The 144,179-nt window shown below is 39.1% G+C and overlaps 2 protein-coding genes across 2 annotated transcripts in view; both read right to left on the bottom strand.

Moving 5' to 3' along the window:
- Positions 1–52,103: 52,103 nt before the first annotated feature.
- Positions 52,104–112,928, bottom strand: ALOX5 (arachidonate 5-lipoxygenase). The gene is made up of 14 exons (XM_075216544.1): positions 112,735–112,928; positions 91,141–91,339; positions 86,357–86,438; positions 85,317–85,439; positions 81,945–82,051; positions 81,141–81,313; positions 80,872–81,018; positions 77,754–77,957; positions 77,389–77,475; positions 75,190–75,368; positions 62,462–62,583; positions 61,073–61,173; positions 58,570–58,740; positions 52,104–55,393 (listed from the first exon to the last, which is right to left on the bottom strand). The coding sequence occupies exons 1-14, from the start codon at positions 112,882–112,884 to the stop codon at positions 55,214–55,216; spliced, it is 2,025 nt and encodes a 674-aa protein (XP_075072645.1). The 5' UTR covers positions 112,885–112,928; the 3' UTR covers positions 52,104–55,213.
- A 22,984-nt stretch (positions 112,929–135,912) lies between these two features.
- The window catches only part of LOC142160261 (uncharacterized), an 18,867-nt gene continuing 10,600 nt past the window's right edge, over positions 135,913–144,179 (bottom strand). The window contains exons 4-5 of the mRNA XM_075215193.1: positions 138,967–139,070; positions 135,913–136,153 (exon numbers count right to left, since the gene is read on the bottom strand). Of these exons, the coding sequence (XP_075071294.1) occupies positions 135,981–136,153; positions 138,967–139,070 (277 nt within the window). The 3' untranslated portion in view covers positions 135,913–135,980. The remainder of the gene's footprint in view (positions 136,154–138,966; positions 139,071–144,179) is intronic.

The following is a 144,179-nucleotide window of genomic DNA, read 5'->3' as shown; positions in this document are numbered from 1 at the left end:
AATTTCATCTTTAGAGAACAGAACAGACACTGCAGAAGTCCAGACTGATGAGCTCTGCAGATCATCTGTGAAATAATCCATGGACACAGCAACTTCACTAACTTTTCTTATGGGACACATTGGGCTTGAAGTTGCACATAAAAATAGCATATCTATGGCTAAATACTGAGCCACACTGATCTTGAGATCCACGCAAATCAATATGTAGGCAAAATGTGTGTGAGTAAAGCATGATGGATACGCTATTAAGCATATCATCAAGCTGCATATTATCATTGCCGACTGGTTTTAAATGTAATTGTTATTTTAAAATGTAAACATAAATTAGTGTGCTACCAGTACCAGCGCTCATCGCCTAGGGAGGTAACGGCAATTTTATGGGGGCAGTTTAGTTCTGAAACTATTGCTTTGTGTGCTTGTTCAGAAGTAAAAAGCATATTATAATCCAAAAATGCAAACTGTGTTCAACTCAGCATGTGTCCCAGTATGTTTTAAAGATTATTCTAGTCATATAACTGCACTCAATTGAAATAGGTGGAATCAGCGTTTTTGGACACTATTACACCGATATCCACTAGTAGGTGTTTTTCGCAACTTACTGTTTACACTGCAGTCCCATCTCCTTAAAAAATGAGACTTAAATATTTTCGAAAAACTTTTATGAACCAAGTGAATCTAAATTTTCCCTCATTGGTCGACCCTGACCAAGTCTTTTCTCAGGATGTCTGGCTATGGAGGACACCAGATGGACGATAGACCTGATCCACATCATACATGTGTAAAATGCGCGTCTCTAGTACTTGAGCTCAAGATGAAAAGGCATTTGATCATATCTCTTGGCCCTTCATTTTTAGGTTCTGGCTTCCATGGGTTTAATGGGGAAATTAATAGGAATTTTGGCCCTACATCCATCCCGCTGTGCAACAGTGTCCACCTATGGGGAAACATCCGCTACGTTTGGAATCATCAATGACACGAGGCCAGGTTGCCCACTCTCACCACTGATATTTGCTTTCTTGAGGTGAAATGCATGTGGAAACGTAGATCTAAAAAGTCGCTGTAAAGCAGTTGGTTCTGTACTGGTAGAATCCATAATTTTGGCTTGTTATACTTAAAGTATCACATATGGAAGTCCAATAGCCAGCTAGTCCTAAGGTAAACAGGATTTATTCAAGATACAAATCTAATGTATATAACAAGTATCGTCAATAAACCGACAGAGAAAGGTCCGGTGGAAGTATCAAACAATTTCAAACCAAATCACAAAAGGGAGCAAGGTTCTGTGAAAGTATCTAGTTCAGATTCCAACACAATACACAAGCAAAGACTTCAAACAGGAAGTGTCTTTTATAGAGCCAAACAGGAATCTTCATGACACGGTCCTGGTCATCCTGGATGAGGGATATTCTATGGGCAAATTCATAACACACCGGTACTTAAAATACGTTCAAATGCAGATGTTAAAGTTAGGAACTCAGAGCACAAAATCGCTTTGCATGCAGATGACCTCTTATTACCAATGATGTGTCCTCAGACCTCACCCCAAAACTATTAAAAGAAAATAAGTTGTATAGCATGTTCTAGTGGAGGGGAGGCAAAATGAATCCTCAAAAATAGAAGTGCTGGATTTTTAGCTTTCAGCAATTACTAAGGCAGCTTTAGAAAAAAAATCTTGTAAATGGCACCTCTACAAACTTAAATACCATCACCAAGCAATGCCACCAACTCTTTCAGGTCAGGTAACCCCAACAATTATCAAAAATTACAACTGATCTTGTTGTGTGGGACCAACAATATATATTTGGCTTGACTGTATCAACATAGGATGTCATTGTTGATTTTACATGTACTACAGCACTCTGCTCAGGCCAAAGTCCCAAATTAAAATAAACACTTGGTGGATGGTGCAGTCATTTAATGTTTTCAGTGGAATGCTCATGGATCTTCTGGACAACTATCAAGGCAAAGAATATCCATGTAGCAGTGCGCTCCTCTGACCCATGCAACAACATTGCACCAGACTGCTGAAGACACATCCTGTGGTGGCCCTTTCCCTGGTGGTGCTGGATCTTGCTAATAAGCTGTTTGCCCTGGTTCCATATTCATTTCTTGTAATTTTTAATTTTTTTTTGGAATCCTGTGTTTTATAATCCCCTTAGGGTGCCCCCAGAGTGTTCACAGAGTCCAGACAGTTCCAAAGAATGCATGTGATCCCAAATCAATAAAATATCCTCAAACCATCTGTGGCTGGCCTTCTTATAAATAACTTATTGTATACATTTATTGAAATTAATAGCGCAGGGCGCCAATTTCTATAATTGCAAATGTACTGATTTTTGAAACTGTATATGATTTTTTTTTTTAGATTGTGTTGTATTTCGGTATAGGAAATGTATTTATTTCTGAGACAGTGCAAGGGGAGGAAATTGGATTTGGGTAACTTTTCTGGGGGAAGCCTCATGCTAATTCTTTTCATGTGAAGTGACCGACACATCTATTTAGCCTGAAAGCACAGCAGGTCGTCATTACCTGCTATACTGCTTTGTTAAAGGGAAAAGAAACGTCTGAACAAGGTGATTTAGTATATCACAGATTAGTGTAAATTTTGTTAAGTATAAATTGCATTTAAAATCCAAGTTTAAAGAACATCTCACATCATGATGTTAATCTTTGAATGAAAGAACTTTGTGGACCTGGTCGGAAAAGGGGGCTGTTTTACCCCTTGCCAGGCTGCGTCCAAAACTGTATAAAAATAGCGCTGTTTGAACATATAGTATTATTCCATCTGTACTTTTATGGATATCACTAGTACCTCAAACTAGTGTATGAAACTGTCCTTTTTAGGACTTCCTGAGCTAATAAACATCATTGCTTAAGGAATATGCCTTGATGCCTTCTTAACAGCTGTAATTCCTATGACCACAGATTAGACCAATCTACTCCGTTATCTGAGGTTGGGACCCTGCATCCAGTACCAACGCTCTGCCCACTACCCTGCCCGTGTCATATGCCAGGGGGAACCATCCATAGCAATCCTGATCTGAAGGCTAAAGAGCAGGGGTACACTAGCAGGGAGAGTTACCCAGAAGGACGTGGTTCTAGGTGCCGCTAAGGAGCTTAGTGGTGGCAGCAGCAAAAGCCCCTCCTACTGCAGTTAGAGGTCGCATTTGGGAGAAAGAAAGCGGACGGTGGCAAGACAAGCCCAGCCAGTCTCCAGCAATACGACAGAGTGTCATAGGAGGTCCATCTTGTCACACCCCCAATTTCTGTCTCCCACTCCCAGCCCTACGATTGCTTACTTCCACCCCACACAAAAGTATCCACCAAGTGGTTAAAAGACTAACATCCGATGAGGCCTGTGGCCAATCCGCCTCTAAATGCCTATTCTAAACTCAAGTTTATAATTTTGCCACATAAAATGTATTGAAAGTCTGAGAAACATCTAATTGGACAAACTACTTTAAAAAAAAAGAACTGCAATTTATAACTGTGTTCTTATTAAATTCCATGTATGCCCTGTGTGTACCTTAATGTAAAATTTGCACCTTTAGAGTAAATGAAAACTCTCACTTATAATTCAGTTTTGGCAGACATCAATTCTTTTTCAGTGGCCAAACTTTTAGAATCTTTTGCCATCCATTGTCTGACGTCCTGTGAGATACAGTGTAACAACAGCTGAAGACCAGCTTATGTTGAAGGCTGAATTCACAGATAAAAAATGATGTAATGACACGAAAGATGAAAGCAGTACCTTACATATTTATGAAGAGAACACAAAAGAAATCAGTTGGCAGCTTTTGAGATTTAATAAGAAATTGTATGAAAGTGTATGTCAGGAATATGTAATGTAAGAAGAGAATCAGTAACACATGGATGGGAACTCCCATTTAATTATGGAAACAAATGACTTTAAATAAAACCTGTGGCTATAGACTATTAATAATAATATTTAAGAAGGTCACATGTATTATTAAAGTTTCAGGTTTCTCAGCTCCTACCTTTTCACTGCAGTATATTTAAAGGTCTGCAAAGTTTATTTTCTGTACCTTGACATTTACTTTCGTATGACACTATGCTTGCATTAATGTTATGTAATTACCTGATGTGTTTTTCATTTACATGGAAATCTGTGGCATTCACTTTTCTGCTCAAGCATCGACATGAGTTACTTGTAATGAGGGTCTATACTTACATTACAATAATGATATGGTGTTTTCAGAGTTCACTAGAGAGATACCTAACTCATAAGTCTCTTATTGGCAGTTGTGCTTTACTGATTGTTCAAAGATAATAATAACTGGGCTTGAGACACAAATTAGTGCTGAACACAAATCAAATTGCTTCAGAACATCAGCAAGAGAAATGTCTTAAATGTGAAGTGTGACCATAATCAGGAAGGAGGATTCCATATTTTTACATACATTTGTAGATTACTTTAAGGCCCGACAGAAACATAGTGTGATATTGCTGCAACCATACAATTATGCCACGTTTATGTGCAAAACCCAGAGGTATACACCTGTATGGCATCTTTGCCCCTAGTACCAAGGTCTTGTCTAATCACTGGATGGTGTTATCTGTGTGCACAGGAGGAAATCATTAAAATGATGACCGGATCGCCGATACCAGATATCCCGACAGGAATACATCAAAGGTGTATTCCCTGACACACCGGTAATACTGACAGCTGAAAGCAGTGACCGGAAACCCTGCCGACGAATGAAGAAGCCGGCAGGTAACGATGACATCACTTTCAAGCTGCACATTATGTTTGCTGTGCTTAACCTTCTATTTTAAGAAGGCGCCACCTGTACAATGTATTAGGCTTTCAAAATAACATTGACAGCTAGCTGTCAGTATTACCAGTGTGCCGGGGAATACACCTTCGGTGTATTCCTGTTGGAGTATCTGGTATCAGCGATCCGGTCATCATTAAAAGGTACCCCACCTGTGTGCACTATGAAGGTATTTAAATCTGCCATTGGATTGATGGTTCTTTCCATAAGGATAGGAGGAAAAAACAAATTGATAAGCTAATGATTATGGAACCCACAATGACAGATTTCTGTGACCATAATTATTTTAGTTACAGTAGTGGAAGCATCAGGGGGAAAGGGGTACAGTCAATTTTGTGGGGACACATGCGGTTCAAGAGACAGCAGAAGAACAATTTTATATATTACAATTTTCCATTTTCTAATTATTTGCTAGGTATTTTGTGGCAGACACAATTTAGTCACAGCCATGGGATGATCGTGAGGATTGCGATATAGTCTCACCAGGTTTATCACACTAATTGCTCATTTCCAGTGAAGCAAAATCATTTTTGAAATTTTACTCTTTTATGTTTGTTTTAACAGTTATGTTATATTGGTTTTCTTGTCCCAGATAACTCTTTGCGTGAATAATTTAAATTATGAAAAAAACACACACCTGTCCTATCCAATCTAGAATCCCAGTATTTTCAGACTCCAGGAAAGGCATGACATTTGGACAACAGCTCAAACTTGTCTGTGGACAAAGGGAAAACCTTGTGAACGGAAGAACATATTTAGAATTCGGTTTATGTAGAATTAAACTCACCTTATGCACAATTCAGCCACGGACCACTGATTGTGGGTCTCTTTCCTTGAATTCTAGTCTTAGCTTTCATTCCCTGAAATATTTTGTCAGCTTACTGAACAGTGTGATTTGCTCTTCCTAGGGGTGGGATACATTATTGCAACTACAAAAATACGGTCAAGACTTAAAGCAACATGAAAATCCAAATTCTTCTAATGTAGACATGTAGGAAATAGAGACTAACTGAAATACTTACAGAGAAAATATCCGGCAATCTTGGTATAAAAGCCGACAGCAGAACAAGTCAGCACTGTGATGAACGTCACTTAAAATGGTCGAAAGTTTCATTGCTGCTATTAAGGGGACAACTCGAGGACCCGGTACCTGTATAATGTTTTTTTTACTAAGGCTTCACATCTCCCCCTTAATAGCAGCAATGTAACTGTCGACATGTTAAGTGATGCCCATCACAATGCCGACTTGTTCTGCAGTTGGCTTTTATTAACGATTGTACATATGACTGCAGATCCGACCTGTCGGATGATTCATTCATACACACTACACACGATTTACCTTCAGATCTGTGCTCCTCATCTGGTCCTATAGTTATTTAGAGAATAATAGCACAATAGTCATTCATTCCTTTCACACTGAAAGGGGTTTGGTCAAACACAGCTTCCAATTTGCTAGGCAGTTCCCAACCCCCCCCCCCCTTCCTCCCTTAACATTTTTTTTAATTACCACATGCACCAGAGGTACCTGCTTTTGGCATAAACAGCACCTGCTCACCATGGTGAGCTGGAGCGTACCTCTTATATTCCTGTGCTAACTCGCAAGTTGACGGGACAGTCACCTCTAATTGAAACTATCTCACCGAAATCGGGATAGTTCGGAGGTATGCTGATTTCCAGTGCAGAGGCCCATAATTTGCACCGGTTTACTCACAAAACTTAGTGCAGCAGTTCTCTTGCTCTACAGACTTTCACAGGACATCCTGCACTGACCGTTGGTTGACAGCACTGAATATGTGGAAGACACACCATATTATTAAGCCTAAACAGCTACAGACAGTTATATAGCCTGGTAGGCCCAAAAAGCTGCAGGAAGCCTAATTAGAGGTAGTCCAACCCAAATCACCAATTGCTCACTCCAAGGCACCCTTGTTGACAGATGTTACTAAAACTGTTTACAGTACACCCTTATAATGCTTTTACACATTAACAACTTCATCAGGGATGGATGGCCGTAAAACTGGATAGTGTCCAATCCTCAATCAGAACAAACTATTAGCTCCAAATGTTGCAGTTCATGCTGAAAGACTATACACACAAAGCTAGATGGCTAATATGAATCACTGTAATGCTACATTAATAATTTTAAAATATGCAAATGCATTTTTTCACCTTCCTACAGAAATTGAATCATTTAACTGTGCACTACCTGTAGAAAATACTGGATATGGGGGGCATACAAAGACTGGAAAGTGCAGGAATTCTATGATGAAAGAGAGAGAATTTGCAGAGCCCAGGACTCCTGGCAGCTCATTACAGCTAAACCAAGACAGACTGCAGCTGCTATATGCCCCCTGCTGGAGAGACAGAGGATTTGGACTTCTGGGAGAGAAAGATACCTATGTGATAGGATATTAGAGAAAGGAACTACAGTGACCCTCTGCCCAGTCTGTGACTAACGCTTTCACTGCCTGCTAGAACTAATGGCTGTCACTGTGCTTTAAAAGCAGAGACTGTCTTCTATTAGTGCCATTGTCAGCATATCTAAAAGCAGAGACCACCTCCTATTAAATGTTGCTATCAGTGTATTGAAAATCATAGACTGTGCAAGTTGCTTAGGCTCCTCTACCAGTATACCACAATGGAAAAATGGTAGTGGGTAGCTTGCCTAATGTGGGTGTGGTTGTATAGAACCATTGAAATATGTGAATTATTATGTCAAAGAGATATATTCAAATGTCTGCTAAGTATACAATGCAGATGATACACCTATCTAACCCTCACCTTTTTCCTCTTTTATCCCATGTGTCCAATTGCCTTTCTGTGGTACCTAAAGCTCAACATGTCCAAAATGGAGCTCATCACCCACCCAGTGTCACTACCTCTCCTCATTCCCACTTGACAGCATTGAACTCTCGTCTGTCTTACTCCATGCATCCAGTTCCTTATGTTATCTTATTGACTTCTTCCAAACATTTCCAGAATACATCCATTTGTTACTTAGGATGTTACCAAACCCCTTATCAATTTTCTCATTATTTCCCTTTTTGACTACTGTAACCTCATACTATCTGCACGACTGAGTATAGCGTACCTGCTATCGTTGGCACTACTCGAAGGAAGGTGCGGAGTCTAACGTGCCCCTGGTGTTCACCAGGGACCCCCGCAAGGAGGTATGGACTCAGCTGCAGGGAACACTCAGGTCGCGGTTCTTCCACGAGTCAGATAGCGAAGCACGAGAGAAATGTCAGACAGGCCGGTTCAGCAGCGGTGCGGACAAGGCAGGTACACGAGGAGAATCCAAAGGGGTAGTGAGTCAAGCCGGGTCGGTAGCATTCTGGCAGCGTGGTACAGAAGGGAGATCCAAAAGGGTAGTCAAGGCAATCTGGGTCACAAGGGTCACAGGCAAACGGCAAATAATCAGGAGGCAGGCAAAGGTCAGGAGACAAGTTATCACAGGAACACTGGAAACGCTGGAGGACAGGAAGACCTGAAACTCTGGCACTGGAGGGGAGCACTAGGAAGGCTTATATAGTCCTATTGACCAATGGGAACCCAGCGCTGTGCGCGGTCATGATTAGCGCCTAGCGCGCTTAGCATAGCGTCCCGTTGCTGTGGCCGGAAGTGACGCATCTGGTTGCTAGGCAACCAGACGTGATACAGCGGACACACGCGCCCGTCCCGGAGATCGCGGGCGGCGCCTGACACTATCTGGCCTTCCCCTCACCTGTCTTTCCTCTCTAGAATCCATCCAAAATGTTGCAGTAAGACTGATCTTCCTCTCTCACTGCTCCACATCCGCAGCACCACTCTGCAATTCCAACAATGGTTCCCTATTTTGTACAGAATTCAATTTAAGTTTCTCACCTTCAAAGCCCTCACCAACTCCTCCCCTTCATATATCTCTGACTTCATTAGGAGATACACTCCTTCTTGACCTCTTTTATTCTGTCTCTGACCTATTCCTCTCCTCTTCTCTGGTAACCACCTCTAATTCCTGCCTCCAAGACTTCTCCTGCTGCTCTCCACTTATTGAACTCAATACAGCTGCTTACCAGACTCTCCCCTTACCGTCAGTCTTTCAAGCGTTTTCTCAAAATCCACCTCTTCGCTATAGCTTATCCAACCCCCACCGAATAATACTCCTCCTCTATGTTCTACCAGCTCCAATCCCATGTCCACTCTGAGTTCCACTAGATCCTATGTTTCAGTATTGCTATCTCTTCTTGTGAGCATGGCCCTCTCTACCCTTTTCTCATGTCTACACCTCCTTCATTTACCTTGTTCTGTTTTTATGTGATTGTATTTTGTGTGACTTGTAATTCTGACTGTCTGATGCTGCAGAGTTTTGTTGTACCTTACAAATAAGCGATGTTGATGATGCTGATGATTCTAGTGACCATTAAAAAATACAGAGAAAATTCTAGTGATCTCTACAAAATACAGAGAGCAGTCTAGTGATCATTTTACAAAGTAGAGAACAGTCTAATGACCAATATACAATGCAGGCGATGTACAAGTGACTGATATGCAAGATACAGAGAATTCTAGTAAACTCTATACATTATAGAGAGCATTTTAGTGATCTTTATACAATACTAAGTGCGCCATTGTGACCTTTATATAAGTTAGAGAATTTTCTAGTGACCTCTAGAGAATAGAGAGATATTTGTTGAGTACAAGTTACAATACAGAGAGCATTTAAGGTCACCTACAAAAAGCAAACATATTACAAAGCTGGCCATAATACAAGGGTATCCTACCCTTCAGAAAAAAAAACAACAAAATCAGTATTACTTGTCAGGGCGCAAATCTGAGGGAGTGCCACGACCACCCCTCAAGACCAAAGCATTTGCCTCAGAAACATCTAAGGTGCACACAGCACCTCCATGATTCCGGGAAGACAGTTGCACGTATCAAGGCTCCTGGAGCCTGACTCCATGCAGCTGATGCGACCTAACTGCGTCATACTGCTTTCACTTCAGAAGAGCCAAAAGGAGCCAGCAAGGAGAGGATGTAGACACGCTATGGTAAGTAAACTACTGGGGCATGGGGTTGCGAGGGCCGCACTTCCTAGTGGGTTATTTGAAATCACCTAGACAGATTGTTCCAACCATAACTTAGTTTACTCCATAGATATTAATACAGAGATGTGGATACATAATCACCAGATAGATGCAATTCTTTGCAGGTATAGCATACACATGTGACGAAAGTGCAGTTCCTAGTCACCAATTCACAAGCACTTTTCAGTACTCCCAAACACAGGTTATATATCCCCTTCAATATTCCCATGGTGGTGGAGCTAGTGGTGGGCTCAGAGCGGTAGCCAGATTGGGATAGGTGGGAAAATGATAAGACTTATCTCTGAGTGTCCTCCCTTATGGTGGTTGGGGACCGTTGGCTCCCTGTGGAGAAGTTGCTCAGGAGTCTAGTCAAGGGAAATTGTATAACAATGACCTTGTTGGCTAAACATGAAAACTTTGATTGTACATATTATATCTGCATATCCCAATTGTTTAACCCAGACCTCTTGTTCTCTCTCATCCCTGATTGCATACTAGAATGCGGGACCTTTAAGAATAACTTGTATATAGCTCAATTAACATAAATACGCACGGCATACAATAACATATGTTAACTAACACATAGGAACAGCAAATAACAATAAACTGTGAGGCAGCGAGACAATGAGTTTAGAGTACACAGACAGGGGCAATGGATCACAAGTGTCTTTATTCTTCAATCACACGATTCTAAAAATCATATTGTATGTTTTTACAGGGGATCTGGGAAAATTAGTGTGAAAAGTACATCTATGTACATCAAATACCTGAGAGAAGTTTGAATGAATGAGACTGATTACATAGTTACAGAGTCAGTACTTTTTAATACTCATACACATATCATTTTATTATTCGTGTTTTTGTTTTATATAGTTTTTTTTAGTAATGTATCAGTGGTCTAACTTTTTATTATTATGTAAATTTAATAAAAGATAATTTTTTGATAATTTTGTTGAAGTGGAGCTATTTCATTGCTCATTTTCTTTGCCAGATATTATATGATTTTTATCTCAACATTTTTTATTACATCTAGTTCTTTCTAGTTAATTACATTATTTTAGTCATTATTAAAATATATAATACACAGCCAGATGCTATCCTTTCTTGTATTTTCTGTATCTATAAAAAATTGGCAAAGAACTCTGGGTCAAACTTTTTTTCTGTTTGAATTACAAGCCGTACTATAACACAGATTAGAACATAGTTTTTTTTTAAGGATTTATAATTAAATACTTTAAAAGAAAATATAGGGAATAAAAACACTGAAACCAATACTCCCACCGTAAACAATCTGTCATATATTAAGAGGGGCTGGAGGTTAGAGAGAAGGGGTAATTTTCTTTGTGATGCTTAAAATGCTATAAAATATATAATATAATAAAAGAAACAAATATAATAGCGCTTAATAGTCAATCTGATAAAAATCAATAGCATATTCAATAGGCATTGATGCCTTTAATAGCAATAATAGTCTCTTAAATGTACTGTAGGTGGAATTTGTATGCTATTAACTTAATATTGGGGCTGGTTGGGGAAGATAGGCTTTTTTTTTAAAAATGTCAATGCTATTAATTTAATTTTAGGGCTGATTAGGTGAAGTAGGTCTATTTATTAAACAAAAAAAGATTATTCATTTAATTTTGGAGCAGGTAGAGCTTCTCAATAGGTGATTAGTCACTATTAGAGATGCTCTGGCTCAGTTTTTCCGAAAGCCGAACCTACCCGAACATCGCACGGCTCGGTACTTTCACATGCCCTCGGAACTGAAAACGAGGCAAAACATCATTGTTGCATTGTCGGATCTCGTGAATTTTGGATTCTATAAGTACAGCTCTCCACGGAGATCTGGCGCCATTTCACAGACAGAAGGGGTAGCAGCGTTCTTGGCAGTCTCCAGTGCAGTTGGCCAGCGTCATAGCTAAAACAGAAAAAGGAGGAGTGGCAGTGTTCTTGACATTTTCCAGTTACACTGTACTGTGCCATAGCTCACACTGAAACAGGAGGAAAGGCAGTTTTCTTCTTATCATTATCCTCTCCAGATACATTGCTCTGTACCATTGCCTATACAGAAACAGGAGGGGTGGCAGTGTTCTTATAAATCTCCAGTGACATTGCTCTGTGCCATTGCTCATACAGAAACAGAAGGAGTGGCAGTGTTCTTCTTATCAGTCTCCAGTGACATAGGTGTGTGCCATTGCTCATACAGAAACAGGAGGGGTGGCAGTGTTCGTATACGTCTCCAGTCAGATTGCTCTTTGCCATTGCTCATACAGAAACAGGAGGGGTGGCAGTGTTCTTATAAATCTCCAGTGACATTGCTCTGTGCCATTGCTCATACAGAAACAGAAGCAGTGGCAGTGTTCTTTTTATCAGTCTCCAGTGACATAGGTGTGTGCCATTGCTCATACAGAAACAGGAGAGGTGGCAGTGTTCTTGTCACTCACCTGTCTCAAGTCACATAGTTCTTGTCACTCTCCAGTGTCAGTGTCGTTGGTCACACAGAAACAGAGGTAGCAGTGTTCTTGTCACTCTCCAGTCTCCAGTCACATTGTTCTTGTCACTTTCCAGTGTCAGTACTGTTGGTCACACAGAAACAGGGGTAGCAGTGTTCTTGTCACTCTCCAGTCACAGTGCTCTGTGCCATCGATATGGATTCATATCAGTCTACAGAAGACCAGGAGCACCATGCAGCTGCTGGCACCAGTCATGATGATACTAATCCCTCTATGTCATCTGCTAAAGCTTATGTTCAAGTGGATAGTGGTTTTAAGGAAGGGAATTAAAAAATGTAAAAAAAAAAACGTTTATCGTTTTTAAAAAAAACACCTCTCTAATAAAGATGAAAGTTTACTGTAGAAAAACAGAAAATTGCCAACATGCCATTCTACCCAAAATATTAGCAATTTTGCATACCAGCATCAGCTAGCTCCCTTCTCTCAGTAGATCTCAGCACCTGCAAAATACACTGTCATGATCCTCACCCTCACCCTCACCCTCATCAGTGTGTACATCATCCTCACACAATACTAATTAATCCCCACTGGAATCCACCATTATAGAAGTCTCTGTACTTTGATGTAATTGCTGGTAATAGCCTTCCTTGTTGAATTTGTAGTTCATTTTATAGCAGAGCTGTCACGGGTTTCTGGGCAATTCTTTTACACCAGACCAAATGACAAAATGTTTTGCTGACTCATGTGTATCACCACTGGGTGTCTTGGGAAATCTAAGTTTTTTCTTAGCAGCAGTTGCCAAAGAAACTGAGGGAAGAGACGTCATTATGTCATGTACCACTTGAGCTGTCAGCTTGCTTATCAGATGTTCATTGTATCTCTTGATCAGTTGAAAAGAGAGAGAGAGAGACATAGCTCTTAAACCTACGATCATACACACTTGCCAAAATGTAGTGATCCGATTTCAAGATGTTGATAACTATTGGATCCTGGCGAAGCGAATAAAGTACTTGATCTACAAGTCCTACATAGTTAGCGGGATTGCTTTGTTTCATCTCCTTCTTCAATTTCTCTAGCTGCTTTTCCAAAAGTCTAATTAGGGGAAGCACTTGACTCAAGCTAACAGTGTCTGTTCTCTCTTCACAGGTGACTACATAGAGTGGTTTCAGCACCTTGCACAACACGAAAGTATTCTCTACTGTGCTGGACTAAATTTTTGCAACTGCTGCAATCTCCAACATGCTGTTGCATAATGCAGACAATGACCTGAATTATTTCAGGACACAGCATCTCATGCATGTCACTGTCATTTTTAAAAAGCTCTGTACCACCAAATTGATTGTGTGAGCAAAACAGGGATTGTGATGGAATTCTCCCCGCTGTAATGTTCTCACAATAATGGCGGCTTATCAAAAACTACATATCCTCAGGAGAGTCCAAGCGGGATAAACAATGTTGCAATGACATTAGTTTTTCAAACAGTTTGCCAACGATAATCATTTCAACAGGTTGAGAACAGGTTGTCACTGCTCTGTGGCAATGATTCCTAGATGTGCTATGAACTACTGTGTGCTTGTGTTGTTGCTCTGTTGCTCAGCATTCAGCCAGCTCGCTGTAGTCTTTGTCCTAAAGTGTATGAAAATAATATATTGACATGTGAGGTGGTCAAAATTGAGTGGAAATGACTGAAAATGAGTGCTATTAAGGTTAATAATAATGTAGGAGCAAAAAAAGAGAAAAATTATGTGATTTTAGCATATTTTAGCAATTTTTCTTAAAATAGAGAAAACTAAAACCAAAACATGCGAGGGCGGTTTTACCAAAACCAAAACAAAACACGAACTTAATACAGATCCAACATCAAAACCAAAACATTGGGGTCAGTGAGCATCTCTATTCATTATCTCCTTTCCAAACAGGTCCCCAACACTGCAGGATCTGGCCAAGCAACAACTGGGCTTAAAACACCAACAGCAGTGCCAGGTAGTCAAAGCTGCAAGAACAGGTAGGAGAGAGTAGCTCCGTCCGGGCTGGAGAATGGTCTAGTGCTTCTAAAGGGCAGCATTTACTCACACTGGGAGGGGTGGAGTGTCAGTGTTCACTCTCTCCCAGGGCACTATAAGGTCTAGTTACGTCTCTGTTACTGGCAAGAGACTTGTAAATAAAACAGACAAAATAGAAATGTTATCTGAAAAAATATACAAATATAGAGTATAAATAGAATATAATTAAACAAATAAAGAAATAACTTAAATTGTCCAACTAATTGTCTTATTGTAAATATGCGAGTGCTGAGACACAGGTCATCCCTTACATTCTCAGCCAGTATTAAGATACATTTTGAAGTAAAGCAGGTATTTGTATATAAATGTCACGTGTAAGTTAAATTATCCACGTGCACAATAAAATAATAGTTGCTCACATTAACATGGCAGCCTCCTTTGACAGTCTGTAATGTTCTGGGCTAAATTAGTCACATACTCAGCCAAGGCTTACCTACATAATCAGAGTTATGTAATCAGAGATAAACGTTTCTATTCATCCTGTCTCAAAGTCAGAGCACTGTGCATTGAATTAAAGTCAGTAGAGGTGATCACATTGAAATTATTGTATTCATGTTTCATTGAGGTTCATCACAGGATTTCCTGGAAAAATATACTATTATAGTTACATTGCATGTATTGCTTTGTCATTATATAGATTTATTATATTAAAGTAACTATTTTCACTAGTGTGTTCTGGTGTGTTAGGACCTGGGTTAGCCATCCACGAGTCACCCTGGTTTCTTGGTGCAACTAGTAGGGGGACCTGTGTGCTGAAATCACATGATCCAGGCCAATCATTTGCCCCTCAAATCCCTTGTTAGTTGTAGTGCTACCTCAAGCTGCAACCTCTATCCAAGTCACCGTACCAGCTATATATTCTTGTATGAAATCACAACCAATTATGAACTTAACTACTCGTGACTCCCACCTTCACATGATTCCTCTACATGTCAGTGGTTTTAGTGTCCCTAAAAAACAAACAATGGTCCTAAAATCTTTCAAAACATGAAAAGCTTATATAGTCCTTATTCAGAAAACACATCTTAAAGCTCCACAATTTTTCCTGAAGGGCAAATGTTTCATGCCTTCCTCACAACCACAGACACAAAGACAAAAGATGCTGCGATTCTTATTCATAGCAATGTAAAATTCTCTCCCATCTCCACCACGACTGACCCAGAGGGGCAGATTAGTGATAATAGTAAGGACATACCACCCCTTACATTTACACTAACCTCAGTTTATACCCCAATCCTGACAGATGTTAAGAAGATGTTAATATCCAGATCCGGACCGCTGGCTTTGACGCTCACAGATCCCGCTGTTCCAGGGTAGAGGGGAGTTCCCCTGCACGTTCTTCTGACGTCAGAAGAACGTGCAGGGGAACTCCCCTCTACCCTGGAACAGCGGGATCTGGACATTAACATCTTCTTACGTGCCCGTTGTTTTCTGAGTGGGGGTAAGAGTTCACCTTCACCTGATGGTTGTGTTTTAACATTTTTATGTTTGTATGTTTTATCGGGAGTAGTGCGTGTTACTCCAATAAATGTTTAAATGATTTTACACATGAGAAGTTTTTCTCTTTTCCATATTGAAATGGAGTAAATATTGACTTCATCAAAGTTGGAGAATTTATCCACTGGATTGATTTATCCGTTTCTTGTGTAAGTGCACTATTTTAAGTAATATTCAGAATTGACCACGGGGTGTTGCATGTTATATGTATTATTCCACCGGTGAATAGAGGAACTTTAATTAGTTCAACGATTTAGATGTCTGTAATAAGCCATTCTGAGACATTTTTTCTGGATGTTTTTTTCCTTCTATGATTGAGACGGATTGATGTGGAAATCAAGAGGATTTGAATGAAGGTGAAAATCGTTATCAGGAGCGACTTTTATTTGAACTGTTTATCAGAACTGTGTTATTGGGACTTTCTATATAAGTGCTTGTTTATTTAAGTGCTTTTCTATATAAGATATCAATAGAGCCATCTTATTCCTTTTCGATTTTATACTTGGCAGAATGCCTAGACTGGGCATACTTGTCAGAAGGCCCAGACTGGACACACTTGCTAGAAATTTTGGGTTGAGCACACTTGGGAGAAGGACCAGACAGAGCACATGTTTTGGCAGGAGACCCAGACTGGGCACACATCTTGGCAGGAGGCGTAGACTGGGCACACAACTTGAAATGGAGAGCACTCAGAGGCACCTCTGACTGAACAGCACTTTGAGGCACTTCTGACTGAACAGCACTTTGAGGCATCTCTGGTTGAACAGCACTTTGAGGCACCTCTGGCCTAACAGCACTTTAAGGCACCTCTGGCCGAACAGCACTTTGAGGCACCGCTGGCCAAACAGCACTTTGAGGCATTGCTGACTCAACAGCATGGAGGGACAGGACACTCTCTAGAACTGGCTGCATGGACAGGACCATCTCTGGAGCAGGCTGGAGGAATATCTTGGAAGCAGTTTTAGAAGGCAACCCAACTTGAATTTGTTGAGAACCTTTGGGGTAACCCAGAGGGTATTTGGGTCTATGCAAAGGGCACTGCACTGACAAATGTTTTGAGCATTGTAAAGGCATATATGGTTGCGTTCCTCCTCGGACAAGCAGGGACATGGGTGGCCTGCCAGTATTGAATCCTCAGTGGCAGGGGCCACAGGCATTTGAACAGGTGCATTACAATTATTATCAAAGTAAAGACTCTGGAGGATGTACTGTGGTCTGAAAGTTCTCCCTGAAAAAATAATAATTAATTGCTCCAAAACTGGTATTCATGCAGGAATATCTTGGAAAGTAAACAGAGTGCTGTTTAAGCACCTCTAGTTACAATGTAGACACCTTTGTTATCTGAGAGCAGAGTTGTAAAATGTCCCCATGGAGCACCTAGAAGAGAGGAATCGCAGAAGAAATAGTAGACATGGACTTAGGGATACCAAACGTTGTGTTCATAATCCAACACACTAGGAACCCTAGTTCAAGATCAAGGAGCGTGCAACTTGCAGGCTCCAATTGCTTTGGACCAGTTTGTTAGTGTTCCCAGCATGAAAACCACAGAAAATAATTGTGCTTGAAAACAGAGTGTCTTTATTAGATACAAGAATCACAAAGGTAATAAATAGGTGCAGTCAATGGTGAAAATGCAGATACATGGTTCAGGGTAACCAGATTAGCTGGGAAGGTGAATCAGGAAAGACTGATGTCCAGGTATAACAGATGAGGCAGGAGTCACTGGATTACCAGGTACAAATGGTGAAGTTCATATTCAGGTTACCAGGTAACCAGGTTTAGTCAGGAGCAACGAGGCACTGGATGATCCACAGGAGAATCAGGAAAACGGGGGTCAGGCAAGCCAGGGGTTAGAAGGTGGAAGATCTACAATATACCAGGAAGTAAATATTTTTTCATTACCCAAGTACTGTTGGAAAGAGGAGTTAATGAGCAGAGATTCCATGCACCTAGTTTTCTTCCTGCTGCTGCAATGTTCTTCCTATTTAGTAAGGTTCTCAAAATTGTCATATTTGGCATATATTGGTGAGTGATTTAGTAGTTACTAGAGTGGCATGGTGGACATATGCATTGCAATGTACAGCTGATTGAAGGCAGTATACATTTATGGATTTATAAATTTGTAACAAAACATTTTGGAACAGATTTTAGAGACTATTTGCATAATGTTTGACTATGAATTTAATGGCAAATGTGCTTGTTTTGTAAGTTGTGATAAGTAATGCTGTGGAAAATTGCATTTTACCTACACATTGGAATTATTCTTTGTTTAGGTTTGGTGATGACCCTTTACTCCAAGGGTAGGCAACCTGTGGCTCTCCAGGTGTTGTGAAACTACAAGTCCCAGCATGCTTTGCCAGTAGATAACCAGCAGATAGGTGGCACGGCATGCTGGGATTTGAAGTTTCACAACACCTGGAGAGCCGCAGGTTGCCTACCCCTGCTTTACTCTGTCAAAGACATACAAAACTAATAACTGATAAATAACTATTAAGTAAGATAAAACTTAAGTTATCCAATTAACTACTATAAATATAATATTTTTGTATTTTTTTAATTGCTAAACAGCTAACTTATAGCAACTAATGTCTGAGCACACAGTTGCCTCTCTATGCGCTTTTTCTGCTCTTAGTAAAATTGGTGAGGGACAGAACTGCTGAGTGTTCACAAAATGCAATGGCTACCAAGTCTAACAATAAGAGGGAGCCCAAAAGATGTGCCTCTTTCTCACACTTTATAGCATTCTGTGCTATGATGAAATATATTGTCCTGGAAAGTTTTATGTTGCTCTATACTTATTTACTTTATACAAATGTATTCTGTTCTTTCAATGATACCAAATACAGAAAAAAATAATGTCCTAATTCATGACTATAATTAATATATCATTGTGGCAGGGAGAGAAACTGCCACATATGAAGAAAGGGTTAACCTCCTGGGAATAAGGAGGAAGTCCTGTCCATTCCTCAAAGCGGAGGAGTTTGGCCTATTTAAGCGCTCAAATTTAGTCTAGTCTGGACTAGTGTTTGGGGAAGGTGGAAGTCTCAGACCTCTCCACTGAAGGAGCCAATATACACTGAACTGTGCTGTGTTTACTCACAATATGCTCCTGTGTGACCCCGACTCCAGACTTTGGCTGGTGACTTGATGTTAACCCATTACAAGTTGGTCCTGCCTTGAAGACTTGGAAGCCTGCATGGAGTCTACAATGCGGCAATCCTTGGCACATCTTAAGGATCCACAAGAGCAAGGACTGTAAATGGAGTAGATGGCAAAACGAATAGAAAGCCTACTCATGCTCTTCTGGGAGGAAAGGACTGCTCACCAGGAAGAGGTCAGGAGGGTCAGAGATGGAGTAGAAGCTGCCTCCGCTCACCCTTCAATGGCTCTTATAATTCCTCAAATGTGGGCTGGCAAGGATGTTAATGCTTGCCTGACCACCTTTGAGCAAGTGGCTACATTCAGGCTTGGCCCAGAGACATTGCTATTTAAATTTTCCCCATCCCTTATCTGCGACCGGTTTGCCCTTAATCCAGAGGCCTACTGACAGTGGTTCTGGACAGAACACTATGATCCGACTGTTAGGCCAAGGGCCTTGGTACAGAAATTGGCTGACTTTGCAATTAAGTGGCTTCACCGGGAACTTCATATGTCCAGCCAGTTGGTGGAGACCACAGTCTTAGAGCTGTTTACCAATCTTCTTTGCTAAAGCATGGCAGTGGGTGTACATGCATTGGATGGAAAACTTTGCTTCGGCTGTTCAGTTAGTCGAAAATGCCTTGGTGGCGGACAGAGGTGTGGAACCCTCTTCATCTCTGACCGGTTCATAGTCCTCACCTACCCTACCAGGGGAAGCTGACAGAGGCATCAGAGTTCCATCCGCTCTACAGGAACGGCCCTGGGTAAGCCCTGCCCTAGTCACTAACCATTTACTTGCATGTCAGTGTTTCTTTCAGCCAAATGATTTGGATCAGCAAGGGAGAGTCTTTCCATGCGGTTTCAAGAACCCAGCATTTCCTTTCCGTTAAATGATTCTGTGCCTCTGATGCCAGTTTGTTCCTCATGGGAAAGCCAAGGGAGACTATTTGCCTGCAGATGGACTGTTCCTTTTCCAAGGTGCTCACCATTGCTTCCGCTAGATTAGGTTCGCAGGTATTGCAGGTACTTGTGTAGGTTGAGAGTGGTTAAGGGCATAGTGGACTCTGTTTCGTGCAACACCTTAATACAGCAGGGCTTACACGCCAACGAGAATTACACAATATAACCCTATCCATATTGGTTATATCCATGGGAACATTTGGGTTTACCTGACCGCTTTGGTCTCTTTAACTATTGAAGGGAAGACTGCTATGTTGAGGCTGGGAGCTTGTCCTTTATTATTGACTCCTTTTCTTCTGGGCCTGGAATTGGCCAGACTTTCTTCAGCCACATTTCAATTTGCTCCTCATTTATTTCTAAGCCAAGTAAAAAAAAAACCCTAAAACCTGGAGACAGATAAGAAAAAACTTCAAGAACTTAGTCTCACTAGAAGTTCTGGTGGGAGAGAGCATTGCACCATCTACTTTAATACTAATAGCAATGATGATGCTGATTTGCATAATATTAATGAGCAGGTGTTAACTATTCCCAGTTGCCCCTCTCTGACCTCAGAGTGGCCCAACAGAAAGACCCTGCGCTTAAAAAGGCATTTGACAACGTTGTGGCTGTTGATGAGAAAAAGTTGCACAGTGTAAAAGAGCTCAGGTAACCTTGTTTCATTTTGCAAAATGAAATCTACTGAAAAGACAATCATAAAGAAATGGAGGAGGTTATACAACAATACAACAATTGACTGTTTCCACAACAGGTGTTGGCTATGGCTCACTTAGTGCCTTGGGATGGACATCTGGGATGGGATAAAACTGTTGGCAGGATCATGGTAAGGTTTTTCTTTTTGCTAGGTATCTATTCAGAGGTTGCTTGATGCTCCTGATCCACTGGTTCCCCTTCCCATTGTTGTTGTTTATTTTAAAAAAAATAGCAGTGGACCTAGTAGGACCTGTTGAGCCATTATCTCAAGGTTTCAAGTTCATTCTGGTTGTTGTAGACTACACCACCCAGTATCTATTTACTAAAGAATTTATTAAATACACAACAGGCAATGGTTACCTCTCAGATCCGTTCTACATACGTTGCTGGACTAAGCAGGGATGCCCACTGTCACCTTTATTATTTGCTCTTGCTTTAGAGCAAAACATATACAGGTATAAAACTTGGTAATTTGGATATATAAATTAACTTTATTGCAGTTGTTTGGATTATTTGCAGTAAGTATAACAAATGTTGATATATGAGAAAACTCTCCAACTCCCTAGTCAATGACTGTCTTCTAATGTACAATGAATATTATCTCAATTTAAAGTTTTTAGACATCTATATGCCAGCTATATTAACAGACACATATAAGTTTAATTATACCCCTGTCAACAACAATATCACAACCACTCTTAAAAATTGGACTTGAATCTTTTGTTGCATGGAAGAAATGCAGTAATTAAAACAGTGGTGTTCCCGAAGTTCACATACCCAATTTATGCTCCGTTTGTATTTTTGTAGCAGATTCTAACAAATGTACGAGAATATTTTCTGAATTTTTGTGGCGAAACAGGATACAGGATCCATTTTCTGCTGCAGCTCTGCTACACTTACATAAACATCTTCTGCCTCCCATGATGGAACATCACATTCTTTTTAGGGATACATTTAACGGTTGGCTTGGTATAAATAGGAAAATGGACTGCACTCATTTGGTCACCAAGTCTACAAAAATTTCTGGTAATCATGCATTTGAACCTACGCTAATTAACAGACAAGTTTTTGACTATAGTTTCAAAGGTATCTCATGTATTAGGGATGCATTTGACCCTGGGGGCTCTTTATACTTCTTTCAGCAATTTTTCAGCAAATACTGCTTAGACTACCAACAATTTTATATGTACCTGCAGATATGACACTTTAACATGATGCTGACGCAAAATAAAACAAAATTGCCATCACCGGTTACCTTAAACAATATAAATATAAAGATGTATTACAAACAGATAATAATAAACTCTGGCAGCTTACGTTACAAAAGGACAAACGGATATATTTGCTATTGACAGTTTTGACTATGTTGTTGGGTTATCAGGACCAGATATTAAAACAACTGACCTAAGCAAAGTTACAAGGGGTTCATGTAAAAACACTCAATAGAGCATATATATCACCATTTCAAAGCATGTCTTAAATGTCGGAAAATATCTGCCAACTTTTATCACAATTTCTGGAAATGCAGGAAGGTATCCTCATTTTGGAATAAAATGGGGGTCTTTTTGAATATTGTTTTTAAGGTTTCATTATGTAAAGATCCAATCCCGATGCTCCTTTGCAATTTTGATAATTGAAAAGATAGCTTACCTTCCCATATATAAATTTAATATAAAACCAATCTTGACAGTGGTATTAACAGTTGCAAAAAAGACGATATTATGGAAATGGACATCCCCTTCACCTACCTTCCTAAGTTGTCTGAAAGGCGGCAATCCCAGATGTTGAAAAGGGGGTGCTTAAATTTTGCTCCATATGGGGTCCACATATAGAAAGTCAGCCCAGTGAATTATATGATCACATACTAAAAGTATTTGAATCTACTAATTGGTTTCTTTACAGACAAATCAGCAAAGACACACAAGTCTTCAACCTTTGTGAAAGGTTGGCCCCTCTGTTTTGTTGTCCTGTACCAGTTTCTGGTGTTCACTGCAACAATTGCTGATTATGTTCATGGTGCTATCAAACATTGTGTCCCTCAATGTTCGTATTTTATTATGTCTAGATGTCTTAACCAAGTGTGCTTATATGTATATATGCCCTACCTATCTTGTCTCCATGATCTCCCCTTCCACCGGTGATGAGTAATAGGTGACAGGTGAGAACTGAGTCTGTGGTTTTCTATGTATTGTTGAATGTGTTCCATATAGTTTGTTCCATATTTTGCTCAAATTATTTTGTATTGTTCTGATTTGCTTTCTTTTTTCCAGATAATTATATTTATATTTCTGTTTTTATAGCTATGTAAGGTTTCCGGAGAGGACACTAGTTTTAACTGCATACTATTATCTTTTGTAATACAGGATAGGTATTATATATACAGTATACTCTCATATTAAAAATTGTATTGCTTTGTTAGATTTTATTTTTGTGAAAAAGCAAATAAAAAGATTTATGAAAAAGAATGCACCAGACACAAGAGTGGCTGTATAATTGTATTGCTCTCACTTGTATCTTTGCACCAGGCGATAAGATTTTGCTCTTGGGTTAATGGAAAGGACCCTTTGAAGTGATTCAGAAGGTAGGGGATGTTAATTACAAGTAGAGATAAGCGGGTCCGGATTTGTCAAATCAGAACACCCCCGAACAGTGCCGATCCGAGCCTGATCCGAGCACTGTTCGGGTATTCCCGCCGATCGCAAAACTCAGAACGAGGCAAAACCTCATCATCCCGCCGTCGGATCTTGCGAAATCCGGATTCATATTATTCCCCCGCTTGCCGCCGCCATCTTCACTCGGGCATTGGAGAGGGAAGAGGGAGGGTGTGTTAGTGGTGTCCTCTGTCCTGCTCATTAGCGGTGCTGTCCTGTGCTCTGTCCTGCTCAGTCCAGTGGTGCTGTCCTGCTCAGTCCAGTGGTGGTGTCCTGTGCTCTGTCTTGCTCAGTCCAGTGGTGCTGTCCTGTGCTCTGTCCTGCTCAGTCCATTGGTGCTGTCCTGTGCTCTGTCCTGCTCAGTCCAGTGGTGGTGCTGCCATAATTCCAGTGGTGCTGTCCTGCGTCCAGTCTAGTGGTACATCCATTTAAATCCAGTGGTGCTGTCCTGTGCTGTGCTGCTGTATAAGTCCACTGATCCTGCCGTATAAGTCCAGTGGTACTGCTGTTTAAGTCCACTGATCCTGCCGTGTAAGTCCAGTGGTACTGCTATATAAGTTCACTGATCCTGCCCAAGGACAATTCCATCTTGCACCTCTTTTTTTGGCATTATGTGCTCTTTGGGGCCTAGCTTTTGAAACTGCCATCCTGTCTGCCACTGCAGTGCCACTCCTAGATGGGCCACGTGTTTGTGACGCCCACTTGTGTCGCTTAGCTTAGTCATCCAGCTACCTCGGTGCAACCTATTGGCCTAAAAACAATATTGTGAGGTGTGAGGTGTTCAGAATAGACTGGAAATGAGTGGAAATGAATGTTATTGAGGTTAATAATAGCGTAGGAGTGAAAAAATAAATAAATCTGGATTTTAGCAGTTTTTATGCTTTTTTTTAAAAAAAAAATAAGAACCCAAAACCCAAAACCTTGAGGGGGGTGTTTTTTGGCAAAAGCCATTAGAACCCAAAACCTGAAGGTAATCAGAACCCAAAACCCGAAAAGTGGCCGGTGCACATAATTACAAGATATCAAATCCTGACACTCAGAAAGGGAAACAGATTTACCATATAAAAGCCAGGAAAGAATATTCAACAGGAGATGCCCAAACAATACTTTTGTTTTGTGTGCCTTAATGGATCAGGCCCTAAATGCCTGGTATGAAAGAATTGTTTTTAGGCTTTGGAATCATAGCTTCTCATTTAGTTTTGATGATGAAAGCGTCTCTTGAAGGTTTTACAGCAAGTTAGAGGAACAATATTGAACACATCCTGTTCTCGGGAAATGTTTGTGGTCATTGTGAAATTACACAAATAAAGACTTGAAGAAAATCTTTTACACTAGGTAAACATTTAATAACCTGCGCGTTTCCTTGACATCTTGAAGCAACAATAGAAGTAATGAAAATTATTTATCAGAAAGCTTCCTTAGTTGGTATTTTGCTCTGCTTTATGAGATCCTTGCAAGATGTAACCTTTGATAACACTGAATAAATTACAGAGGAAGAGTTGCTATAGAACCACTCGCACTGTGGAACAATGGTATGTGCTTTCTAATTAGATCCTTCATTATTACTAAGCCACATGCAAGTTAAACATCCAGACTACTTGCCACATTTTCATTTCTATCTTTACTGTGAGAAAGTGGTTCAACCCTAATTTGCCATAGAGAGGCATACCCTATTCTGCATATCATAACCACATATACCTGGCAGACAAATTGTACTCATGAAAATAAATAAGTTTTAATTGCTCTATTAAATGTGTATCAACATTTGCCTCATTGTCTTCAGTACATATAGGATTTCTTATTAAGGCTTATTAGATGCTCATTAACATTTTTTTATTCAAAACATTGCTTTTAATTCTTAATGGATAACTGTCACAAAATTGACAACCAAAGAGCACGGCAGTAATGATTTTAAATAGGTCTGTAGAATGACCCAGAGCTGAAGGTGCTCTCCTTAGTCTTATATTTTTGTGGTTTTCTTATCCTTTTATTAGCCATTTGTATTACCATCTACAAGTACCAGAGCCTGATTAAAAATCTATGAAGCCCCTGTCAACATATTGGTTTGAAGCCCCTTTGTACCTCCATTTGTCAAACAAAACAAAAAAATGGATTAGAATGTTTTGGGCCCTTGGTGGAAGCCTAGGTTGCCTAATGGATGGTTCGGCTCTGTTCAGTGCATCTTCACACTTCATGGGGTTTATACTAGTTTTTACAGTCTATGTTAGTTAAAGGTACATTGTTTGTTTAGTACAAGGGAACTTAAAGCTACAATAAGAAAATATTTTCCTCAAATGTCCCCTCCAAATATCCTTGGCCCCAGGAGCTGCTACATACTGTAAAGTTCATTTTGTAGCTGCCAATAAACATTGTCCAATGCAATTATTGTGGTTCCAACGCACACAGATATTTAATAGCAAAAGATAGCAGGATTTACAGCAAGCCATGATGAATCATAAAAGGTAATAAACAGGAAAGTATAAAACCGAATACATTATATTACACAAGCTCGTCCTGGGCCCAGGTCCATGTTGAGCCTTGTAGTCTGCAGTCATGAATAGAGATCTAACAATGGCCCAGGACTTGCTTATATGCAGCTTGAATTAATATAATCAGTGATGATGTCACAAATTTAGAAAGATAACACTAAGAGAGATCTTCATAGGTCGAGGGTTAACGATGTTCTAGTAGACTGCTGGTCATAAGTCAGTTCATTTGATCTTTTCTCCAAGGGTGGTGGCAACTCACTCCAACTGTTGCCTACGTGTCTTCCTGCTGAATAACCAATTTAAACTGACCCATAGACAAAGTACTTCTGAGTATTAATCTCATATTGCTCATAACTTGCGACCGCTAGATGCGATCGCTACTCTGTCGATACCGGGTTGATGCTGGAGAAATAAGCTTTAATAAAAGACCAAACTCTTTACCTTTTAGAGGACCTGAACCATAAATACCTTTACTATAATATTATCTATGTATAAATAATCTCTAATACATTTTGCTAATAAATAAATGTGGATTAGAACCTTAATAAATGTTTACTATTTACAAGTGTAAGTGCGAATGTAAATGTGTGTGTTATTAATCCGTGCAATTGCGTCATTACATGTACTAATCGCAATTGCATGGTAAAACAATAATCCATTTAAAAAACTCTACAGGAATTGGGCCGATTGACCGATTTCAAGATGGCGCCCATGTTTGGTATATACCGTAAAAGATAGACCACGTCACCCATACCTTACTGGAGTATTCAGGTTTCCCAATTTCCTGTAGAGTTTTTGAAATAAAAGGGTGTACTGCGACTTTTGAATCACCCTATATATATATATATATATATATATATATATATATATGAATAAAAAAAATATTATATATATGGGCCCTGCAGCCCAGGGGGGCTCGTCAGAGGCAGCAAAAAAAAAAAAGCCTGAAAAAAAAAGACAATACTTACCTTGCGGTCAGCTGGCGATCCGGCTCCCTCCCTAGTCTCCTCCTCCGTGCTGCGCTCTGCAATGGATGTCGGGCGGGCGTGATGACGTCGTGCCCGTAATTTTTTTTTTTTTGCTGCCTCTGACGGGCCCCTCTGGGGTGCAGGGCCCCCGGGCACCTGCCCATTGTGCCCAATGGGAAAGACGGCCCTGCGGGTCAGTCAAGTTCTTCCACACCAAACTCCTCAAACCATGTATTTGTAGTCCTTGCTTTGTGCACTGGGGCAAATTCGTGTTGGAATAGAAAAGAACCTTCCCCAAACTGTTGCCACAAAGTTGGAAGCACCGTTGTCAAGAAACGGGATGCTACTGGACTGAGAACATTTTATTTATCACCTATTGCTCACTGTTTAATGTACTTTTTAATCCTTGGCCCAGTCTAAGTATATACACCAGAGCACCAGTGTATTATTATTTCATGTTATTGGGTATATTTACCCTTGCCATCACCTGCAATATTATATGTATTAGAAATATACAGAATATTGCTATACTGTGTGAAAATAACAGGACAGCAGAAGTCATTTTGCTTGTGTTAGCTAAAGTAATTACCATTTGTCTTAAATGTCCATTGTTATGAGGTGCAGTTAAATTTGGTTTGCAATCAGAACAATATCTGAGTTAACTAGCTGGCAGCCCAAATGAATTAGCTAAGTCAACTGGTAATCTAAGAGGTAATTAGCTTAGAACTTCTAGATGATATGCAATGTGCCTCCACAGTAATATACTAGCTGAAATAAAGTGTCAATATAAATGTTATTGTATCAAAATGTATCACAGATTCAGATTGTGTAATGTGGCAGATACAATGTGTCAAATGTCTCACTGTTTCACACAAGCCTGAAGTGTCATTCCTTGATGTTATATTATAACCCTTTGTTTAGTGTATTCAGCCAAAGAGCTAATTGAGTCAAGCCATCCCATTGTATAATCAAGGTAACAGAGACAGTATGTCTAACTGTGTATACAGTCAAGAATATAGGGAGAGCAGAATGCCAAGAGAGCTATTTTAGCTTGGAGGATCCTGGTGTACAAGACATCAGTGAAAAGGACTCTGGACCAGGCATCGTGGTGCTGTTGGAGGAAACCCTTCCAGGACAGGGTATGTGTGAGCCAGTTACTCAGGCTGGGCGACACCGTAACTGTCTAGCTATTCGGTAGTGGTGATATTGCAGGAGGATAAAACTCTGAAAAAACTGAGATTATTACTTTGGAATGCAGACTGCAAGAGGCTGCTGGAGGATACATGCTACCATTTACCCTGTATCTTGTGAACATCTTGTGGTGTTGTGCTGTCGTAAATATATATATTGAGGCACTTTTCTAGAGTGCCTCAATATATATATATATATATATATATATATATATATATATATACTCTCTTTTATCTATTTTTGAATCTGTCGCTGTCGTAATAAAGCCTTATTTTGGATATACTCTGGTCTACCCGAGTGAGTTGAATCCCACAGTGGGTAACTGCCATCCCAGCTAAGGGTGGTATCCTCACAATAGCATTGTCCAAAATTACTTGGTATGCTGAAGCATTAAGATTACCATTCACTGGAGATAAGAGGCCTAACCCAAACCCTGAAAAACAGCCCCATACCATTATCCCTCCTTCACCAATCTTCACGGTTGTCATAATGCTGTTAGGCAGGTAACGTTCTCCCAGCATCTGCCAAACACAGACTCGCCCATCTGACTGAAAAACAGAGAATATAAAGACAGGCCAAAGGAGAAGAAATGTGTATCGGGGCACTCCGAGGACCATACATTAAAATATATTCAAAATTTTATTGACATTAAAAACATATTAAATATCAGTGTGTTTACACATGGAGATCGAGACAACTAGCGAAATTTAAAACATGTAGTAGTAGTGAAAAACCAAAATAATAGTTAAAACTAGCAGATACAATCTACTATGATGCACCACCAGATCCCATAATTACTTGAATATACTGTAATCAATGTGGGATAGAACCATAGAAAGGAATCACTGCTATTAATATATTGGTAGCAATAGCAGGACCCTTATACTGTCCTCCAATGTGCCAAAGTGAGATTAGGATAATCTGTTTATAATAGCATTATCATCAGATTTGGACTCTACAAAGGCACAACACTATGGGCCTGATTCATTAAGGATCTTAAATTAAGAAGTTTCTTATTTAAGTCTCCTGGACAAAACAATGTTACAATGCAAGGGGTGCAAATTAGTTTTTTGTTTTGCACATAAGTTAAATAAAGACTGTTTTTTCATGTAGCACACAAATTCTTAATAGCTTATTTGTACACTGAAATGTAAAGTTGATATCTGTGTGCTACATGAAAAAACAGTCAGTATTTAACTTATGTGCAAAACAGAAAACTAATTTGCACCCCTTGCATTGTAACATGGTTTTGTCCAGGAGACTTAAATAAGGAACTTCTTAATTTAAGATCCTTAGTGAATCAGGTCCTATATGTCATTCCGTCAAGTATAACCATGCTACTGCAAACAGCAATGATCAGTATGAGGGACCCTATTACAGCCAAAAATGCCCAAAACTATGGTAAGTATACAGAGCATTCTCGGTGTGCCTTCCTTAACCTCCCCCTGTAATACTGACAATACTCGTGCTCAACAGCTTTTCCGTGGTTAGTAATTTATATAATTGATAAACACTGAAATTACTATGGGAAGAGCACCATCAAGAGTAGGACTAGGAGTCACTGCTGTTTGTATATAGGCAGAAGGACCCTTATTGCATCCTCTGATGTGTTAAAGTGAAAGTAGGGTATCCTGTTTATAGTATCATTATCATTGAATTTTCACTCTATATAGGCACACAATTATGCGTTATCTCATAGAGTACAACTATACCACTAAAGACTGATATAATAGGTTTGCGGAGTCCTATTGCCGTTTAAACCACCACTAGGTAAATATACAGGGCGTCCTCCATGTGGATTTCTAAATCTCCCCCTTCAGTGCTAATAGTATTCCTTCCAAACAGATTATCTCTGTCTACATACACTTTCCACCCCTAGATGCTGTCCCTGTAGGCAAGGCTAGAAGTTATACTTGTGATATTTATATTTAAATTTTTAATCCAATATCATGTAGATAGCCGGCGTCACGTGTAACACCCGCGGCAAATCACGGGTGATAAAAAAATCAGTGTTGGCATAATTAAGTGCCATGTGCCAATATATTATGTTGTAAGCTGCTACATTTTAGGGCAGATAGACATGAGCGATTGGTTTGTTGTTTATGTTTTGCCTGAGTGGCCTTATCTTATAGATTCTTATTTACATATAGGTTAAAAGAGCTAATTTTTGTTCTTGACCATGTAATGAATCAGAATCAGTATTTTGAAAAATTAGGTTATATACTTATATCCCTTTAACAGTTTAAAACTTCAAGTAAGCAATTGTAATTACTTGCAATTCAAGTAAGCAGAAATCTCACTAAAAAAGACAATGCTTTTTAATGAAAATATTATTCATAGAATTTTTGGCCTTTTAAATACATTTGAAAAAATAAATAAATGTGTTGTAGCCTTATGAAAACATACATTGCTTGAAATTGCAAAAGGCAGAGATTCAGCTTTGGGTTTATGTTTACAGAGGTACGCCCACTGAATAATATGCTATACAAGTATTCTAATTGCTAACACATAACTGTTATTATTATTAGAAACAGTATGCAGCTTATATTACTATAAATACATGTGATACACTTACAATCGTTTGTGTTATTCAGTGTACTATACTGTATTCATTTTAATCTAATTATAGTGAAATGAGTAATTCTTGCCTAGAAATTAGGCAACTGGGGCTTAGCAGTAAGTGCATCGTGAGCAGTTATAATTATATCCTCATGTAAAGAAAAAAAGCAGATATGTGAATTGATTTGCACTAAAGTACAGATGCTCGCCGAGTACTGAATCCACTTCAAAATATTTTGAAGTGGATTCAGTGGGTGCTTAGCGTTTAAAATAAATCTATTGCCTTGCTTTCTTGCATTAAATTCATGAAATGGAGCAGTGATATTTACTTTGAGACTTAATGTATTAATAGAAATACAAATTTAGCTAGTGCTGAAAACTGGATAATACAGTGCGAAAGCTGCCTTTGTGTGTTTGCGATGTTACTATATCTGCTTTTTCACATTGCTTTTATTTCTGTACAGAGTGTGTCTGCAAGTAAAAATAGCAGCTTTGCAGATTCTGACTAGGAAAGGATGGATCAGATTGAATAATAATGTGAAGGCTCATCTCATTTTCTAATGTAAGATGCTTTCTTATTCAGGCATATAGACTGTATTAGGTAGTGAATACTCAGGGCCAGTGCTATATCACTAGATAAACTTAGGGCGCCAGTGTTTAGGGCGCACCTAAAACACTGAATTTGTGACATAATATCACTCGTTTGGTGTTCTTAGTTACCCAGTGGTGATCCCATACCGAGTACTGGCTAACTGACATGGAGGGGCAGCAGCTGGCAGCTTCTTATAGGCTGCTGCTCCTCTATGTTGGTAAAGGGCAGGGAGTGTGGCGCTGGGCTATGATGTCACAGACCAACTCCACATTCCCAAGAAGACAAGATGCCATCCTTCCCCCACTCCACACAAGGTAATTGGGGGTGGGAGGTTGTTTCCGGGGGGTGAACACTCACAGACATAAGCTTGTGTTTTTGCACTGATTACCTTTTACTGTCATACCACCATAAAGCCTCATACCTCATGTTTATTACATTTGTTTTACTAATGTTTTTTATGCTTAATGATTATGACATTCGAAACCATTCTCCACTTCCCAGGAGTGGAATACTAAATCACCAGGCCCCATAGCAAAATTTGGGAAAAAGCCTAGTGATGCTGGTCCATCTTCTCCTTTTCTGCACGTTTCGGGGCCGATGCAAGCACAGTGAGACCTTGTTTAGGCTTTAATGCGTATGTCCCGTGCTGATAGGAGGTGATATAGGTAGTTCCACCGCCACCACTACTATGTTGCTAACACTTGCTAGCATTGTGGTATAGTTCTGTTTGTGTTTTACTTTTTGGATGGTATATTGATCTATTCAATGTGATTACTGTGGGTAAACACCATGGGGAAGCCTACAGTGACCTCCAAATTAAGTAAATATACTGGTAACATGTCAAATGTGTTTGTGCTTGACATAAGTTTTCACTTGAATTTTACTAGCCTCATTTCATACCATAGCACTTCGCTGGGTAGACATTATAGGTTGATGCATTTTCTGCTGCTGTTGCAGTTCAGATGCACAAAATTGGTGGCATTTGCTGGCCACATACTTTAATAAGCTAAAGATGAGTTGACTGAGTAAACTTGGAGGTGTGTTGTACTTTTTATAGGAGGTTCAGAGCTTTTTCATGAAACAAATAGGCTAAATTTGCTTTTTTTTCCTGCCATGAGGATGTTTAAACTTGGAATTTGAACCATTAAAAGCATACAACCTGTTATCCATTTCAGTTTGTGCATGTGGTCAGGAGAGGAGGCAGTGCAGCTGTTTCTCTTGGATGCTACTCTATTCACTCGGGTTCACTACAAGTGAACACAAGGGGTCAATGCATTGTCACTATACACCCTGTGTCATCCATTGACTCCATCTCCAGCTGCAGGTGCTGGTTAAACACTGGACATTAAACACAATTATGTTTGACATGCAATGTCACTGAGGTTTTTTTTTAAATGCCAGTAGGTAACTTGTCTGATATATGATTGGACAGCAGCAGTTGAATTGATTATGGTATTGCTTTATTTCCATCAGATGATCTACACTGCAAATATTCTAGTATTTCATTTTTATAATGTTAAATATGCACAGAGCTAGTTATTTTATTTTGTTGCGACTGGCTATGAATTTTAGAGGCAGGTAAAATTAATAATTTTGAAATGACAGCTGGAAATATTCTGAAGGAGGTATAAACTTCTCCAAGGGGGAGATTCAATTTCAGGCGATGTGTGGACATCGCGCTGCGCACATTGCCAGTGATTATGGTTGGAGCTTCCACTCATTTTTCCTCGCACCTCATTTTTCCTCACAGCCATGATATCAGCGTGAGGTGTCTCCGCGGATGTTCTGGAGGCACCTCCCGCCGAAATGAATCTCCCCCTAAGATTCCTAAGATGGGTAAAATTTCAGGAAGTATTTTCCAGTAAAGATTACTCCCTTGAAGTTTTAGTAACTTCTATTTTCATTACCCTTTCATATTGTCAAGAAGGTTGGGCAGGCCTGGTCTTCCGTTACTTCCATTACTTCCACTACTTCCACTCCAGGCTTTGGGCTTAATCCCAGTTAGCTCAGCTGTCTATCCAGCTATCATATCCCCTATGTTACCCTCAGAGACTGCATCACTTGGTTTCAACAACCCAGTCTACCAGACTCTAAGAGCACAATATAGGTTCAGGTTCCGCCATGAGATGAATGGCTCACAGCTGACTGTTTGCTGAACTGAAGAACATTTTTCAAGAAGGAGGGAACAACCTAAACAGACTCTAAGTAATCCTAATGACACACACAAGAGAGTTAGCACCAAGCTCACACTTGAGCAGCAAGGAAGATGCTATAGGGTTTAGATTTTATATTTGAATGTTCTTTAATTGAGGGGCTTTAACGGACTTTGTAAGTTGACAGGTGACCCAGACTCAAGGGTATATCATGCTGAGCCTATATTATCAGGCCTAAACAACCACCTCTCAGACTTTAGACTTTGGTAGGCAAGATCATATATAGAAAAAAATGCCAGGGGGTAAAATTTCACAATAGAGCTTAACATTGATTGAAGGGGGAAGGCCAGCAAAAACTAAAAACTATTACCTCACAAGGGGTAAGGCCAGGCCTACAACTGTTCCCCACACATGTATGCATGTTTTACTATACTACATAATTAAACATGTATTGATACTTCTACCTTTGTCCTTTAAAATATATTGTATGTTTTTGTACCCCCATAATCACTGTCCCATTGCACTCTTTAGAAAAACAATGGAAAAGTTTTCAACAATTTACACAAGTCAAGAAATAATATACAAGAATTTACATTTAATATCTAAAAAATAAAATGTTTAAATGTTGATGATTGCAAAGTAACAGCTGACACATACATTTGCATTTCATGGAATAATTGCCTATAAAGGGGTGGGGTGACAAAGGTCAATTTATTTTGCTGTATGGTTGAGTTAGAACTGGGAACATATAAAGTCCAATTGCTCCAGGATCATTATTGGGTATGTTGGTAAATGTGGTTGAAAGATGATCATTATTGGCCTTATCTGCATTCATTTTCTAAAACACTAAGCGGACGCTGTAGTATCAAAAGTGATCTGCCTGGATACTGCTGACACTTTTATTTGTGCTAGTTAGACATAAATTACCCCTTTAAAAGGTTGTTGATAGATTCTCTTATAACACCAGGTTGCCAACACCATGCAGAACATTGCTTTCAAAGAAAACCACATACTAGTCACTGACTGTTATTAGGTAGTATTTCAAGAAGGTCAAAATAGTAAATTTTAAATGGGGGACAAAAGGATAATGACAGCACTGAGGGCAGGAAGATAAGGCACACTCTATAAGCAGTTATAGGGATCTAATATAGGACTTTCTCAGGATAGTATTTTTTAGCTTTCTGTGCCCATTGGTTGGTTGGTTGCCTTCTCAGAAATCCGTTTCTGATGTATATAACATGGTAAGTCTGTTTTATTAGGCTCCTAAATTGAAGTGTGGGGTAGCTTTTATGACTTAGGCAAACATCATGTTAATTATTTATTTTGGCTTTCAAACTTCTTGGAATAGTAATCCAGTGATTTAGGTTAAAGAGAAATTGATATATTTAACTTCTACAGGATATCTTAAAATGTAGACTCTATGGGGCTAATGCAGAGTTGTTCACAATTGCACCCCAAATGGCAGGCACAAATAATGTTCACTAAACAAAGACACAATTGCAGGTCTAAGCAGAGCTGCAATTATTGCAGGATATGTTCAAGTCTGCACCATTAACGTATGTGCCCAGTTTATGTCAGGCATGTGTCATGTACACATTCCCTTTGTTTTGCTTGCAAAGTATATATTCACTATTAGGCATCAATAAAACTTCAAAAAACTCTCTAATACAGGAGAAACAACTCCCATTCTCACGTATGTGGATTTAAAATTGCTTAAACACACACACACAAAAGTATAATAGCATTGCTAACAGCCAATCTGCAAATTGCACCTGTCCTTGACCGCCCACAAATAATATGACTTGGACAGGTGTGTGTGTATATATATATATATATATATATATGCGTCTGTGTTACTGTCTGTCGGCCACGTATGTATATATGCCCTTACTGAATTGTGCCTTCCCTCCCCCATCCCACCTCTCCAGGCACATGCGAGTGTAAGTGGCAGAATCACATAACACTGCATAGGCGCATATGCCCGTAGTTACTTTTCTGGCCATACACAGAGCAATTTCATGCAAGATACGCTAGACAAACTGGCGTAGTTCTTTACTCTGCATCAGCCCCTATGTGTATAAGTGTTGCTACTTAATTATGGATGGCTTAATTTAATAATTATTAAAAGTTCCTGCTCTCTGGTAATTTTGAAATAATGAAATGCTAGTGATAAATGAACTCAGTGTTGCTCTCATTGATGTCAGGTACTCATTTTGTTTGCAAAATAAAATGTTACGGCAGTAGGTGGCACTGTTGCTTTTCCTTTCTCTGAGAAATGCCTCTGACAACGGAGTAGAATGCCAATTCATAATCCTCTTAATTAAAACAAATGTGCACAGTCATCTATATCCATATGTTTTACTATCCTCTTATGGAATAATAAGAGAAGATGAATATATCTTTGAAATCTTACAAACAGGGTCTGGCATACAAAGCTAAATGTAACTGTGGACAGGTTAGGAACACTCACAGCTCTAGATCCTAGAGACAATAGCTTTTAGTTGCTGGACAGGTCTAGCTTGTTGTCTGTTGCTACACTGCATACACACACTGCAGACTTGACAGTTCCTTTTATTTTATAATTGCTAGATGCTGCAAATAATGGCACGATTATATACGAGTGGGACACACTACGCAGAAGGAGATATGTTCCACTTTGTCCTGTAAATATCTTTGTCTGTCATTACTGTTGTACTCATTTCTAATCCAGTGACACAACTTTCTAGATAATATAGACTTATTCTTGTATAGGAAATAAAATGTCCTATATAGTGGCAGATCTAAACATTTACAGCACCAATGACCGAATTCCAGGAGACCTTCCTGGAATTCGGGAGTCTCCTGGACATTCCCGGAGAGCGATTTACCTTTTATGCCACCTAAACTGCAGTTTGTTGTCTACTCACCTCCCACTATTGCTGCAGTGCTACTTGGGCTAAAACCTCCGCCATATCTTATCTGCATGAATTGATTTTTTTCAAGCTGGCAATAATATACAAATAAATAGTTGAGTTTATCCCACTACGATTCTGTCACCCTTGGACCTAGGCCTAGGCCAATGTGACAGCTCCACAAATCCACGCTTAGAGACAAATTGCATAAAATATGTTCACCATTCATTTTTCATACATCAGGATCACGTGAAGTGGTAATATCTATGAAAATTAAGTACATTTTGCTTAACAATAATAAACAATAAACTCACTGATATTCACTTTCCTGGTGTCTAAGCAGACTATCACAGTGGTTTGGTAATCACTTTCTATAGACTGAGTCAATTGGTTTATGGTAAACAAAAACCTGCCATTATATTTGCAATGCAAAGCTCTTAGGATCTTTTATGCCTTTCCCAAAGATTTAGATGTCTAGTTGTGTTTTGTTAGCTTGGGTACCCTTTGACATGCAAATTATGCTAATGTTATGATCAATGAATATTTATTAACTTTTTTGATTATTTATATGTTTAATATGTGTTCCTGGTATGCATGTAGATAGCTTGACATTAGTTGATGTAAACATTTCAAAGTTCCATTTCAAGCCTTATTGGGAAAAGAACACTTTAATGCTGCTGGTCCTGCTCCCTGCCACTGGGGATGGTACCATAACTGAAAATGATGCTCATGAATTCATATTTTACTATGCAGTTACCTGGATATATTTACAAATAGTGTAGCCATCTAAAAAGCTGTTTCACTCTATTTAGTGATAATACAAGCCAATTGATCATTTTTGCTAACATAAATATACTTGAATACTAAAGGGAATGTTGAGAAGCAGGTACGTAACTAATCATTGAACCTGCTGCATATCAAACTGAATGCTAACCATAATTTGCACACATTCAGTGGAACCCTAAACTCTAAAATACCAACCTTTTCTATAGCACAGTATAAATATAGATGCAGTAATAACAGACGTTTACAGATAATATAAAGGATCTTTGCTCAAAAGGGAGAATATTCTTTGATTATTGAACAAGCTGTCTAAAGTCAGTGTCGGACTGGGGCATGAAGGGCCCATCGGGGGACTGCAACGCCTAGGGGCCCACCAGAGGGGGTGTGGCCAGCCATCAGAGAGGCAAGACCAGACACTAGAGGGGGAGTGGTCAGCACACGAAGGACAGCTAGCACCATAGTGTAGTATACAAAGAATGCAGCGTGTATATAAAGAGTACACAGTCTTGACCTGCCCTTTAAATTGCACAGAACAGTCACTAAAAATCGGGATTGTCCCACTAGAATCAGAACATTTCACAGACTGTCCTACCTGTTCTTGTCACTTTCACCACCTGTGGCTTCTGGTTTCTTTAGTTGCGGCTTGTCTGGATCCTGGAATGTTAGGAGCCCTATGTGGAAAAAAAAATGGGTACATTTAGAAAATTCCAACCAGCGCCATCGTTAAATCAATAGGACCCACAATTAATACTTAGGCCTTCCTCCAGCCCCAACATTAAAGAAATAGTATTCCCATTTAATAAATTAACCTATTGCCCTCCCTCCACTAACCTTATCAGCAATGGCTCCTGCATTCTTCGTGCAGCTCCTCTGGGCGGCAGGATTTCTTCAACGTGGGTGGTTCTTCTTCCTAGATGAGTCATGTGACATGAGTCCTCTACCAATGACTTTATGGCGCATGTGCAGTGAACCGCAGTCGCATCTAGGCTCTCTGCACTTTGAAAAAATTTCAATCACCTATCAATCTAAACAACGGAGCGGGCGGGGCGTGGCTAACCAGTGTCGGGGCCTAACGGTGGATACCCTGGCTCCCCAGCAGGCCAGTCCGATGTTGTCTAGACTCCAGATCAAACTAAGAAGTTAGAAAGTATAGGCAGTGTGTTAGGATTACACGGAAATTGACGTTATTTATAGTACAAAACATAGTGGAATACACAATAAAGATATAAAGATATATGAAATTCATCTTCTTTATTATACCTTAGCTGTGTCAGATTAGAGAGGTTCAATTGGAAATTAAATGCAGATTATATCACTAAACTGCACTGTGTACGACAAGCATTTGAGGTAAGATGACAAAGCTACAAAGGATTGTTTCAATTTCAGATAAGATTTGTCACAGTCGATGAACACATTTACCTTGTCTAGTTCTCCTAATACAGCACAACATCAGGAAGTGGCAGATGAAAGAAGTGTCAGGATAAGGAGGGCAAAACATTGTAGGAAATAATTGAATTTCAAAAATGTTAATGTCTTTGCTTTCTTGATTTCTTCCTTTGCGATAAGTAATAATACTAAATAGCGTGACCATTTGTGTTATAATGGCTATCAGTGGGGTAAAAGTACCCTGTGTTCTGGGCAGTGCTTAAGCAACATGCTCCCACTTTACATGTTTTGTGCCTGATTAAATACTGAAACAGCCATAGTTCTTCAATATTCTATGTTAAATTTTTAATTTAGGTTTTTATTTTCATAAGAAAATACAGTCCTGATCCCAAGTGTTTAATATAAGCAGCAAGAATCATATTTGTTTGCAATAAACACCAGTATAATCTCCCCATGTTCAGTGGGATATACAAGCCACTCACCCCAAGGTCACTCTGTTTTTTCAAGGACATACTTGCAAAACTTATTTTGAATGGGAAACGAGTTAAATAACGTCACTGTCAAACGCGATGCTTTTATACCTGTTCCTGCTGTTAAAGGGGTAATGGAAGGAGGCGGCGATGTACAATGTAGTTTATAAAGGCTTCTACATTGTACATTGCTGCCTCCTGCCATTACCCCCTTAACAGCAGGAATAATAGCGCAGTGTTTGACAGTGACGTCATTTACTGGTGCTGGGTTCTTTAATCATCGCAATTGTCACTTTTTACATTAGTTGTGATTATAAGTGTGTCGGGAATGACAGGTTTGCCCTCAAGATGACGGGGTAAGTCTTGCTGGACTTTTCAGCATCAATATGCTGACTACTACCGTCTCTATGTACAGTAGAACCGCATTGTGAAAACATTTGCTTCTAATGAGCTGACTTTGTTAGATGATTACATTGCAAGAATTTCCTGCTCCCATTTGAAAAAATATAAGAGCCTGACTTTAAAAGTGCCTGATGTCAGGGATCCTTAATATTGACAATCATGGAGCCTTGTCCTTATGTACATGGCAAAGAGTGAGAAATAGTGAATGTATCGGAAAATCGTCCATAACACAGAAGATACATAATTTTTATTGTAAAATGTACAATTAGTATAATTTATGAACCGCAAATAGGGTGGACCTGTAATGCTTCTTTATGTGCGCTTGTGTGTCTACTTGTCCTGTTACGGCTAACATAAGCTTGCAGAACAGATGACAGAGGACTTCACCTATAGCAGACGCCTTTCCCATAGAGCTTATTGTGCTCACAGGTACTTGAATGACCCCAGGACTTAACTCTTGCATAGTGCAAGTTTATATGAAATACTGCAGCTGGCAGGTAGGAGGCGGGAGCAGGAAGGAGCAGGTGGTCCATAGCAGACAAAATGGGTCAGGGCCGGCAGCGAACAGGGATATCCAAATAGCAAGCCAGAGGTCAGGGCAATTAGCATACAATCATGGGTTCAGAACAAGTCAAGGGTCAGTAACAGGAAATCAATCAGGAGTCAGCAGACAATTCACAAGCAGGTCAGCAATCCACAGGGAATGAACGCTATAACCGGCAGGGAAGCTAAGCCCTCCGTGCATTAAATTGTATAGAGAGCAAATCAGAGTGAGACCAGAGGGCGCCTAATCTTCGCCACAGATGGCGAATAATAGATTAATTATGCCCCTACGCATGTGCCCCAGTGATCTGCCTCTGTGCTGGGATGCAGTGAATCTGTCAGGAGTGTCCTGGTTGTTGCCCGGGCAACCGGGACACCCTGGAAGTGACGTCGACAGCTGGGATGCAAGCAGAGAAGGCCGCTGAGCTGTCGCCCTGGCACATTTCAAGATACATGCCCACTTCTCAGGCCTTCGAACCCCAGTGGAAAATCAATCTGTTTCCAGTATTGTTGATTTGTGGTTATGAAAAGATACCCAAAAATCATAAGAAGTGTCGCCTTCTCCTTTACACAGGCGCGGGCTGGCAGATGTCAGCTCGGAGGGGCGCAGAGGAGGCCGCATCACGTGTCATGTGATGCGGCCGTCTGTTCTGCCGCATCACATTTATTGCCGGTAAAAAACGGTGATATTGCTTCTGGGGGGTGGCCGTCCCTAACAGCTGTAATTCTGAGCGGCCCGGCGGGCCGATGCCCCCCTGCCCAGCCCGCCCCTGCCTTTACATGACAAACAAAATGTCACCATCATACACTAGTAGAATAAAAGATATAACATATTTATTTAAAAGATTTTTTTTTTTACAATACACATAATACAAACATAGATTACTCAAACTAATATTAATTAAGAGAACCTAATGAGATCAATATTGTTTGGTAAGGAATTCAACCTATAGTGCACATATAGGGAATTAATAAAGTCAGCTTTATATAGTCACTGTTGCAGTCAGATATCAAATACTTGGATAACAGAATTTATCACCACCGTATTCAAAGAAGCATTTGCCTTAAAAATGGGGATCCAACCCACAGTAGAGGAATTAAGGCACAGTTCATTTTCAGGAAGCACTTTAGGATTGAGACAGGAGAGTCTATGTCAGCCGTCAGTGACACTACCGACTGCAGCTGTTCACACAGTCACTATTTCCACACACAGATCAGGCTTCAGCTGTTACCTTGCTTCCCCAGGCTCCTTAACAGTAGTTCAGAGAGGTTAGACCAGGGTCGTATCTCTTTTGCAAATGCCAACAGTGAGAATATCAGTTGAAAATATCAATCAGGCTCTCAGTTGTAGATTTAAATGCTTTTACTAGTTTCAACACGTAGTGCCTCCGTGGTGAAACCACGAAGGCACTACGTGGAGAAATGACACCACAAAGGCAGTACGTGGAGAAATAAAATCACAAAGGCAGTACGTGGAGAAATTAAATCCCGAAGGCACTACATGGAGAGGTCTATGTTTGCATTATGTGTTTTGTAAAAAAAAATATTTTAAATAAATGTTATATATCTGTTATTCTACTAGTGTATTATGGTGGTATTTTTTTTCGTCTTGGAAAGGAAATGCTACACTTCTTATGATCTTCGGGTTTCTTCTTTTCATTATTCTTGGGGATTGACACACAACAATCTCTGCCAGAAGCAGCAATCACCCTCTCCAAGCAATTTATATTAATATTATAGGGCTGCAATGTTGGATAAATTTTAAATTGGCTAAATATATATTGAACTTCAAGTAGATGGAGTAGAGGTCAACCTAGATGGTGCTGGTCGGGCAGAGGTGCAGAGAAACATGAGTACCCCGTCTTCACCAAAATCCGCTGCAAGGTGAGATGGGCTTTGCAGCCAGGAACTCGCGGGTTGCAGTCCTCTGGACTGTTACTAGGTGGAATACAGCAGTATTGGAAAACAGGGTGAATCCGAAGCAGATCAGCTAGCTGGGGACTGGTACACAGTGGGCAACGAGTTACAAAATCAGGATCCAAAAGAAACGCCAGACAGGCCGAGATTGGAACACAGTCCGGCAGAGTCAGGATTCGGGAGGAGCAGTCAGATAGGCAGGAAACTGGCACACTGGGAATAAATCAATGCAGAACTCAAGGCAGAGAGAAGTCACCAGGAGAGCCTGTCCGCAGGAATATAACACAACGATGAGTCAGACTGGTAGAATACCTATTGTTCTGACACTGCTACATTGTCAGAGCAAACTTTATATTTGCTGGTGATTTGAATTTCCCGCCTCCAGCCGCAGTCACATGACTGCCTGAAACTGGAAGCACCTATACCTGCACTGAGAGGAACGGAATCAGCAGCACAGGAATGGGGAGCCAGGTAAGTTTGTGACATTTTATTTCTAAAGTATATGATGTTTTAAAAGTTTTTTTTAATTTAATTTTTGTGTGTATCCATTAAATCTTAGGATTTGGTCAACAAACAAATTCATTTGTGATGGTATGATTCACTTGATAAATGAGTTTTGCGCCTTTCTTTAGTTGCATTTTTTTTCTATTTAAGTTTGTGACATGTACACACCCAAAGTAACTGAGTGATCATTCTATTGGCTCAAGTGCCAGCCCTGAACAGTAGGGGCCAGTTGCACAATATGCAGTGGCTGCCTCCCATGACTATTTCATTAGGGCAGAAGACTGACTGAGGTTGAGCAAAACATAATTTTGTGGGCCTGGACCACCCTAATAATACTTTCAGACACAGCCGCCAATCTGGTAAATGCCAGAGTTGCCAGTTTTACTGGCTAAAAATGAATTACTTATTCATAACAAGATATCACTTTCAGAGGTGAAGGTGGTATCTGGATACACACCTGGATGAATTGGACTTATTTTTAATAAAAACAAACAAACATTTAAGTATTAAGAATAAGTATTAAGTGTATTTACTTATTTATCTTACAAATTTACTCCACAAGGGTTTGATAACTGCAATATATCAACTCTGTTCTAAAGTGTACTTATTCTTAACTCTTATAGTCAGTACAGTTTACTAGAAATGTATAATTTTTTCGAATTTCGAAGAAGCCTATAATAATCTGATACCTTTGTCGAGCAGCCTTTAAATGCTAAACAAATTGCGGAGACTTTGGGATAAATTTATTAAGCTGCGAGTTTCCGGCGGGTTTGAAAAGTGAAGATGTTGCCTATAGCAATCAATCAGATTCTAGCTATCATTTTGTAGAATGAACTCAATTAAATGATAACTAGAATCAACATCTCCACTTTTCAAACCCGCTGGAAACTCGCAGCTTGATAAATTTACCCCTTTGTGTTTTTCGGGAGTAAGTAATGAAATAAAATTAGTGTGCAAGCATGATTGAGAGGAGTCTTACCACTTGCTGACTAAGTGCAGGGTCCCTCTGTGCAGTAAGTGAGATGTAAAAAATAGAAAAAAATAAAATGACTTTATTTAAAGAAAGATAAAAGGTGGCAATGACAATAGGAGGGCAGCGGTGGTACTTGTACAGATGCTGTCCATGATAAATAGGCTTTACATGTTTTGAAAGGAGAAGCATCGCCATAGGCCCACATTGAAGGCTTCCACCAGCAATATCTTTACCAGCATGAGAGCTTTGATAAATCTATGGAAATGTCTCATGCATTCAAGAGTGTATATTATGTTATATAGTCATAGAATCAATAAAGTTAATTTAACATTGTTATATAATGGGTTAATAACATATAACATATAGCAGAAAATAGTAGATATGAATTCAATTATTTTATATTTTATCACAGGTTAAACATATAAACCTTTATGATGTAGTCCTACGCTTAGTCTTGCATGATGTAGAAAACATTGTTCATAGGCTACAGTATGAAATAGGAGATTAATGAGTTTCAAAACCCCAGCAAACTACAGTAAGTGCATTTGATCTATTCTAGTTTATTATTCTTATTGTTCTCTACTGCATTTCCCTTTGTATGTAATGGTCCATATCGTAATGAAACACAAACACTGGTCCCAAATATCAATTTGCTGCAGGCTAAAAGAAGACAAAAATAAACCCTGGTGTGTTGTTTAGATGTGTGAAATGTGGAAATAAGACATTATAAAATGCTACTTTTATTGTGCACAGAAGGTAAAATCTCAGCAATATCATTGTAATCTTTAAAGGGACATCGTAGATAACAAATATTTTTGCTATCTTAAAACACAACTATGCTTTGCATATGTTTTATACAGTAAATATCTGATTTCTTTACTGCTTCATATAGAGGAGCATTTGACACCACAGTCTTCCTTATTGTAATCAGAGGAGCTTCACTTCACTAATCTATTTTGTTGGTGATTTTGATCCTTCCACTTCCAAACTCTCAGTCTTTGGCTTCATTCTTACTTCTATTTCCCTCCTCCCATCATAACAATGCCCCTGCTGTATGCAGGGTCTGACTGACAGCCTTTAACCCAGGGGAGCAAGCACATAGCTCTGCCTTCACGAGCAGTACACTGTGAAGCGAGACATACCTCCCAACTGTCCTTGCAATCGGACCAAATCCTGACTAAGCAAAACATTCACCCAAATTCGGGACTGCCCCACCAGATTCAGGACAGTTGGCAGTCTTTCCTGTTTTCTTTTACCTGTTCTTGTCACTTTCATCCTCTGTGGCTGCTGATTTCTTTAGATCAGTTGCTGCTTATCTAGATCCTGGAATGATGGGGGCCCTATTTGGGGTAAACAATGAGCACATGAAATTTCGAAAACTCCAACCAGCCCCGACATTAAATCAATAGCACCCACGTTTTATAATTAGGCCTCCCTCTACCCCCAACATTAAAATAATAGTATTCACATTTGAAAACTAGACCTATACCCCTCTAACCAGCTCCAGCAATAAATTAAATAGCATTTACGTATAATTAATATAACCATCTACCAAAACCATTGAATACTTCATATTCACATTTAATAAATAGCCATTCTCCCCAAACTCAGCCCCATATTCAGTTTATAGCCCCAAACCACCCCAACATTACATTAAAGGTCCCGTCACCTCACCTTAAATTAATAGGCCCCACTATTAAATAGCCCCACCATTACCCCACATATAAATTAATAGCACCCGCCATTAAGTAATTAGCTCTGACCCACAGTCCTTTATTAAATAAATAGCCTACCTCCTACCCAAATTACAATAGAGCCCCCCAACCCCGCAATACATTTATAGCGTTTACGGTTAATAACTATATCTATTTCCCGCAACCATCACTAACATTAAATAATTCACATTCACATTTAATAAATAGATCTCATTTTCCCCAAACAGCCCACATCAATAAGTAGCCCCAAACTACACCAGAATTAAATTGAAGATCCAATCACCCCATGTTAAATTGATGGGTCCCACTATTAAAAAAACAAAAGATGAAATGGTGTGGTGCAGCTCTGCACTGGGCTGCACCAGGGCCGGATTTACCATTAGGCAACCTAGGCAATTGCCTAGGGCCCACGGGTCCCCAGAGGGCCCTCCCAGGGCCGGCAGTGAAACCACCCTTTAAAAATGGGCCGCTACTTATGGGCCAGTGCTATATGCTTTCCCCCTGGGCTAAAGTCTGCCAGCCAGCCCCTGAATAGGGGTATATGTTATGCTAAAAAACTATAGTGCTATGGTTTTTTTCAGGGAGGGGGCCCCAAACCAGTATCTTGCCTAGGGCCCCATGAGGTCTAAATCCAACTCTGGGCTGCACCACACCAAATAAACACAAATTGCACCTGCAAAGCAGGGCCAATTTCTAGCCCCTAATCAAAAACAACCACAAACCAAAAAGAAAAAAAGAGAGCTGAATGGTGAAATATAGGTGTGGCCTTAACTTTAAAAATCAAAGATAAACATGGCAGGATACATAAAACCAGATATAATAGTATATAAAAAATATTTTTAATGTCTCAATAAATATAATACATAGGCCTCATAAATTGGTAATTGAATTCAAGCATTTAAAAAACACTGGGACTAAAAGCTATATAAATGCTCCAAAGAGAATGGAGAGCATGTTGCAGCCTTATTCCTGCATAATGAAACCATGGTATACAGGGGCAAGGGCATAAATAGAACTTTCTGGGCCATGTAGCATCATTTTGAAGCAAATCACTAGCTTTTATGGAGTATAGGAATACTACAATTTCTACATAGGGACACTGTACCGTCACCACTTCTCTCTGTCCTTGCACATGGTGGAATATTGTATTTTACTGGAGTGGTTTTAAATATTGCTGATCATGCACTACTGCCAGACACAAATAACAATGCTTCATCACGCACACTAACAGCACTACCACATGCTACTATCAGCTATACTAATTCTACACACAGTAACACCACAACATGCTACTTCCACACAGTAACAACAATGGCACACTACAAATACTACCAGTACATGCTGCAAACCAAATCCAAGTCAATCACATGCTATCATTTCTAATGTCATGCACTCCACCATCCACATGCTACTGTCACTTACAGCACCACTTAGTAGTACAAATACACTAAATAACTAAATGATTATAGAACCAACCTGTTCCCTTCCTGTTTTATTCCTGGCTTAAACATACAGCATAGAAGTAACTTACTTGTAGAGCAGTGTAATGATAGAATTTGTGGTGCTGCAAGACAGCCCACTAGATGCACCCAACAAATGATTTTATGACTTAGATCATTCATCTAACAGCAGCCCCATAGAGAAGGCAGGAAATTCAGCCAGATTTCACTTATGTGTGGGCAGAGTCAAAGGCAGAACTATGGGCGGAGTCACGGGCAGTCCTTGTTATTCAACAGCAGCAGTTCTCCCCCATTCTGTGCAGATGCACACTCAGGGTAGTTAAAATAATTGGGATTTACAAAATGTTTGGGAGCCCACTGTAGGGGGGTTTCTGGGCAACAGGAAACCTTCCTAAGTGCGCTTTAGTACTCCCAATTCATATTAGGCAATATAGTAGTGTCCCAGTTCATATTATTGTACAATAGTGCCCCAAATCATATTATGCACAGTAGTGCTCCCAAATCATATTATGCTACATAGTATTACCCTCAATTCATATTATGCCATGCAGTAGTGCCCCCAGCTCATATTATGCACCACAATAGTTCCCCCCAATAGATATTCTGCCACTGTAGTACCCCCAAATCATATTATATAATACAATAGTTCCCCATGTTTAAATGCAAAAACATGCATTGCACACGAGAAAATATAATAACATTCCTGATTATGGTGCCTAATAACTTGTGTTCTGTTCTCCTACTGGGCTGTCAGCTCATTGATCCTAGAGACTTTCCCACAGCCTTCAAATCTTTAGATGCTGTTTGAAAAGCCATCATCTTTTGGTGACCTTATCCTCTATAACACTATTCACACTAATGCACCCTCACAACTATCCCAATCTCCACTCTGAGCCACACTCGCTCCACTTGTTTCAGCTGCGCCCTCTTCCCTTTAGAATGTAAGCTCTCTAATGAGCAGGGTCCTCCATACCCTTTGTTTTCATGTCTACATTCATTTTGTCTGCCTTGTCTGTTCTTGTTTGTCCTTGTCTTCCCTACTGTATGGTGCTGTGGAGCACTGTGGTGCCTTACAAATCTACGATAATACTACTACTAGTACTACTAATAACAATAATAATAATAATAATAATAATAATAATAATAATAATATGCCTCTTAGTGAAGCAGATAATACACAGAGTAACCTGCCTCTGAAAAATGTGACGTACTTAGGTACATGCTGCTGCTGTTCCTGCTGGTGAAGGCGAATCACCAACCCAGTGGGCTGTCGCAGTCATATAATCTTTAGTTTGCTCACCTTTTGTCCACATATCTGTGATTAAGTGTACAGTGGGTAGAATGGCATTTTGTAGCCCAATAATTACATTTTTACAAACTTCCTGGTATAGGTGAGGAATAGCTTTTCTAGTAAAATGGTGTCATGATGGAATTTGGTAATGGGGACACAGACCTCAATTAATTGTCTAAAACCAGTTACATTAGTAGTGGATATTGGACGCAGATCTAATACTAACATAGTCGTCATGGCGCCTGTGATCCGCTTTGCGACTGGGTGACAGCTTTCATACTTGCTAAGGATTGTTTAACAGTTAATTGTTGTAAACTACTAGTAGTCTTCTTCTTGGTCTGCTTCTGGGTTGAAGATCAACCCCCCAGCAGCAGGAGCAGCAGCAGTGGGCCTAAAGCTTAAGGATTCTTCTGAGAAGTCCTGGATAGGAGAGGAGTCATCTAGCATTAGCAACTTGGATGCAGGACTAACTCCGATCACTTGTGAGGATATTGATAATGAAGGTGTTGGGGGTATAGATTGCAGGTGCTGAGATATAGCTGAGAGAAGGAAGGTAGCTGATGCTGGACTTCTTGTTGTTATTTTTTTAGCATATGTTTCCGATTTTCCCAAGAGCTTTCCATGAACTCGCTTCAAATGGCATAACATGGATGAGGTTCCTAGATGGTTAAGGTCCCTACCTCTATTGACTGTGGCTTTATAAATGCTAACACACACAGACACACAGTTAAACAAGAGAAGAGACCTCCCTGGTGTGATGTACATTCATATAGGACTGGTGGACAATAATCCTTTTGCCTAGGCTGAGACAATGGACTAGTTTGCAGGATAACAAAACCATGCTGGCAGACATTTTAACTACTTACAAATAGAATATATGACAAATATGGGGAACCAGAGTGCTAGAAAAAGTATATGTTTTTATAGTCCACAGTTTGTGAGAAACGAGGTGTAGACTAGTTGAGGTGGTATTAATACCTGGGGCTTAATGTATCAAGCTGAGAGTTTCCCGGTGGGTTTGAAAAGTGGGGATGTTGCCTATAGCAACCAATCAGATTCTAGCTATCATTTTGTAGAATATACTAAATAAATGATAGCTAGAATCTGATTGGTTTTTCAAACCCGCCGGAAAACTCTCAGCTTGATACATTTACCCCCTTGTTTCACCAAATAAGGTAATAGATATTGAGAATTATTTCAGATGCAAAAAGCATGATATGAAATCATATGAAATTCTGTAAACTTGTGATGTGGTTTTCACAGCTTCCAATTCCGAAGAAACGGTATTGTGGTTAAATTTAGGAAGTGTAAACTGATAAACAGGTAACATTTCTTGAAGCTATATTTGCAAGCAGCTTAAGAGATTTCTGTGAATCACTTTGTTTATAAATGTTGTCCCTTACATTCTATTTTATAAATTGGTCACCCTAAGAAATATTCTATTATAACACTATTGTGTTCTCTGATCAGAGCTAGAACTAAAAGCTTTAGCACCTGGGGCAACAAAAAAAAACCCTGATTTCCCCTTGCCCTCAAGTGTAACCATATTAGCCAAAAATATCCTGTGCCTTGTGCTCCCCCTTTTCTTTTGCTCCCTGAATGGTTGACCCTCTCTCACAGCCCTTGTAGTGACCCTTTTTCTGCCTGTGAACTGACCACTAGATTAGTCTTCAAAACGATTCTGTGGCTAAGCAATTGATTTACCAAAAAATATATAATTCGGAATTAGGATTATTACATAATTGTTTATGATGCGACAGAGTACTATTCATATCAGATATTCACCCCTGCTGACATGTGTTATATATTTAGAAAATCAAGTGTCGGCATAATCTTTCTGCAGCCCAAGGTAATTACTGAAATGCCATCTCCCTCATCCCTTACACAAGCCCATTACTATAAACATTAGTTTGTATTGTGTACACACAAGTATGTGCCTACAATGAGGGGCAGAATAATGCAGCTGTCTCTGTTTTGGGAAACAGGAAAATTTGGGATAAATGACGAGAAATATTTATAAATATGCAAATTTTCTTTAGTGAGAACTGTACTTCATATGCAAGCTAAAAATGTGTTTGTGAAATAATTCATAGTAATAGCTTGATATAGCTCAGACAAGCTCCGTGTCCAGCCATGGGTTAATACCTGAAAATTGAATCTAAATTATTGTGTCCCTGTTCACCCCAGGAGGTGTTTGTAGGTAAGAGATCCGAGACCCACGGTTAGGCTAGGTACACACTACAGTGTTTTCAGCAAACTATTGGCTCAATCGGACGATAAACGACCACCCAGCCCGATATCACATTAGTGTGTACACTGAAATGCTGAAGGATTGTCATCCCAAAGCACATGAAATTGTTGATCAAGTAATGGAACGATGTAATTCCAATTCTGCAGTGTGTATGCACTCACTAACCGGATCTCCATAGAGTTTACAGAGTCATGATCTTTTCAGTTGATGGTTATGACTGGGGATGTTCAATGACCCCCGTGTTTAGGCTTTGGACCTGTATTAACTTTGTGTTTTGGTTTTGGTTTTGGTTCTGGCAAAACCGCCTTCACGTGTTTTGGATTTGGTTTTGGATCTGTTTCTTGTTTTTTTTAAAATTGCTAAAAAAATGCTAAAATCCCATAATTTGGCTCTTTTTGTGTTACTACATTATTATTAACATCAATAACATTAATTTCAAGTCATTTCCAGTTAATTTTTGTCAAGTAACAAGAACACTGCTACCCCCTGTTTCTGTGGGAGCAATGGCGCGGGATCTCCTGGGGAGGGAGGTACTTATGGAATCCAAAACCCGTGAGATCCGACGACGCAATGATGATGTTTTGCCTCAATTCAGAACCGAGGAAGCGGGAAAGTACCGAGCCGGCTCGGTACTCAGATTGGTGATGTTCAGGGGGGGGGGAGGGGGCGTTCGGTTTTCATAAAAACGAGCCTGAGCATCTCTAGTTATGACAGATGAAGAACATGGAAAGTGAATCTTGTAAAACATGTATGGTGTGTACATATTAATTTGTATGCTGATCGGGACATTTTATTTTTTAATCAGTCGTTGATAAAATTATCATAGATAACACATTGGAAGAAAATTTCCGTAGTGTGTACCTAGCATAAGAGATGAATGTCCTGTATCACTTAATGGCACAAGTTGCAAAAGTTGAAGCCTTTGAAAATTCTTATACAGGACAGTGATATGCAACACACATGTGGCATGTTTCAGACATCTCCACTGCTGAGCTAGGCAGCTGGGTCAAGTGTTAATGATAAACTAGAGAAATAAGGACACAGGAAAATTTCATATCATATATCATATTTTCTCAAATATCATATCTGCAGGAGCCATGTGTAGTATGCAGATGAAGGGAAACTTATGACCTGTTGTGTGGAGGTAAAATTATATTTGTGGGACCTCCTGGTGCAAAGCTAGGCCCGTGTAAAGAAAACCTGACTTGAAAGGGGTTTTGAATTGGAGTCATAAATACCTAATTTGCATTTACACAGACTGTCTAGTTCTGACATCACAGGAAAGGGGGCTGTGGGCTACTTGCATCAGGGTTAAAATGTGCTGTATCTATAACCAAATTCACTTGTACACTTCTGGAAGTCAGTTTTCATATTGATGACTGTGCGCTTTATTTTACTTCTCCCAGCATTTGTTAATTGTTTTTATCTTAAACATTGTGGATTTATTTTACATATTAAATTACACTTAATAATGTCAGGTGCCTGTGTTCTTACAAATTCACGTGTCAATATTTTAGAAGAAGAAAGAAAGAAAGTTATATTGTAGGTGTACTGACACTTACTGATGATCGTATATGATTATAAATGTAAGATATAACTTTTATTAAGTATTGGTTAAAATTAAGCGAAATATAGGTTAAAATGAATAAAAATGCTCGCTATCTGTATATATAATCTCTTTTAATATTAGGACTTATGCTGGTAGGAATTATAGTAGCGCTGTGGTAATTGTTTTAACAGATATACCTATTGCTCGTAACCACATCTAACTAACATATCCCCTAGTATTAAATTAGGCTGTAGTGTTGCCAATCAATACCGAAATTTGTGATTAATAGGTATGATCTATTAGCCTTTAAAGTAATGAATTACTAGGTAATACGGGGAGTGAATTGCTAACTACCTAAAGAATACCACGGAACTGACTCTGGGTATATCGGGGTATTATAGCAGCTGCCAGAATGAGAGATATCAAGTAGACAGACAGCGAGGACGCCGACGCGCGTTTCGCTAAGGTCTGCTTTTTCCAAGGCAAAAAATTCACGTGTCAGTCAGCTTGGTTTTAAAAACACTACATAGTTGAAACGGGAGAGATCATGTTAGTTTATGATAACTCTGAGGAAAGTATATGGTAAGAGTGAACGTGTCAGACATCCACTCACCATCATTGTCATCCACAAATTCCCACAAACACATGGTCACAACCCTTCTTTTCACGAGACACATATATGCTTCTAGTACAATCAAATACATATTTTTTAATTCAAGTGAAATTTATTTCACATTACATATCCAAACAATAAAAAGTAGATAAAATGTTTATTGCTTTAAGAAAATGGGTCACAGAAAAATTGCACATTTAGAAACCATTGTAAAAATAGCACACAGGAAGCATTTCAGTAAGTGAGTCAGTTATACCTGCAAAATGGCTGTTGTGCTTATGCTGAATAATAGGCTGTCTGGAGATGTAATAGGATAGGTGTAACAGTGACAGCAATTGGGTTGCAATAATACAGAAATGTGCCGTGTAATGTGGTACAGAAGCATATCTATCATTATAAACAAATTTAGGGGAAGATGTGTATTCAGTTTCATTGTTTGCTACTCTACTGCTTAACAATTTTGTAAAGAACTATGACAAATGTAGAGCAAATCACCCCACCCAGGTAAAAGAACTTGTTTTTCACACGTCTTCCTAGCTGGTCTACACGTTCAGTTATAAAGACAAGTGCATTATATGACACATTCCTCTCAATGCAATTAAAATGTATAATAGTGACGTATATATTAAAGACAGCCCCAATGTCCTCTTAATCCTATGAGCAATTTAAGAAAAAAATTAGGCTTAACTGGGCAGTATTTTCAAAGAAAATCACAGCTATTTTTATTAAAGAATGGGGTGACCTTAAAGTGTTAGTAGGCAGTGACAGTTTTACATGTGCATTTCTGCTATTCTTCAACGTGTCACACATAGGCACATAACAGTTTAGAAATCTGGAATGTGGGTAAGATCTTTTCTATGCTCAAGGTGGTCAATCCGGTGCACAAATAGAATGTACCGCAAATTACATTTTTTCTCCATATAGTTTCAGCGCTACCCGAGTCCTCAGGCTGTATACACAACCAGTTTTTTTTGTAGGAACATGTGTGTGCAATGGGGATAGTAATAATGACTAAAACACTTTAATTGGTAATAATACAATTTTGATTCAGGTAATTATCAATAAAATTAGTTAACACTTAGGAAACTGTCACACATTAAGGCTCATTTATGAAACACAAATTTGGTGCCCTTGGCATGCTGGTTTATGTCTGCAAGAGAGCCTGCCTGTCCACCAAATGCATTTTATCCCAGTTCCCCGACTCTGGAAACCCCTCTGTAAATCAATACTGTGACTAGTTTTTCTGATTAGTGGATGATCTGAAAAATGCACATGGGGAAGTAGTAAAATAAATCACACGTCCAACTGACTACCACTATAGGCCACCCTATTTATTCATTTAGGCTTTTTACTGCTTTTATTTCATGTCTTTCATGCCTTTATTAATCATGATTAGGCTGATATTGAGACTGTCTTTTTTCCATGTTTCATGTGTTAATTTTGTATGTTTGAAGCTTTCTCCCCCCCTGTTGATAAAAGTCGACTTACATACTGTATGTATTTTACTGCAGAAGAGCAACTGGAAAGTGCGATGTGCATCCTAAGTAAGTATTGGAACAAAACTCAGAGGTAGCAGAGACTTCAAGTCCTTTTTAGGGGAGAAAAAGGCTGTTTGCCCTCCGCTGACAGAGAATGCCCTCTAAATGCACCCTCTCCTCCCTTGTAGCTAATTTAAATATTCCCATACCGCAAAATTAGATCTCGTTCTACACTGCAATGCAAAACTTGACACAAACATGTACCTAATCCTCATTCCATAAGAATTCCCTCAATTTATACAACTCCTCCCATTGACTGGAAAAACCTCTATTCCCCCCACAGACACCATCATCCACATATCCATGTGTTTCCCTGTAAAATTGGATGTCATTTCACAAAGCAGAAGCGTGAAGTCAAGGAAGCACTTTTGAGCAGCTGTTTGTACTTTTGTAATTTGTAAATGAACCTTATTGTCATAAAATACCACATTGCAACTGTTGCAAGTAATATCCAATTAAAATAAGCAACAGGGTAACTATATTTTGTGCTACAAAGAAGACCGTATTATTGAAGTGCACTGGAGACGCACCTCAAAATGTCTTTGTTTTGCACAAATTCATTTAGGCGGTACGTCCTGTTCACTTCGAGGTGCATTCCAAAATAGGTTTAGGATTTGGTTTATAGAAACTCGGAAAAATCTCATTGAGCACACTATGCGAACGTCACATCAAAGTCCTCCCTGAGCAGTGATGGGCAATCTGATACACTTTGGGGGCGGGAGGGTGTGGCCCCCTAATCTTCAAAAGGCCTGCACATTACCCTTATTCTTAATCAGTTAAAATAATCTGTTTAAGTAAAGAAAGAGACATCTATCTGTAATTACATATTAGCAGGTGCTGCAAGCTATAGCAAACAAATCTGACAAAAAAAGCAATAAAGACCTGGGGGCCACATGCGGCCCTAGTGCCATCTGTTGCCCACCACTGGTCCTGAGTATAGAAAATGTAATAGTTACTTTTGTAAGAGTAAAAATGAAAAAAAGTGCTATCAAGCTACATGGCATAATATTAAAGACGATTTCATAAAAAACAATTGAGTTTTGTAGTGGTCCTCACTCCCCACTGCTAGCAGTACTACAGGGATCCTATGCCTGTGACACCTATGGTTTGGGATAGAGTTTCCCCCGTAGTCTCACAGCCTGCTGCTATGGTTAGAGGTTGATGGGGCAAGTCATGTCTGCAGCATTCTACACTTTACTGTGAGTCCTGGCACATCATAAGACCGCTTGAAACATTGGTGGTTCTACAAGTTGGTGGGAGAATGAATTTCTTACAAAAACAAAAATATCTGAATTTTGAAGTCAGTGCAGTGTTTGCCAGACATTTTGACAATTAAGTACTAATGGCAGGGGTCCCCACAAATCTTATTCCCACTTTGCAGTGTGTTTTTAATCTAGTCCTGTGTATTTTATATTATAGATATATTTTGGATTTTGTTTGACTTTACCGGCACTTGACACATGTTCTGTTTTTCCAAATGTGCTGTATAAAACTGACATTACTTACATTTTGTTCAACTATAAAGCAGGTAAAATATAGCTAATGCAAACAAAACTAAAATTTCTCTGCAGTGATTAAGATCTCTTTACAGGCTTTAAGTAAATGTGTCCGAGACAATCATGAATCCATTTTTAGATCTGTAAGTAAGACAAATATAATTGACTTTAAACAGCGACGCTGTTTGGGATCCTGTCTGGAGACAGATAGTAATACGGCAACTTCTTGTTCTTGTTTCGGTCTTGAATTAAACTACTGATGTCTTCAAGTTTCTTCCTGAATTTTGCCATTGCTTCTTTTACTGATTTTTCAACAAAATGCTCATCGGGGTACAGCCCTAGAAATAACTAGAGATAGAACATGCTATGAGAACAAAGCAGGTTCTGAACCATTATCTGCATCATATCGTCAGTAGAACGCACTATATTGGGGTCACACATACTATACAGGGGTTATCAATGGTGTTTGGAGAGATCATTCTTCCCTTTCAAAAGACTATTCCCACCAGTGCAACATGTTTATTTAGACCTATCATGTGGTGACTTTATTAGGTAATTTGTTTCTTGTAGACCATTTTCCTACAAAAAAAATGATGCCTATAAAGACTAACAATGATAAAATATGTCTGATGAAATCATTATTGGATTTGATCTTGAAGGGAAGAAAATCTGGTCTGCCGACAACTGCATTGTCAGATGTCTACTATGGTCATCTGCCAGCCATACTGTATTGAAACTCATGTGATTTACTGTTTAATCCCCTGAATGACTGGATCTGTGAAATTGGGCCTTAGAATGTATTTTGTACAGATCCAGTCATTTTGTAATTGAGGTATTTATTGGGGCATGGTGTCGAGCTGTTTGTGATCATGCTGGCCAACAGCTCTGTGCACTGAATATATAGCTCTTGAACTTCAAGCACTGGCTGCCTCAAACTAGTGGGTACACTTTCCACACAGCCCCCACCACTGTCTTCATCATGCCCACTATCCTGTGAAATACAGATCTACTGTATTGTGTACTTCAAGGAACAAACTCGAAAGCACAAGTTAATCCAAAATGTATAGGTGTCTTGGGACACTTGCAAATATATATGTAAAAGTTCCCATACAATGTCTGAGCTTACAAAATATTACATACAGTATACATGCATAGACTATCAGCAAAGGATGTTTTTCATTCATTATATAGAGTACCATAAATATTTATATATAACCAGCCTGTACATATTTTGACATTTCCAATTAATAAATCATAGATTTTCATAAAGTTCCAAAACAGAGCTTAGTAGAAGTTATTTATAAGTACAGCAGAGGCGCTGCATTTTAGATTCAAATGTCAGTGACCTCCTTTTCTAGGCTCTCTGCACATACTATATCATGTCAAAGGATTGCAGTAAATGAACAAATAACCTTTGTTTAGCTTTAATCAGAAAGCATTGTTTTTGGCATTGGCTAACTTAGTATTTAAATTTCAACCAAATTTTGTCCCTGTGGGATACAAATATTTGTTGGTACAGTCATAGCCAAAAATATTGGCATCCTTTCACTTTTTTCTAATAACTCACTATTTCATCTAAACATAAGGTAAAAATAACAACATTATTTGGTCTCCACAATGTTTCTCTGTCACCGTTGACGGAGAAATGAGAAAATTATAATAAATGGCACTGACAAAATTATTGATACCCTAGGCTCAAAACTTGGGATTGGGTTGGGTACGCTTGACCTATTACAAGTATTCCGACATGGAGAAGGCCTCCAAATAAAATCCGAAATGATGAAAAACCAATTTGAAAATAAACAGACTTACCTTCAACCCGATGCTGGACATCTCCGATGAAAGCACCATGCTGACAGCAAGTGATTTTGATTGAAGAAGTGTTCGGCACTGCAGGCTGACGTCATCGCGATGTCTGTCAATAGGAATTTAAAGCGGCAATGTCGGGTTAAGTGTTTAAACACTTAACCTTAGGGGTCCCCATATTGCTGCTTTAAATTTCTATTGTCAGACGTTGCGATGAAGTCAGCCTGCACTGCATTTATTTGGAGGCCTTCTCCATGTCGGAATAATGGTAATTGTAAAAACGACTACCACCGTTGGCAGCACAGGTTTTGATCAAAATATCTGCAATCAACCGATTTCAATAGCCATTCTGTTGGGTCCACTGTTCTTGTGCAAATTGTTCAAGTTTTCCTAGAATTGAAGGGTGTCTCCTAACTACTGTTTCAGATCTCTCCACAGGTGTTCTATGATGCTTTGATCTGATCTCATTTTTGACCACTTGAGAACAGTCCGCTGTCTTGTCTTGATCCATTGCTGGGTTATATTTAAAGTGTTTGCGGTCATTGTCCTACTGGAAGAGACTCATGACCTCAGACAGAGTCCCAGCTTTTGACACTGGGTTCAACATAGCACTCCAATATGGCCAAGTAATTTCCAGATTCATGTTGCCGTTCACATGTTCAAAGCATCCAGTGCCAGATGCCATACAGCCACCCAAAACATTACTGAACCTCCTTCATGTTTTACTGTAGGGCAGGTGTAATTTCCTTTGAAGCTTTATTATGATTTGTGTACATATAGGGATGATAAGCTTTACCAAAAAGCTCTAATTTGGTCTCATCTGTTCATATTACTCTCTCCTAGAAGGAATTTGGCATGTTTAGGTGTGTTTTTGGCAAACTTCATTTGGGCTTTCTTATGTCTCTCTCATCAGTTGGGTCCCTCCTGGGCCTCCGACCATATAGCCCCATTTCACTGAGCTGGCGACAGATGGTGTGAGTTGAAACAGTCGCACCTTGTGTTCGAAGATCAGTTTGAATCTGTTTGGTAGAAGATCAATTTGCTTTCTCCACCATTTGAACAATCCTGTGCCGCAATCTTTGATTAAGTTTTCTCTTGCGGCCATGTCAAGGGAAGTTGGCTACAGTGCCATGGGCCATGTCAAGGGAAGTTGGCTACAGTGCCATGGGCCTTAGACTTTCTCATTGCATTATGTTCGGTGGAAGCAGAAACAGCAAGATCTCTGATAATTGATTTGTAACCTTGAGATAATCTGCTGTCTGACCTCTTCAGACAATCCTCTGGCTCTTCTCAATGCTTATTGCTGTACACACAGTGACACAAAACAGGACAATGAGCCCTTTTCTCTATTCAATCTCATTTAATGGGCTCAGTTCCAAAGTAAAAGAGAATCACTTGCTTGAAAGAGACAATAGGTTTTTCTGGCTCATTTTAGGATTTCTTTGTAGAATAAACTATGACATAGTAAATGTTTCTGCTTTTTGTGTTTTACTTCAAAGATATACATATGTGTATACCCCAAAAAAAATTTAATGTCAGAAATTTTAGGGAAGAAAATGGTTCATTGTTAGAGAAAAACTTGGCTGCCAATATTAACAGGTCAGTTTAGTTGGCTTGGAATCTTCCTGTCTGGTGAAAGCAGACAAACCTCTCTTGATTTTGTACCTACTTCCCTTAAAACATGGTTATATGCACAAATTGTAAATGTATTTACTTACTTCATTATCTTGGAACTGACTCAATGCCCATACAGCTCCAAGATGCCAACATGATCGACCTCTGTCTGGCAAGCTTTCAATTATATACTGTATTGTAACTACCCCCTTTTCAGTGGGTGGGGGACAGCGCATGGTGGGAGGAGAATTGGGAATCCATGAGCACCAATCATACTGTGGGGTATAAATTTCAATATATTAGATATTAGATATATGAAATTATTATCCTATTATCCTATTTTATAGTTTGAACACATTAACATTAGGGGCCCGGTTCATTAAGGAACGTAAATGCCATAACGTACGCACTATGCATGTCCAGAAATTACCTATACGTCAGAGAATGGAAGTGCTTCCAACTAATTATTGAGCGCAGAGGACATTTATGATTTTATGATAGCCTACGGAATGGGGAGGGGAATAGGTGTATGCATGTAGTCAATGCACAGTAACAGTAAGGGCGTGTCATGCTGGAGCACATGCAGTAGTGTCTGATTCAAGCTCTGGGCATCTCTAAACTACAGGGCAGGTGTAAGTGCCATGTGATAGTGATCATGGATGTGTATGTATGCTAGAACATGTGGCTACAATCAGGATCAACTGTAAAAATGCATTTATGACTATGGTCCTGATTCATTAAGGAAAGTTAAGCAAAACAATTGAAAAAGTTTTTTCACTTAAGACCGAGATGGGGATTTTTGTTTGATAGAAGTAATGTCAGCCAAAAGGTATAATGTTATATACTCTAGTTGTAATATTATTATTAAATGTCCATGGAAGGAATTCTACCAACAAATGTCTCAGATGAAAATTATAATTTACAGTCTGGGCCTGATTCATTAAAGCACACAAAATAAACATATTGAGGGGAATTCAATTAGGCGCGTTACTGTAATAAGTAACGCGGCCCGCGCACTATTACCATTATTGTGGTAGTTTCAACACCGGCCAGGTTAAATTTACCATAATAACGGTTTAGCGCAGCGATACTGTGGGTGGAATTGAATCCCCCCCCCATTGTGTTGTTTTTTTTTTTAAAAAAACCCACACACATAAATCAGGCATATGCACATCCGTATTCATCAATGAGCATATGTAAAGATATGTCTGTTGATGAATACAGGTCTAAGGTCTGCTCTGCTCTGACATACACAATACACTGCAGGGTACGTCCAATGCATATGTGGAATATCAAGTCACAGAATACATTTATGAGAATGTTATTAATGTCTACTGTACATAAAATGCATTTTTTACAGTTGTTCCTGATTTCAAACACATGTTCTAACATGCATACGCGACTGATCACTAGTAATCGGTACCTACACCCGACCTGTAGCTGGTGCAAGTGATACGACAGAAAAACAAGTACCTTTGAGATGCCCAAAGATTGATTTGCATGTTGCTGAGTGCGCTCGAGCTTGATACGTCCTGACTATACATTAACTACATGCATATGCCCATTCCGCCCATGAAATCATAGGCTGAAGAGTCCTTTGTGCTCGAAGTTGAATTGTATGTTGCAGCGTTCACTGACATATGGTTTAGTTCTGGGTATACACAGAGAGATATGGCACATATCGGCATTTACGTTCCTTAATGATTCAGGCCCTCTATGTTTATGTTGCCCTAAAATAGTTTCCAGCTCACTTAAAATGTCTGTAAGGGTGTAATGAACGAAAACAAATAGAATGATTTGACCCTGTACAAGTGGTACTTTATTTGCCCCTATAGTACTTCGCTATTTTGTTTTCCAAGAAGTTACTTGTCTGTCTTCTCATGTCTAGTCACACTGGATCTGATGCCAGAGATATGAACAGGCTGGGTTTTCACTCTGATGACCTGTCAAACAAAATGTTTTTCCTGGCAGCAAGATGGGATATCTCTTGCTATGTTCAATTATAGACTGGGTCAGGCTATCTGGGATCCAAATAATGCTATTAAAGTATGTAATTAGTGATTTATATCTAGGAATACTTTGAAAAACCATTTAGACCATACATGTACTTGTGTTGGATAAGGCCAACTTTTGGATCAAAATCTCACAGCATCTTTTCTGTCTTCCCCATTCAAAATAATCCCTCTTTTGTGTCTGATATATACAGTTATGTGGACAAACACCTTCACTGGCTATGCGAAGTGTCTGCATGGCTCTAGAATTTAAAATTTCTTCTGTTATGTAACTTATACTGTAGTATTGTGTGCAGAAAACGGTGTATAGGAAACTGTGTTTTGTAGTAGTTTTCTGTGCTGTGAACATTTTTTTTTGTGACTTCCCATTTGATTATTTTAAATGATAAAAACGAAGTCACTGAAAAAGCCTGAATCACATTACTGGAATACCCTTTAGATAGGATGACATCATTGCAGAAAATCACTTATCTGCCATCTGTTTTATTTTTTGTTTTACTGTAAAAAACACCATTAGCTACGAGCAAAAAATGTTGGGTTTTGGTTGTTCTTTAAGTGGTTTCTTGACATTACATTGCATTAATCATGAACGTACCTGACCAAAATTGACAGCAGCATGCTGCCCGGATGCAGTGAACATGACAAGGGTGAGATACTCCACTAACTTGTCTTTGGTCTTGATAGTTTTAGGAAATCCTACAAACATGAAGAGCATGTGTGAGTTTAACAAGTTATCTTCTTAAAGGAGTTGTATTTTCAATATTTATTTTTCTTCTGTGTTGTGTAAAATTCGATATAATTGAACATTGCTTTTTTATTAGAATAAATATAATCATTTTGAATATGTTTTAAAAGGTTGCTATGATGTTTATTTTATTATGCTTTGTCTATCTGTCAGTGTCTGTGGTCCTAACGGAATGTTCTCTATACAGTCAATTATAGCAACGGTAACACCTATGGGCTGCCGGATGGTATAGTCAAACAAAATGTCCATGTTTCTGACTTTTTTACTTTGCTTACATGAGTTACGTAACAAAAGGAAGAAAGTTATCAAATGACCAGCCAATTAGACACTGATGTAAAAATTAATATGAAATGTTGCAGAGTAAACCTTAGATCAATGTGATAATAATACGTAAGAATAATAGTAATTTTTCTTTGCATAATGAGTACGACCCTTTTAGTCTCTCAGCAAAAAAGATGATACAGCCTAATGTGTGACAGCTGGAATACAGGGTTATAATCATGATACCCTACAAATTGTAAAAAAAAAGATGTTTAGGGAAACCTTTCAGGAAATTATTTTTATCGGTTTGTAATTGCTGTGAGTAAACGTCTTGCATTGTAGTCATGTGACATCTCTTGCTCTGACAAATTATGGACGGGTTCAGGCTGGCTGGAATCCAAATACCACTAAAAGTTAATTAGTGATAATAATGTATCTATAATTACTTTGCAACACCATTTAGACATGATGGTGGGGCTCCACCTGACAACTAAAGATTACTGAGAATGATTGAAATCTGTACTGCTAAAAATAATGTCAGCCAGTGACCACTATATTTATGAGTGTGCAGTCGTTGTCTGACCATGCTGATAGAAGTTTGATTATTTGGACTGATCATTAAATATCTGGATCTTAGTATGGATGTCCAGCCTTACAAATTGTTGATATTGGGGTTAGTAGCCATGTAGGGGTTTGGCTATTAGACTTGATCACTTAACATCTGGATATTAATATGGGTGCCCTGCTTTACAAACTGTTAGTATTGAGGGTTAGTAGCTACAAGGATAACAACTTCTGTTGAGACTGTGATGCACAATTTTGTCCACACAAATACATTGAAAAAAAGTCTAATTCATTTTGATTGTTCTTTAAAATCCCACATTGAACTGTTATGATTTCATACACACAGTGTTAAAAAGCCGTGTGTTCAGTTTTCCAAATGTTTGCATAATATTTTCATAAGGTAGCTTATATTACCAGAGGCTTCATTGTCCCGAAGGCCATAAACAAAAACGTCTTTTACAAAGGCTTGAAGTTCACTGTCTTCACACACAGTCTTGTCGCTGTCATAGTAAATGTCTACCACATCTTCCACAAAGCTGCATAAAAACAGTAAAAAATTGTGTATTGTATAGATTATACACAGACACACACACACACACACACACACACACACACACACACACACACACTATCTAGATATAATATATTGCTCCTATATGCCACAGTTTCCAAAAACAGTTTCATTATTACAATTAAACATCTTGGGCCTGATTCATTAAGGATCTTAACTTGAGAAACTTCTCATTTCAGTCTCCTGGACAAAACCATGTTACAATGCAAGGGGTGCAAATTAGTATTCTGTTTTGCACATAAGTTAAATACTGCCTGTTTTTTCATGTAGCACACAAATATGAACTTAAAATTTCAGTGTACAAATAAGCTATCAAGTATTTGTGTGCTTCATGAAAAAACAGGCAGTATTTAACTTATGTGCAAAACAGAATACTATTTTGCACCCCTTGCATTGTAACATGGTTTTGTCCAGTAGACTGAAATAAGAAGTTTCTCAAATTAAGATCCTTAATGAATCAGGCCCCTTATTCTCATTTATACTATGTGTGTTAATAGTATGGCAATAGGATGATTACTGGGCATGTTTGTAAATGAGGTCGGAAGATGTCCTCGGTTGGCCTTTGGAATGTTTGTGCAGAAGTGATCGGCCGCTGAACAGCCTATAAAATGTTCCTGTAAGGCAAAAGGTTTGTAATGTGGCAGAGTGGTTAACAATGCTGCTGTCGAGTTTGACCCAGGCACTGTCTGTGTCAAGTTTGTATTTCCTCCTTGTGTTTGTGTGGGTTTCCTCCTGGTACTCTGGTTTCCTCCCTCACTCAAAAACATGTGAATTTTTAAATATTCTCTGCAAAGCACTGTGTTATATGTAATAAATAGATGTGTGTGGCCAGCTTTAGTTGAGATTGGATTGGTCATAACTAAGAAAGCAGGAAACCAATTCATTGTTTATAGCTATTGCCAAATTTCCTACTAAGTGACAAGTTATAATGGTAAAAGAAGTAATAATAAATAAATGAGTACTTTGACAATTTTGTTTTCATGTGAAATAATCATTTTAAATATTATATATGTCACATTGTGTCCTGAAGGATAGACTGAAATACATACCAAACATTATACATATAATTGACAAGATGTTTCGACAAAAAAGAAAGTGACAGATATTGAGGAAAACTCATATTTGAAGAAGGCGAATAGGTATGTTATCATAATGAAAGAAGAATGTTATTTTTATTGTTTTATTTCTTCCAGAAGACATCTGATGAGGGTGAGAAATGTGGAAAACTATTAGCTTATTTGGTTCTAATCACACATTTACCACTGATCATTTGAGCTATATATTTTAGATTAAGAAATAAATATTTGTACATAATAATAAGAAGGAATTCAAAATATTTCAGACCAATTTTTGAAATGTTTGACTTTTTGTTGCATTGACGAAAAATTTTGATTGGTTACAGGCCAAAATTTGTGAGTGGGACGTGGTTAGGGAAACCAGAGAGCATGTCTAATTTGGAATTGGGTATGGTAATGTAAAATAAAAGATGTGGCTTTATTTGGGATATGCCTGTTTTTTCTCAAATATAGGATACTATAATATAGCACATCATACCGAACAATAACTGCAGTTTTCTACACGGCAAATGACTGGCATTCTCCTAGCTAAGGACTGACATTCTCTTCTCCAGAACATAGGCCATCATTACCAGACTTATATTTTCCAGATACCATTGCATATATTATAGAAATACACCTATTGCTCAACTCATCTTGCAGAAAAATACCCCTTGCAAGCCACATATTGCAATGAAATACCCCAATTGCAGACCCCCATATTGCTAAGAAATACCCTACATTTCAAGCCACATACAGCAGAGAAATAAACCCATTGCAAACATATAGCAGAGAGATACCTTCCCCTACCAGCCACCTGATGCATAGATAATCCCACCCAACTACCAGCCACCTGATGCATAGATAATCCCACCCAACTACCAGCCACCTGTTTCATAGATAATCCCACCCAACTATCAGCCACTTGATGCATAAATAATCCCACCCAACTACCAGCCACTCGATGCACAGATAATCCCACCCAACTACCAGCCACCTGATTCATAGATAATCCCACCCAACTATCAGCCACCTGATTCATAGATAATCCCACCCAACTATCAGCCACTTGATGCATAGATAATCCCACCCAACTACCAGCCACCTGATGCATAGATAATCCCACCCAACTACCAGCCACCTGATGCATAGATAATACCACCCAACTATCAGCCACTTGATGCATAGATAATCCCACCCAACTACCAGCCACCTGATGCATAGATAATCCCACCCAACTATCAGCCACCTGATGCATAGATAATACCACCCAACTACCAGCCACCTGATGCATAGATAATACCACCCAACTACCAGCCACTTGATGCATAGATAATCCCACCCAACTACCAGCCACCTGATGCATAGATAATCCCACCCAACTACCAGCCACCTGATGCATAGATAATCCCACCCAACTACCAGCCACCTGATGCATAGATAATCCCACCCAACTACCAGCCACCTGATGCATAGATAATCCCACCCAACTACCAGCCACCTGATGCATAGATAATCCCACCCAACTACCAGCCACCTGATGCATAGATAATCCCACCCAACTACCAGCCACCTGATGCATAGATAATCCCACCCAACTACCAGCCACCTGATGCATAGATAATCCCACCCAACTACCAGCCACCTGATGCATAGATAATCCCACCCAACTACCAGCCACCTGATGCATAGATAATCCCACCCAACTACCAGCCACCTGATGCATAGATTATCCCACCCAACTATCAGCCACGTGATGCAAAAATAATCCCACCCATCTACCAACCACCAGATGCATAGATAATCCCACCCAACTACCAGCCACCTAATGCATAGATAAGCCTACCCAACTACCAGCCACCCGATGTATAGATTATCTCCCCCAACTACTAGCCACTTGATGCATAGATAATCCCACCCAACTATCAGCCACTTGATGCATAGATAATCCCACCCATCTACCAACCACCTGATGCATAGATAATCCCACCCAACTAACAGCCACGAGTTGAAAAGTTTATCGCACCCGATGATCAGCCACCTGTTGCCCAGAAACCCCCATTTACCTTTCACATAAAGCATAAATTGCCCCTCGGCTACCAAACACCTGAGAACAAACACTCCCATATTTCCAGCACCTACTGAGCAAATATCCCCAACTGCAAGCATACCACCTCCCAGCTGCCACACTAGGGTGGGTATCGTGCGGCTTGTTGGTAGGGCTCTGTCTCTATGTAACATGTGCTTGGGGAAATATCTGAATTATGAGTGCAATAGGTGTATTTCTCTGCAATATGTGATTTCTAGAGGGGAATATCTCTGCAATATGTAGTTTGCGATGGAGATTATTTCTCTGCAATACATGCTTTCTATTTTTCTGACCTTAGCATGTATAGGTTTGGATGACTGGTGCAGTGACCGCGGAGGTGACTAAAGGGGCCCCACTACTTAGAGGAAGCATTGCAAGGGACAACTTGCTAGCGTAGTAAAACTTAACATAAAAGACATAGAAAATAACTGAAACTGTTATAAATAGTTTACATATGAGATTGCATGTAACCTTATATCGGATGGAGGAGACAGGATGCAACAGAAACAGGAAGAATTGCAATTGTTGCTAAACATGAGGAAGTTGAATAGAAGTTAATTTCCAGTTACTGCCACAGTTCTTAAAGGGACCATTTTTTTTCATAATAAGCATAAGTCAGCATTTGTTTATTCTTTACAATATGTTTCTATGAAAATGAAATGTACCCTCACCCCACAGAACAAGAGCTGTATTTTACAACCCCTGATCTTATTTCTTCATGACACCTCTAAGATTATTAAGGTATTTAAAATGTTTTCCACACAAAGTGGGAGTTGAAAGCTTCTGTGAAATAACAAACCAATAGTACTGCAAACATCTTTTTTTGTAGTCATACCTAGCAAAAGCTCCCTTTATTTAATTACTTTTTATTTTTCAGAAAATAATAAATGATATGAAACGATTTTTTACAATCTAAATATATTTGATCTTTTTGATTATTTATTATTTTTCCAAGAGTTTATTCTCAGATTTATATATAGAAGAGCAGGATGGGAGCCTTAGGAGAGCGGTCAGACATTGTTTCGCCCCCTGCTGCACATCCCATCTGCCAGCCTCCTTTTTTCACATTTAAGACACCCGTAGTGAACGCACCACCACACACACACAGTAGCGGTGGTTCCCCCACTGTCCTTCATCCACTTACATCCATAGGGGCATATTTAAATGCATAGAGTAGTGCCAGTAGCAATGACGAACCAAAAAGTGGTCAGACTATTGACTAACAATGCTGCTATGGAATACAGTATATCATTTGTATCATGTTACTAAACAGTCCCTATCATCTATCTATACTGAGCATCAGTTTGACATATGCTATAACTTTGGGATTTATCCTACCACTCTAGGATTTCTGTGGTGTCTACTCTACCACTACATGTCCTATGTGTGTGGCTTACCCAAAATAAGGCTTGAACTAACTGAGTTAAAGTATTTGATTGAAGATAAGTGTATGTTTTAATGGATAAGTGTATGTTTTAACATTTTTGCTATGTTATTATATAGATAATTATATAGATATTTACAATGGTTGAAAATTAAACCCTATCCCTCCTTAAAAACAATATAAAACAAGTACAAATAATAAAAAAGTTATTACCAGCAAAACTGGTGGAAAATATTGGGACAGCACCTATCTCTCCTCTCACTCAATAAACCTGGCTCAGAATACACAGAGTATTGATTACAGCAACAACACTATCCCTGTTTGGCAGCACAGTGAGAGTAAAGTAGACAGGCCATTGAGTGCAAGTTAAAGAACAGGTAACAACTGTATGTAGCTCCATCATTTGGGGATAATTAATCCAACAATAAACAAGTAAAAACTGAGACTTATTTTTTCCCTTTAATATTTTTTCACAATTCTCCATAAATACTTAAGCGCCGTCACTCTCTTCATTTTTTGCCTTTAGTTGATTTGTATTTGAATTTTGTGGGTGTGGCTCGGAGGTTGAGTGGCTGCATTTCTTCTTTTAGGAGCACATTCTAGTTTGGTTATTTATTGTTTTAATTATCCAATGTCTGCCTCCAACAAGTTTTCATAAGATAACCATGGGGGAAGGGAGGACATATTGCAATTTGGAGAAAACCAAATGGGTGGGTGTTTTGGAGAGAAAAAAATATTACAAATTATTACATTAATCTCTCAATTCCAATTCTATTCTCCAAATACTCAAGCCAAGCGTTTATAATATAACAGAAAAGATGACCAGTAAAGATCTACAAAACATCCATAAGGCCTATCAATGTGCAAGTGCCATCTATTGCTCACATTATAAAAATTAGGAAATGTACCCTGATATATGCCCAATTCACACTCTTCCAGCAATCACTGCTTACACAGTTTATTAGTTGTCAGTGCAGTCCTAGCAGGCACAAGAAAGCACAACCTTTATGTATATGGTGACACAGTGATTTTTATATTTTGCTTGTTTCTGAGCGCCGGACAACATTTTTCTTTTATTTGCACAAGAAAGCACAAACCCCTAGACATACTGCAGAATCCTAAGCTACACTATACAGCCCCCAAACACATTGCATAGGCCACATTGCAGCATTCGTGCACATATTTCCAGCCCCTCAGCTACCCAAGCACACATTAATCACACCTAGTAACACTACACAGAACCCAGCCTCATTTGCTTCCTGACTTCTCAAGACTTCTCATAGTAACTTGATGAAGTGTGAGCAGTATGTTTGTTGCAATGTTTCTTACCTACTAGGTAAACCTATCTGTCAGGATGCAGGTGATTTCATTACTAAAGGAGCCTGCAATTCAATAATGCAATTAAAGTTATGTAAGTGAGACACTGTAGAGAGGTTAATGAAAATCTAAGTTATTGTTTGTATGATGCGTCTAGCTCATATAATGCAGTATTTTGGGTGTCTTGGTAATCAACAAAGACAAGATACTACACTGTGGCACTAACCATCCCTCCATGGGCTGAACACATCCCCTTCAATATCTGTCCATGTCTCCCTGGTGGATGGCCACACCCCCGATGGCGCTGGTCACGCCCCATTCAGAGGCAAGATCCCCAGATGCATATGGGGAGAGCTCCTTTTGCTGAGACCCAATTTGCTTTAATTGGAGGGTCTACGTCAGCTTTACCAGGTTTCTATAGCTCACCTGGTCTTCCCGACACTGGGATCATCTGAACTGCTCCATCCCCAGCCTTCGGCACGTCGGTGGCCCGCATCGGACCTACAGACTACCTCCATTGCTGCTCTGGACTTCCATCTGCAGTCCATCTGAAACCTTTTCTCCACCCCGCCCCACCTGCTGGAGCTTTGAGCACACTGCCGAGAGGAGCCTTCTCCATGCTACCCCTAAATTCCTGTTGTACCCATGCGGCCTGGGAATCACCGCTGCCACACCTGATACCCAGAATTGAGACATCCTATTAACTCCCAGCAAGGACCATGGCTGACTGTCTTCCACCACCCACCATGCTCCGACTGCTCCTGTGTCGTATTTCCAGTTTGACTTTCCCGGACTCAGGTGACACACTTCCCCGCAGTCCCAAAGATCTCGCCCTCACCACTCGGTGTCGGTCTGCATATAGAGGTGGTGCCTCCGCATAACAGCCTGTCCTATACCACTGCTGTCAGCTAAGAAGCCCTCGATCTCTTCCTTTGGAGGAGTTCTCAAGCACTCTCTGTGCCATGCTCATCCACGCACACAACTGGGAACTGTGTTCTATTACTGCAGCCATACAATCTGTATGTTGCATAGGTTATGGGCCTGGACAACATCAAGCCACGCACCACAGTGATCCCATATCCATCTGGCAGTGTGCACAAGCTGCCATTTTGTCACTGTAGGCTGAGGTAGTGCCCATCCATGCATGGAGTTCTATATTTGTGAATTTACTGACCCTCTGAGCTCTGTATACACATGTAAGTGTCTCCCCTCACCTTTTTTTTTGTTCTAAGCCTGCAACCACCTTGAATCACTACTGTACAATGTCTCAAAGATGCAAAAAATGTATGGTCGCTGAACTGTCTTCTATCTTCATTAAGTCCAAGGGAAACAGACCTACCATCTGCCACATCCCGTGCACATCTACCTGACTCTAATTATGATGGCACTACTGGCCGTTCTGACCGTACCTCTATTTTGTTATAGTTGAGAGACATCATCAAGTCCACTATCCAATCTGAAGTTCAGAATGTTATCCAAGAGTAAATAAAAAATCTGGTGACTGAATTTTCGGCAAGATCTGTTCTGGGGAACAGGACCTCGGGACTAGAACAGAAACTTCATGAGGTCTGCCACTTCCAAGAATTTGTGGTATCAGAAATGACTGAGATTCACACAGAAATGGAGTCTCTTAAGGCCCACTTAGAAGATATTGAGAACAGGGCCCGTCACAATAATATCTGCATGCAGGACTTTTCTGAAATTGTGGATGGAGAGCTGTTGCCCAAATACTTAAGAAATATTCCGTTACTACTTCACTGATGCCTGTGCGACAGATGTTCACATGGACTATGCTCACAGAGCTTTGAGGCCTAAACCTTCCTCGAACCTCCTGCCTAGGAATGTTATTGTTCATTTCCATTATTACAAATACAAGGAACTTTTTGTCTCAGCAGTCCACAATTCCTCTCAAATAACTTTTGAAGCTTCAGATCTCCAGATTTTCCAGGATCTAGCCCCTTTCACGCTACAAAACCATAGAGATCTTTCCTCCACCACATATCCACTCTGTGATCATAAAATCCTCTATCGATAGGGATTTCCTTTCCACCTGTTTGTTATGCACCAAGGCCAAACCCATAAGGTCAACACTGTGGATCAAGGACTCACTCTGCTGCAGACTGTTAGCATCAATCCAGTTGTTGCCACGACTTCTTCCACTTGAGAAACTCCTGGAACTTCGTCCCCCAAGGTTACCTTGTCACGCACAAGATATATCATCTCATGTGTCTCTATGTACCCATGTTTAGAGTGTCATTGTGCCATTATTTGCTGTTCTGTTTGTGTTTTTTTCTCTGACAGATAGATTGTCACCAAATAGACTGTTGTCACTGTCAGTTGTCATTGCAAATGGCACACAACAAGACTGCCCAATATCTTCATTACTTATTGCTCTTCTGATGGAGCCACTGGCATCTCGTATTTGTGGTTATTCAGAAATCACTGGATGCACACTGGCCCCAGAGATTATAAGATTTCTCTGTGTGCAGATGATATCCTCCTGACACACCCAAACCCTAGCACCTCCCTGTTTTCCTTCCAGAATGAACTACGAATGTATGGGGATGTCTGCAACTTTAAAATCAACACTGACAAATCCAAAATCCTCCCTCTCGACCCCCCTCCTCAGCTCTCTAGCACCTTTAAGAAACAACATGATTTCAGGTTTCAACCGAATAAGCTCAAGTACCTGGGAGTTTATCTGACTAGTCACTATAATTTGCTATATAATGCTAATTTCCCCAAACCGCTGAATTCCCTTAAACACAACCTAATGGACAGGGACAAGATTTATATATCTTGGCTAGGCCGCATAACGGCAGTAAAATTGAATCTGTTACCAAGGATTCTATATTTGCTTCTGACCCTACAGGTTAAAGTTTATTCCCTGGCCCTACAGACCTTACAAAAATAAGCCCTAGGGCGTCTGGCCAGGTAAACACCCTAGGGTTAAAGCTTGTACCGTCACGCTTCGGAGGGGGGTCCGGGCCTTCTGAACATTTCTAACTATTTTGTTGCTACCCACCTAACTCAGGAATTTATATTCCACTACCCTACCTGACGGAGACTCTGGGTGGATATCGAAGCTAACCTCCTCCAATTAATCTCTCCATATACTCTAATATAGATCTCCATCAAACATCTCCCACCCCCCTCCATGCTTTCTCCCACTACACAATCCTCCCTTGAAATATGAGGCATCCATACACATAGTTTAATTAATAACATGAAGACCCCTGCTGTGGTACAACCCAACTTTTCCTCTTGGCACACATCATACTTCCTTGAAGATGCGGTCCTGTCATAACAAAGTTTTTATTGGACATAGCCCCCATGCATCTGTTCCCTGAATTTGTAGACCTTCAGCATCATTTCAATAATCCCCATGATCGTGTTTTACCAATTTCTCCAGCTGCTAAACCTATGGTTCTATTCCTGAATTTAAACTAACTCACGCCTTTGGAATCATTTTGAATGGGCAAGTCTCCTCCAGGTGGACTAATCTACACTTTCTACTGCCTTTTTATAGCTCACTGTCAACCAGATAGGGATCGCTATGATCTACAGTGGGAGGAGGACATAGGAGATGGTCTTGAACCCCACAGAGCTCTACTTGTGTGCAGGGCTGCCGAGAGGGGGGGGGGGGGCTGGGCGGGTACATTTTACCCGGGGGGGTGGGGGTCCATTGGTGGGGGGAGCAATAAGATATAAAAAAAGTAAAAAAAATTATACTCACGTGACCGCGGCGCCGCGTCCCTCCTCTCCTGTCTTCTCCATTCACACTGACTGTCGGGCGTGATGTCATCAAGTCACACCCGACAGTCAGTGAGGAGCGCTGCAGCATGAGGAAAGAAGCCAGAAGAAAGAAGAGAAGAGAAGACAGAAGAGAAAAGAACCTACCAAAAGGTAAGTAAAGAAACGGAGAGTCAAGGAGAAGAAAACAGAAAGGGACAGTGCTATAAAGAAGGGACACAGAGGCAAAGAGGAAAAAATGGACACAGAGGCACAGAAGAAAAAAGGGACACAGAGGCACAGAGGAAAAAAGGGACACAGAGGCACAGAGGAAAAAAAGGGACACAGAGGCACAGAGGAAAAAAAGGGGTACAGAGACACAGAGGGGAAAAAAAGGGGCAAAGAGGCACAGAGAAAAAAAAGGGGCAAAGAGGCACAGAGGAAAAAAGGGACACAGAGGTACAGAGGAAAAAAAGGGGCAAAGAAGCACAGAGGAAAAAAGGGGAGAGAAGCACTAATTAAAAAAAAAGGGGAGAGAAGCACTAATTAAAAAAAAGGGGAGAGAAGCACTAATTAAAAAAAAAAGGGGAGAGGCACAGGGTGAAAAAGAAGGGGGAAAGCAGCATGGAGGGCGCAGTGTAGTTGTGATGAAGGGGCACAGTAATGTGTGTATGATGGCACAGGGGGCTTGTTGCAATGTAGTGTGTGTGAGGTAGGTGGTGGCTAATTAATGGGCGCTATTTTGTTTGTAGGGTGATGGTGGGGCAATTTAATAGTGGGGACTATTAATTTAAGATGGGGTGGTTTGCGGGCTATTGAATATGGGGGTGAGTTTAGGGAGAATGAGGTCTATTTATTAAATGTGACTATGAGTTATTTAATGGCAGTGATGATTGCGGGAAATAGGTATTGCTGTTTGCAGGAAGGGAATAGGTTTATTTATTAAATGTGAATACTATTATTTTAATGTTGGGGCTGGAGGAAGGCTTAATTATTAATCGTGGGTGTCTAGTTGTGGACAACAACCATCCCATCTTCCTCTCACTTCCCCCTCCCCATCCTCACCTCCCATTTTCCCCTTCTTTGTTCTTCTCCATAATGTCTTTCTACTACAAACTTTTGTAAAAACTTTAGTAAAAATTTTATATATAAAAAAAGTTAAATATTACCAAAGGGTGACTACCCTGGGCATGCCATACATTAAAGTAGTTACAAACTTTTTTCCCCTATTCCCATGAAGGGTAACACATGAAGCGACTATAAAATACTGTATATCCTAGTGAGGCAAATGATGACAATTAACCCTGTATAGCTGGATGCTGGTAGGCCTAACACCAGCAAAGTGATATGTAGAAAAAGATAACAATAAAATTCAAACTGGCAACAACAGAATGGGAATGCAACACAATGCAGCAAGATTTGTAGTTGGCAAAGTCACTTATCCAAAGTCACTTTACCAAAGTTATTATAAAGTTAAATTAATGGTAAAAATATGCATAATTAAATTATCTAGTACGTGCATCTGAACAAGATTTGGGCAGATACGTATGGATTTCAAAAGGAAGTGCTGACAGGAAATGAAAATACAAAATTACTGTATGCATGCAATAATTTGTTCCTCCTAGCTGTGATATCTAATAATTAACTATAAATGAGTAAATATACCACTCAGACTGTTTAAGTTTTATAAGGATTGGGATTTTTTATGCTTTTTTTTAAAAAATATCTGCAGTGTACAATTATTTCAATTTCAAATTTAATTTAATATTTCAAATCAAATTTAATAAAACAAAAATAAAAACAGATTTTTAGAAACAAAAACAGCAATATAAATGTTATTTTAAGATCACTGTTAAACAAATTCATAAGTCTTTTGAGATTAAAGTGCAAAAATTAGAGTAGTATATGAATTAATCACTCCTAATTAGTGTATCACTAACAGTTATTCAATCGTAGAAATCACCAAATAAACACTCCCTGCTCCCGGTATTCTCAAGCAGTAGCTGCTTTATATGCAGCATAAAAACAGTACATCTCCAACATAAATAATCCATGGCTTGCTGACACACTATTTTAGTCCACAATCCCTGACTATCGTCCGGCCACTTGTCAGCATCGGAAGCCCCACCCACCAGATTCCACAATCCTTTTATACACACACCACAGCAATCACACCCATGTTGTGCACCTGTGTGTCTGCGTGCTCTGGGAAAGACTAAGTGGTAATTTAACCCTGTCTGCAGGCTGTACCTGCAAACTCTCTGGGATTTTACCTTTCCCTATGCAGGAAAGGTGTGGCAAATGACCCTCTTTGCCACACAATTAATTTTTTGTCTTACTGGCCCATAATATGTCATCTTTTATTGACATAACTTTTTTTTCCTTATACTGAAAATATTAGTTATACCAATGGTTTGTGTCTAAAAAAGTTTGTTAAACCATTATTTGCAATATCTGAATACTCTCCCCCATGTCCTCATGGTTAGATCTGAACCAACTACATAGTAGTGTGTCCATTTTTAAATGTAGAATTTGATGGCAAAAACAACCTACAGGTCCATCTAGTCTGCCCTTTTTGGGGCCATTGTTGTTTTTTTATTATTTCTTTTGTTGTGTTCTTAATATTTCCTTAATAATGTCATAGCCATATGTTTGGCCCATGCATTCTTGAATTAATTTATTGTACGAGATCCACCACAACCATGGGTGGACTATTCCATAGCTCTATCACTATTTCTGTAAAAAATTCCTCTATAGGTTATATTTCAGTCATCCTCCCTCCAAATACAAGGGGTTTCTGTTCTAAAATATATATTTATTTAAATTAATACTAATAAGGATAGATAGTGTGTTTTTTTACAGTAGCTGGGTTACTTTTGTGTTGAAAATATTCTAATGAAAATTTATTAAGCTTGCACATAAGTGAAACATACCTATAATCCTAAAAAGGCTATAATACAATGACAGGGTGACATACAAGTGTAGTTATCTTACTCAATTGTTGCTTGCCAAACTTTCATTCCATCATCTCTGTAGAAATAATGTGGAATTTCTTCCTTGTTGTCCATGCCCCTCATTTTTATTGCCTCTGGCAAGCAAAGAGAATCGTATGTAAATTCCTTCATGGCTTTTAACAGCAGCTCAACGTGTCCTCCTCCTCCTGTGGCATTGGCCTGCAACATAATTTGCAATTATATAAAATAATTTTTAGGATGTATGGGATCGGATTTGTGCAATATCTACAAATATAAGGTTTTTAAAATTAGATTTTTTACTCAATATTGAAGGTGGTGTTAGTACCCAGATTAGTGATATAATCTAACTATTAAATCCAGGCCAGAAAAGAGATGTAACCTTGGAATTAGTTTGTGGGTCATATGATGTGTGAAAAACATATTTATTCATGACTTTCGAATATGATTATGTTTATAAATCTAGCTTCAAGCCCAGGTCCTGTTTAAGGGTTCAGGCTGGCCTAGACTGATACGCTAGTAGCGCCCCCTCGACTTCCTTATTTTAAAATCCTTCATCCACCCCACCACCAAACTCTGCTCCACTTGGCTTTTTAAAAGGGTAATGGCAACCTTTGTTTCTCATTTCATTTTTTATTAAAATAAGAACTGTATAGCAGAACAGAAGCATGAATGAACATTACTGGGGTTGAAGATGTGGAGTTGGAGGGGACTGTTAAGTCTGCACCTGTGTTTCCTACTCACTTATCCTCCCCATCCACGGATGACTCATTGTTTTCAGCCTTTACCATGGGACTATGTCAAGATTAAAACCTTACTATATTTTCCTTTCATATTTACTTATTTACTTTGGAGAACAACTATTCTCTTATATTTTATTTTAAAATAAATTTATAGCTCTCCATGTCACAATTTTGCACAACCAAATATTTTGCACTCCCCGCCTCCCAAAAGTTTTGCGCCCTAGGCTGTAGCCTAGTCAGCCTATTGGATAATCAGGCCCTGTTCAAGCCAATGTATTATGTTCTGTGCATAATTTTGAGTCTGCAGATAGCATTGAATGCACCACTGGGTCATGGCATATATGTACAGAGGATAGAGATTTGTTGAGGAGTGCCCCTAGGCTTCTTAATAGGTGCAGGACATGGAAATCAGCTGAGGAGGACCCTTGGATCATCTCATATGTGTGCAAAATTATGTGTGTGACACACATGAAGTGACATGGGACCAATTATTATCTGCTTGGTAATGCAGAATTTTGCCCTCTGCACACATAAAGCACTGCTACTGAGTGATCCTAGACCTCAATCCACTATGCACCATTAACAGTCTTGGGGCCTGATTCATTAAGGATCTTAAATGAAGAGGATTCTTATTTCAGTCTCCTGGACAAAACCATGTTACATTGCAAGGGGTGCAAATGAGTGTTCTGTTTTGCACATAAGTTAAATACTGCCTTTTTTTCATGTAACACACAAATACTTGATAGCTTATTTGTACACTGAAATTTAAAGTTGATATGTGTGTGCTACATGAAAAAACAGGCAGTATTTAACTTATGTGCAAAACAGAACACTCATTTGCACCCCTTGCAATGTAACATGGTTTTGTCCAGGAGACTGAAATAAGAATCCTATTCATTTAAGATCCTTAATGAATCAGGCCCTTGGTGCAGAAAGTTCTTGGATCCCAACTCTTCTGCCAGTGAGGGTAAGTGGATTCTGTATAAAGCTGGCCATATTGTGTGTCCAAATCTGGAAGATCCTGACATTGAGTGCGTGGGCTGAATGTCCAGATCTTTTGTAGCTGTGTTAGTGCGGGTGGATGAAGACCACAAACATGGTCAGATGCAGACATAATCTGACATAATCTAACATTCATCCTTTTGACATCTAAAGGTTACCAAATGGTGATTTTTGGGATCATCTGTCTTTTTGTACCCATAAGCACAGTGATTTACGGTTGATTCGTCTAAAACAGACTAATGGACATCCAAGTCTTAATATCTATGGACTACCTGTCCTGTTGCCTTTTTCAAATCTGCCACAATACCTCCACCCTATATAGAAAAAAATCTGTGATAGAAGGAGAATGTGCTACTTATGACACACCAAATTCAGCAATCATCAACAAGGAATAGATAATTGCCTAGAACCACTATAATAACAATGTTCATGCAATTTACCCAAAGTTGCAGAATAAAATAGATAGGAGCCCACACCTTATCAAACAGTCCACATTCACAAATGAGCTGCTCTCGTGCCTTTGTGTTGATTGCTATGGTGAATCTCACATGTGGTATCAGAAGCTGAAACATAAAATTAATTTTTAAATAGAATCACACATGCTTGTATATATGAGGCCTTTCATACATTTATGTATAAAAAAAAAATGGAACACCAAGTAATGTGAAGTTTACTCAGGCTATCACAGAACATATTGTGTTAGTATTGGATAGTGTATAATCGGTACAATGGGATCCCTGCCCTAAGCCACGCACCATTCAGTCTGTTAACATAACTGAAAAACTGCTGTAGAAAAGCATGTGTCCCATATAATGTACATCAGAGGAATGGCGTTCTTTACCTTGAAAAGAGGATGAACAGCAGGGAGTTGCCGAAACATAGCAATAGCAAAAACTTCTGTAAGGAGATGTGTCCTCAGAAGATGGCTAATTGTTTGATGAATATGGAAATCAGATGATCGGACCCATATCTTCGCTAATAGCCAGTCATATTTAGCATCTGATGGCAAAAATATTGGATTTTCAGGTCCAGGTTTTTGGCTCAACTACAAGGTAAAAAAAACACAGTATTATTACATCCAGATGTGTCTAAATGTCATTACGTTATTACATTTTATCTCATGATAATTAACTAAAGAACAAAAAGGCATAGTGCCTCTGTGTGAGGAGCATTAAGGGGTGGTGCACTACCAAGTGCCATTGTTCGGCCCGCCATGCTGGAGAAGCCTAATGTGTGGTCATGGTTGTCTGTATAATGCGGCAAGCTGAGGCAGATGCCTTGGCAGGTGCCTTGAATTTAATGTTATAGCACAGTCACTAAGCCACTAACCACCTCAGCAGTCTAACGACTGGTGGAGATGATACTGACCAATTGTTTATGGCTTGTAGTACTAAGTTGTCACACGAAAATATGATGTGCCTGTTGGCTAGCTTGTGCCCCAAAATCTACACTGTTGGGAACAACTCCAGTATGGCTAAATTCCAAATCAGCTCCTTAGCAACACACTACTCCAGCCATGGAAGAGTGCACGATTAGTGTAAATACACCCTGAAATGGTTAGGTAGTGCTGCACTAGGTCATAAATACACATCATTGAACTGCTGTAGGAAACATTCCCATATCAATAGGTCCTCTTTTAAGCTCCCTGCAGATGCACATCATGTGATGTCTCTTCTTAATGCCGCCGTGGCTTTCTTCAGACAACACACATAACATAAATGTTTGTGTTCACATACAGTCTAATCAGACTTTCACCCCTACAATCTACTTTGAATGCAGCAGCTAGACAAATTTTTCTTGCAAAATGTAATATAATACTTCTACTAACATACAAAGTCATTAACATTGGGGCAGCACAGTGTCTTAGTGGTTAGCACTTCTGCCTCTCAGCACTGGGGTCAGGAGTTCAATTCTCGACCATGGCCTTATCTGTGTGGAGTTTGCATGATCTCCCCGTGTTTGCGTGGATTTCCTACAGATGCTCCGGTTTCCTCCCACACTCCAAAAATCATGCTTTTAGGTTAATTGGCTGCTATTAAATTGACCCTAGTCTGTGTATCTGTCTGTGTGTGTTAGAGAATTTAGACTGTAAGCTCCAATGGGGCAGGGACTGATGTGAGTGAGTTCTCTGTACAGCGATGCGGAATTAGCGGCGCTATATAAATGATGATGACGATGATGATTAACAAAACTGCACCAACATAAATCTCCTCCCTTGTCTCAAAATATCTCCCAAATTTACCATTCCGCTCTGCCAAAGATCTGCACTGTCATTACCTACTCCCATCCCGATTACATGTTTTATTTTCCGGGCTGCACTGTTTCTGAGAAAATCCTTCCTTCCTCCAAACCTTCAATAGTTCCCTGAAAGCTTACCAAATTCCTGAGCCATCTTCTTACCCTCCCTTGGCTAATCTACCCAATTACCACCTCTCTGTGAGTTCCCTCAAACTTAGATTTATTCTTCTTCTTCTATAGTCAATAACCCTCTGACCCCTGACTGGATCACATAGCTCCAATAAACACCTGTTTTCATTGCTATCTGGCTGTACCTATGTCAATATAATAAGCACATGCATCAAGCTTCTATTTCTCTCAATATTTTACATTTATAAAAAGGGGCCTTCTACTGCTTTGTCTGTCTGTGTGTAATACCCAGATTTGTCACTGTGTTTGTTCCCAATTGTATGCTGCCGCTATATAAATAAATATTAATAATATTAATATTAATAAAAATGAGGATGAATTGCAAGAAATTTCCATTGTTGCCTCAGGCAGCCTAATGACCAATCATGCCCCTAGCAGGACTACTGGAAGAGCTTATCCAGCATGGCTGAAAAATGGAGCTGTGGGATTGGCTTCAGGGGTCAGAGTACTGGCTGGAGGGTAAAATACATTCTATAAAAGCTGTGTTAAGGGTGGGCCTCAGCTGGGAGAAGTTTGTCAGAAATGCTATAGTCTTGGGGAAGGAGTGTAGAGCACCTCATTATTTTTTATTTAAATGATTATATAAATTTAGTGTATAAAATGGGTTTCATGTTACTTTGTATGCTGATTCTTTATTTTGATTATCTGGACTTTTTTGGGTTAGGTAGGTCACACATTAGATCATGTCTATAGAAACTTAAGACCAAGAGACATTCACACTCTCACTTCAGTTAGGAACACTGGATATATTCCTTTAAAATGTATTGAGTTACGTTCAGATTGTAAAAAAAACTTTTTTTCACAATTATATTTGTTTAATTGAAACTTTCTATGACATCATTTTGTGCACTATTAACTATTCCAAGTAGTTGATATAAGCAAGGTATCCAGGACAGCCTTTTAAAATCATACATATATATGGCAGATTCTGCAAATAGTTCACATACATGCTATGTGCCTTTATTTGCACCAAGCAAAATGCAGTATGATTGTAAGAAAGCCATATAGCATTAATCTTTTATGTGTGTCTGAGTTTAAATGGGTGACCGTGCAACCCTAGTTTGCAAGGTCAAACTGGATGTCTACACCTACACACATGGAACAATCAATGAAAACTCATGACTATTGTCTGCTTTGAAAAAACGGATAATGCCCAATTGCATAGTGCTCTGAGTCTCTAGATTACTAAACTGCACTTTGCAATATGCAAAGTGGTCATGTATGCAATGATTCCATGCTTTACCTAGCAGATAATAATTGGCCTCTAATTATCAATTTGGCTACAACTACTGGTATATATCACCACTGAGTTACCTCTAGGATAAGAAATACAGACCAATGACTTAATCTCTGATTATCTTATTATGGCCAAGACTGTATCCAAAAATACCATAACCAAATGTTAGATATTAATAGCTGAGTTATTTTGCATTGCAGAATTTAACAGTATATGCCAAGAAAATTGGATATTTTATAGTAAACTGAAAATATACAAATGACAAATTCTACAAGATTAAGTTTAAATACAATACCTGGATAGCAATGGGAACAATCTTGTTTTCAAGATTATTGTACAGCAAACAGATGGGGGCAGCGAGGTACTGGATGGTGCATGGATCAGTTTTGTTAGCGGACACACCATCAAGAAGTTTGAAATCAACAATGAAGATATTACCTAGCTGTAATGAATGGGAAAAAAATACATGCAGTTATATAGACCATATCCAAGCCATCCAGTAATTAACCAAGCCAGGCCATTATCACACCTCCATATATAAATGAAATATTATTTTTCATCTACCTCCAATTCCTTCTCAAGTGTAAGTTTCCGCTCAAGGCTGCATTCCACCATGTCATGTGTTACTGGGAAGTTTTCTGGAATTTTTGTGCATTTTCTGATCAAAACTGGGTTGCAGCCATTAAGAAACTGGTATCCAAACATGAAGTCTTCTTGCCAGTGCTGCATTACATATTCTACATAACAAGAAACACAGAATGCACATGTTTATATATGTGTTAGTATATACTTTTACATATGTGTTGATACATTTTTGTATCATTTGTGATGATTTTTATAATCTGTAATTTCATAAATACATTGTTTAAAGGTTAGTAGAAACTAAGTGGGGTTTCAGATTAATACAAATCCTAAATATAAGATTAACATAAAAACCATCTGCAATAGCAATTGATGCGGCTGGAAATAATTGGAAAGAAAGTGTAATAAAGACATTGTGTAATGGGTAAGACAGTTCATATTGTTGCTGTAATGTGGAATATTTGTATTCTTCGAAAAAAAAAAGAAAAGGAAATGACCCCCCCACCCAGTTTTTCTGACCAGAAACATTTCCCCATCATTCATTTAAATCTATTGATACAATGTTATTACTAAATTTAATAAAGTCCATAAAGACTTGTAATATATGTAGTTAACAGGAACATTAATTACATCACACTTCTTGCTGTCATTTTTCTGAGTGTACTTAGTTTTGTCACTAATGACAGAAGTTTGACTGATAAACTGGAAGTGACCACCTATGCGTCATTTTTGTTTGTGAAACTGCATAGGAAGCTTACGCAATCTTTTCCCTGGTCTGACACACACCTGATATTGTATTACTAATTCTGACAAAGATCCTTTCAAAGTCAGCAAAGTCACTCCACGAGGACTGGAACATATGCATAAAACTGTTGACAAAGAGATTTTCCATCCTAAAATATAGGAAAATAGGCATAAAATCATTTGAAATACATCTAAAAGGCATCAAAATACTTTAACAGACTGAACTGGGATTCAGTTTAAATAAGACCATTATGAAAACAAAGGACTTTTTTCTTTTTAAATAAATAATCATTGAATACATTTTATCCTATGTGGTGCTAGGAGCCTACAGACACACCAATTACCATTATGCACTCACACAAGTCTGCACATCAGAGTAAATGTGTTAATGGCAGTTTACCTAACAACCAATTATTTTCCATTTAGTTACAGGAGAATGTTAAAGAATTCGCAAACATTAAAATGAACACATTTACTGAACTGAATCCCAAAACAATCTGTATACTGGACATGATATTCTCAATCTTATCTGTCTTTAGATCATTCATACAAGAGCCAAGTTATTTCTTATATACATATTTAATTTCTCTTAAATGGTTTCTAACAAATTGTGTTCTGTAATGATCTGTTTTTTAAGGATATGCCTCTAAACACAATATCAAACAGAAAGCTTATCTATGACTTATAATGTATATAAATAGTTGAAATTCATATTATATAGAAACATCATGTGATGAATTAGCGGAAAATATGTGAGGAAGGAGGATTTGAGCAGAGATGGTGGTCCCTTCCTGGATACAGGTTAGAAGCACAAGATGTACCTTCTATTATATCCACATACAAAAATTAGAGTTTTTGTAGCAGGACCAGATATTTAATTGAGCTTAAGAGATGGATATCGAGCAGTTTGGCTGGTGTCTGCAAAGCTTCTTTCCCACCACAAAATTATCTGATCTTTATATTCTGAAAAGTTCCAATTATCAGGTATAGGCCTATAATTTCAATGATAAGACATTTGAGTCAAAAATGCGCCCATTATATCGGTGAGGAGTAAGTATACCAATGTAATAAAAACATTATAAAATACAAATATAAAACATGAAGTTCATATAGTCCAAGTGTTACCTCACATTTTAAAAACATCTAAGAGGTGTTTCCTGTAACAGGTGGATCCCCACCTTCAGGGGTACCACAGAAGAGGCATAAGTGAAGATGTGAGCATGGATAGTGCTTGTGAGCTGTCCATGAATAAGAGGGGGAGGAGGAGTCACCATTAGCTGAGATCCAAGAGAGAAGCTTTTGGATTAGAGAGGAGTTCACCTGGAGAGAGAGGCATGAATGGCAAACAGAGACACTTGAAATTAGCCGAGTGTGATTGGCTAAAAGCCACATGTGGACCCTAAGAACCCTGTGTAGAGCCACTTGTAAAGGTTCCCCCTGTAAGACAGCCCCCTTGAAAAGGTACACTTAATGTGTGTGTGTGTGTGTGTGTGTGTGTGTGCGGGCAGTTGGCTACTCTGGAGGAAACTAGTCCCCGCAGTGTAATGTAGATGAGTCCTGTGGTATGATATCTGTAACTGAGTGAGGCAGAGTCCCTGGCTATTGGGATGTATTGAAGAGGTCTGCCTGGGTAACCATTCATGAGATTGCTCAGTACTGCAGTGTGGTTCCCATACATGGCAGGGTACTTGGATATTGGAATAACATCTGAAAGGTGCAGTGTGAGATATAGGAGTGGGGCTGGAGTAAGAGGGTCCCTGTGAGGGATGGGGTGCACCATGGCAAGGAGACTCTGTGGATAGTGGGATGTCAATGAATCCTTGTTGGAGCTTGAGCATGAACCTCTGAAGTATGCCCATTGTGTACTCACACCTGTAAGAGAGAGCCATGTATTCTTAGAGTGTGTGGAACTGCTGCACCCAGTAACACCGGGACTGAAAAAAGTAAAGTGACGATGAAGTAAAGGAGTAATAGAGATTAATATCTGTCAAAGTTTATGTGCTGGAGGCATTTGGAGAAACTGTGCTTATAACCACTATGATCTGTGCTGGAGGAGATTGGTGTTTAAATCTATGTCCATTGCAACCATTATGATATGTGCAGGAGGAGAAGGCATATTCATGGGGACCTTTTGGTCATGTATGCCATACCCACATTATAGCTGGAGCACAAGAATAGGACAACAGCAAGAGGATACCACATCACAACATTGTTCCCCAGTAAGTGATTGCAAAACACCAGTCACAGAGGGGTTTAACGACAAAGTGGTAACTCTTCATCCTGTCTCCTCTCTCCCTTTCAGTGCAGCTTCTTGCTGGAAATGATGTCTTGCTATTGAAATCAATTTAGTAGTATCTTGTGATGTAGAGGAGATTAGACGCTAATCAGAGAAAATAAGTTTTGATTGCATTTGAGAAAATAAGCTTCCTATTGGTGAACAATAGGGATAATAACAGAAGTTGTTCAAACTGGCTGACAAACCTCCATCTGTGACTGGCAATATTACAAAACTATGGCATAGCTTTTAATATTGTATGCATATTTATTTGTAGCCCCTTCAGAGACATATATGGAATAAAGTAAATAATGGGGATAGATTGCCTCTACTACTATTGGATGTAATAAACATAAATATTTTTATATAGTATTTGGCTCCCCAAAAAGGGAGTAATGCAAATCTTTTATCACTTAAGCAAACATCATGTTTCATTTGTGTGACATGAAACCTAGTAAAAATATCCTACCCATCCTAGTTAGCGTATGTATGTTATGAATGTCATTATTTCACCGTTTAGATATCACATGAACTGTGATCTTGTAAGGTCTATAATCCTTGTTTTTTTACTAGAAAACTAAAGGCCACAATAGGTTTCATTGTATGCAAGCACTTTTCCCTATGTTATCAGCATGCAAAATAAGAGGAAGTTCATTTGTTTTTATTATTCAAACCTTGATCGTGTGAGCCTCTTGCTATAGTGCCCAACATTATGTTGTGTATCGAATAAACAACAAAAGTGTACTGGCCACCTAATCTAAAATATATGCTTATTATATCACACAAGTCCATTGATTGCAACTGTTATCTGAGTACTTTAAAGATAGACTAGTCCAAGAGATTGTGCAACATATTATTTTTAAATGCAGAAACATTCATTGATGCCAGGAAGTATAATGATTTACCCTGAATCTTACCATTTAGAGCTTCATTATGACTTGGAGCTAATTAACTCCTAACCCTTGCTGAAGCCCCATGTGCTCCTCCAGGCAGCGGTTTTTCCCAACTCACTATTGTTTGTCTACCAACCCTAGCAGAAAAACTGGGACTGTGTGATGAACACTACGGCATCTCATTGGTCCTCCACTTTAGCGAGTAATGCAGCATCAATTGCATATTTAGTAAATTTTTCTACTTACGCTTTTGTGTAGTTCAAAATAAAATCAACTCCTTTTTCACTGTCGAACTGTATGTCATGGGGCAAATCACTATGACAATGGGCATCGATACTCAGTGGGAAGCCAGGATACCACTCCTTCCATCTGTGGAAGATAAGGTCACTGTCAACTATAGCACATTTTAGTAATTGTGGTACAGAGGCAGTGCATCCACTAATAGTAATGTACTATACTAGATTATTGAATGTAGTCTCTGAAAAAATAAATATATTTAACTTACTTCCTACTCTCCTGAATTGCAAACTCTTTATGAGCACAACGCAAGACATGTGACCCTCCTATGTAGATTTAATTTCCAGTTTAGCTGGATGTAACCTAAATGAACATTCATACAATCTGTACAGCAATCCTTTATTGGATGTAATCACTTTTTATAATTAAATTGTGTTGCTCCTGTCATAATATTGAGTATATCTGTATGTCTGCTAGTAAACCAATTCAAGTGAATGAGCATATTGAAATGAATGTGGAAAACTTAATGAAGTTTTTAATTTCTAGCCTAACGAGCTAGTTAGAGAATAGTCTGAATGCCCACCCACCAATATTGAAAGGTCACTAATATTTAATTAATGTAATTGCAGTGTTATTCAACCCCTCGATTAAGATTAAGACTTTTGAATTTCTATTGATGTGATTCACAAAAACAATTAATGCTGGAGATCTCTGAGAACATAGAAACACAATAAATACAAGATGATTTGGAATTCACACTAAAGAACAGTGTACAAATGTTAGATTATTTGATAACTTTTCAGTTTGGCTAGTAATGGAAACTTTCATAGATGGAGATTTTCCTTTTAATTTCAATATGGTTATGTGAAAACAACATTGAAATCAATGGGCACCTTTTTTAGAGTGTTGGAAAAATCATTAAAAATTGCTACTTTGTAACTAAGATTCAAAGGTTGAAAATATGACCTTTTGTCGACTCTCCCCTTAAAAGATATTACATTTTACTTTTGTAATTATGACTGTAATGGAAGAACTATTATTTAGAATACCTGTACTGTTTTTGTCTTTCTTCCAACTCCTTTCTTCTGTGTTGCTTATGAATTTGTGTTACATCCTGTGTAACCAACTTTGCTGTTAAAAAAGTAAAATCGAAACAAACTGTTATAATGTCTTGTTTCACATCACAACTTTAGGTTACCAACTCAGGATAGGACTGTGGATCCAGTTGCATTGTCATTGTACTATCATCGTCATCAACCACATTTTTTTTATATACTTTTAGTGCCACACTCATATTATTATTAATAAAAGTTTAGCAGCATTACTGTGACAAAGTAGGATTGAGTTGAAATTAAACACGCACTACCACCTAAAGTGGTGAATATTTTTGCTTACCACTTTAAAATGGCTGCTTCGTTGAATTATACATTAGCCACCAATAACTCAGTCTGTTTTGTACACAAACCAGAAAATGGGCAGTAACTCATTAAATATAATGTTTCGCTATATAGATACATCAACATCTAATGTTTTTAGATATAAAACATCAACAGTAATAGAGGTAATACAATTATCATTTCCAATAGTAAAAAAATAGACTTTTTTTATTCTTCTGATAAATATCTTGCAGAAGATTCCAAGGGTCACTTACAGTCAATGTCCAAAAGTTTTGAGAATGACACAATGGTTATTTTTCACAAAGTCTGCTGCCTCAGTTTTTATGATGGCAATTTGCATTTACTCCAGAATGTCATGAAGAGTGATCAGATGAATTGAAATTAATTTCAAAGTCCCTCTTTGCCATGACAATGAATTTTATCCAAAAAACAACATTTCCACTGCATTTCAGCCCTAACACAAAAGGACCAGCTGACATCAGGTCTGTGATTCTCTTTTTAACACAGGTGAGAGTGTTGACGAGGACAAGGCTGGAGATCACTCTGTCAGGCTGATTGAGTTAGAATAACAGACTGGAAGCTTTAAAAGGAGGGGCGTGCATGAAATAATTGTTCTTCCTCTGTTAACCATGGTTATCTGCAAGGAAACATATGCAGTCATCATTGCTTTGCACAAAAAGGTCTTCACAGGCAAGGATATCGCTGCTAGTATGATTGCACCTAAATCAGCCATTTATTGGATCATCAGAGACTTCAAGGAGAGATGTTCAATAGTTGTGAAGAAGGTTTTAGGGCACCCAAGAACGTCCAGCAAGCGCCATGACAGTCTTTTAAAGTTGATTCAGCTGTGGGATTGGGGTATCACCAGTGCATAGCTTGCTCAGGAATGGCAGCAGGCAGGTGTGAGTGCATCTGCACGCACAGTGAGGCAAAGACTTTTGGAGGATGGCCCAGTGTCAAGAAGGCCAGCAAAGAAGCCACTTCTCTCCAGGAAAAACATCAGTGACAGACTGATATTATGGAAAAGGGTTTGGACTGCTGAGGACTGGGATAAAGTAATTTTCTCTGATGAATCCTCTTTCAGATTGTTTGGGGCACCTGGATAACGCGTGTCCGGAGATGGAAAGGTGAGTGCTACCGTCAGTCCTGTGTTAAGCCAACAGTAAAGCAGGTACACAAAAAATGGTGGGGCGCTGTAACCAGATAAAAATAAATGCAATTGTTTAATAAAAATATAAATTTAAAATACTAGATAACAGTTAAAAATAGAATATTGGAAAGAGCTCATAATACTGGTATAATAAACATGAACTGAAACATGGGACGTGACTACTTGACTCTGATGAAACAGTCTACCACAGCTGAGAAATGCTTCAGATGACTTCCTACTGGGCTTTTTTCAAACTCATCCCAGATTCAAAACCCTAGGATTTGTTTACACGCTATTGCTTATGGTGATTATCAAAGAAAGAACTTCCATTCCCTCCAAATCTCCTAAGGTATCAAAGTAGCAGACAGCACATGAAGGATAAGTAACTTTTCCATCTTCTCTAGAACGTTGCTGTGAATTGCTCCCATACTCTGGAAGGGTTCTATGCACACAGCTTATGTCTTTATCAGACTGATCTTGCTCCTTATCCTATGAGTCCTCTTTATCTTGGTTTGATCTTTGGAGATACTGTTTGAGGATTTTTTTTTTTACATATAATACTAAGCTACATTGGATGGACTTTATACCACCATATATATTTGTCTGTGATGTTCTAAGCTTTGTTATACCAGTATACCAGTATTATGAGCTCTTTCCAATCATCTATTTTTAAATATTATCTACGATTTTTAAATTTATATTTTTATTAAACATTATTTGTATTTATTTTTATTTGGTTCCAGCGCTTTACCATTTTTTGTGTACCTGTTAGCTCCTGTGGGTCCAGATTCCCTATTGATTAGAGCTGTGGTCCAGATTATTGCAGTGTCTTTTGGTCATTAGCGTCCTTTAGCTTGTTTTTCTCCAACAGTAAAGCATCCTGAGACCATTCATGTGTGGGGTTCTTTCTCAGCCAAGGGAATGGGCTCACTCAAAATTTTGCCTAAAAACACAGCCATGAATAAAGAATGGTACCAAAACATCCTCCAAGAGCAACTTCTCCCAACCAAACAAGAACAGTTTGATGACTAACAATGCCTTTTCCAGCATGATGATGCTCCTTGCCATAAGGCAAAAGTAATAAGTGGCTCGTGGATAAAAACATCAAAATTTTGGGTCTATGGCCAGGAAACACCCCAGACGTTAATCCCATTGAGAACTTGTGGTCAATCTTCAAGAGGCGGGTGGACAAACAAGAACCCACAAATTCTGACAAGCTCCAAGCATTGAATAGGCAAGAATGGGCGGCTATCAGTCAATATGTGGCCCAGAAGTTGTTTGACAGCATGTCAGGGTGAATTACAGAGGTCTTCAAAAAGAAGGGTCAACACTGAAAATATTGACTCTGCAAGTGTAAACTAACAACCAATATTACAAAATTGGTGCTATTAAAAAAACAATGTTGTTGTAATTACTTTATATAATCCATCAAATTAACAATCTTCATATTTAACATATTGTAAGATAGAATATGATGCTTGAAAAGAAGGCATGTCAATAGTACTCATCATTGTAGTTCACAAGTTGAATAAATAATATATTGTGGAAAAAAACTAATCCAACTAAGAAAAAGAAATAAACATCAAAAAGTGGGTTGTAAATAATCTATTTATATTAATTCACTATTAGTAATATTAGAAAGAAGACAATCTGAGCCCCTTTGTAGACTTTTGTAGAAAGCGATTGTGTCCCATAGTTGGGTGTGGGTGGTTAATTGGTAGCAGTGCTAGGGGTTTATATATAGAATTGTGTCTCCCAGCAGTATCTTGTGTTTCTTGCAACTAAACTGATATGACATTATGGAGATCTCTAAGGTGAAGATGTAATGTAAACATGTCATGTATGTTGGGATCAAAGCAATTTAAAAATTGAAAACAAGTTTCATAGGAATTAAGGTTCCCCTTTACAAGTAACTGACTTCCCCTTTGCAGGGTTTGCAGTTGTCTGCTGGCACGCTATTGCATAAGTAATTGAAATAACTTTCTAATATTTGTTTTTGTGAATTAGCTCACTAATTTTCACTGTTTTGTTTGACTTCAATCTCATTTTTGTCATCCTTCATTTGTATTGCTCTTAACCTTTCTGCTCTATTTAGTGGATATATGTTTTTACTCTCACACAGCTTAAAATATTTTTATACAGTACAGCAGTGTAACTTTTATACATACTTAAGGGTAATAATGTGCACAAAAGTCGTCAGTTCCCCTTCTTTTCACCCTTCCTTTTATGGGTCTAATCTAAGATAGAAAAAGAGCACAGAAAGGGTACAGGATAGTGCAGTATTTTTCAAACAGTATAATTTTCCAAGGTTAAAAAACGTACATTTAAAACTTTACAATATGTGCAAAACTTAATGTTTCGCTCAGAAACAGCTTGGTACAAATCTGTCACTGCTTCAGCTGCCAATACCCCTGATGAAGTCACAGGAAGTGAGGAAACCGGTTGGGCCGAGACGTGAATGACATAACAACACTGGACTATTTATACAGCTTTTTATTAGAGTGGCTTGGATGGGACTGGATTCTATATTGCCAGGAGGTATTACTGCTGAACCGATCAGATCAGTACCAAGCTGTTTCTGGGTGAAGTACAGTAAGTTATGCACATATTAGAAAGTTTTGTACATTTTTTTTAACCTTGGAGATTTATACGGATTAAAAAATACTGCACTACCCTGCGCCCCCTATGTGTTCTTTGTCTATATATATTTTTATGAGCAAAAAAAAGGAAATAAAAGTATCAGTAATCCACCCCCCAACTTGCTGAACTGCAGTGATCCAGTACCCAGGAGTCATCTCCATCATTTCAGGAGCCAGCACCTGTATGGGTTAAATCTTATAAAATCTTGGAGAGGGTTATAGAAAAGCATATTCAATAACACGCTGGTAACAGATTTGAAAGCCGTCATAGCTTGTCCGGTTAGCGGCATCAACAATGTCCAAAGACACTTCTCCAGGCTTTCATACCTGGAGATCCAATAATTACTGGCACTGGCAAGTTGCAATAAAATTTAAATCTATGATGGTCCAATTACATGCTGCCACACTAACTGCCCCACTCTACGGCATCAAAGATATAACAATCTAATTTAGCTTGCACTTCTTTTATGGCTTCTGAAGGACTCAAAACACTGATATTAAGTTTGCGCCTGTTTGAATACTACGTGGATGGGTGTGTTAAGGGAACTCCTTTAAGTGTTTTTTTTAACGTGAATTAATAATAACTAATATAAAACATCTGCTTGCTAGAACTCAGCTAGTATACATTAGTGTTTATTGGTACCAACCTATTCCTTCACGAAGTATAATTTCTTTATCAGTGTTGATCCATCTGTAACAAGGGAACTCCAAATACTCTCCTGATGGGGTCTTTACTGTTATGTGTCGACAATACCAGTCATCTTTATACCAATATTTATGCTTTTCAATTTTAATCAGCTGGATTTCTCCAAGATCTTCCGATACTGTAACATCATACGAATCAATCTAAAAACATAAAAGACCATAAAAGATAAATAATGAATGTTCAAAATGTATTTGACTCATTTAAGAGTTTATGTACATCCCCATTATTAGTATGTTATCTTTTCTATAATACTCTGCAGTAACATAAAGCACAAATTAAATTAGAGCTGCACATTCTACAAGCAGTGGAGAACAATGTATAATTGTAATGAGCAGCTAGAACGGGTATTCTGAACAGTGGTGTAATCGCCAGAGAAAACTAGGGGGTTAAAGTGCTTTTTAATCACATTGCCGCTTTAAATTTAGCCGGCAATGTCGCCGAATATCAGCGATTTGTGAAAATCGCTCTTTAATACATTTACCCCTAGGGCTCACAGGGGAATTTGCCGGTGTAGTGCACAAATTTACCTTGTAATTTCAATCTCCCACCTGTAGAGGACGCTCTCGTGTCTTGTGTCATCTAGAACATACTTTAGAGATATCAACAGTGCACAAACACAGCTCAGTCACCCTCAAACTGGAGCAGGTAGAACCTTTCTCCCTCACATGTGCCGCCTATGCTAAGATATAAAAAAAAACACAATATGCACAAATCATGTTTAACATTATTTAATAGACTCTCTATTATCAATCTAATCATCCATTTACCCACAGTTTTACTCCCTCTAAGTTAAACCACACCCACTATGTAGCATAGCCACATCCATCCCTTCTAAGGTTCGTTGTTTAAACCATAGCCTTGCTGTGTTTGCTTAGTTCACCATTTTGAAAGAAATATACTTTTGAAAGTTCTTGTGATACTGATATTTTATTCTACTCTAGATCAAAAGCTTATTTTTGTGCAAAGGATTGTAAACCAAAAAATGGTTTTCAACTCTTAACTATTTCTTAGATTTCTACAGCCATCCGCAACAAGGGAGTAACTAGACATCTGTGGGCCCCATAGCAAAGTTTTGTAAGGGATCCCATGTACCGCTCAGTGGTGAAAAACTGACACATTCCAAAGGGACTTTAACAGTCGAGGTGGCCCCACCCAGCTGTGGATCCCATAGCAGCTGCACCACTTCACCTGTGGTATTTACGCCCTCCTATCCACAGTCAGTATGCACTTGTTCACCTCTCAGACAACAGCCAGACCCCGTTTGACCCTACACAGCAGCCAGGTCCGTTTTAGCCCTGACAGAACCTTTTGACCCCTTTTAGGCCCCCATACAGCAGCCTGGCTTATTTAAGCCCAGACTCAGCAACAAGAACCCTGTTTATCCACAAAACATCCTGGTTCCTTTTAGCTCCCAAGCATTGTCTTGTCTCCTTTTAGTCTCCACGTAACAGTACACATCGTTTTTGCCCTTTTTACCATCCAATATGTAATTCACTCCATCCTTCACCCCTCACCCTGTAATTCACCCCCCCCCCTCCTTTGCCCCTGCTCTGTAATTCATTCCCCTAATAAAGGCTCTATTATTAACTACATATTTTCCTTTATAACGGCAGCGTGGCACGATTAGAGACAAACAGTATAATCAACTCACTAATTGACAGACACTCAATCCTGTGTAAAATAAATATGCTCCATCTGTATGTCCCCCTTTTAGTTGTAATTATTTGAGCTCCCTTCCAGAGTGGCCTACCCTGCCAAAAGTCCAGGAGGAATCCTCCCTGAAATTTGGGAATCTCCCGGACACTCCGGGAAAGTAGACAAGTATGAAACACAGTTATGAACCACCTGGAGTATGATGAAGCTCTTTGTGACATTACTATGTTGTCTAGTTTCTATTTTTGCAAGCAGTTCCCACCAATCATATTTCCCAAAGAAATAAACACAAATCCAAACTATTTCTTTAGTAGTTGATGGAACAGCAGTTCCGAGCAATGAGAAGGGTATTTGACAACAGAACAGTGCTTCCCTTAGAATAGTGTATACTATAGTGGCAAATGATGCCTATGGTAATGAAGAGAACATTTGGAGAAACAGAAATCTGGCAATTAAACACATTTTCAAACTGAGGAAGTTTGAAGAAGAACCAGAGCTCTATTTCTGTGCTGTAGATGTATATAGGATGGAAAAGTCAACACTTTTCTGCTGTTATGCAAACTCTCGCCTCCTAGCTGGGCTAGAACAGACTGCACTTCTAGTTATTATATAATTATGAGGAACAAACAGTGGGATTAAGGATGTTTTTTTGTAAGTTGTGAATGATAAATATTTCTGCTTTCACATCATTACAATGTTGATACCACCAATATACACAATAAATCTAGTACAGCACATGCAAGGCTTGGTCAGGTGTATAGTTAGAAATCCAAAGGCACCACCAGTCCTCAATGTGTATAGTTCCCAGCTGGCCTTAATTGTTAGGGACCGTCCCAGGTTTCATTATTAAATTCCTTGAAATGTCACTGGTTTTCAATATTGGCTAATTTATAGCAACACTCTTCTTTTTCTTTGTTTTTCGTGTTATATACCATGTTGGAAGTAACATATTTTAATGCAAAAAAATAATTAGTCACAATTCTGTCATTTTCTTAGTACAGTTTAGAAAATAAAAGATTTTGATGCTTTAAGTTACACCACCTTTCCCACCAGTTTTCAGAAATGTCTGTCTGTTTCATGAAACATATGCACAGGGTAGTTGACATGGGAAAAATGCACCAACCATATATTGACTTCTTAAACTGGGCACACACTGGCCAATCCTGGCACTCAACATGACCGCCAAGTAACAGAACCAATGTCTAGTTTGTCCACACACATGGAGGGGCTGAATGACCACTACTGACCAGGGCCCTTTAGCTCATTCAGAAGATGGCCACACAGATCATTAGCAGCGATCTGACTGCATTTCCCAACATGCACTGCAAATGATTTGATCATATTATTATCAGTGATAGATGCTGATTATAGTCCACATAAACATCAGACAATATTTATTTATCAACAGTTACTTATAGCACACACATATTATGCAGTTCTTTACAGGGAATATTTAATCATATCAAAATTGACCCAAGGACAGTGCAAAACCATTTTTTCTATTTCAGTGCACAAGTTCCTTTGCTCCTGTTATACCTGGTTTCATGCTGCTGATACAGATATGAATGACAAAACAATGTCTTTGTGAGGAGACAATGTTTTGCTTCACATGTTGGTCAGATATGGTGGTTCCTTATGCATAACTATCATATTGGATATACTAAAATTGGATTTATTTTTGCATTCGATTCCTGAGTGAGGATTTATGGCTTTAGGATCATGAGGATTGGTGAACACTGAGCAAACTGCTTGAGCTCACAACTGTGGAATAACTGCAACTAAGGGTATATGAAGCAGTTGAGACTGGAGAGCACTGGACAGAGATAGAGGAATAAAGCTGCAATAAGCCCACAGTAGTGGCATAGACTGAGGTATGTTTTTGATATGAGACTCTAACTTGATGTTTTGGACCACCCTATGGAGGTGTGCGCATCTAAAATGTATTGTCCCTCCACCTGAGCAGTGTTCTGCTTAGCTTGCATTCAACATACCAGCATGCAGTTCCTACAAAAGGGATCTTTACTTCTGTACAGACAGCTTTAACTTCTTCCATATCATTCAGACACTGTCACAATGGGGTTGAATACAGGTCAGAAAGATTAATATATGAGATGCTGTGACATCACTTCCAAGATGCAAGGCACTGTTGTTAGAGAAGTACCTCCCTCCTGACATTACAATTTGCAGCTGAAGAATGAAATAGTGCATGCTGGATAGGGGTGTAACAATTACAATGTAGCGAGGTGGACTCGATGGTGCATGACCATCTGCACTTCTGTGCATGTGCAGGGTAGGTGAGTGTGCAGTTCTTCCCTGGTTGGGCTTTCCCTAGTAAGAGAGCTGACAAATGCAACACAGCCCCATCTAACCAGTAAACGGTAACAGAAATCCTCTTCTAATAAATAATAAACAGTAGAAGAGAGTATTTTAGTAACCTCTATACATTGCAGAGAGCATTCTACTGAGGCATATAATCTAAAACAGAGTACTTGCTAATGACTCATATACAATAAAGAGGGCAGAGTAGTGACCATTAAGAAATATGCACCCCAATCAGCTGATGACTACCCAATGAAGACCCCCCAAATGTCTGATGGCAATTTGGCTCTCCACGCTATCCAGGTCAGGCACTACTATTCTAGGTGATTTCCTAGTACGCCAATTGTTAGGAAGCACCTAAAACTCTGAATGAGCGACATGATTTACAAATGGTTCCAGTCATTCACAAATCAGTGTTGGGTGCTCTTAGCATCGTGATTGGCCAGAGCTATCCACCAATTATGCTACTTGCCATTAAAGCTGCTGTGGATGCAAGGAAGGGCCAATGCTCTGGCCTTTACGTAGCAGTGGAGTGCAGGCTGCTGTGGTGTCATTTCACGGCTGTTGTCCAACAAGTCTAGTCATTGTGGTGGGGTTGTGGAACAGGATAGTTCTTTTGAGTGTCGAGCTAGAGGTAGATCGGGTAAAAAGGTGAGTAAAGAGAAGGATATATGTTGGGTGTGGGTAACCGGGGTATGTTGTGAAGGAAAGTGGTGGGTTAAGTGGGAGAGGAGGGGAATATGGTGGAGAGGAAGTAAGGTTTAAAAGGGGAAGAAGGTTTGTGTGTAGATGTTGTAGGGGAAAGGGAGGTGTGTGTTTGTGTGTAGGTAACCCTGAATAGGAGGTAAAGGAAAGAAAAATAAAGTAAAGGTGGTGCAGGTAAGGGGTCAATGGAAACATAATCTCAAATTTAAGGTATAGGAGTGTGATTAATGGATAGGGAAGTTATAGTGTAGTCAGGGTGCTTATGAATGAGGCGAAAAAGGGGAAGAGAGAGAAAAAGGACTGAATGAAGAGAAAAAGGAGAACAAACATGGAGTGGGGGCAAACAGATATGTATAAGGGGACTGCGAAAGCTAGAGTGGGAGATTGAGCACAAATGGGGTTAGCAGATAACAGAAAGTAACCCAACTACAAAATCATATAGGAATAAAGGGGATATACAGTATAGAAACAAGGCCAAGAGAACAGGTGGAAACATAGTATAACGTTATAGGGGGATAATCAAGACACAACAGGCAGGAAATTGGCGGTGAAATTAAAATAGGAAAACAGATTATACGCTAATTAATCAATTCCTATGAATGCAGGGGAAAAATGTAAATATTATTTTCAGGACATGTTTATCTTTTAATTTGTATCTTGGCTGAGCTGCATTTTACTTAAGGTCTAGTATTATAATATTATAAATAATTATGATCAAATGTCAGTGGATACTGGGCCTAAAAATTATTTTTAGGTTACAAAAAAGAATAAGAAAAGCTACATATATGTTCCTCAGTAAATAAAGAACATGCTTAATATTTTGCCAAGTCACTTTATAGACATCTCCCTTTGCTGCAACTCCTATTATTAGTTGAGAAAGGAAGTGTACAGCTTATCAGATCATCTGAGCTGTAATCAACCACAAGCAATCCTGTTACTACTCACTGTCTTTCGCCACTGATCTAAATGTATTGGTTGAAAGTTTTGCAAGTGTTCTAGTTCAACATTCAAGATTTTAGTGATAATGGTTGTACGGAGTTCTTAAAATATCATGTGTGGCAGGATGAGAATCTGCCACATGTGAGGTAGCAATTTAGCAATGTCATGGCTGAGACTAATGAAAACTGTAACGAATGGGCAGGAATATATTTTATATACATACATCTTTCAGAAAATCTTTCAAACTGCAATATGTAAGGTCTCTATACATATAGATGAGCAAATCTTTAAGAATAAAATTCATGGCTGATTTGTTAAATTAAATTCACGGATTGTATTTGTTTAAAATAGCATTTGCTACAAGAAGTTCCTGTTCAGCTTGGACTGTTCACTAGAGAGTCATCATCATCACCATTTATTTATATAGCGCCACTAATTCCGCAGCACTGTACAGAGTACTCACTCACATCAGTCCCTGCCCCATTGGGGCTTTTAGTCTAAATTCCCTAACACACACACACACACACACACACAGGAGGGACGGACTGGACAGACTAGCAGCCAATTAACCTAACAGTATGTTGTTTTTTTTGGAGTGTGGGAGGAAACCAGAGCACCTGGAGGAAACCCACACAAACACGGGGAGAACATACAAACTCCTCACAGATATGGCCATGGTTGGGAATAGAACTCATGACCCCAGTGCTGTGAGGCAGAAGTGCTAACCACTACACCACTGTGCTGCCCACAGTGACGGAGCCATCTTTAGTTATATCCAGTGTGAAAGATGTGAATGTGTGCTAGAGAGGGCGTTTAGTTGCATTGCTTTTCAGCTTTTCTTATATTATTATATTTATATTTGAGTGAAGAGCATGTTTCATGACTCTGATTTTTGAACACTGGATGGATCTTGCAGTCTGATAAAATAATGATGTACTTTTAATTAAACATACCTGCAAACTTGCAACAACTGTAATAGTTGTTGCTTTGATAGTGCAGAGGAGGTCCCGATTGTATCACTCCTAACACTAACAACATTAGATCAAGTGTAATCTTGATCTAAAGTGGTTTGCCTAATTTCTAGATCGGTTACTATTAGTACACAGAGAAGACCCATCACACCTTCCCCTCCCCACCACTGGTCTCTGAAATAAAAATAAAAAAGTAAAGTAATATAAAAAGTTGCTAAAAATAAAAGAAGTTATCTCGCTCTAAAACTATTCACTCCAGCTCGACAAAACCACATCTGTTATTGCACACTTTTAGCATGAGAGCCATGCACTTATGTAAAAGGTGTGAATATCACATAGTATGAAAGTCACACCAACTGGTTACTAGCCTCTGGCAATTGTCCTGCCAACACCACCCAAATCCTGACTTCCAACCTAAGTTACTGCACAACATGTAGGAAAAATAAAAATAAATAAAATTTAAAAAATGTAGACCTTGTATAAAGTGCATATTTGTTATCCATATGCTTAGGAGAACTAGCGGGATACAATTAGAGGTAAATGGATTCCTCCGCAGTGTGTAGGTGACTGGTCCGCTAGTGCCTTCAGACAAGCAGGAGCTGCTGTCTCTGATGTCGCTTAGCCTGATTGATGTCCGCATGACAACTCTGTGGGCCTCATTCAACAAACATAATGTGCAGTTTTTAAAAATGCACGTACATTGGGGATACACACGTCCGTATTCAACAAAGAGCCGACATGAAGATACGTCTGTTGAAAAATACGGGTCTAGGTCCACTCTACTCTAACAGAGAATACACTGCAGAATATGTCCAATACATATGCGAAAAATAATGTCACAAAAGAATGCACAGGAGACAAACATTTAAAAAAAACCTAATAATAACCTAATACCTAATATTATAGTCATTAATGACAAAACATTAAAAAATTAAAAGTGTTTTTTCACATAAAATACATTTATTAGAATGTTCTCAAAGTCTACTGTACATAAAATAAAATTTTACAGTTGCTCCTGATTGCAAACATATTATCTAGCTTACAGCATACACAGCGATCATCACTTGTAATCGGCACTTACACCTAACCTGTAGCTGATGCCAGTGATACGACTGAAAATCACGCATACCTTAGAGATGCCCAAAGCTTGAATCAGACGCTGCTGCGTGTGCTCGAGCTTGGTACGCCCTTACTGTACAGTGACTATGTGCATATACCCATTCCCCTCCCCGTTCCATCCCTAATATTGTAGACCGAAATAAGCAGGGGTATAGGAATTAAATTTTCATTGGTGGTGGGGAGCAAGAGGCCAAGGCTTGTAGACCCTTTTTCTTGCATTTGTTATCTCGTTCTCCGACAGTGGTAACAGTGACTGTAGATATACAAAGACTCCCAATCCTATGTTAATTTTTGTCAGTGTTTCAGGGGTTGGCTAAAAATGAATTTATACATTATTAAACAAACATTATTGTTAATATTAATTAACATCTAGTACTATAGCTGTTAGAAAGATAAATAAAATTTCCTGGTTATCCTAAAAATTTACATTTTTCATAGTCAACCTAGTTTTAATTCAGATTTTGCTGATAGCCTAATCTCATTTGATAGGGAGTATATTTAAATCTATAGTCACTACCTCACTGGTTATGGTATGTGCTATAGATTTAAATTGCTATATCTCAAGTTTGTTACTGGACGTACGGCACCAAATTCAGGGTAAAAGTAAAGTGAATAGTTGTTCATCATCAATACAGGTTATTTATTAAATGTTTATGAACAGAACACTGTGGGGTATATTTACTAAACTGCAGGTTTGAAAAAGTGGAGATGTTGCCTATAGCAACCAGATTCTAGCGGTCATTTTGTAGAATGTACTAAATGAATGATAGCTAGAATCTAGTTGGTTACTATAGGCAACATCTCCACTTTTTCAAACCCACAGTTTAGTAAATATACCTCTCAGAGTTTATTAAATAAACAAATCAATCAATCTGTATTAAATATATACTAAGGTAATCTATACTAAAGAACATTTTGAAGTTATACTAAGACAATCTATCATTTCAAAAAAGTTTCACAAGTTTAAAACAGATATCATGACTTCAGAAAGTGGTGTGAAGGCTTTTGTGTAGAAGTTCATTGGGGGGCAAAACACGGTCTTTGCCCACCCAAAGTAATCATGGGGGGCAACTGCCCCTCTGTCCCCTTGGTTCCTACACGGATGAAAGATTGCCACGCTCTCCCGGGATTCCGGGAGCCTCACGAACATTCCGGGAGAGTTGGCAAGTATGTTTTAATAATCAAATGAAGAGGCCAAAATCTTAGTTGGAATTAATACTTGGTATGATTATTAACTGTGCAGAGATGTTAAAACATGGTCAGAGCAAGGTACAGTTACAGACTGCTATCTCCAAGCACTATTTAAACAACACTTAACCAAGTCTGAAAATCAACTTTCCAATCTATATGGCTCCTTTATAAATCTTTTTTTGGGAATTTTTCAAAGCAAACTGATGACCTCTAAACATTTGAAAGTTAAAATACCACACTCTTTTTAATTTGACTACCTACCTGTGTCAGGCATCAAATATTTAGTTATTTTTCTTATTATTATCGTTCATCTATATAGTGCTAAACATATTAAACAGCGCTGTACACAAAATGTTTAATTGCTCACTTCAGTCTCTGTCCCATTGGAACTTACAGTCTAAATTCCCTACCACACACACACAACAGAAACATGCAGGGGTCCAGAATCGAACTCCTGATCCCACAACTGTGAGCAGTGCCGTAACTAGACATTTTAGTGCCCTGGGCGAGACAGGGCACCGGCGCCCCCCATCTAAGTGGGAGTGGCATTTGCCACGTGGGTGTGGCCAACTTAAAGTGGGGGGTGTGGCTAACACTTTACTGAAATAATTCTGTTACACATATTTGCAAATGCATGATGTGTGTATATATATATATATATATATATATATACACACACACACACATACAGTGGTGAGATTCAAATAACTTAACAACCGTTTGTCTTCCTTGCCCCTCAAAACACTGCGATATGTAAAAAGGTGCTTTGGGCAATAGAGAACAATAAAATCTAATTTAAATAACTAGCATTTATTAAATATTCCTAAAGAAGGTGTTTGTTCCATTAAGTGTCATTAAATTACGAGAGAGAGAGAGAAACACCTCCCCTCAGATTATAACTATCATTTATTTAGTACGTGTTAGAAAATAGCTATAATCTTGTTGCTATGGGTAACGCATCCACTTTTTTTTTTTATGTGTTCACTCTTTGTAATGCCCGGCATTTATGTAGTACAACAAAAGTACTTTGTAACTGTTGTTGCCTGAGTGACTTAATAGACAGTTTCTTTTAGGGGTTGCAGCATGTGGCATTTAAGGTACCTTAAAGAAAAAAAAGAGAGAGAGAGAGATAAAGAGAGAGAGAGAGAGAGAAATCTTTCATTCACTTACCCGCAGTGGAACGCATGTGCGTTTCACCAACAGGAAGTTCGGCATTTGGAACGCAAGTTTGCGTTCCAAATGCCAAACTTCCTGTCAGTGGAAGATACGTTCCACTGCGGGTAAGTAAAAGCCTGTAGAAGGGGTGGGGAAGGGGTGTAAAACTCAAGTGCACCCATCCACGTCTAAATCAAGCTCTGTGCATCTCAAAATTACTTGTTTTTCTGCCGTATCTCTTGCTCCAACTACAGGCAGTGGTTATGACAGTCTCGTATGTATTTGCAATCAGGCATTATTAAAGAAAATTAAGTATATGGGCTGTAATCCATATAAATCAGATTATATAACCGTCTAGGAAAGTTCACAAAGTGAAAGGAAAACACTGGTTGCTATGGGTTATAGAATATTTGGACACATATATAGAGGTCTGGAGAAGTTGTATACAAGGTTTGACAACTCTTGCGTTCAACCTTACATGTGTATATTTGTCAGTACTTGTTATTGCTACTCTCACCTTGGTGTTGGAAATTTGCTGATGTGTGTGATAGAGGAATTAACCCCCAAGTTAGAGGCATGTATTCATACATGTAAAAACTAGGGATGAGCGCACTCGGATTTCTGAAATCCGAGCCCACCCGAACGTTGCGGATCCGAGTCGGATCCGAGACAGATCCGGGTATTGGCGCCAAATTCAAAAGTGAAACTGAGGCTCTGACTCATAATCCCGTTGTCGGATCTCGCGATACTCGGATCCTATAAATTCCCCGCTAGTCGCCGCCATCTTCACTCGGGCATTGATCAGGGTAGAGGGAGGGTGTGTTAGGTGGTCCTCTGTGCTGTTTAGTTCTGTGCTGTTTAGTTCTGTGCTGTTTAGTTCTGTGCTGTTTAGTTCTGTGCTGTTTAGTTCTGTGCTGTTTAGTGCTGTGCTGTTTAGTGCTGTGCTGTGCTGTTTAGTGCTGTGCTGTGCTGTGCTGTGCTGTGTTCTGCAGTATCAGTCCAGTGGTGCTGTGTGCTGTGCTCTGTCCTTCTGAGGTCAGTGGTGCTGCTGGGTCCTGTGCTGTGTCCTGTTCAGTCCAGTGGTGCTGTGTCCTGTGCTCTGTGCTTCTAAGGGCATAGTTATTTCCCCAATATTCCCCTGTGTTTAAAAAAATAAAAAAAAGTTTTTTTAAAAAATACCAAAAACTACTTTAATATTTTTTAATTACCACAAAATTTTCACAACCAATCCTGCAGTATAAGCCCATTGGTACTGCAATATTACCAAGTTCACACATTCAGCAGTAAAAGTCCAGTGGTACTGCAATATTACAAAGTTTACACATTCTGCAGTATCAGTCCAGTGGTGCTGTGTCCTGTGCTCTGTCCTGCTGAGTTCCGTAGTGCTGCTGGGTCCTGTGCCGTGTCCTGTTCAGTCCAGTGGTGCTGTGTCCTGTGCTCTGTGCTTCTAAGGGCATAGTTATTTCCCCATTATTCCCAAGTTTTTAAAAAATAAAAAAAAAGTAAAAAATAATAAAAAATTTAAAAAAAAAAAAATATATAATAATTATAACCAAATTTGCAAAACCAATCCAGCATTATAAGTCCATTGGTACTGCAATATTACCAAGTTCACACATTCTGCAGTATCAGTCCAGTGGTGCTGTGTCCTGTGCTCTGTCCTGCTGAGTTCCGTAGTGCTGCTGGGTCCTGTGCCGTGTCCTGTTCAGTCCAGTGGTGCTGTGTCCTGTGCTCTGTGCTTCTAAGGGCATAGTTATTTCCCCACTATTCCCAAGTTTTTTAAAAATAAAAAAAAAGTAAAAAAAAATAAAAAATTAAAAAAAAAATAAATATATAATAATTATAACCAAATTTGCAAAACCAATCCAGCAGTATAAGTCCATTGGTACTGCAATATTACCAAGTTCACACATTCTGCAGTATCTTGTGCTACATATAATGGAGACCAAAAATTTGGAGGATAAAGTAGGGAAAGATCAAGACCCACTTCCTCCTAATGCTGAAGCTGCTGCCACTAGTCATGACATAGACGATGAAATGCCATCAACGTCGTCTTCCAAGCCCGATGCCCAATCTCGTAGTACCGGGCATGTAAAATCCAAAAAGCCCAAGTTAAGAAAAAGTAGCAAAAAGAGAAACTTAAAATCATCTGAGGAGAAACGTAAAGTTGCCAATATGCCATTTACGACACGGAGTGGCAAGGAACGGCTTAGGCCCTGGCCCGTGTTCATGACTAGTGATTCAGCTTCACCCACGGATCTTAGCCCTCCTCCTCCTCCCCCCCCTACAAAAAATTGAAGAGAGTTATGCTGTCAGCAACAAAACAGCAAACAACTCTGCCTTCTAAAGAGAAATTATCACAAATCCCCAAGGCGAGTCCAAGGGTGTTGGTGGTTGTCAAGCCTGACCTTCCCATCACTGTACGGGAAGAGGTGGCTCGGGAGGAGGCTATTGATGATGTAGCTGGCGCTGTGGAGGAACTTGATGATGAGGATGGTGATGTGGTTATTGTAAATGAGGCACCAGGGGGGGAAACAGCTGATGTCCATGGGATGAAAAAGCCCATCGTCATGCCTGGTCAGAAGACCAAAAAATGCACCTCTTCGGTCTGGAGTTATTTTTATCCAAATCCAGACAACCAATGTATGGCAATATGTAGCTTATGTAAAGCTCAAATAAGCAGGGGTAAGGATCTTGCCCACCTAGGAACATCCTCCCTTATACGTCACCTGAATAACCTTCATAGTTCAGTGGTTAGTTCAGGAACTGGGGCTAGGACCCTCATCGGTACAGGGACACCTAAATCCCGTGGTCCAGTTGGATACACACCAGCAACACCCTCCTCGTCAACTTCCTCCACAATCTCCATCAGATTCAGTCCTGCAGCCCAAGTCAGCAGCCAGACTGAGTCCTCCTCAATACGGGATTCATCCGAGGAATCCTGCAGCGGTACGCCTACTACTGCCACTGCTGCTGTTGCTGCTGTTAGTCGGTCATCTTCCCAGAGGGGAAGTCGTAAGACCGCTAAGTCTTTCACCAAACAATTGACCGTCCAACAGTCGTTTGCCATGACCACCAAATACGATAGTAGTCACCCTATTGCAAAGCGTATAACTGCGGCTGTAACTGCAATGTTGGTGTTAGACGTGCGCCCGGTGTCCGCCATCAGTGGAGTGGGATTTAGAGGGTTGATGGAGGTATTGTGTCCCCGGTACCAAATTGTGTACCGGGGCCACCACACTATGCAGTCCAGATACTTGTTTGGTGGAATTCAGACCAGTTGAGGGTTTTATTATTATATTGTGTGGACCACTCTATCTATACCACACTACAACTCTATACCACTCTATTTCCTACTTTAATTCTATTTAATTCTATTTCCTACTTTAATTCTATTACTAATTAATTACCATAAAGAGGAACAAAAAAAACCAATTTTACCAAAAGTATAATATGACTTAGACTTACAAACACTACACTTTAAAGATCGTGCCTTTAAATGAAAAAGTCAGTCTTCATTGCACGACTATGTGCAACAGGGACATTTTTTTGGGTTTACAAAGTCAAACAATAACACTACGACCCTGTCTGTCTGGGGTCTGTCAATGACGAATTGTCTGGAGCATGTTTGGAGGAGGTATTGTGGCCCCGGTATCAAATTGGGTACCGGGGCCACCCCACTCTGCAGTCCAGATACTTGTTTGGTGGAATTCCGACACGTGGAGGGTTTTTAAATTATATTGTGGCCTCGGTACCAAATTGTGTACCGGGGCCACCACACTACGCAGTCAAGATAGATAGATGCGTATCATAGATAAAGTACATTCAGTGGTGTGGGGCAAATTGAAAAATATTCCAAATGCACTGACATTATCAAAAACAAGAGGTTGTCACACGCTAAAACTCCAACATGTATATGATGGAGAGGATGGAGGAGCAGCCGTATGTGTAGTGTAATGCAGATCTGTTGAAGGTTTTTTATATATTTTATTGTGGTGCCCAGTGCCCACTCCTCTACGCAGTCCAGATACATTTATTGGTGCGAATCATAAAAGTTCAGGGTTTTTAATATATATTGTGGTGACCCACTCCTCTACGCAGTCCAGGTACATTTATTGGTGCGATTCATAAAAGTTCAGGGTTTTTAATATATATTGTGGTGACCCACTCCTCTACGCAGTCCAGGTACATTTATTGGTGCGAATCATAAAAGTTCAGGGTTTTTAATAGATATTGTGGTGACCCACTCCTCTACGCAGTCCAGGTACAATTATTGGTGCGAATCATAAAAGTTCAGGGTTTTTAAGATATTGTGGTGACCCACTCCTCTACGCAGTCCAGGTACAATTATTGGTGCGAATCATAAAAGTTCAGGGTTTTTAAGATATTGTGGTGACCCACTCCTCTACGCAGTCCAGGTACAATTATTGGTGCGAATCATAAAAGTTCAGGGTTTTTAAGATATTGTGGTGACCCACTCCTCTACGCAGTCCAGGTACAATTATTGGTGCGAATCATAAAAGCTCAGGGTTTTTAATATATATTGTGGTGACCCACTCCTCTACGCAGTCCAGAAAGATACCTTGTTGCAACGTTTTGGACTAATAACTATATTGTGAGGTGTTCACAATACACTGTAAATTAGTGGAAATGCTTGTTATTGAATGTTATTGAGGTTAATAATAGCCTAGGAGTGAAAATAAGCCCAAAAACTTGATTTTTAAACTTTTTATGTTTTTTTCAAAAAAAATCCGAATCCAATACCTTAAATCCGAACCGAGACCTTTCGTCAAGTGTTTTGCGAGACAAATCCGAACCTCAAAAATAACGAAAATCCGGATCCAAAACACAAAACACGAGACCTCAAAAGTCGCCGGTGCACATCCCTAGTAAAAACACTGATTGTGCAGAAATGTATAAGATAATGGAAATGCTAGCCTGGACTATTTGTAAAAGACAAACTAAAATATGAACAAAAGTAAGGCAATAAGGCAAACATAATACATTTTACTGGCAGTTTAAACTGCTATTCTGAGATACAAAGAATGCAAGACAATACAATTGGCAATTATTCTAACAAATCAATATTATATTTTAGACTTTGTTCCACTTCAAAACTATAATGTGTCAAATGATATAATGCATTAAAAAGAGACTAGGACGCAATGCAGAAAGATACCAGCATCTGGACATGGGAAGTAAGCTCTAAGGTGAAAGGTCCCTACCTTTAGGAGGTCAGACACTCCGCTGCCTTCCTCGTTACTTGCTCCCGAGCTCCCCCTTGCTCTCAGCTACTGTCTGATAGATAAGAGCTGTGCCGGAGGAATCTGAGGTATGCAGCACTCGGCACAGATAACATACAAGTCCTGTTGTGAGGAGGAATTAAATCAGCTGTTCTGATGCCACACCAATATTTTATTATCATTTCTTCTGACAAAGTACTGTGTCAGATGATGGCCGTTAAGGCAGACGGGTGACTGTTAATAGTGTATGTGTCTGCCAAGTCATGCCACTGGGTAAGGGACATCAGTCAGCAATGGGGATTACAGATTTTAAAGTACTAAAGAAAGGGAGCCGCCGCGAGATCAGGTGACCCTTTTTTTTTCTTTTTTTTTTTTTTTTTGCTTTATTAACACTGCCGCACATTATTTTTTTTTTACTATGCCGGCGGGGAGGGGAAGGTAGCGGGCGGCTGCTGCGCCCTCTTGGGCTTGCGCCCGGGGCGACGGCACTGCCCGCACCACCCTAGTTACGGCTCTGACTGTGAGGCAGAAGTGTTAACCACTGGACAGGTGAGAGGATATAAGCCATAGAGAATATATGTTCCTGTAGTGCTTCTAACCTCAGCTTCAGTGCTATAATTCATATTATGGTTCTTGCCCTGATTGGCCGCACCCCTACTGCATAACAGTCACACAACTCAAGGGCTGGCTCACAACTTTTAGCCCAAGAAGATAGTCCAAACCGAGTGGACCAGTGTGTGTCGCCACCAGGGGATGAATAACCAAGCTAAGGAAGAGGTGTATCTGGCACTAGACTATCTTCCAACCCCCTCCCTCTCCATTTGTGCACCAGGAAAAATGCTGTATGTCCACCCAAAAATCATGCAATGCCCCCAGAAATGCACCCTCTTCATCTGCTACATATAACTAAACTTATTCAGCAAACAATTATGTTTTTGCATTTGGTTGTATAATTTATTCTATATAATTTATTCTTGTTTATTAATGTAGCTCCAATTATAATACGCAGATCTGTACAGAGAAAATGTAGTTACTCATATCAGTCCTTTCTCCGCTGGAGATTACAATCTAAATTCCCTAACACACGCATACTGGGCCTGATGCATTAAGGTATGAAAAACAAACATATTGTACGTGCATTTATTTAAAAAAAAAATGCACGTACGTCGGGTATACTCACATCCGTATTCAACAAGGAGCGGGCGTAAAGGTGCATCTGTTGTTGAATATGGGTATAGGTGGGCTCTGCTCTAACAGACAATACACTGCAGGATACGTCCAGTACATATGTGAAATATAAAGGCCCAACAGAACACACAGAAAAAAACCTAATTAATGTCACCTGTTAAAATATAATCATTAATAACAAAATATTAAAGAAAAAAAACATTTTTACTGTACATAAAATACATTTATACAGATGCTGTTGATTGCAAATATGTGTTCTACCATGCATATGTGACCGTTATCACTAGTAAATGCCGCTTACATCCAACCTGTAGCTTGTGCAAGTGATACGACAGAGAAACACGTACCTTTGAGATGCCCAATGCTTTAATAGGACCCTGCTGTATGCGCACAAGCTTGGCACACCCGTACTATACATTGATTACGTGCTTACGCCCAATTCCCTCCGCGTTCTGCTCATGAAATTGTAGGCTATAGTAAGGGTACTTTGCGCACGAAGATGAATTTGACGTTGCTGCGTTCACTGGCGTATATAGGTCAGTTCTGGGCAAGTGCAGAGCAATTTTTACGCAAAATTTGTCTCATATTGGCATTTAGGTTCTTTAATGAATCAGGCCCACACAGAATCCAATTAACTTCCCAGAATGTTTTTGTACTGTGGGAGAAAACACGGGGACACCATACAAACTCTGTGTAAGGCAACAATGCTAACCCCTGTGCCACAGTGTAACCCACATACTGCCATATTGGTGCATCCAGAGTGCAAGGGTAACAAGTACTTTGTGGGTCTATGTGATCCAGTTACACTGCATTCTTGGTGTGGGGGGGTCAGGTGGGTTGTGTAAGAATAGAAAGAGAACATTTTTGTGTGTACTCTGGTAATCGGGTAGAGTAGCCTAGAGAGTTAGGAGGGTAGTTTGGGAATTTGATAAGATTGCCTGAAGAGGTAAGTTTTCAGGGGCTGTTTGGAGGCTAGAGGCAAAGTCTTGTTGTGCAAGAAAAAATATTCCTCAGAATGGTTCAACTCATGAACCTGTTTGATTAATCGGTTAGAAAATTTGGTGGGTTTTCTTTAGATCGATTTTAAAAAAAGAAAAGAAAAGCTCAGTTCTGTAAAGTTGAACAGGTTTATAAAAAAATATGCTCTCAGCATCAAATAATATAGACACCAGCAATGAAGAAAGCTTGAGAGGTGAACATGTAATCTGTATGCCTCTTCCCTCCCCTGTTCCACCTCTACAAGAGTAAAGAGGCACAAGTGTCAGATCTGCATAAGGACATAGGTGTATGCTTTTTTTTTTTTATGAGCAGAACAAATGTGTGTATCTTACACTAACCAAACAATACTCCCAGTACTGTTTCCCACAGTCCAGGATTTGTCTTTACTATGGGAACACTCGGGAGGTATGTCTTACGCTTCTCCCAATCCAGCCCTATGAGCAGCTCTTGCCCTATTGCAGTGTGGAGAAAGAGTCAGTGTAAGGCACTACACATGCTACTGCTGCATGATGTGTGCAGTCTGTGGAGAGCACCAGTGACGTCAGTGGGAGTCACTGGCACTCTGTGCAGAGCAGCTCCTCACATCAAGCAGCAGAGGTGGGAAGTACTGTAATGGACACTTTATGCAGATAATGAAAGAAGCCAATATGGCCCCATCATTTTTAGTTAATTGATGTGCCCCTAATAAATACTTACCTTGTCTTCTTTTCTTGGTCTGACGTAATCCAAACTGAAGATGAATAATCCATATGAAAAAAACAAATAAAAACCCTACAGAGGAAATAGATCACTCCCAAGGAGTACCCAATGCGAAATGAGACACTTTCTACAGTACCTGATTAAATACTGCCTTTGTTTTTCTCCTGATTTGTCATTGTTTCAATTGTACAAAAATAAATACAATATACACCCATGCAGCACAGTGGCTTAGTGGTTAGCACTTCTGTCTCACAGCACTGGGGTTATGAGTTCGATTCCTGACCATGGACTTATCTATGTGAAGTTTGTATGTTCTCCCTGTGTTTGCATGGGGGTGCTCTGGTTTCCTTCCACACTCCAAAAACCTACTGGTAGGTTAATTGGCTGCCATCAAATTGACCCTTGTCTCTCTGTCTGCGTGTGTAAGTTAGGAAATTTAGACTGTAAGCTCCAATGGGGCAGGGGCTGATGTGAGTGAGTTCTCTATACAGAACGGCGGAATTAGTGGTGCTATATAAATAGATGATGATATATACCTAACTTTTTATGTCAGTTTACAAGCCAACAATGAAATCATTACAGTTTAAAACATGTCTTGGTGGTATCTGTAGACTGCATGAAAATTAGTGTGGTTTTACAATTACAAGCAGTAGGGGTCACAGACACAAAGTAAAGAAGTATATACATTATTACAAGTGCTACAAATATAGAACTGACCTACGTGCCTGTGCCTTTTATGAGGCTGAATGATGCAAAGACTGCCAAGTTCCTATGTTGGCTGGCACCCACTCCCTGCTGCCTCTGAGGAGATGTAAGCATGTAAGCAAAAGTCTCGGTAACCACCTACTAATTCTGGAACATTCTCATAAGTGCACAATATCCACCACTTTCATTTAAATTTCCTCACATAACATAAAATACTATTTTACCATATTTGTATAATATGAGAAGAATGACTGTGCCTAGGCTACGATTAGCAAGGAACACCATGTTTTCCCTTTCAGTAGAAGCAACATTTGCACTTTCGGGAACCAACATAATTTGTATGCACTAAGCTATGCACTTACCTGTATAACTAAGCAAATATAGTCTATTTCAATTTCATTGATTTAATTTCATAACTCCCTCTATAACATACATGCAAGACTTACTATATTTCTTTATCACTTCTATCATTTATCCCTTTTTAAACATTACCTCCATCAATCAAACTGTACGCACTATGAATTTTAAATGCAGTTACTGTACTCATATACATATAAAAGCTAACAATGGAACAGGGAAACATGGTGGTCATCAAGTATTTTGACCATGGGCATAAAAGCTACTGTGAGAGCTATTTAGTTGCTTTGAGACCTGGCAGTAAGAGGGGGACACGGCACGGACTGTTCATCCACTTCAGGGGCCTCTGCTCTTCTGAGCATGTGCAGGGACCAGCACATGCATAGAGGAGCCCTGCTTTGGATTTACATTCCACTGTAATCAGAGTGGGAGCCTGAGACGCAGTGGGAAGATACACGTCACCAACTCCAACCGACCTCCAGCAAAAAAATATTTATACCCCCAGTTGTGACCATACCAAAATCTTTGGTTGGCCACACTTTAGTTTAGAATACTTTAGCCATTTTAAATGTATGTTTTCACTATAGAACAACTTTTTATGTAGTTCTCTCAGTTTAAGGGCTTGTCCCTATTAGGGCATTGTTCCATCTTTTAGATGCATTAGGTTCTGCAAACAACATTGAGTCCAGAACTTCTAAGGCTATGTCCTAACTTTAGTGTAGAGGTGCTCAAACCTAGTCCTCAAGAACTACCAACAGGTCATGTTTTCAGGATTTCTGCCTGTAGAAAAAGGTGGGATAATCACTGACCCAGACAAATAGATTATCTCACCTGTGCATGGTTGAAGAAATCCTGATAACATGACCTGTTGGTAGCTCTTGAGGACTGAGTTTGGGCACCTCTGATTTAGTGTATTTAAAGTGCATTGTTTCAGATACACTCCTGAAATGCTTTCTATTCACTTGAATTAGATTCTTTATAAACACTAAAATAGAACATTGAAGCAGTTTTCCTTAGAAAACACCTGACGCAGATATGGAAAATAATGACTGCCTCATTTCCCACACCTCTTATACACATGAAAGGACCACTCCACACATTAGACATTGGCATCAATGATCCATTGTTTGCTGTGATTTAATAGTGCTGTACACGTCTTATTCTCTGCTGAACGCAATGTCTGTGGTGCTGGAAAAAATGCTCTCATACTATTGGCCTGGATAAGCCATCATGGTCATAAAAAATTATGAAGATATCAAGCAGATCATATCAATTAAGGAACTAAACAGCTTTCTCCTAAAATTACAGTAACAAAATTCTGTAGGAAAACTAATTAAAAATTCAGGCATGTGATATATGCATGAAACATAGTGCTGTAAAGCAGCAGCCCGATACAGTATGTATATTTCAACCATTCAAATACAGTAGGCAATACATACAAATACATAGAAAAACAGTAATGTACCGCATTTCCCTATGTATAAGGCGCTCCCATGTATAAGACGCACCTTCATTTTGGCCCCGAAATTTGAAAAAAAAATAAAATATTACGGTAGCCGGCAAAAAGTGTGCAGAGATTGCAGGGGCTTGCTGCCGGCGGCTGCACACTATGTGCAGGTCCGCTCGGCAGAGACAGGCAGGGAGAGTGTGCTGGCCGGCTGCTCTGGTTCAATTTTTTAGCATATTGAAATGAAGAGGTTCTGCGACCTTATAATAATTGCCCTTTATATTCCTGAGTGACTAAACAAGACCTCTTTTGTTATACATTCCAACCAATTTTTAAAAATGCATTGTTAAATAATTGTTATTGCTAAACACAGGAGATTATGTGCAATGCATGTATTACAAAATCACACTATAGTAGTAATACATGTAATGTTAGAAAGTTTGCACATGTACTGCAGTTATATGTTGTTGTTTTGTAGTGTTATGTTGTTTTTTTAACACTACTATATATTATATATTCTTAATTTTTCGGTAATGACCAGCATTTATTGTTTACAGAAATTCAAATGTGAAAATGATACATGCTCTTACTTTTTATGCCTAGAATGTGTAGATAATGTCTTTTAAGTATTATTATTATTACCATTATTTTTTATTTATAAAGTGGCAATCATATTATGCAGCACTGCACAGGGAATATGTAATTAATCGCAGTCCCAGCCTATCATCATCATCATTTATTTACATTAAATTACCTACCACACATGTACAAATTGAGTATATTAAATTATAGTATTACAGCAAGTCAAGTCCTTGGAAGAAAATGAGAAAAAAAACAAAACTTACCGCTCCTCTTTCAAAGTCATTATAGAATGGTTTATCCAGCAAGTGCTTCTCACTGCAGCCTTTAGAGCCAACAAGAGTAATATAAATGTAATCATCTGTGCCAGCAAACCACTGACTGCCTGTGGACACAGTGATGGTATAGGAAGGCATCCTGCTGGTGTTACAACAGTAACTGTACAGCCTGCTGCAGACTCTGTATGGTTGTATGCAGTGTGAATATTGTGTTTTTAACATGTACCACAAGCTATTGAGCCCTCCCCCTTTTTTTTTTTTTTGCTCTTGATTTGTAACTTCAGTGTAAGGTTTGAACAGTTCCTCTTTTGGCTTTGGAAGTACAAAAACAAGAAAAACAAAACAAAACAGTAATTAACATTTTAAAGCATCCAGAAAAAATAAGGCAAGGCTTACATTTGAGTGAAGAAGAGTTAATTTTCACTAAATCATTTCAAATGAATATGTCTTTCAGGTATGATTTGCTTGTTCAGAAGGCTTTTGTAGGATCTGGCTTTTTGGTAATGCAAACATTTAACTTGGACCACGAATATATTTAAATTAGCCTAGTTATTATACATTGTTTAGCTTACCCAAGGTATGGAAGATTGTCTCATCTATGCATATTTCTTACAGGGAGCCTCTATGGGTAGCTACATCCCAGGATGTGTCTAGAGTTCTAAAGGGACAGGGATCTTATACTGTAGTGTTTATTTATCAGAATTAAAGTGAAATGATTTTTGGAATAATACTGTGATTAGGATACTTTGAAATAAGTGCTGTGGATTTTCTGTTGAGCACTAAGGGCCCTATGTAGAGTCAGATGTAACTGACTCGTAAGCGCAAAAGGCACTTTTTAATACTGTGCATGCAGAGCAGCTCAGGATACATCTCAGACTAAGTGGTATATTTACTAAACCGCGCGTTTGAAAAAGTGGAGATGTTGACTATAGTAACCAATCAGATTCTAGCTGTCATTTTGTAGAATGTACTAAATAAATCAAAACTAGAATCTGATTGGTTGCTATAGGCAACATCTCCACTTTTTCAAACCCGCAGTTTAGTAAATATACCCCTAAGACTTATCTCCCCCTACTGCCTCTCAATGCTTAGAGTGGAGGAATGAGGGAGGTAGTGGGTGAGCCTAGCAAAGTTAGGGTGCTATGCTGAGGGGCCACAGATACACCTCTAAGAGATGTATCTGTTGCAGGTGCTAGTGGCACTACAGCAGGTAAACCCACAGTGTGGGGTTCCCCTGCCATAATGCCAAACCAACCACAGGCTGATCAGCACAGGGCTGGATTTCCTAGGGCGATGGGGTCTGCATATATAAGTCACCCCCTCCAATATAAGTACAGCTCCATGCTGAAGAGCTCTAGGGCTCTTCCCACACCCCTGGGGCGGTAGGTGTGGGATAATATTAATAAAATAAATGTGAAAACACATTTTGGCTGTGGTGCACTACAGGTCCCAGCATTCCCAGGGTGCCATTAAATGTTTGGGCATGCTGGCGCTTGTAGTACCACCCCCCAAGGGGTGTGTGAAGTGCCCTAGTACTTTTCAGTACAGGGCTGGTTATACCTAGGTTGGGGATCCTGCATTTCTTTTCGGTCTCGATTTCCCTATTGAATCAGCCCTGTGCTGTTCAGCCTATGGCTGGTTTGGTATTATTGCAGGGGGACCCTGCTAAAGTGCCACAGTTCTGGCCTAATGCTGGCAGTACAAGACTCTGGAGGACCCCACGCTTTCTGTCCTCCAGATTGTACTATTTAATTAATTAGTTTGCACACCACTCCGCATAACATGTATCTTTAGATACGTGCAGCTCGGAATTCTAAGTAAATTACGGAATGTAATTTAATGTAAATTGTGTCTGACTCTACATAAGGCTTTAAGAATGACACTTGCTCACCAGAGACCTATTTCATAAAAGGAGACAGGTAAAAAGAAATCCAATTTCTTCAAAGCATGCTGTTTGAGCTATTTGGCCTTTCAGTGTAAAAGTAGGGATGTGCACCGGCCACTTTTGGTGTCTCGTGTTTTGTGTTTTGGATTCAGATTTGCTTGAGGTTTTGGGTTAGGATTTGTTTCGCAAAACACCTGACGAAAGGTTTTGTTTCGGATTTAAGGTTTTGGATTCGGATTTATTTTGAAAAAAACATAAAAAGTGTTAAAATCAAGATTTTTGGTTTATTTTCACTCCTACGCTATTATTAACCTCAATAACATTCAATAACAATCATTTCCACTAATTCCCAGTCTATTCTGAACACCTCACAATATTGTTTTTAGTCCAAAACGTTTCACCGAGGTAGCTTTCTGGACTGCATAGTGCAGTGGTCCCGGTACACAATTTGGTACCGGGGCCACAATACCTCCGCCTTCAAATGGTCTGAATTCCACTGCACAGCTGCCTGCTCCTACATCCTCTGCAGCATATACAGGGTGTAGTTCGAGCGTGTCAATACCTCTTGTTTTTGACGATGACAGGTCATTTTCATTAATTTATGATTTGACAGCAACAGTCAACGTTGCTTAATATCTGATACGCCTCTATCTGGACTGCATAGTGGAGTGGCCCCGGTACCCAATTTGGTACCGGGGCCACAATACCTCCTCCAACTTTCAAGTGTAGTGTTTATAATTTATAAAAACTACAGTAGTTATAGCACGTCAATAACTCTTGTTTTAGACGACCATGGTACAGAGCATTCATCATTGAGATCCCATCAAGTATGTGAAAGACAGACAGCGTCGAAGTGTGATTTGTTGACTTTGTTAACCAAAAAATTGTCCCTGTTGCAAATATTCGTGCAATGAAGAGTGACTTTTTCATTTAAAGGCTCAAGCTTTCAAGTGTAGTGTTTATAACTTATAAACACTACAGTAGTTCAAGCACGTCAATACCTCTTGTTTTAGACGACCATGGTACAGAGCATTCATCATTGAGATCCCATTAAGTATGTGAAAGACAGACAGGGTCGAAGTGTTATTTGTTGACTTTGTTAACAAAAAAACTGTCCCTGTTGCAAATATTTGTGCAATGAAGAGTGACTTTTTCATTTCCAGGCATGACGATGGGCTTTTTCATCCCATGGACATCAGCTGTTTGCCACCACTGGTGCCTCATTTACAATAACCACATCACCATCCTCATCATCAAGTTCCTCCACAGCGCCAGCTACATCAATAGCCTCCTCCCGGTGTACAACATTGACACCTTGATTATCCAAATCTGGATCCACACTGTGGGTGATCCTTCCAACATATGCAGAGGGTGTGCTGCAAATGCTGGATGGAGTCACCTCTTTCTGTACAGTGATGGGAAGGTCAGGCTTCACAACCACCAACACCCTTGGACTCGCCTTGGGGATTTGTGATGTCATCTGTTTAGAAGGCAGAGTTCTTTGCTGTTTTGTTGTTGTTGCTGACAGCATAACTCTCTTAAATTTTTTTGTAGGGGGGGGGGAGGGGGAGGGCTTAGATCCTTGGGTGAAGCTGGACCACTAGTCATGAACACGGGCCAGGGCCTAAGCCGTTCTTTGCCACTACGTGTCGTAAATGGCATATTGCCAACTTTACGTTTCTCCTCAGATGATTTTAAGTTTCTCTTTTCGCTACTTTTTGAGAACTTGGGCTTTTTGGATTTTACATGCCCTGTACTAGGAGATTGGGCATCGGGCTTGCCAGACGACGTTGATGGCATTTCATCGTCTATGTCATGACTAGTGGCAGCAGCTTCAGCATTAGAAGGAAGTGGGTCTTGATCTTTCCCTACTTTATCCTCTAAATTTTTGTTTTCCATTATATGTAGCACAAGAGAGCGTACCCCTAAGCCACACACACTCGGCAAAGCCTTTAAAAATTATATGCGGCACAGGAGAGTACCACTGGACTTATACTGCTGAATCAGTGAACTTTGTAATATAGCAGTACCACTGGACTTATACTGCTGAATCAGTGAACTTTGTAATATAGCAGTACCAATGGACTTATACTGCAGAATCAGTGAACTTTGTAATATAGCAGTACCAATGGACTTATACTGCAGAATCAGTGAACTTTGTAATATTGCAGTACCACTGGACTTATACTGCTGAATCAGTGAACTTTGTAATATAGCAGTACCACTGGACTTATACTGCTGAATCAGTGAACTTTGTAATATAGCAGTACCACTGGACTTATACTGCTGAATCAGTGAACTTTGTAATATAGCAGTACTACTGGACTTATACTGCTGAATCAGTGAACTTTGTAATATTGCAGTACCACTGGACTTATACTGCTGAATCAGTGAACTTTGTAATATAGCAGTACCAATGGACTTATACTGCAGAATCAGTGAACTTTGTAAAATTGCAGTACCAATGGACTTATACTGCAGGATTGTTTTTGGATATTTTTTTTTAATTTCTTTTTTTTTTATAATTATTTATTTTTTATTTTTTTTATAACTTTTTTTTAAATTTTTTATAACTTGGGAATAATGGGGAAATAACAATGCCCTTAGAAGGACAGAGCACAGGACACAGCACCACTGGACTGAACAGGATACAGCACAGGACTCAGCAGCACCACTGAACTCAGAAGGACAGAGCACAGGACACAGCACCACTGGACTGAGCAGAACATAGCACAGCACAGCACAGAACTGAACAGCACAGCACAGCACAGCACGAGATATAGCAGGACAGAGGACCACCTAACACAACCTCCCTCTACCCTGATCAATGCCCGAGTGAAGATGGCGGCGGCTAGCGGGGAATTTATAGAATACGAGTATCGCGAGATCCGACAGCGGGATTATGACTCAGAGCCTCCGTTTCAGTTTTGCAATTGGCGGGAATACCCGGATCTGTCTCGGATCCGGTTCGGAACGGCAACGTTCGGGTGGGCTCGGATTTCAGATATCCGAGCCCGCTCATCTCTATGTAAAAGGGAGACAACATTGGCTTATTAATTATGGGGGCAACAATAATTTATTATGAAGGCAAAATTAATTGATACTTTTATTAAGAAGCTGTTCCTGGCCATGAGATTGATGTATGTAGACATTGTACGTGCACAGCTGCACTTCTGCAATGTGTGGGAAGTCAAGTGACACATAATGCACATACATTTTGATGCTTATTACAAAAGTAAACAGACAAGAAATTTATCTTCGGTTAAAAATAAAAAAAAGTATTTCCCTAGAGATCTGTACAGGGTGAAAAAAAAAAGAAAATCTCTTGTACTATGAAGGGTGACCTTTTCAAGAAGTGGTTAAGAAGTAGAAGGTGAAAGGTACCAGCAAGACCATACCACAGTTGCAAAAAGAGACTACAGGAAATAAAGTGGCAACTTTTAAAAATAATTGACAGTAATTTAAAGGGGAACTGTTTCGACAGATATGGCCTGTTGCTTCTGGCAGTCTTTCCCAGCAAATAGTATAGTAATATTAATAAATAGTGTATAGTATAATAGTATAATAGTATAATAAATAGTGCGATCATACACCATCAAGTAAGTCACACAAATAGCTCATAATTGCGCATGCTTGTTAAATTTAGTCCATATATGCTTGTATAATACATGTTAACCTTTGAGCTTTTTGTAATACCTATATCATACCTTCCATTTCTCGTAATACCTATATAAATGGAACATTCTCATGTAACAGAGAACATAGGGCCTGATTCATTAAGGAAAGTTAAGCAAGAAATTGAGTACGTTTTCTGGACAAAACCATTTAGCTATGCAAGGAGTGCAAATTAGTTTATTATTTTGCACATAAGGAAACTACTGGCTGTTTTTTTCATGTAGCACACAAATACTTGATAGCTTATTAGAACACTGAAATTTAAAGTTGAGCTAGGAAAGAAAAGCCAGTATTTTCCTTATGTGCAAAATAAGAAACTAAATTACACCCCTTGCATTGTAACATGGTATTGTGCAGAAGAAAACTTAATTAAAAAAAAAACTTTCCATAATGAATCAGTTTCACAGAGATTAAACACTTTTCTATCTTTGACCTGGTACTCCGGCCAACCACTGATCTCACCCCAGCCTCCCTTATAAAGAGAACTTTCTAGACCTTAACAGATATCGCTGACAGCAAATGCCAAAACTAGGGACTAATCTTCTCTCACCCAACTGCACTAACCTGCTCACGTTAGGCCCGAAGGATTTCAGACAGGGACCAATTCAATTCTACCTGCGCACTATTACCATTAGTATGGTAAAAGTGCTCAGTATTACTGTTACTACGGTAATTTTAACTGTGATTTTTGCTCACACCTCTCTGGATCCGCAAGTAAAAATCCAGGTTAAAATTACCGTATTAAAGGAAATAGTACTACGCCGCACTAATCCTAGACTAATGTGACTGATTTGAATCTGCCCCTTAGAACTTTGGGGTGCAGAGCCATGGATCTTCCCAATTTGGATCATGGGATATCTGTCATCATGTTGCTCCTGCATGGAGATCAGTCTCCAAAACGGGGTAGGTGCCAAACATTAATCTAAGACTAATTCCCACAGTGAAAATGGGGGAAAGGAAACCTATTTTAATCTTGTTGGATTACATATGGATCTGTATAGGTTGTGAACCCTCAACGCTCAAAGGACCTGCTAAATCCAACATCAAGCCTTATAGAATTATTAACCCCGGTATTGCATTGAGGTTCCTGCAGTTCTAGAAATCTGCTTCAGAGAAGATAAAGCTCACATCCAGAAACAGTCTATCTAGTGTAGATATGTTACTTAACACCCTAGGGGCTTTCCCCCTGCTGTCTCAGCAGATCATCTGTAGTCCAAGGAGATGGCAGAGTTAACACAACAATCAACAAAAGGGTTTCCCATGTCAGATTCAACTGAGGATAAGTGGCGATTGAAAGGACCCAAGAGGAATGCAACGTATCATCTATATCTCATGTAGGACACTGATATATACTAACTGAATATAGCTTCTATGTTTCATAGGCCACAAGCTTTTTGGTTAAAACACACTGCAGTCTCTCCACCATGATTAAGATAAGATTCTAATCTGTGCTTTTGGCTACAGCAAACAGCTGACCTAAATTCATTTGAAATACATCTAATACAGACACCTTCAGACTAACTACCAGACTACTGTCCTCATTCACCTCAATGGATAAAGACAAGAAAACTTCACAGAATACATACGGAAAGCAAGAGGGGCATCCCCAGAGCACGTCATGAGGCAATTTCTTTGGACTCCGACCCAGTGAGAAGGTGCTCCAACTGCCAACCTCTATAAGCTCCCCAGATAGGGAAGTACAAACCTCCATACATGCAACACCACCCTTCCAGTCTTGTGGTCACAAAAGCAATTTAAACAAAATCCTTCACTGCCTGATATTCAATGACGCTATATTAAATTTATTTAATCTGAAAAATGTTTTCAAGGTTTATTTCCAAATAATAATAACAAAGACATACAATATGTTGCATAAAAGAGTTTCAGAAAATAAAATAGGAAATAAATTAAGAGTGCTACTTACGAGGTAGACTGGCTGTGTGTGAGGGAATACAATTGAAAAGTATGGGACATTTCAGTCTTGATAGATATCTCATGAAATGCACAATCTGATGTCTAAGGCAGATGATTTTAAACCATTTCTTGTTGGCTCTTCACCCCCCACCATAGGAATTTAGCTGTCAATAAAGACAGATTATTCTCCCAAATGTCACAGGGCTTTTGAAGTGAGCTGAGATCGTCTCACCTCTGCTCATATGTTTGGCTTGGCTAAGTCTAACTCCTCTGCATACACAAACTACTCAGATATTTATCTGTCTCTGGGCCTGGCTACTTTCACAATACCCTTGACACTTGCCTAGGTCACACTCAGGTCAGTTAACAAAATACATTTTGAAAGGTTACATAAAATATTCACAGTGTTATACATAAATTGAACAGAAAATAACAATCAGTCATTAGATATGCTACATTTCATCACAGCCACTAACAGACAATTGTTAATATTTCTATTATCGATATGGACCTCAACATTTCACAAAAGTGTTCTCAGGTTCTACGCTCTCTCACATCAGATAGAACTAACATAGCCTTTATCCAGGAGACCGATTTTAAGCAGAGTGAGGTCTTAAATTATGGTAGCACACAATGTCCCCATGTCTATGTAATAACTCCCAGAAAAATGCAAATAAGTAGCTATTGTCTTACCAATGCAACTCGCAATTACAGAAATTAAGGACCAGGTCATAGAGGAACGTATGTCATTAAGTTACCAGTAAAATTTATAATCAACTTTTCACTCTAATAAATGTCTACGCTCCTAACCTGGGCCTGCTGACCTTCATAGCATAAATCCTAGAATGAACAGAGGATGTTCAACAAGCAATACTTTAACTGTAAATGGAACTGACACAAGACTTTTCTACTACTCTTTCTAGACTTCCTACTAGAAATCTTCTAAGAAATTTGCATCAGCTGGCGGACACATGGAGACTACAACACCAAATAGATAAAGACTACACTTTCATCTCAAATCCACACCACACTTACTTTAGGATATATCTCTTCCTACTAAGTCACAGACATTTAAACCTGCTGATTTGATCACAGATGGGGCAGATTACCTGGTAAGATCAAAATCCTATCTATATTTTTTTGTTAGTCCCCAACCTCAGCTACGGATAGGATCAAAATTCAACATCCCGATTATAGACCTCAAATAGAATCCACAATTGAAGTTTACCTAGTAACACACATCAAACCTGACACCCCCAGACCACTCTCTGGAAGGCATATAAATGCTTTGAGAGGAAACCCTCTCCAACTAGGATCCTAAGCTAAGAAACAGAAGAAGAAACAAAAAGATGTTATTTTACTGAAAATCAAAAACATAGAAAAACAACAAACAAGAGAGCCACTGAATAAACTGCTCAGAGATGGGATAAAATGACATATTGCACTGCAGATACAAATACTTTCAATGGGACAGCAAACTTAGTATCATGCTGGCAAGAGTATGATGCTCACAATGCACTTTAAATTTCATCTCTAAAATAAAAGACGATCAGGGAATTACCTTCCACACTTCTGAACAAATAGCAGAAATCTTTCATAAATATTTCACTTTGTACAACTTGACAGAGGCCATGAGGTCATACTTTGACACATAACTTGTTAGTACAGAATACCTGATAATTGTGTAAGGACTGAGAGCACTACTAGATCGGCCCTTCACACTCATAGAGCTTGTAGCTGCAAATGATCCCATACTTACGGGAAAAAACCCTGGTCCGGAGGGGTTCACAATCTCATATTATAAAACTTTGAAAAACTAAATTGCACCCATTCCTCTACATGCTTTAAATGAAATTTCCGCTACCCATGACTTCCCCTACCAATCGGTCAAAGTGCATATCAAGGTTATTACCAAAAAGGAGATGGACTCACCTAGTGTTTAAACTACAGACCCATATATTTGCTAAATAAACTTGATACTCTTATTGTCACTTTCTAATACACAAACAATACTCCTCTCCACTAATGCCAAAAAAGGAGTTTGAAAGGATTGACTGTTTGAGTAATTTGAGTTCTTGCTGTTAAATGAAAACTCTTATCCCTGTATGAGAAACATGGGCGAAAATTATGATTAAAGGTACCTTATTGGATCCTTTAGGTATTGCTAATGGCTCGAGACAGGGATGTCCCGTCACCCCTTTGTACATTAGTATTGTATATGGAGCAATTCACGCCAACTCTGATGTCAATGGGATTTGAGTGAAGGGAAAAAAGGAGTATAAGCTTGCCTTCATCACAGATGACTTACTGGCTACTATAGCAAACTCGGTAGTAAACAAACATATTATCAGAATTTCAGAAGTTTAAACAATTATCAAGCTTAAAATCAACTTCTCCAAATCCATAGCTTTTAATCTCAATGCAGAGGAATTCACAATCTAGGGCTTATAAAGTTCCTTTGCAATGAAATATCAGGGAGCTAACAGTTACTGAATTTCCTAGTGTGCTACCAGGCTGTCTACCGTAATAGGGTTATAGGAGTGGACACGCTCAAACAGACCCCCTTGGAAATATTGATTTAATTCTCACCAGATTCACATCTTAACTGGGAATGGAGATGTGGTCCTCTTAGCGCTGCCTGATGGGGGTGTATGATATGTTGTCCTGCTCCAACTTTGTGAGTTAACCCTTCTTTACAGGTATAAATGTAAAGAAGCAGTGGATCGTCTAAGCGCACAGATCTAGTGGTATAAGATATACGGGTGAACTCGAGAGAAAGATAGATAAGTTTGAGAATTGAATTCTTTATATTGGAATATAAAAAGATGGATACAGTAGGTACATCATAACGCGATAATCACACAAAAAATGAAAGTACATATAACAGTTACACTGTTGTAATATAAACAGTAAATGGATACAGAATACAAACAATATTGAACAATAAGCGTTTTATATCAAGTCTTATTATGTTCAATGCAGTATTGATATGCATACCAGTATTCTCAAAGGGGTTTGAGTAACATCATAACAGCATTGTATCTATCTATCTCTTAAGTTCACCCATATATCTTACACCTCTACACTTGTGCGCTTAGACTATCCCCTGCTCATCTGAACTAACCAATAAACTTGTCAGCTTTCCTTCTGCACTAATGGATGACTAATGCTCAACTGTTTTGGAGAGAACTGAAAAAAATGAACGATAGTTGAGGCTGCTTGCCAGCTTCTATTTACAGTTAATAGGTTCTTTTTCAAACAGAAGGCAGCAGAAAAGTTTATAGCAATACAATTGATACGCCTTCTAAGTATCAGTTTATGGATGTGTGTGTAAGTGTTTTTTTAGTTTAATGAAGGGAACTTGCTACACACTCTCTTGGGAAACACAAATTGCATGCTTTCATGTACAATATATTCACTCTGTAAATTGGAAAATGCATGTTTGCTTACTTTCTATAATAATTTTAAAGCAGACATTTAGACCTTTTAATGTGTTTAGAAGCGCTAATTGAATGCATTTTGGATAAATACTTTTCACAAGATGGGAAAAAATCAGTAAGAATACAGAGGGTCATAGAAGATGTTCAAGATGAAAAACTTTCATATAAACCAATATGAAGTGTATTTATATTACAAAAATAAATCATTAAAAGAATGAACTACTATAAAGGATCATAATGATTAGAGGATACTCAAAAGATGCAAACGATGAGCATGATCATACTTTTATAGAAACAAATGATTATGACAGTCTTTGTTGTGATCCTTGAAGCCAGGAACTTGTTCTTATAATTCCACAATACTTTCCTGTCTTTTAGGGTTGTTACCCTTTTACCTCCAGTGGGAGAATCCCTTCTAAAGCTTACTACCAAACCCAATGGTTTCACTTTTCTAACTAAACATTGGGATGTGATAACTCTGCATGTTGAGATTGAATGGAGGATTCATGTTGTGTTAGTCTAAAATTATGGTCAGTTGATCTCAAACTGTATAGGTTTCCCTGTGGAGCAAGGGCTCCTAACAAAAAATGTAAAAGAAAATCTATGTTGCCCACCAAGTTGTCTAAACAGTAAGCAAAAAATTGGGGACAAATTTGAAACCTTCCCAAATTAATGTTTAAGCAAATAATCAGGGTCTCCATGTTTCCTAATTGTCACCTGTATGAATTCTTCAATGCCTTTTTCTGATATGTATGAAAATAAATCTTCCTTACCTTTTAAATGTTTTACCATTAACATGCATTTAGTTAACATACTCAATTTGTATGTGAACTTGCATTGATGGGATAATTATTCAGGAACTCAAAGTTGTCCTACCACAAGACAACTATATCATAACTATGTGACAGATACATGACAATACTACTGTATTGTTACCAAGTCACAAATTTGAACAGTATCGGAAGAAAGAGTAAGATGTTCAAATCTGCCCATGGCAGCACGGTGGCTAAGTGGTTAACATTTCTGCCTTGCAGCACTGGGGTCATGAGTTAAATTTCCAACCACGGCCTTATCTGTGAGCAGTTTGTATGTTCTCCCCATGTTTGCGTGGGTTTCCTCCGGGTGCTCCGGTTTCCTCCCACACTCCAAAAACATACTGGTAGGTTAATTGGCTGCTAACAAATTGACCCTTGTCTGTGTGTCTGTCTGTGTGTGTGTGTGTTAGGGAATTGCCCAATGGGGCAGTGACTGATGTGCGTGAGTTCTCTGTACAGCGCTCCGGAATTAGTGGCGCTATATAAATAAATGATGATGATGATGAATTATATACACATTTACCCACATCAAATGATTCTGGATAGCAAAAAAGAAGTAATCCCATTGAAAATATTTGACTCATAATTACTGCTACCTCCTGATCACAGGTAAAAACAGGGCCATCTTTTACATTGGGCACGATTGGCAGCTGCCCGGGGGCCCCACGGGCAAGGGGGCCTCATAAGCACGGCTCTTAATGAGAATAAATAATCCTGCAAAAGAAAAAAACCTGCAAAAAAAACCTACAAGGGTCACTGAGCAAGTACATCTATCTATCTATCTATCTATCTATCTATCTCTATCTCTATATATCTATATCTATATCTGTATCTCTATATATCTATATCTATATCTATATCTAGGGGCATGAAAAGGGATCAGAAAAAGAAAGAATTTGAAAGCACTCCTATCCACATTGAAAGGGTAACTCAATAATTACCACTAAATAGTTACGGGCAAAAGCCTTTATTAGTAATAGAAAACATATCCATCTGGATGATGGTATATAACCTCATTGGTAAAAAAGTGAAATATTAAAAAAAAGGATATAGAATATGGTGAAAAGAAAATAGAGCAAAGTGTATTTAAAATTAAGGATAGTGGAGCCAGGTAATATGATAATACAATAAGACGATCAATTACCAAAACAGTGGTCACCTAAGAGGCCACAAATAGATACTATATTTATGGGCAGGTGAGAGAACTAATTTTGGTATATGTGATGTTGAATTAAATCACATAACTAGGAGCATATATAGCATATATAAATTGATGGGGATAGATGCAAATATTAATAAATCAGAGTGCCAATATAGTGATATTTATTGGTCAAGATCACCAAAACAGAATAGTTTGGATAAAATAATACCCCAAACAATTATGTGCCATAATGTTTCTCTAGATGTCCATATCTGATAGTAGGACAGGGTTAATCGTATGTAATAATCTGGTATAGGCGCCCCAAATGACTGTTGCAAATGCCATAAATTACCTGGCTAAGATATGTATAAAGCGCCCTTGCTAAGGATATCCTAAAATCTCAGCCCCATAATAGGTGATAATTATTAATAGAGATTGGCAAAAGAAGCATAGGTAAAAGAATATCCCAGATCAGTATGTGCCATAATGTTTATATTAGAAGTCCATGACTAGTAACAGCATTGATAGAATGGACATGTATAGTACCATAAATGTAAGTGCACTAAACTGCTATAATATATGCCATTGATTCCCTAGCTAAATATGTATCAAGCGCTTAGTGAATTCTAAAACAATAACCACTCAGTCAGTAGTATCAGAGCGCTAGCGGCACCACCGCTCGCTGGCTCCACTTCAGGGTATGACGTCAATGTTGACGTCAATTACCCATAACCCCTAGGGGCACTAAGAAATGTGGGGGCTTCATTCTAGTTGCATTCCTTAGATTTCCAGAACTCTATATTTAAATCTGAATTTGTTCCTGAAGAAACAGACTATTTCCTGAGGAAACTAAGCACTATTACTAATCCCCACTACTGAGCACAGCACTTTCTAGCCAGCCATTGACTTTTATAGAAATGGTGATTTGACAGTATTCACTTGGAGGGAAGAAAGGGACAGGAGACAGTAGAGCTCATATAAATATGATAGGTGTCTTATCTAGGCAAATAAGGTTATACTTTGTATATTTATTATTCAAAACATTACATTGCAGTCGAGTGCCCTACAGTATCTCTTTGTTTCTATACAGTATATAATAGGTTTCTATTCCAAGGAATGGCTTTCCAGTAATAAATTACATTTTGTGAATATTTAATACTTTATCTATGTAAATACCTTTGTCAAAACCTATTTTTGAGCCATTCGTCATTTGGCAGAATCCTGTTTCTTGAGGCAAACATAATTTTGAAAAACTAATTGTGGGGAATAAGGCCTAATTATAACGATAGTGTAAATATTGTATATCAATTGAATCAATTGATAATTTGAGCTCACCTCTGAGCTAAGGAGTAACAGGTAAAGCCAGAGGTTCGGGTGTGTGGTTACTTGGTGGCTCTGTCCACCTCTGTGTTAAAAGTTAACAGCAACATATTTAGGGAAAGCTGAACAGCTTCAAAGATTTCCTGGGGTGAGCTTATGCCCTGGTATAGGATGAAGTTTTGACACCTGAATAGCCTATTAGGAGCCGCTTAGCATGTCGTTTAACACAAGGATGATGGCTTGTTATATTTTATATAGACAAATATAATTCAGTTTTTAAACTCAGGGTCTAATGAGGTAATTAGATTAAGTGGAGGAGCTTTGTGTATTTAAATATGTCCTTTTAGCCATTACATGTGACTGATGTTAGAAGAACTGTCCGGTGTCCAGTTAGAAGACTAAGGGCTAGATTTACTAAGCTGTGGGTTTGAAAAAGTGGGGATGTTGCCTATAGCAACCAATCAGATTCTAGCTTTCATTAATTTAGTACTTTCTACAAAATGACAGCTAGAATCTGATTGGTTGCTATAGGCAACATCCCCACTTTTTCAAACCCGCAGCTTAGTAAATCTAGCCCTAAGAGACTGATTCATTAAGGAAAGTAAAGCAAAAAATATTAGTAACCTTGAATCTTGGCAAAAACATGTTGCATTGGAGGGGGGAGTTAAATTTAAAATGTGAGGACAGATTTATAGTTGGGGTAGGGCATATCCTAGATCAAGTTTAAATTTCAGTGTAGAAATAAACTATGCAGTATTTGTGTGCTACATGAAAAAGCAGCCAGTATTTTCCTTATGTGCAAAATAATAAACTAATTTGCACCACTTGCATTGTAACATGGTTTGTCCAAGAGCAAGCTTACACATCACAGCAAAGTACAGTGAGTCTGGTATATTTTGGAGTACGTTCACCCTTGGAAAGTTCCATTGACCATTTTATGTAAGTTGCTAAATTCAAGGGACGAGACAGTTAGTCACGGTAACTGTGCTTCCTGTGAACAGAGACTTCACTATATAATCATTGCAAATGTGGTTATATTTAAGAGAACTAAGTTGTGCACTTCCCTAAACAGCAAATAAACAACTTTCAAAGAAAAATAAAATTCAAATATATCCTTTTGCATAAACATGTAGTACAACTTATAGAAACAATATATTTTTATGCTGAGAACATATCTTTAAATATGTGAAAATTAATTAGTGAGCATTACCCTAATTTAAATCAACCTAACTGTTAAAATCTATATGTGAACACTATAAACAGCAACATAAGCAGTATTGGGTCAATAATGGATGGGTCAGAACTTTGTTTGTCTACAGGCTCCAATGTTGGAAATATGTTTTTGAATTATGCTATTGAAAACTAGAATAACAGGCAAATATGTTTCTTAAGTCTAATTTCCACTATCTTCACTATTCAGAAGGATTTATAAATGGGCCACTAGTGTGTTTAGGGGGTGTCTGGACTACCCCTTGCCAAAACAATGTTCGAAGTGTGTGCTATGACTCAGGGGCCAGACATCGAATGGTGGGGCTCCATAGAAAAGTTTGGGTAGAGGCTGGGTTATTCCCTGCAGTAACCTCTCTTGCTCAGACAGGGGGCCTCCTCTTAGCAAGCATGGCCGGCACATGCAGCGCTCATAAAAGGGCTCTTTTTAAAGCAGACTGGTAGCCTCAGAGGGTGTTGTGGCTCTCCTGCAGTGGCCTTGGGGCCTCTAATCTCTGGGCCCGTAGTGGCTGCACCCACGGTAGCTCCACAACTACTGTGACCACTGCAGTAGCAGAATGGGATCAAACTCCATCCACCTGATATCAGGATATAAAGACAAAAATAAATTAAAAGCTACAAGAAAGGGGAAAGTATAATTTTGTTTAATATACCAGTGTACCAGTTTCATAGTAGCCTCACTTCTCTTCCTTGCAGAAGTCTTCTAGCTTAGAAATATTCTAATTTTTGTTGCATGCGCTGCATGTTCGAAATCTCCCAATTGATTTAAAATGATATTTAAGCCTAAACATTGTCCCATCCTCTGCTTCTTGCCTTGTGGTGAGCAGGGATGTTGCAGAAACTTTGCTTAATGCGTGTGTGCCACTGGGCTGGGACGTAGCCCAACGTGCCCTCCCAGATCATTACCAACACAAGGTAGTAGTAGCTTCACAGGTTAAGAAGCAACTGGCAGCTAATTTCCATGTCTGCAGCGGGTGCCTAGTGAGGAGGCACCGCAGTGATAATAAAGACACTGTAAGAGTCACATTATGTCACTTATGCAATCTTTTAGGTCCACCCTAAACCCTGAAGCCTTAGCTGACTGCTTCACCCAGTGGTAGTGTCAGCCCAGCTTATGGGAAACTTTATTTTCCTGTACTGTATAAAATGGGGCATGATTCATTAAGGCACACAAAAGTAAGGTAAATTGCGTTTTTTTTAAAAAAAAACACACACGTAATTCGGCCTTACGCACATCCGTATTCAACAATGAGTGGATCTGAAGAAACGTCTCTTGTTGAATACGGGTCTAGGTACACTCTGCTCTGACAGACAATACACTGCAGGATATGTACAATACATATGTGGAATATACAGTCTCAGCAGAACACACAGGAAAAAAGAAGTATTAATGTCACATAATAATTATATAGTCATTAACGACAAAACATTAAAAAAGGGGTTTTTCCACCCCCCCCATAAAAACATTTATTAGGATGTTATTAATGTCTACTGTACATAAAATGCATTTTTACAGTTGTTACTGATTTTAAACACATGTTCTAGCATGTATACACAGCAGTAATTAATAGTAATTGGCACTTACACCTGACCTGTAGCTGGTGCACGTTACACGACAAAAAAACATGTACCTTTGCGCTCGAGCTTGGCACGTTCCTATTTTACATTTACTACGTGCATAGTTCATTCCCCTCCCTTTTCCCCCTCTGAAATCAAAGGCTGCCATAAGGGCAGGGCTACCAAGAGGATTTTGGGGCCCTGGTACAGCAACTTCTCCCCCTCCACTCAACAGGCGAGTAGCAAGGGTGCTGTATGCCACTATATAAAGTTGGGGGTGTGGTCAACATTGGGCATGGCTGCGCTTCTTTAGACATGACATGTTAGGGAAGATTCAATTGGCGGCGATGTGACACACAGACCTCGCACAGCCCACATTGCTGGCGGTAGAATCAATTACACACACAATACAAAGCCAGAGTATTCATCAGTAGCCAAGAGCAGGGCTTTCCTACCTTGTTTTAATTATATGCTCTGTGCTGTAAAGCTGCCCTTCTGAATCAAACCAGGGGCGGAGAGGGAGGGCTGAAAACTCATTCCACTGGGGTAAGCTTCATCCAACCCTGGGGTAAATTAGACTGTCTAAGACTTGCAGCTTAGGCAGTCCCCGGAGTGTACACTCTGACGCCAGGGCAACTGGGACTCCTCACACTGCCATTGGATCCCGGCTAGTAACAGGCAGGCAGCAGGGGCGTGCGGCAGTAATTAAATTATTGCTGCCTCCTGAGTGGATTTGAGAGCGTGCTCTTGGCCCCATTTCTCTTATCTCTGTGTGACCGGTTTCTGCACATAAGCTTTTACTATGTTAAGTCCTGGGGGCACCCGAGTACATGTGAATGCGTACAACTCTATGGGAAAGGCAGATAGCTATAGGTGAAGACCTCTCCTTCTGGTTCTGAAAGCTTATGACCTTTATGATTTTTGGGCAAAGCTGGTAGCAAAGCCAGAATACGAGCATGGTTTTGAACCTAAACTGGTTCAAAAACCAAAACACAAGGGTCTGTGCACATCTCTAATATATATAATATAAATTCATGATTGTAGAATATGCTATGTCATAAATGGTCAAGCTGGTATGAAAAACAGTGCAGGTAAATGGCTGGTATGCAGAAAGTTATACAATATAATACTTGTGAAACTAATAATACACATCCGATTCTAGACCTTAACATTACCTCCTATCTGATTACTTAATTTAGAGAGAAATTCTTATGAATAGTAAAATAATGTGATATGTTGAGCTTCAGACAGGTCAGTGTCCTAAAATGGTCAGATTCAGACAGAAGGACTGTTTTTATTTGCATGAAATTTTCACCACCAATTCTGCCTTTTCTTATGTTAATGAGTAACAAGTGAGTGTGGTCTTTTGAACTCCATAATAAAACTTTATGTTTATTTGAATACATACAATTGTTATGCATTTTTCCAGATGATTCAACACTACATATTAAAATAAAGGACATTTTCCGGTCTGTCCACTTTAATAGAATTTAATTATGTCAGAAACATACACTAATATTTATTTTTTGAAGATAATGTTATTTCCTTATCGTACTTAATTACTTATGAGGACTGAATATATGCAGTAAGTATATATGTGTATATATGTATATATATATATATATATATATATATATATATATATACAAGTTAACCCGTGCATGATACTCATGCATTCTAGTCAAATCAAGCTACTTAAGGTCTTAAAAAGGTTCTTGTCATGCATTTGGGCCTAGCCCAGGCCTCCTCAGGGGAAGAGCGTTACTTCCCGACACAAGCGGCCTTTTTAATGTGTGTTCATGAGGTAAAATCACGAAAATGAGTTTGACCCCTCAACTCGTAAATTTAGCCTTTACTACCCCTCCCACGGGGGGAAGAGGGGATGATGGAAGTTAACTGACTTGACTATTCTAATTTTTTTGTCAAATAATGTCAGTATACCAAATTTCAGGTCAATTGGATGAGCCCTTTCTGAGAAAATAGTTTTTTCCACACACACACTAACGCACGCCTCTACACATGTGTGTTCATGAGGTAAAATTACCTCGCGAAAATGAGTTTGAGCCCTACCAAATTTCAGCCCTTTTTGAATTTTTTTCCCCACACACACTAAGAATTTAGTAGGTCAGTGTATAACTCTGCCCAGCAGGTGGCGCTGCAACTTGGTTTTTTTTCCACACACACACACACAGACGCCACTAAGCATTTATATATTAGATATATTTATATATATATATATATATATATACATACAGAGAAAGAGAGAGAGAGAGTGAATGAGAGAGACAGATATGGATTTTTTTAACTGTTTTATCATTAGTACCTTTATTGATAATAGGTGAGGTTCATTAAAAATAAAGAAAAAGTGTTTTTAAACAAACCCCAAAACAACTGAGCATAAAATACATTTTTATAGTTGCTCGTGATTGCAAACACATGTTATAGCATTCATACAAGCCTGTCATCCCTACTGATCAGGACTTAGACTAGCCCTTTAGCTGGAGCAAGAGATGCGGCAGAAAAACAAGTAACTTGAGATGGCCAGAGCTTGATTCAGAGGTGGCTGCATGTGCTTGAGTTGGCACGCCCCTACTCTAAATTGACTAGAGCAAAATGCCCCTTTTCCACCCCACTCACTCCCAAAAATTGTAGATTGTACTTAGTGTCCTTTTGTGCTTGATGATGCAGCGGACAGGGCTATGCAGAGTGATTTTGCGGACGATACACTCAAAATCGGCAGATATGTGCCTTGATGAATAAGGCCCAATATACTTCTAGTAAGTGTAATTCCCCCAGGATTTATGCATAAAAACCTTAGATGTTCCCTATATGGCCAGACAACATTAGAACAACTATGGATAGACAGGAATTCAGTACAAAATCACAGAAGCAAAAAGACAATGGGGTTACAAATCACAAGACAAAAAGAGTGACGTTTACTGAGTATTTGCAATGTCAGTAAAAATGAAAAGAAAAAAAAAAAAAAGGCTGTCGCACTGGTGGATCACTTCCTATTTTTTTTTATTAAAGTTCTACTTTTATTGTAACAATTAAATAAGGAAATCCACATTAATGTATATAAGAAGTGTGTACTCCCTAGGAAGTAAATATAATAATTAAGAACAAACAAGAAACAGAGAACTATCATGGAAAAGGGGTACTAGGGCATAATGCAAGGCCAAAAATTGGTAACTTGTGCTTATACTGTATCTATATTTATATAGTCTTCCCCATGCAAAACATGGGAAAGCCTATTTAACAAGGATAGCGGCGGTACATGTACCAATGCAATCTTCCTTTCACTATTGCGATCTCAGGATGGCGATAGCAGATGATATTCACTGAGAAAATGCTTTATTTATTCAAATAAAGCATTTTCTCAAGAGTAGCACTGCAAAATAATCATTAATTTTTTTTAATTTTTTTTTTACTTTTTTTCCCCAGTGGAAACTGGTCAACCAGACCTGGTAATCTCCAAATTTAATTTTCATGTCATGCACATGTTCAATACACCCAGTGCCAGATGCAGCACAGCAGCCCCAAAATATCACCAAAGCTGCGCCATGTTTTACTGCAGACATAAGGATGATGTGCTTTACCAAAAAGCTTTAATTTGATTTCATCTGTTCATTCTCCCAGATGGATTTGACTTGTTCTTTTGTGTTTTGGCAATCACCATGTGGGCTTTCTTATGTCTCTCTCTCTCTCAGCAGTAGAACCCTCCTTGAGCTGGCAACAGATAGTGAGAGGTGAACCTGTGATCAATCACCTCCTAAATTGATTTGGTTTTTCTTTTCTCTTTTAGAGATCTATTTAAGAAGCAGTGAAGACACTTTGACCACATTTTGCTATTTAACAAAGGGTTAACGCTGGAGAAATCAGAGATTTCTCTGGCCTTAACACCATTAAAGGAGTAACCTCTGTTACAGCACTAATCAATTTATTAAGCTGCAAAAAGCTTTGCTGTCACCTGATCCTTTCACCTGACACGTGTCTCTAGCGGCAACCTAGTTTCATCAGTAGGGTATAGCTGAATCTGTAAAAACCTTGGATATTTAAACAACCTATATTCAATTATATGTCTAAGACTCTAAGCACACCTGTAAACACTTAGCTAAGCTTAACTTGGGAATGCTTCGTCAAGCAGTATGTCTCAAAGTTTATATATAAATATTCATAAATAAAATATATTTTATATCTGGAGACAGCTCACATAACGCATGTTAAAAGAAATTAATTACAAAGAAAATACACATTTCAACCATATACTCTTATATAGCTAAGACCTCATTTTAGTGTGTGTTTTCATCAATGAGAGTAAATGAGGTGTGTGACTAGCAATGAGAGAAATTCACCTACATTGTAGATCAAATTGTATGATAATATATTTCTAGTATTTCCATTTGTCACACACTAAAGAATAAAAATACTAATACAAATAAGAACTACAAAAATAAATCTCCCATCCAGTCCCTGCATGGAGTACCATTTGCTTAGCAATACAAATGCTCCTGGGGACTTGGATCTTTCACTACTATAGCTCCATAACTTCTTGAGTAGAGTATTTAGATATATATTTGGATAGTGGTAACGTGTCAGAAGAATAAGAATAAATAAAAAATGTGATTTAAAAAAATCTACTAGTAATACATATATTCCCTAATTGGGATCAGAAGACACATATTTTGTTAGCAAATTTCAACATTTGGAAATTGGACAGTTTTGTTTTCATAGGCCAAACTATTTCCATTTATATCTAGACATGTAAAGTCATCATAGATATCATAGAAAAATCCAATGAAGGACAGATACTGTCTTAACACTGTATAGGCTTACAGAGGAAAACTTCCGCAATTTTAAGAACACCAATAATACTAGAAGACATCCCAAAATTATAAAGAAAAATAATCAAACAAAAGTCTCACACTTTGTGGACAGAATATATCTTGCTTAGCAGCACATCAATTAATGATATCCCATCCTAATGCCGGGTGGGGTACGGTATCCCAATGCTTGGGATACCGACAACCACTATTCCTACAAAAAATCTGAATAGTTAAATAATGACCTGATGAAAATATACACTTACCTTCACAGCGACGGCGTTGTCTTCCGAAGGGTCTGGTATGCAACGCCTGGTAATTCCGAAGATGCTGCATGCCGGTGCTGGATTGTGACATCACCAAAGACATTTTTTGTTAGGAAAAGTGGTTGTCGGTATCCCAAGCATCGGAATACCGATTGCCACAGCTAATGCCAACTATGTACTCCTCTGTTTTGCCTTGTTACCACACCGAAATAATCACAATCCTAAGGGATAGATATAACGACCTTTCCTGACATTATTAAATTCAATGTTCTCATTGAGGCCAGCAGGAACAAGAGTGCCCAATTGGAAAATCCAGTATGCTTGTCTTTTGCAAGGAACCTATAACGATCATCTCCTCTGGGTGTGGATTTCACTGTTTCAATCCATCCAATATTCAAACTGGAAAAGTCTCCTTTCTGACATTTCCAGTTTGACTATAAAATGGATGGAAGCACCTGGGAACGTGGGTTATAAGATTTTTGAACACTATTGTATATGTGTGTCTGAGACTATTTTTGTGCATCCTTGTTCTTTGTCTTACCACCCATAACACGTTTGCTGGCCTATGGGACTAAAACACGAGTACTTATGGTTTGGTCCACCAGGCCACTTAAGCAAGTCCTACATCTACTCTGACCAGCAGCTGCAAATGTTGGCAAGAATTCAGTTGTTGGTCAAGACAAGGGCAGTGTTTCTCCTCACCCATGACATTACACAGCGTCAGGATCTGTGTTGGACCTATATTAACTGAACAGGGCAATGATAATCAGAACATTACTGGAGAGTGGGTGGGTGGGTATGCACGCTTCGGATTACCTAAGAAATATAAACTTGTTCCCACAGTGTGGGCTATGTTCTGCTTTAATAACGTTGACTTTATTCATGCAGAAATGCATGTTATTTACACACTTTTATAAGCTAACCATTAGGTGGTACTTTCATGTTGTAATATGCTTTGCCTAATGGGTCACTGCGGCCTTGACGTTCCAATACTATAGCAGCTATAACTGTGTCAGCAAGAAATGACTTTCACAAGTAAGAAGAAAGACTACACAAAAAGCACGTTTGTTTTATTTCTGTTCCAGAAATGAATGTATTGGCAATTATGTCATTCAATTTTAATGTGGCATTATTTGAGACAAGGTAATGTTATGTGCCTTTTTTTTTTTACTTAAAACAGGTTCGTTTTTAACATTATCTCAATGAATTCACTCATGTCCACTGCGTGGTCCCCATTTTTGTCCGCTGCCTGTAGCATCTCTTCTAGCTCTTTGCTTGAAAACTTAATTCCAGCTAACTTGGAGGCCTCCCTTAAATCCGAAACTGTTATTTTTCCATCTTTATCTGCAAGCAGGAGAGAGATACAATGTATGTTGTAACAGAAACATAATGTCAGATAATGACATACAGGTCTAAGTAGTCTGCCCTTTTCTATGTGTTTTGAATGCTATTTTATTTATTTATATTTTAGATCTAAGTATTACTAATAGCAATAGGATTTTCCAATACATTGTTGCATTATCTTACTGTACAAATCCTCAGCACAACTACTGGGAGACTTCTTCATGGACCTTTTTGTGAATAGTTCTTCTTTATGTTGCTTTCAGACCATATCCCTCCAAATGTCCCTTTGTTCTAAAAAAAATGTCATATGACCTCTGTCACTTCTTTACCCTAAGCTGTTCATGTTAAGCTCTTGAAGCCTTTCTCTCTTCACTCCTGTTCTTGTGCTGCTGTGTTTGGTGTTCCCTACACTTAAGACTATTAAATCTGCTGTTGAACTGTCTGGCTGTCTCAGAGGTTGTGGCTCAACCCCTTCTTTCCTCTACTAGTTGGTCTTGAAGTGGGATTGAGACAAATCCTTGCATTCGTGACTCATGACTGCTATCTTGAAGACCTTTATCCAACACCTCTGTTTGCTCCAGAAGGCATTACAAGAACAGAGATTGTGACAACAGTAATTATAACAGACACAGATGGATTTCATGGCCAAACAGACCCAGGATTTCCTCATTCAGTTCCAAGAGCAGAGGGTTGTTCGTCAGGTGGAGGTGTAAATAGCAAGGCTGAGGAGGCTCCTGCAACTCTGCCTTCCTAGATGCTGGTGTTGGTGCGGATCCCTAAAATGAAGAAAGGAAGTGACCCAGAGGCCTCCATGTCAATATTTGGGAGAGTGGCCTCAGCCCAGGCAAGCTGCCTGCTAACAGGGGAAGCACAAATGGCCTATGCGAAGACCCTAAGGGCTATCAAAAGGTAAAAGCAGCTATATTTAAGTATCCCTTGGGAAGAGATAAAACTGTAGATAGAATAATAGCCCATTTTGTATATTGGTTTATGCTGAAGTGACTAGACTTTGTGCTTTTTGACCTGACTGTCAGGTGACACTCCTGCCAGCCTTAGACCACTGTTATTCCTCTTCCTATTGTAAGGGGTCATTTCGAAAAAAGGTGAAAATTTAGTGTGCATTCCAAGGGATACAAATTCAAATATTTTTTTTTCTTGTACAATACACCACCAGATACCCAGAGGCATTGCTGCTACAAATTGCCATGGACAGGTAGACTTTTTTCCACAGAAGATCAGTTAAAATAAAATGTAGTCCATATACATTGTCTCATCTAGTGCAAAGGGTCCTAAGGCTACTAAGTTCAGGCTAAGTTCAGTTGGGGAGGAAGTCAGTTTAGTATCTGCAGTCTGATGGCCTAGTCGAGTGATTTAATAGTATGCTAAAGGCACAGTTTTTATATTTATTTAAATAGAGAAAAACAGGGTTGCACTCCTCCCATTTCTCTTGTTTGTTGCCCATGTGGTCTGCTAAGTTTCATCTGGCTTTTTGAGATTTGATCTGTTACAATGTGGGAAGTTTTGTGGTATCCTTGATATTGGATATTGATCATTGGTATTTCCTTTAAGGAAAATGTGGTAAGACAACCCTTTAGACACAAAAATGTGATACAGTAGGTTTTGAATGTGCAAGTGACCTGCAGTTCATTCATCAGTTGACCACGGAAAATCTAAGGTATGCGCAAAAGACACAGAAGCGGTTGTATAACCATAGGGCCCACTCTCCCCTGTTTGCCCTGGGAGGAAAAGTGTTATAAGTTTTACTCACACAGTAGAGTAAACTATTGGCTAATTGACACGGTACCTTTGATGCTCGATATAAAATTGAAGATGTAAACTCTGAGATTTCATAGCCTGACACTCGGAAGGGGAAACAAATATATCATGTAAATGTTTTTTTACAGGTCTGGAAAGAGTAAGAAACCTTGTATGTGCTTTTGCTTAGGGGTGAAATTTATCTTGGCTCATGTTACTGGAGGCACAGTGTCAAAGTCCAGGGTCCCTTGTGAGCCATCCCTAACCTCTAAGCAGAAGGCTTCTAAAGAGGATTTGGCTGCAGAGTTTGCAGACAGAGGACTGCGCTATGAACCTGAATTATGATATCATTATGTCATATCATAAAGATGAATGTTGCTACTCCTTTTCTATATAAATGATACACATTTATTACTACATAAGTTTTACACATTACAAAAAGATGTATATAAAATATGAATAGTTAAAATCAAACTCGATTATTAACATGGTCTCTGTATAAAACTGCACAAATTTAAAGCTGAGATGGCAAAAATGGCAAATATGATTATTCATGGAACATTTAATCAGGATCTTTACAGGGGAGATGCAAAATATCTCTGCGCATACATGACCATAGGATCCTTGCGATAGTGACTGGAGGAGTGAGAGAGACAATGGGAGTTTTAAGGTAAGTGAAATTTTTTTCAGGGACAGCCTTCCATCGGATGCGCTGTCCTGGGATGGTTTCTTAATGGATTCCTCCGAAAAATCATCTATTATTGTTGTGATGACAGATGGTAATTAATTAGGCAAAACCTAATTAATTAATAAATCGGACCCTCTGTGAAGAACCATCTGGTTTGGCACAATGTTGTTACACCATTAGGGTAAAACAAGGGGTCTTTCAAAGACATCAGTGGCTTAAGATAATTCTTTTAGCTCATGTTTGAGGAAGTCTAATGATGATCTCTCTGTGCTTGTGGGCCCAGGGCAAATGGCCCTTTTGGCCCTTTATTAAAACAAAATGGCCTTGAAATGTTGCAAGTTTATAAATAATAAAACTATTATTTTCTCACCAAAGTCAATGACTGAAAACCCTTTTCTGAGCTCTCTGTAGAAATCTCGTGTTAAACCGTGCCAGTCTGCAACAAGATTCTGGAATGCGCTGAAGCTGAGATTCCTGAAGTGGGTGAGATAGGCGAAGAAAATAAAACACAGATAAAAATTACATAAAATAACTTAAAATCAGCAATACATTTCAACAGCTTACAGGAGCCAGCAGAGGCAGGTTTAGCAATCTATGCTGTTAGTTCATACAAAGGACAAATTTCTGAGTAAGCCATGGCACTGACTGAGTCACACAAACCCACTAATTCTGATACATATCTGTTATGATTTCTATTTTAGTTTTTCCTAGCTGAACACATCTCTGCACCTGTTTGGAAACTGAAGTACATTCTTGTTCCAGTTTATGTGCACGTTATAGTCTCAAGTATGACGAGCACCACCTGGTGGATGAGTTTGGTGACCCTAGGATGAAAAAAGGTTAAAGTAGACACAATGGGCCTCATTCAGAATGGAATGCATGCAGGGGAGGGCTGGCAGACTTTAGCCCGGGGGACAAGCACACAGCACTGGCACATAAGTAGCGGCCCATCCTTAAAGGGTGGTTTTTGGTACAGTATATATTTATCTATCTATCTATCTATATAAAAAGAGGCTATTTTAGTGTTGATTAATCCATATATATACAGTCAAGTCAATGGATTTGAATGGATTTGAAATGAAACAAACAAGATGTGTTTTAACTGCAGACTTTCAGCTTTAATTTGAGGGAATTTACATCCAAATCAGGTGAACAGTGTAGGAATTACAATGGTTTCTATATGTGCCTCCCACTTTTTAAGGGACCAAAAGTAATGGGACAAACTAAACAATCCTACATCAAACTTTCACTGTTTAATACTTTGTTGCAAATCCTTTGCAGTCAATTACAGCCTAAAGTCTGGAACGCATAGACATCACCAGATGCTGGGTTTCATCCCTGGTGATGCTCTGCCAGACCTCTACTGCAAATGTCTTCAGTTCCTGCTTGTTCTTGGGGCATTTTCCCTTCAGTTTTGTCTTCACCAAGTGAAATGCATGCTCAGTCGAATTCAGGTTAGGGGATAGACTTGGCCATTGCATAACATTCAACTTGTTAGCCTTAAAAAACTCTTTGGTTGCTTTTGCAGTATGCTTCGGGTCATTGTCCATCTGCACTGTGAAGCGCCGTCCAATGAGTTCTGAAGCATTTGACTGAATATGAGCAGATGATATTGCCCGAAACACTTCAGAATTCATCCTGCTGCTTCTGCTGCAGTCACATCATCAATAAATACAAGGGAACCAGTTCCATTGGTAGCCATACATGCCCACGCCATGACACTACCACCACAATGCTTCACTGATGAGGTGGTATGTTTTGGTTCATGAGCAGTTCCTTTCCTTCTCCATACTCTTCTCTTCCCATCACTCTGGTACTAGTTGATCTTTGTCTCATCTGTCCATAGGATGTCGTTCCAGAACTGTAATGGCTTTTTTAGATGTTGTTTGTCAAACTCTTCTGGTCTTCCTGTTTTTGTGGCTCACAAATGGTTTACATCTTGTGGTGAACCCTCTATATTCACTCTTGTGAAGTCTTCTCTTGATTGTTGACTTTGACACATATACACCTACCTCCTGGAGAGTGTTCTTGATTTGGCTAACTGTTAAAGGCGTTTTTCATCCACCACAGTTGTTTTCCGTGGTCTTCCGGGTCTTTTGGTTTTGCTGAGCTCTCCGGTGCGTTCTTTCTTTTTAAGAATGTTCCAAACAGTTGATTTGGCCACACCTAATGTTTTTGCTATCTCTCTGATTGGTTTTGTTTTGATTTTGCAGCCTAATGATAGCTTGCTTCACTGATAGTGACAGCTCTTTGGATCTCATATTGAGAGTCGACAGCAACAGATTCCAAATGCAAATGTCACACCTAGAATCAACTCCAGACTTTTTACCTGCTTAATTGATAAGGAAAAAATGAGGGAATAGCCCACATGTCCACGAAATAGCTTTTGAGTCGATTGTCCCATTACTTTTGGTCCCTTAAAAAGTGTGAGGCACATATAGAAACCGTTGTAATTCCTACACCGTTCACCTGATTTGGATGTAAGTACCCTCAAATTAAAGCTGAAAGTCTGCAGTTAAAGAACACCTTGTTTGTTTCATTTCAAATCCATTTTGGTCCCCCCTTCCCTCACACATTACATTAACATGCTTCCCCTTCCCTCACACATTATAATGAAATGTTCCAAACACACACACGCACGCTATATTGACATGCTACACACACACACACACACACACACACACACACACACACACACACTGTATTGACATCACACACACACACACACACACTGTATTAACATCTCACACACACTGTATGGACAGCACATACACTACATTGACATCTCACACACACTGTATGGACAGCACACGCACACTGTATTGACATCTCACACACACTGTATGGGCAGCACACAAACACTATATTGACATCTCACACACAGTCTAGTGACAGCACACACACTACATTGACATCTCACACACACTGTATGGACAGCACACACATACTCTCTATGGACAGCACACACAAACAGCACACACACTATATTGACATCTCACACACACTATATTGACATCTCACACACACTGTATGGACAACACACACACTACATTGACAGCACACATACACACACACACACACACACACACACTACATTGACATCTCACACACACTATATGGACAGCACACAAACACTATATTGACATCTCACACACAGTCTAGTGACAGCACACACACTACATTGACATCTCACACACACACTGTATGGACAGCACACACATACTCTCTATGGACAGCACACACAAACAGCACACACACTATATTGACATCTCACACACACTATATTGACATCTCACACACACTGTATGGACAACACACACACTACATTGACAGCACACACACACACACACACACACACACACACACACACACTACATTGACATCTCACACACACTATATGGACAGCACACATATTGTATTGCCAGCACACACACACTGTATTGTGCACACGCACACACTACATTGCCAGCACACACACACACACACACACACACTACATTGCCAGCACACACACACACACACACTATACATTGCCAGTCAGGGCCGGACTGGGACTAAAAATCAGCCCTGGCATTTAAAGCACACAGGCCCACCTGCTGTGAGCTCCATGCACGATATTGTTGCACGCTGGTGTGGCATTGAGACAGTTGCACATTGTTTTTAAAAGGCCTCTGTGGCCGGGTCCATCTTGGAATGTGCTCCAGCGACAGGAGGATTAATACCCCAGCGCTAGGGGATGTAAAAATGTATTAAAGTGAATATTTATTAATATAAATGTATATATTTGATATATGGGCGCTGTGGCGCTGGTTAGCAACCGTCGCGCAGCGCCAGAAAAGGTTAAGTCTCGGTATTAGGCGGTAGGAGAGTAAATGCATTTGGTCATGTATTGATTTATTATGAGATTATGGAGGAAATTTGTTTCTGTCACTCTTCTGAAGAAAGGAAGACCCATGCATCCACACCAACACATCTTTTTAGCTTGAATACACAGCAGGGGGTCATTACCTTTTTTTCCTGTGCATTCGGTCCTATTAAAAAGGATTTAAAGGACTAAAGCCTGTTGAAATTTTCAGGTTCGTTAATACGTATCCAGCCCCTTTGGAGAACCTGTATGAGGATATACATGAAGATGTCTGTGTTTATTCGGTTAAACACAGCAGCAGTTATTGACTTTATATTCTTTCTGGAGAATGGGTTTCTTAATAATAGATTCCCTACCTGTATGTCCAAATCTAAGAGGCTTTTTATAGCATATTCCTAATCAGACCCTTCCTCTCCCGGAATGCCACCAATCCACTCACCGATCATTTCTCGTCTTGACTACTGCAACCTTTTTCTTACTGGCCTTCCCCGCTCCCATCTCGCTCTTCGATCTATACTTAATGTTGCAGCTAGACTTTTCTACCTCTTTTGCTGCTCCACATCTCCCTTCCCTCTCTGCCAAGCCTTACAATGGTTCCCCTACAGAATCCTCTTCAAACTTCTCTGAAGTAGAGACACAAAACCCATACTTGGAGAGACATGGAAAGCTAATGTCGCCAGTAGGTCCAGTTACTACTCTTTCATTGCCAGGTATGCATGTCCTTAATGCTGGCCTTGGGTGCTCATGGCCTTCACATAGCAGCTGATATTAGTCATTTTGGCAAGAGGGCCAGATACGCTTCTACCCGTCTTAAGCATAAGAAATTATTTGCACTCTTTGTCTGGGCAAAGTTAGCTCTGCTTCTCACACTTTAATTCACCTGTTCTTGTCAGTATAGAGATGTAGAGAAAGAATTCCAGAAAACTCCAGAAAAACACTAGAGATAAACCATTAGATAATCCCACGGCGCAGTGTCAGGAAATGTAAATGTCAATAAGTGATAAACAATTTTATATAAATCAGGAATAAAATCTAAAACAGCAATTTGGAAAATTAATCAGAAACTTCCAATGTCATAATATCAAATATTAAATAAAATATCAGCATAATACTCAAAATAGCAATTGCAATAATAGTAGTTCTGGTCAGAACACATAGCTTTGTTAGTAGTGCTGAAACCTGCTGATTTTTCACAAAGTGATCATAAATCCACCACAGTCCATATCCATAAGAATGTATAACCAGTTTGGATCCAAAATTTGTCCAGAATAACTCTAGTCCAATTTCATATATAGCTGGATCGAGCAAGTCAAATAACTATGTATAATAAACAATATATGTGGTAATTCAAATGAAAGTCCTCCATAGCCACAGTACTAAAACTTGGTTTAAGTCTCTAACTCAAGTGGTTAAACTCACATTTCTGTAGACTCTGATGTTCTCCATTGGCTGGTGTTATGTGCCCAAAGTGAGTTTTCCCTACCTCTCCTGCCCGGGAAGACGCTACTGTTAGCATACAATCCAGACCACGTTTATGTTTGCGCATGCGCAGTAGGGGTCAGAGTCCCATTTATTGTTTGTGCATGCGCAGTAGGGGTCAGAGTCTCCATTATGTTGTACCTGTCAGGCTCTTCTCTGCCCTGACAAGCGGACGCTTAGGAAGAAATTATTGAAACTCTGCCCGCCGAGCAGAGCACCGAAAGGTGGTGCTGCTCGAG

This window comes from Mixophyes fleayi, chromosome 6 (assembly GCF_038048845.1).
Source record: "Mixophyes fleayi isolate aMixFle1 chromosome 6, aMixFle1.hap1, whole genome shotgun sequence".
NCBI classification, from domain to species: domain Eukaryota; kingdom Metazoa; phylum Chordata; class Amphibia; order Anura; family Limnodynastidae; genus Mixophyes; species Mixophyes fleayi.
This window is presented reverse-complemented; position numbering and strand designations above follow the sequence as displayed.

Bases quoted from the DNA above. Each gene is read 5' to 3' on its own strand.
- ALOX5 (XM_075216544.1), bottom strand. From the start codon at position 112,884: ATGCCTTCCTATACCATCACTGTGTCCACAGGCAGTCAGTGGTTTGCT. The intron at 77,476-77,753 runs GTAAAGAACGCC...TTTATGTTTCAG, and splicing joins CTGTTCATCCTCTTTTCAAG to CTTCTGATACCACATGTGAG. The intron at 75,369-77,388 runs GTGTGGGCTCCT...ATTATGTTGCAG, and splicing joins AATGTGGACTGTTTGATAAG to GCCAATGCCACAGGAGGAGG.